Source organism: Oryza sativa, chromosome 8 (genome assembly GCF_034140825.1).
Source record: "Oryza sativa Japonica Group chromosome 8, ASM3414082v1".
NCBI lineage: Eukaryota > Viridiplantae > Streptophyta > Magnoliopsida > Poales > Poaceae > Oryza > Oryza sativa.
In genome coordinates, this window is record NC_089042.1 from 4,393,407 (window position 1) to 4,510,550 (window position 117,144).

Below are 117,144 nucleotides of genomic sequence, written 5' to 3' on the forward strand. Positions count from 1 at the left end.
CATCTCCACTAATCCCCTTCGCTAATCACCTCTGACTCCCTCTAATCCACCATTTTAATTAAACCCCAATAATTAACAAACCCCTCACTCTCTTAATCCGCATTAATTAATTGATTAAAAAAATCTAATCACTCTCGCTATCCCGTTCTAATCCTAACCCCACCCGTGTCTCCTACCTCATCGACGGTATAAAGCGAGGCGACGAACTGACTCGACTCAACTCAACCCCCCCCAAAAAAAAGAAGAAAAAAAAGAAAAAGAAAAAAAAGTCGTCGAAAAGCGAGAGAAGGGGATCGATTCGAAGAGAGAGGAGGTAAAGCGGCGGCGGGAGAATCTTCGCCGGATCGGCGGCGGTGGCGGAGGAGGAGGAGGAGGAGGAGGAAGAGGGTGGTGCTGATTTGGTGTGGAGGCGGGGAAATGCGTGATGTGTGAGATCTAGGGCGTGGGGAGGCGGATCGCGGCAATGGCGGCGCATCGGTGGGCGGTGTGGGCGGTGCTGCTGCTGCGGCTGCTCGTGCCGGCGGCGCGGGTGCTCGCCAACATGGAAGGTGGGTGGGGGGGGAGGTTTGCGTTTGAGTTGAGCTTTTGCTTGGGTTTTGGTCGATCTGGGGTGTGTTCTTGCTGGGTTGGAGTGGATTGGTGTCGGGAGCTTGGGGGGTGGCTGCTTGCTTGGCTTGGTTTGAGCAGTTAGTACAAGTTGCCGCGGCTGCTGGTTTTTGCTGTGTGTGTAAGTTGCTACGAGACGTCGCTTGATTTTGGTTTGATGCGTGGCCGCTTTGTACGGATCCTACCTTTTTTACTCTCCCTCGCGGAAGAATCGGAGCATTTTCTCGAATTTTTCTCCGGTCGAATTTGGACTTCTCTGCGTTCCAAATTCACTCCGAATTCCCCTAGCCTGTGAATTGCTTCAAAAATCTGCGCAAAGTCGGGAGCTAAATTTGCGCTTTCAAAATGTGAAACCCTTGTCGGAAAAAAGTTGCCATCGCGTTTGATTTAATTTAATTTAATTTTCCATGCATTTGGATCATGTGTTCTATTGAATGAAGATTTGAACTGTGCTGCGCCGATGCTGCACGTTTCGGAGATTTCCCCTTTCTATCGGGTTTCTGCGTGCGCTTGAGAGAGCTACTGTTGCATTAAATCGCGTTGCTACACGTTGCTTGCTAGTTGTTCATGGACTAATCTGCTAGAGCTGTGTTAATCGATTCTTTCCCGTGGTTGTTAGGTCTTGATTAGGACGTCTAATGACGTGGTTTTGCTATTTCGGGCCATTGTTAGATTCGAGCTGTCGGTGCCTAAGTTCGTGACATAATTGGGTTACCTTTTCGCGCGCGCGTGCGGGTTGGTGGCTAGGTGATTTTTCAAGCCGGACTTTGTGTCTAATCATGGTACGAAATGGGATGGATCGTTTCGATTGCGGATTTTCTCGAGCATGGCTTGTTTAGTCTTGAGATCCCAGTTGCTTAGGCCTGCCTGGGATTGATTAGGACGTTGATGCGCGTTTGACGACGCTAGACTGCTAATTTTGGGGGTGGGATTGGTTGTATGTGTGTAGTTCTAGTTGGGGATTCGGCAAATTGTAGTGGGGGCCTGTGAGCTGTGGGTCAAATTGTATTTTCCAGGACAATTGGTAGTTGATGTGTGATCTTGAAGCTTCAAGCACCTGAAGCCTGATGGTGATTGCTTGTATTTGAAAACTTTGGTAGTAGTAGGATATAAAGAGGCCAAGTTGGTGTTGTAATTTTCATTTTAGTTCGACCCTTTGATGCTGATCTCTTACTTAGGTACTTACTTTGGAGTGATTCATAAGAAAATTTAAAAGCTTATTCACGACTTACATTCTCATAATTGAGATGTTCTCATAATTGATGATATTTTGAGTTTGGCTCACTGGTTTTAAGTCTAGCGTCTAAGAGTTATCTTTCATGTACTTATTTGCCCCTTTGTCATATACTAGAGTAACAATTTAACTTTTTTTAAAAACAAATCATACTAGCTATGGCTGATGAAATGGAATTTTTTTGACATACAAGTCAGATAGAATTGTGCCAGATGCAATACAAACACCACATGAATCATGCATGCTAGTTGACCTTTTGGTTTCGCTCCTTTTCTGCATGATGATTTGGAGTGTTTTCCTTTGGACAAATTCTATTTTCAATCTACACAACAATTATTAGCTACTATTTATGCACAATCCTCATTGATTGTTTGGTTAAATTTTATTCACCTGTTGTTGATACATGATTCTATTATTGGCAGGTGATGCATTGCATAGCTTGAGGACTAATTTAGTTGATCCTAATAATGTTCTACAAAGTTGGGACCCAACTCTGGTCAATCCGTGCACTTGGTTTCATGTTACTTGCAATAACGACAACAGTGTTATCAGAGTGTACGTGCTACCTTTTGTCTACTATGCAATCCACGCCTCATACATTTTTATTGAAATTATCTCCATTTTTCAGTGATCTTGGGAATGCTGCACTATCAGGCACTTTGGTCCCACAACTTGGGCAACTAAAAAACTTGCAATACCTGTAAGTTCTCTTCCTGTTGTTAAGTGTTGTGCACATCATTAAATGCCATTCCTGCTGCACATGGTGCAATGTTTTGTCATTGTTCTGATCTTTGAATTTAGGTTAATACCTTGTAATGTGATATACGAATTCATATAATAAATGTTCCATTTTGTAAATAAATGCCTATTACCTTTCTTATGTGAGTATGTGATGAATGTCTCACCTATATCATCAGAATATCTACAGTCACGTGGAGAAATATTCCTAGCTAGTGTGTTGTGCTCAGATCAACTCAAGCCAATCACTGAGTATTGTAGAGTATTAATGTTCATTGTTTTCTTCTTTATGATGCAGGGAGCTCTACAGTAATAACATAAGCGGAACGATACCTAGTGAACTTGGAAACCTCACAAACTTGGTCAGTTTGGATTTGTACTTGAACAACTTCACTGGTCCAATACCAGATTCACTTGGAAACCTATTGAAGCTACGATTCCTGTATGCTTCTACTTTACTAGCTAACCGCTTCTACATATTTACGTTTAGTAGAGATATACATGGTCAGCCATCTCATATTTTTAGGACTTGGAAACTATACTTAAATACATATGTTTTAGCTGGTGAGTATTTTTGAGCTCTCAACCTAAGGATCTTGAATTTTCAGAACACATATTCTCTTAGCATAGTGCATTGGAATATTGGATAGAGATGAAATGAATCTGTGGTAGTATCGGTTCATGGCAATATAAAGCCTATCGTTGAGAATCATGCTGATGTAGCCAACCATATAGCTAAATTGGTTTTGTCGACCATTTAACCTGATATCAATGGACAGTTGGACACGCAATGCTTACATATTTTGGATAACAGCACTTAACATGGTAATGCCATTGTTTTACCAACATGCACTTATAAGTGGGAAAACATTGCCATGTGTACTACAACAAAATGATTTGGTTCGATTTGTTTTCCTGGTCTGACCTTTTCATTCAACTTGGTTGTGCATTAGTACATTGCAATTATATTTCCAGACTGCTGTTTATGAGATGATGGATAGCTTTTGCTACTTTCTCACTCCTTTTCTGATGTTTTAGGGCATCTCCTATGCCTCTTGATTTTCGAAGTAGTTTTCTAGAGTCTCTGCATTATATTTATTCTCTGTCATTTTCTGTCAATGTTACTAATTTGGTGACTTATTTTGTATTTCTGCGAGGATAGGCGTCTTAACAATAACAGCCTTTCGGGTTCAATTCCTAAATCACTAACTGCTATCACTGCCCTACAAGTTCTGTAAGTTATCCCCCCCCCCTTTATTATACACTTGTTTAATCCTTTCTTTTCAGTGTAGTCTTTGTTTTTTGTTCTGTGGTTTAATTAGTAAATAACCCATGGTCAATGTTTTCTATTTAATTAAAGAGATCTTTCAAACAACAATTTGTCTGGAGAAGTTCCATCAACTGGTTCCTTTTCATTATTCACCCCTATCAGGTAAAACTAGATTTAATAATGATTGCAGTTCACTGCTCTTTTCCAATACACTGCTGCTATTTACACTTGCCTGTCTTTTGCAGTTTTGCCAACAACCCTTCCTTGTGTGGTCCTGGGACCACAAAACCTTGCCCTGGTGCTCCCCCCTTTTCCCCACCTCCTCCATATAATCCTCCAACTCCTGTGCAGTCACCAGGTGAGATCTGTTCATATTCACAGCTGTGCAACAGCCAACACTATGATTTTTTTTTGTTGCACTGACGCGTGGTACTTATGCTGGTATGGACTATGGAACATATTGTTGTTGTTCTGACAATAATAACCTCATGTTCTATAGGGAGTTCATCTAGTACTGGAGCAATTGCTGGTGGAGTGGCTGCTGGAGCAGCCTTGCTATTTGCTATTCCTGCTATTGGTTTTGCATGGTATCGGCGCAGGAAACCCCAAGAGCATTTCTTTGATGTGCCTGGTAAGCGTCCAATAGAACAAGCGAACTTGGAGAATAATATTGAGCCAACTTTGATTGAGATTCATTATTTGTTACAGCTGAGGAGGATCCAGAGGTCCATCTTGGCCAGCTTAAAAGATTTTCACTACGAGAACTACAAGTTGCAACAGATACCTTCAGCAATAAAAACATTCTCGGAAGAGGTGGGTTTGGCAAGGTCTATAAAGGAAGATTAGCAGATGGTTCTTTAGTAGCTGTTAAGAGACTAAAGGAGGAGAGAACACCTGGTGGGGAACTACAGTTTCAAACAGAAGTTGAGATGATTAGCATGGCTGTACATAGAAATCTGCTGCGTTTACGAGGGTTCTGTATGACACCCACAGAAAGGTTGCTTGTGTATCCATACATGGCTAATGGAAGCGTTGCGTCACGTCTTAGAGGTACGTTGCCTTTTTTTTTTCCAATCTGACATCCCTGTATCTTTCAGATAATTGGAGGGTTGATTTGGGTTTTATATTATAGAACGGCCACCATCGGAACCTCCACTTGATTGGCGAACAAGAAGAAGGATTGCGTTGGGTTCCGCCAGGGGGCTGTCCTATTTACATGATCATTGTGACCCAAAGATTATCCATCGTGATGTCAAAGCTGCAAATATTTTATTAGATGAAGACTTTGAAGCTGTAGTAGGGGACTTTGGTTTGGCCAAACTAATGGATTACAAGGATACCCATGTAACAACTGCAGTTCGTGGAACAATTGGGCATATTGCACCAGAATATCTTTCAACAGGAAAATCATCTGAGAAAACTGATGTATTTGGTTATGGGATTATGCTTTTGGAGCTTATAACAGGACAACGTGCCTTTGACCTTGCTCGTCTAGCCAATGATGATGATGTCATGCTACTGGACTGGGTAATTGACTAGCACAATCTTCAATTCAAATTGCAGTCCATATTCATGCCCTTTTGTGGCTTGATGTTGTGTTGGGAGTTAGATAAAATTACTTTTATGTATGTCCAAAATCGTATCATATAAAAAATAGTAGTTACAGTAAGGTCTTAAAAGTAGTCCTTTTTTTAATCATTATGGCATTAGCTAAGCTAAGCATAGGATTGAACATCATCGTCTGAGAAATACACTGTTATATGGTAAGCCAATATTCATGTGCTGTGCTTTGTGCAGGTAAAAGGATTACTCAAGGAGAAAAGGCTGGAGATGTTGGTTGATCCAGATTTACAGAGCAACTACATTGATGTTGAGGTAGAATCACTAATCCAGGTTGCTCTTCTTTGCACACAAGGCTCCCCCACAGAACGCCCCAAGATGGCGGAGGTTGTGAGGATGCTTGAAGGTGATGGCCTTGCCGAGAGATGGGAGGAGTGGCAGAAGATAGAAGTAGTACGGCAGGAGGTAGAGCTTGGCCCTCATCGGAACTCAGAGTGGATTGTCGACTCGACGGACAACCTTCATGCGGTTGAGCTATCAGGGCCGAGGTGATGACAGCGCACTGGTAGTTTGCTGCTAATTCTTGTCCGTCGGAAGAGTGATTTTTATCAGCCATCCTAGTCGAATCGCCATTTGTTCATACCAACCAATTGGCCCAATGTAGCCAGCTACAACTATGTTTTGATGTATATTGCTTGATTTGCTCCTTGATGTGCCGCCTTGGATATCGGTGACCCGAAAACAGCAGGAGCCCAAGGAACTATTGTCCTGAAGCTTGCAAGTTGCAACAAGATCCCAGTATGTTAAAGCTCACAAGGTAGCAGCTAGGAGTGAGGTTGCTGCGGCTGTTTGCTGGACCTGTGAAAATTGTACTGACTGGTGACATCTAACTATTTTGTACCAAATGTAAGGAAAAACCATGGTATTATTACTTTGGCCTCCTCTGGGAAAGGTTCAGAACTTTCAGATGATGCAGTTGGCCTCACTGGTATACTCTATTTGGACATTTGATTATGATGTGTTTACTGTAAATGATACCCAGTTCTGAATCAAATGTACCTTCTGCATACAGATGAAATCTTTGGTAGAAATTGCTTATTTCTTTTTATTGGGTCGATTGTGCAATCTTGTTTCCTTCGCCGTGTCCATCACGAAAGATGACTTGAAGGCTAGCTATGTACTCCCTCCGTCTCATAATATAAGGGATTTTGAGTTTTCGCTTGTAACGTTTGACCACTCGTCTTATTTAATTTTTTTAAAATTATTATTTATTTTATTTGTGACTTACTTTATTATCCACATTACTTAAGCATAACTTTTCGTTTTTTTATATGTTCATCCATTTAGCACTTATAAATCCGTTTGAATTCAACTATTTTCCAATTTCTTCACTTGCTCCGGCCATGGGTGCAGCAACTCCAAATGGCTCGTCTTTTTCTTGAGAACACCAAATGGTTCGTCTTGTTCGTATATTTTTATGGTGCATATGTTACGTAGCTTCTCGACATAAAACGTCCTGTTCATAAACATACTTTTTCACGGTTGGATATCTACCATGAAATCCGCAGAGGATGTTCAGCTCTTGTCAAATTCTTACTGCCTGTTTAATACAATAAATCTAGATAGTTGTTTATTACACTGTGTTGGTTTGTTTATTTTGAGGCAGAGGGAGCATGTCTCAAACGTGTTGGTTTTGCATCAATTAAAACAGTATTTCTCAGTCTTAAAATATAAGCATTTCTAAGTATAAATATGAACGACTGTATATCTAAATTCGTAGCCAAAAGTTACTATATTTTGGGATAAATGTAGTATGTAAGACAATGCAGTTCTCAAGCTGCCGAATTCTCACGTTCCAAATTATGGCTTTAGTTTCAAAATGACAGCAAATCCTCTCACGGATCAAGGAATTGAGAAACATTTGACTTACAAAATTCAAAAAAGCCCAACAAAAACCCAAAAACCCACCAGCCAGAGGGTTTTTCACTTTGGGTATGTTTAGTTCCCAAAAAGTTTTTTTCAAAAACATCACATTGAATCTTTGGGCGCTTGCATGGAGTATTGTATATAGATAAAAAGAAAAATTAATCACACAATTATGTGGGAAATCGCGAGACGAATCTTTTGAGCCTAATTAGTCCATGATTAGCCATAAGTGCTACAGTAACCCATATGTGCTAATGACGGCTTAATTAGGCTCAAAAGATTTGTCTCGCGGTTTTCGGGCGAGTTCTAAAATTAGTTTTTTCATTCGTGTCCGATCAAACGTCTGATGTGACGTTCAAAAATTTTCTTTTCCCCAACTAAACAAGCCCTTTTTCTCCCTTTCACCCTTCCCCTCCAGGCCTCCACCTGGCTCAAAGCCGGTGGCATACTTTCCCGGTGATGGCAGCGGCCGGCGAGCTCGCAAACGACGGCGGAGACGCAAGTCCGGTGACCCCATGCCCGCTAGAGGTAGCGGCGGCAATGCAGCTTCTCTTCCTCTTCCTCCCCCGCCGGTCTCCCCTATCCTCCCTCGATTGTGGCGTCGTCCCGCGGCAGCTCGCGAGTGCATGCGCGGCGGAGGTCCAAAGGACCGGAGGCGGGGACGAAGCGAGCACCGCCCCCCGCCAGATCCGGAGGCGGAGTGCCGCGTGCGGCGTCGCCCGCGGCGGCCCGCCGGCGGGTGCGCGTCCAAGGGGATCAGGCAAGCTGCTGCGCTCGGCATCGGCGGATCGGCCTCGCTCGCACTAGTCGCACTCATCGTGGGACTGGTCGGGGAGCAACGGCTTTGCGCCGACGAGCATAGGCATGCGGCGATCCTTCCTTCTTTTGCCTCCTATTCCAGTGATTTCTTGCAAATTACCCCCAAATTGTTGCAGATCAGATGGATTTCCTTGATTTCTTGTGCAGGCGTGCCGCCGCTCAACATGGAAACTTTCCAAGTGAAGGAAAGATGGAGACTATGAAAAACGCTAGCTCCACAAAGTGGTGTGCTAGTTGGTCTAGGTTCGAAATCTCACCCCTTTTATTTATTTGATATTAGTTTATTCTCCAATATTCGTGTTTTTTTAAGATGGAGAATATTATAACTGAAACTAATAATAGCAATACTGAGGTTTAGGATAATAATTGTGCGGCCAGAAAACACTATTCACTGAGGTTTAGGATAACAATTCACTAATATTCGCGGTTTAGGATAACAATTGATATTAGTTTATTCTCTAATATTCATGTTTTTTTAAGATGGAGAATATTATAACTGAAAATAATAATAACAAGAGTGAGGTTTAGGATAATAATTGTGTGGCCAGAAAACAAGGTTTAGGATAACAATTGTGTGGCCAGAAAACTCTAGTTGACTTGACCGAGTGGACTAGGTGCATCATCTTCCTTGCAAATACCATATAGGCATATGAACACAATGCATTTCCTCAGATCCTGAACAATTACAAGTAGCTTCCTACTATTACGACTAGTACCATCAAACTACTTCATCCGACTGAGAGCTGAGCTCAGACATAAGAGAGTAATGGCGACGATGCTTGTGGGTGTTTCTACAGGAGTAATGAACACCCTCCTGTCCAAGCTCTCCAAGATTTTGGAGGACAAATACACAAAGCTCAAAGGAGTACGCCGTCAAATCGCATTCTTTAGAAATGAGTTGAGCAGCATGAAGGCTGCCTTGGAGATGCTTGAAACTGTAGAGGAACTTGATCCCCTCCAGAAGGAATGGAGGGACACAGTGCGTGAGCTGGCTTATGATATCGAGGACTGTATTGATCCCTTCTTGGTTCTTGTTGATCAGAAGCAAGATGAACAATCAACATTCTTTAAGGGGTTCTCCTACAAACTGAAGAAGATGAAGGCTCGCCATGAGATCTCTAATGAGATTGAAGAACTGAAGACACGCGTGATAGAGGCAAGCAAGAGGCACAAGAGATATAATTTTGTTGGTCTACAATCCAGCCATGGCACTTCTGGTATTGACCCTAGGCTGCGAGCACTCTACGTTGAGGTTGATGAGCTTGTGGGAATCAAAGGACCAAAGGAGCATGTCATGGAGTGGTTTGCCAAGGGGAGAGGTGATGTAGAAGTGAAGGTGTTGTCCGTTGTGGGTTCTGGAGGTCTGGGTAAGACTACTCTTGCCAACCAAATCTTCCGTCAATTGAAGTGCCAATTTGAATGCACAGGTTTTGTATCTGTGTCACGAAGTCCTGACATAAAGAGTATTTAAAGACAAATGCATACTGAGGTAGGGATCACTGATGACACATCTGAAGATGAGCGACAACTGATAGACAAAATAAGGGACCACCTCAAAGATAAAAGGTAAACCCAGTAATCCACTTATAACAACTAATGATTTTCTGCATTTTGTTAAGCACAGAAACCAAACATGGAAGCATACAATAAACAATAATTAGTGGCATAACTACATGCATTTTCTTTGTTTATAAAGTGCATACTGCATATACATATGCTAAAAACAAGAAGTCTAGTCTTGACTGCTATAACTGTCATGAGTAAATTGCATAAACTTTCTAAACCATTTTTGTATAACAACATTAATGAAAAACTAACTTCTTGATGGCAAATGACAAAGACGTGTGTAAATTTGTACTGCTTGACTTTTTTTCAACAAAATCCAAATTTACAAATAGGATTTCTTTTCTCAGAGTGCAAAATTGTACTGCTTGATGGCAAATGGCAACACATATGTGAGCATTTGGAAAGGAAGGTATTTTTCTCCATTCCTACTAGAACAAAACTACCACCTGTGGAATATCTGCATTCCAAACAATTTTTTTTCTCAAAAGCGCAGGACTGCATTTCATTTCATCAAGAAGAAAGGAAATAAATACAAAAAGAGGGGGCTAAACTAACACCAGCCTACACTAACAACACCTAAGGGCAACACACAACCTCAACAAGCAAACACAAACTAATTGCCCGGGGTAAGCAAACCTACAGTGAAACTCATGGAGTGCGTAAGCTCCAGCAAAACTACACTCATTTATTTTATAGCCTGCAAACTCCCGCGCCCCCCCCCCCCCAAAAAAAAAAAACGTTTGGATTAGCACTATTGAAAACACAATCGTTGCGATGCTTCCAAATCTCCCAAGCAACTAGGATGATCAACGAGTTCAATCAGTTGTGCAACTCTAGATACCCCTTGATGGCTTTGCCCCACCATGCTGAGAATCAAGTTTATGATGGTTGAGGTGCAGCACCAGCCAGCCGTAGCCTCAAGAGGAGTGGGGCAAGAGAAAACACATGATACGAGGATATGCTGAAATAGTCATCACCACTTTGGTCGCTTATTGGGCAGGCAACAAAATGTGACAACCCTCGCTTAGCAAGTCGATCAGAAGTCAACATATGACGTTGATTGCTAACCAAATAAAAAACTTGCAACATAAAGGAGCTCAGCTTTTCCAAATCCGCTTCCATGGAGCAAACTTGATAGATCCCAGGAAATAAGACTTGTAGGCTGATTTACTTGTGTGGGAACCAGACCCTGTGAGCTTCCAAATATGCTGGTCCTGAACTCCATGCTGCAAGACCACCCCATCAACCAAATCCCAGATCAGCAAATACTTAGAGAGAACATGGACAGACAAGCCACCTTTTATACCAGCCACCCACCGCCTATTTACTAGTGCTTGTGCCACAGTACGTTGCTTCGTTGATCTTTTGGTGATTAAATAAAAAAGATTGGGAAAGGGCATGTAGCCTAGTGGTTGCAGTAATCTGAGTAGCACTCCAAGGTCCTAAGTTCAAATCTCTATAGGAGCGAATTTCGGATTGGGTTATTTGAGGGCTAAGTTCCCTGTTTGATAGGCTAAGTTCATAATTTAAAAAGGCTGCATATATCCAGTTGGATGTAGAGATCGGGTAAAAAAATACCCTTCTCTAAAAAAAAAAGATTGGGAGCCTATTCAGTTATCGTTCTTCCTTGCCACCATCTATCACTCCAGTACATGGTATTTTCCCCGTTGCCAACTATAGTTTCCACACCCACTCTGAACACAGAGCGAACACTGCGATGTACTTGTATAGGTAACACGTTACAAGGCCTAGTGGAGTCAGTTTTTTTAAGTCTAAGCCACCTCAAGATTATGAATGCCAAGCCCCCCTTAAAGAGAGGCCAACAAACACGATCCCAGGAGACAAGGCAGTTATCACTATTGGCCTTCTCCTGACCCTTCCAAAGGAAGCCCTTGCGCCTTTTATCAATAGCCCTGGACACCCATTTGGGAAGATTCATTGCCATGACCGAATAGATAAGTATAGCTGTCAAGACCACACAGACCATCACAAGCCGGCCAGCCTGGTTCATAAGGGAAGCTTTCCACACTGGTAGGCCATCCGCCACTTTGTCAACCAATGGCAACAAATCATCCTTAATGGTTTGCGAGTTGTGACGGAAGGGCAAGATAAGAGCAAGGAAAGCTCTTCACTTCACAAGAAAGCTCAGTGGAGAGAACTTCCAAGTCTTCCTCGGAACATTGGATAGGGGTGCACAAACTCCTTGTCATTTTGGTCTTAAGACCTGAAATACAGCCAAAAAAATCTAGGATCACCCTTGTAGGTCAGAGGAACATCATTGTTATGTGGAGGGATGAATTGGGGTGCTCGACGGGAGGGCAAGGTTGCTGCAGCTTCGCTGCCCCGGAGCCTAGGTGAGGCCGAACAGAGAAGAGGGGAGACTAGAGATAGGTTTAACTTCTTTCTTGATTAATTCCACATGACTGTGGTGCCTCTCCTTATATAGAGCCGGCTCCTAACAAACATCCTAACAACCTTATCAAATAAAGCCTAACAAACCTCCTAACAACCTTATCTAATAAAGCCTAATAACCTTATCTAATAATGAGAGGGGCTGAGTTCTGCCCATAACAATCACCACATTATCTGTGCGTATAGAGAAATCCGATGTGCCATCTTTGGAACAGCATGGGGCCGACGAAGATTATTGTGGATGCATGAACCACGATAAATTCAGCAAATTCATAACTAAAAAAAAACATGGGGATGGAGGCTCCGAAGATGAAGTGTTATTTGCCCCGGTTCCCTATTAATCAAAGCTCCTGTGGAAGAAGTGGAGAGCGGTAGGCATAGCAAGTTACAATACCACCTTCCAAACCCCAAGTATTTTAGTACCTCAATTAGGAAGGACCAATCAAGCGAATCAAAGGCCTTTGATATGTCAAGTTTAAACAAAACATGGGGCTCTTTCTTACTGTGTAATTTTCTTGCCACCTGTTGGACAAGCAGACAATTGTCCTGTATACTTCTTCCCTTGATGAATGCACTTTGATTTATGGAAACCATCCCCGGAAGCAAAGGTGCTAGGCGATGTGCCAACCAACTTAGCAAAATTTGAATAAGACTAATGGAACGATAATACTTTACTTGAATCGCATCAATTTTTTTTTTGGCAACAAGGCAATGAAAGCTGTTTTAAGAAGTTTGAACTTAGCCACATGACCACACTGAATTGCTGAGAAGGCCAAAGATCACATCATTTTTTGATAATGTCCCAAGTCCCAACACGATGTAGAACCGAAAGTTCCAACTTCCGAACAATTGAATGTCCACAATAAATCCATGCATTAAGATACATTGCCACATACTCCCCTCAATAAGTGTATTTTTAGCCTAACAATTTGTCCCTAATAGAGTGTAGTTTTATAGTGGTCCACTAGACCTCTTTAATACTACATCCTTTTCTTCTCATTTTAGTCATTGAACAAATAGTACTCCCTCCTCCTCGTTTTCTCCCCCTCCTTGTTTTCTCTCCATTTTAATGAAGGGCATATTAGTCTTTTGACCTCGTCCTTAATATGTCTTTGACTAGCTAAAACTACAGTTATTTAGGGACGGAGGGTTTTATGTGTGCAAAATCTGACCATATATATGCTTTGAGAAGACATATCCATTTCCCTAACTAGGTTCCTCATTGATATTTATAAAACTGGGACCTGAGCTCTAGAGTAAGCATGCATACTAGTATATAACCCTGATTGCAGTAGGGTGGTAAGCATACTTGAATGATATATAACTAAATAACCCTGTTAAAATCATGGAACAGGTACTTTGTTGTAATTGATGATGTATGGGATGTTGAAGCATGGGAAGCTGTGAAACTTGCCTTGTTCAATAATAGATGTGGTAGCAGAATCGTCATGACAACACGTAATGCAGCAGTTGCATCGCATTGCTCACGTGGTGGTGTTTGTGTCTATCAAATGGAACCCCTTAGTTTTGCTGACTCCAAAATGTTGTTTTGCCAAAGAGCATTTCGTTCCCAGGAATTATACTATCCCCATTTGGAAGAAGTTTGTGATGAGATACTGGCAAAGTGTGGTGGATTACCATTGGCAATTATTACTGTATCTAGCTTGTTAGCCGGCAAGCATGCAAAAGATGAATGGGACAGGATGCTAACTGCTATTGGCCATGCACTTGCTAAGAATCCTGATGCTGCTAACATGACAAAGATATTATCTCTCAGTTACTTTGATCTTCCCCACCATCTAAGAACTTGTTTCTTATATTTGAGTGTATTTCCAGAAGATTACAAGATCAGCAAGCAACACTTGATAAATAGATGGATTGCCGAAGGATTTGTTCATGAAGAACAAGGATGGAGGACCTATGAAGTTGGCGGGAACTATTTTAATGATCTCATCAATAGAAGTTTGATCGAACCAGTTGATATAAATGATGGCCAGGCGAAGGCATGTCAAGTTCATGACATCATTCTTGATTTCATCACATGCAAGGCTGCCGAGGAAAATTTCGTCACCTCAGTGAATTCTGTGGAGCATGGGAACATTTCAGAATGCAGAGTTCATAGGCTCTGTGTCAAGAATCACAATAATGAAAAGGTTAGCAAACCAACAAGCCTGAATGTCACTCATGTCCGGTCACTTACCATGTTTGGGCATGTCGATGGAATTTCCTTGTTTGCTTTCCCAATTTTGCGTGTGTTGGACTTATCATATTCACTGTTAAAAGACAAACATCTTAAAAATATTGAAAAGTTGCATTTTCTCAAGTATTTATCTCTCCGGTCAACATTAATAACTAAGCTCCCAAGAAAGATTGGACAACTGAACTGTCTAGAAACACTGGACATATCTTATACTGAAATTCTAGAACTGCCGCTAAGTATTGCAAAACTTGAGTGCCTGGCCAATCTATATGTTGGAAGAGGGACTAGATTTCCGGACAGATTAATTGGTAAGATGCATAGCCTGGTAGAACTAGAGGAATTTGGCGTGTCATGTGAACTAGGCAAGTCTCTGCAAGGATTCAGTCAGCTATCAAAGCTTAGGACGTTGAAAGTTCATCTTTTTTGGTGGTCAGATGCTGAGGAGTGTCAAAATTACGTGTCAGCTTTGCTATCTAGCAACCTTCATCATCTATATTTGACCGGTGGCCCACTGATCATGGAGAAGTGGTACCCTCCTAGTCCTTGCATCATCCGGAAGCTTCATATCATAGGCTGTTACATCCGTAAGGTCCCAAACTGGATGAGCTCGCTTGGAAGCCTCACTGAATTACAACTCTGGATCCATAGAATGGGACCGAATGATATTGAGATCCTTGGCGCAATACCCAGCTTGTGTTTTCTCAAACTTAAAACTATGTGTGGCATCAATGGAAGGATCATCATATGTAGCAACAAAGGATTCAGAAGTCTGACATATTTCTCATTACGAATCAAGAGATGTGGGACCTTGCTAGAGTTTGAACCAGAATCAATGCCAAAGCTTGATAACTTCCAAGTGGAATTCCGTTTACATGGAATGGATTGCCTGAATGGTGCTTCTGATTTCGGCATCCAGCACCTCTCCGCCCTTACCAAAGTCAAGATCGGTATTTGGGGCAACATTTGCTCTGATGGTATTTATGATCCAGAACAAGATATGAACAATAGCATCACCAGGTCTGTTGTTAGCCTAATCAAAGCTGCCATCGAGAAGCTTCCCAATCATCCAACTAGCAGATTCCATTTAGAGTATGATCATGGAAGTTGTTTATTGGTAAGTTCTTGACCAGACCTGGAGACATTGATTGTTAATTCATCGTCTTAGTTTCAAATCCTATTATTGTTATTATTACTATTTGTTTCTTGGATGCTGCAAAAGTGCAATATCTTATCGTTTAATTGGACAATTAATTCGCTCCTGGCTTGTCGCTCTCTTTCTTGAGCTGTGGCTCTGTGCCTGTTTCCTTCCAACATTTGCAGGACGTACCTCACCTGATGCTTTTAATAAGTAAAAAATGTGAGATTGGATCATACAAAGCAATCAGTAGCTGCCAAGAAGGGATTACTGGAAGCGAAGTTCCGCTATCTGTTTTCTCAATAATAATCATCCTCACATTCATTTTTCTTTTTGTGCCATGTGTAACAGGGTGAGACAAGTCAAGAGTTTGAGGGTCAGGGTCCAGATGAGGCCTATCCTCGCCAGCATAAAATTTTTTCACTACGGGAACTAGAAGATGCAACAAATTGCTTTAGCGATAGCAATGTTCTTCAACGTGGTCGATTCGACGGCAGCATGTACAAAGGAAGACTAGGAGATGGCTCATTAGTAGCTGTTAAAAAGGATTATATAAGCCGGGCTTTAAGCATGGGTTATCCAAACATTGATTGGAGAACATGGCACTTTCAAACACAAGTTGAGATGCCTGTGCATAGAAACCTGATGCGTCTTCATGGATTCTGCATAACGCCAACAAAAAGGTTCCTTGTCTATCCATACATGTCTAATGGAACCGTTGCATCACGTCTTAGAGTTACGTTGCCTTTTTTTTTTCTAGTCTGACATCCCTGTATCTTTCAGATAATTAGAGGGTTGATTTGGGTTTTATATTATAGAACGGCCGCCATATGAACCTCCACTTGATTGGCGAACAAGGAGGAGGATTGCATTGGGTTCCGCCAGGGGACTGTCCTATTTACATGATCATTGTGACCCAAAGATTATCCATCGTGATGTCAAAGCTGCAAATATTTCATTAGATGAAGACTTTGAAGCCTTAGTGGGGGGTTTTGGTTTGGCCAAACTAATGGATCACATGGATACCGATGAACCAAATGCAGTACGTGGAACAATTGGGCATATCGCACCAGAATATCTTTCAACTGGAATTATCTCTGAGAAAACTGATGTATTTGGTTATGGGATTATGCTTTTGGAGCTTATTACAGGACAACGTGCCTTTGACCTTGCTCGTCTAGCCAATGATGATGACGTCATGCTACTGGACTGGGTAATTGACTAGCACAATCTTCAATTCGAATTGCAGTCCATATTCATGTCCTTTTGTGGCTTGATGTTGTGTTGGGAGTTAGATAAAATTACTTTTATGTATGTCCAAAATTGTATCATATAAAAAATAGTAGTTACAGTAAGGTCTTAAAAGTAGTCCTTTTTTTAATCATTATGGCATTAGCTAAGCTAAGCATAGGATTGAACATCATCGTCTGAGAAATACACTGTTATATGGTAAGCCAATATTCATGTGCTGTGCTTTGTGCAGGTAAAAGGATTACTCAAGGAGAAACGGCTGGAGATGTTGGTTGATCCAGATCTACAGAGCAACTACATTGATGTTGAGGTAGAATCACTAATCCAGGTTGCTCTTCTTTGCACACAAGGCTCCCCCACAGAACGCCCTAAGATGGCGGAGGTGGTGAGGATGCTTGAAGGTGATGGCCTTGCCGAGAGATGGGAGGAGTGGCAGAAGATAGAAGTAGTACGGCAGGAGGTAGAGCTTGTTGGGAATAGTCACACATTGTTTATTTAGAGAGAGTTGAACTAACTTAAAAGTGGGGGGAGTCACTCACCTCTTGATGTAGCTTTTGGGGTGTAGCAAGGCTTTCTCCCTTTTGGGATGTAGCAAGACTTTCTTCCGGTTGAGCCAACGTCTCCTGATTTTGGGCCCTCAGAGCTTGGCCCTCATTGAAACTCAGAGTGGATTGTTGACTTGACCATCGGAACTCAGAGTGGATTGTTGACTTGACGGACATGATTGTTGCGCACTGGTAGTTTGCTGCTAATTCTTGTCTGGTAGTTGCTAGTTCTTGTCCGTCGGAAGAGTGATTTTTATCATACCAACCAATTGGCCCAATGTAGCCAGCTACAACTATGTTTTGATGTATATTGCTTGATTGGTTCCTTGATGTGCTGCCTTGGATATCAGTGCTCCGAAAACGGCATGATCCCAAGGAACTAGTGTCCTGAGCAGGGTTTCACAAACCGCCGCGGCCGGGGTTACCGTGCCCTGGCGGTAAGCACAGTTACCGCGGTAACTGTGAAAAACCGTACGAAACCATGCAAAATATATTAAAAATTCAAATTATTTTTAAAATTTATTTAAATTTAAGGAGGTTACCGTGGTTTTTCTATTACCATACCCCGCGGTAAGGCCGGTAACCGCGGTAACCGCGCGGTTACAGATGGTAAGTCAAACCCTGGTCCTGAGTGGCTGCTGCAAGCTTGCAAGTTGCAACAAGATCCCAGTATGTTAAAGCTCACAAGGTAGCAGCTAGGATTAAGGTTGCTGCGGCTGTTTGCTGGACCTGTGATAATTGTACTGACTGGTGGTGACATCTAACTATTTTGTACCAAATGTAAGGAAAAACCATGGTATTATTACTTTGGCCTCCTCTTTGAAAGGTTCAGAACTTTCGGATGATGCAGTTGGCCTCACTGGTATACTCTATTTGGACATTTGATTATGATTGTGTTTACTGCAAATGATACCCAGTTCTGAATCAAATGTACCTTCTGCATACAGATGAAATCTTTGGTAGAAATTACTTATTTCTTTCTCTTGGGTCGATTGTGCAATCTTGTTTCCTTCGCCGTGTCTATCACGAAAGATGACTTCTAGGCTAGCTATGTAGTAGCATTCAGATATGTTCATCCATTTAGCACTTATAAATCCGTTTGAATTCAACTATTTTCCTATTTCTTCACTTGCTCCGGCCATGGGTGCAGCAACTCCAAATGGCTCGTCTCTCTTCTTTTTTTTTTCTTTTTTTTTTGAGAACACCAAATGGTTCGTCTTGTTCGTATATTTTTTTTATGGTGCATATGTTACATAGCTTCTCAACATAAAACGTCCTGTTCATAAACAGACTTGTTCACGGTTGGATATCTACCATGAATCCGCAGTGGATTTTCAGTTGTCAAATTCTTACTCCCTCCATCATAAAATAAATCAACATAAGTTTAATACAATAAATCTAGATAGCTGTTTATTGTACTGGATTAGTTTGTTTATTTTAAAACGAAGGAAGTAGGTCTCAAACGTGCTGGTTTTTTATCAATTAAAATAGTACTCCCTCAGTCCTAAAATATAGCATTTTTTACTGAATATGAACAACTGTATGTCCAGATTCATAGTTAATAGTTGCTATATTTTGGGATATTTTGGGATGGATATAGTATATAAGACAATGCACTTCTCAAGCTGCCAAATTCTCACGTTCCAAATTATGGCTTTAGGGTGTGTTTAGTTTGTGAAAAGAAAATTTTTGGTTGTCACATCGGACGTCGAAAGGAGCTTTTGGACATGAATGAAAAAACTAATTCTATAACTCGCCTGGAAACCACGAGACGAATTTATTAAGCCTAATTAATCCATCATTAGCACATGTCAGTTATTGTAGCATATATGACTAATCATGGACTAATTAGGCTCAAAAGATTCGTCTCGCGATTTTCATGCAAACTGTACAATTAGTTTTTTCTTTATCGATATTTAATACTCTTTGCATGTGTCCCAAGATTCGATATGACGTTTTTGGAAAAAAGTTTTTGGAACTAAACGAGGCCTTACTTTCAAAATGACAACAAATCCTCTCATGGATCAAAGAATTGAGAAACATTTGACTTACAAAATTCAAAAAAGCCCAACAAAAACCCAAAAACCCACCGGCCAGAGGTAGGAGAAAGCAAAGGGTTTTTCTCCCTTTCACCATCCACCCCCCATGCTCCTCCTCGCCGGCCTCCTCCGCCGCGCCCGCCCGCCGCGCCGCCCCTCCGTCCGCCGCCTCTCCGGCCTCCTCGACCGCTACGGCTTCGTGCCACCCGCCTCCCTCACCCCGCACTCCGCCTCCGACGACGGCGGCGCCAAGAAGCGGCGCCCCAAGAAGCCCCCCTACCGGCCACCCTCCTCGCTGGACCGCGGCGGCCGCCCCGCCGCGCGCTCCGACCTCCCCTTCGACTTCCGGTTCAGCTACACCGAGAGCTCCCCGGGGGACAAGCCCATCGGGCTCCGCGAGCCCAAGTACTCCCCGTTTGGCCCCGGCCGCCTCGACCGCCCATGGACGGGCCTCTGCGCCCCCGCCGTCGACACCACGCTCCGCGACGCCCACGCCGACGACCCGGCCCCCGCCGCCGAGAGGGAGCTCGAGGAGGCGCGCCGCCGCGAGCGGGAGCGCGTGCTCGGCGAGCCGCTCACCCCCGCCGAGCGCGCCTTCTTGGTTAGCAAGTGCCAGAAGAGCCGCACCAAGAAGCAGATCAATCTCGGTAAAAAAAAAAAGAAGAGTACTTGTTTTTAGTTGGTAAATTTTACTCCATTTCAAGATGTGGTGATGATGATTATGATTCGATTGGGTGGTGATTTTTGTAGGGAGAGATGGGCTCACTCACAACATGCTAAATGACATACATAATCACTGGAAGAACGACGAGGCGGTCAGGGTGAAATGCCTCGGCGTGCCGACGGTTGATATGCAGAATGTGTGCCATCAGCTTGAGGTAGCTTCATCTGTGTTGGGTCTAATAAATAAGAATCATCTTTGCCTGCATGTACTAATGTGAATACACTGATGCCATTTTAGTAGCTTTTGTTTGATTTTAGCTTATTGTTACATTTCTGTCCATTAGAAAGCATGATGAGTAGTGCCCACTTCTTTCAGGATAAAACTGGTGGCCTTATCATCCACAGGCATGGTGGTCAGTTGATATTGTACAGGGGACGGCATTATAATCCAAAGAAAAGACCTGTTATTCCGTTAATGCTGTGGAAGCCAGCTGAACCTGTATACCCGAGGCTAATTAAAACAACAATAGAAGGACTGACAGTTGAGGAGACAAAGGAAATGAGGAAGAAAGGCCTATATGTTCCTGTTTTGACGAAGCTAGGTAAACGCTGTACCGCTTTTTCGCTTACATATATGTAGGGTTGAAGAGAGGACTTAACAACTGCGCTATTTCACAGCCAAGAATGGGTATTACGCTAGTCTTGTTCCAATGGTTCGGGATGCCTTTTTGACTGATGAGTTGGTCCGGATAGATTCTAAAGGATTGCCAAAAAGTGATTATCGGAAAATTGGAGTCAAGCTCAGGGTGAGTTTATTATGTGCATATATTAATGCGTGTATTTTCCTTGACGATCCGTAACAGAGCATTTTCTTCCCTTCTGTTTTGCTGTAGGACCTTGTTCCTTGCATAATTGTCTCTTTTGACAAAGAGCAGATTATTGTTTGGAGGGGAAAGGATTATAATGGAACCATACAGGATAATACACAGAAGACATCTGTTTCAGTTCTCGAAGAAGAGAGTGCAGGAGCTGAGAGCGAGAACGGTGATCAGGAACAAGCATCAAGCGACTGGGCTTCTGATGAGTGCTCTCAGTTGAGTAGCTCTGATGAAATGCCAGATGACAAATCAGCTATTTCTGAGGCAGACTCTGATTAGATCAATCGGATATTCAGAACCCGCAGTTCATATAGTTCACAAACTGTCACTAGATATTCAGAAGTTGGCATGCGAACATTTCATGTGAGACTACGATCAAGCGTGTTTTTAGTCACCCATGGCTAAATAACTTCGTTCATCTCGATATTCTGAGTTTCTGACATTAGTTGGTTTGGATTGAAGATTCACATGAAACAGTTTTGCTTGAGACTCCAGTCAGTTGGTAATTGGAAGAGTGAGATATTGGTCTTGTTTGGCTTAACACCAAGAGGATGCCACGATGGAGCTCTGAACAAAAATATATACAATTCTCATATGACATTTTATAAGAACATCTTGTAAAGCCTATTGAACAACAGTGCTATCCAGCATTTCCTGGCAATAGAGATTCTCTTGATTTTTGTTTATTTTCCACTGTCTGAATGTCAATTTAGTTATGTAGCATTTTTTTTAAATCTTAGTATTGCAGTTAATAAACTGAAGTGCCATGATTCACTTGTGAGAACGGTTCTTTCATCACTGCTAGTTGGCCAGGCCAATGTGGGGGCAATTTGGGAAATAGAAAAGGTGACGTAGCTTGGAGAAGGTGAAATGTGGCGAAATTAATTAACCAAAGTGGCAATATATTAAGTAAATTAACTTCTATCAACACGGGAAATTCTTGGTCACACCCTATTAAATGGTAAGTATCTAATTTCCCATTTTAAAGAAGGGAGGCACTTGCGTGGGATTGAGAAAGCAAGCGAATGCCATATTTACATTAAATTTACCATTCTCTTATTATTGTGCTAGTAATTTTCTCATAAAAATGAGGGTGTAGAGATCACATTTCTTATATTTTTATTTTGTTCTATCAGCTGTCCTTTGTCTTGGGGAGAAGAGTTCCAAGCATGGGAAAACACAAATCTTCTTGTCTATCCATCTTCAAGTCTTCAACCAGCATTCCAGCAAGAAGCAACCTTGCCTTTATTCCTAGATGGATAGAGAAGAAGATATACATCTTCTTGCTAATAAAAATTGCTAATGGTTCCCTGTCCTTATGAAAAGAAGGTTATTAATAACATAACTAGAAACCCAACCGGTGTTAAATGATTCCACATCATGCATACACTTGAATGTAACCTTTATTGCTCTAGTGGTTGGACCTTTTATTCAAAAGCATCATACCACTAACATAATAAATGTAAGACATGCCAGGTCTATGTACTTTCGCGTCACTAAGACAGTTAGTGGTTTAATAAAGGCATGATAAAATTTTAGAAGTATATGAAGTATTTACCAAATGAATGAAGAATTGGGAATTGCTATTTGATATTCACCTACTTTATCAATCCATCGCAAGTACCTCTCCCTCTCTATTATATTTTACGGAGATGCATGCACCGCCACAGTTGTCTTGGCAAGTTCACATGTATAGACACATCATTGTATTCTCTCACAAGAGGTTCCCTTGGCTCAGGGAGACGCAAGGGGAGGCACTGTACCAGTGATGGGATGGTAAGACGGTAGTTGTCTTGGTGAATCCATGGGCTCGAAGATGAGAAACGGTCACAGAGGCAACATGCATAAGAATACTTGAGTAGCTAGGAGAAGTTGGGTGGGCCAGTTGGCTATGCACATAATTTATCACCCTTCCCCTTATATAGGGAATGGATACTGATAGAGCACAAGTAGAAGAAGGTCTTATTGGAGCCAAAAGAAATGTCAACGCCACCTATATGCTCAAGCCTATTTTTTTTGGGTAGTGGTTGGGCCCTTCATTTAAACATGTAAGGACCACTACTAGACTAATAAACAACCATGCTTTCTTTATTCATTGGAACCGCTCCAACCCATGCTGCTCTTTCCTATTACCACCTTAAACATGTAGGGATAACTAAAATAACAAACAACTCATCTTATTTCTGTATTCACAAGAAGCACAACATAACTCCTGTCACTCTTACCTACTATCATCTTCAACACATATGTACAACTTAAAAAAAAATAGCAACTCGTCTTATTCTTTATTCAAGGGAGCCATGGCTTAACTTGTGCTGTTGTTTCTCATTTACCGCCATCAAGTTTTCAAGGGATTGCAACTACTTGTGTTTTTTTTTATAAAGGAACATATTGTACATCCTGTCTTCTATATCACGATATACCCAAGAAAATAAAAATAAGATCACTTAGTGGTGGGATAAACCCCTAACATGCTACGATGAAACCACTAAAATCACTTAGAAGTATCAAGAGCTGAGCCACGATGAGAAACCATTGGTGTCACTACTATCCATGGATCACTTCACAAATATGGAGTGAAAACCATCAATTTATAATGGAATTTACAAATTTCATTGGCCTGCTGTGACTAGGTGGACAAAAAGCTCAGGCTCGTGAGCTCGGCTTAGGGTTGCATGCCACATATGCTTATCCAGCCAAAGGAAGGACATGTGGTCGTTTGCATGTAATAAATAAAAGAATCTCAATGTGTTATATTCTTTTAGTTTTGATGATAATGCATATTGATTAATGCTATATGTGTACAAGAAATGGAATTAACATTGTATTGGCAGAAAAATGAGATAAGCACAATATCAGGCAAAAATGTCATTGACACTTTGCAAAATAAAAATTAACACCCTGTGCTATGTACATTTTTATGCTATCACAATATTGTTAGTCAATTTTTTTTGCCAATACATCTTAGTTACATTTATGCAATGCTAATTCAATTTCTTTTACATTTATAGTGTTTGTTGTTATCATTAAAATTGTATATACACAATCCATTGCAATCCTTTTATTTAATCACACACAAGCGACCACATATCCTTCCTTAAGCCGGATTAAAATATGGCACTTGAAGGGTAGAGCACTTGTTGAATGCCAGTTGTAATGTCCACTTCACTGTACTTTTCAGTAGTTTCGCTTTTCAGTAGTTTCTAAAATGAGGGATATTTAGTATAGAATGGTGATGAATGGAAGGAATATAATTATTCACATATTACGGTGTTATACCATTTTCTAAACATTTAATTAGCACCGGTTTGAATTGCCTCCATCTATCAGTTTGAAAGCGGAAATGATCCATTACGTAGGTGTGTAGCCTATAAATGGTACCTAGAGACAATTTCCCTCATGGTTGCATGCACGGTGATTAGTATTGTGGCATCAGGAATTAATACCTTACCGATAGTTGTCTAAAAGTTGGATTTATTTGAATACCTAGATTATGAGAGTTTAGTAACACTGGTTCTAAAATATGTATGTCCACTGCAAGCACCAAGGTTGCATCAGGAAGCTTGTGTGAGGAGCCATATCCTCGTTTTCTCTAATGAGCCCCCCCCCCTAATTAAGGTTCTATGTCGGGACATGGTCTTGCATGAGTAGGATAAACAAGAGGTTACTCACGATTAGAGGAATTGCAAGAGGAGGCACCAAACCAATCGTAGGGTGGCAAGACAGCAGTTGTGCCAGTGTTCCGTGGGCTCAAAGACGAGAAGCAGGTGGCTTAGAAAGTGAGCGTAATTGAGAAACTAAGCATCTATGAGAAGATTGGTGAGTATGGTAGAATGTGTTGCTCTTCCTCGTTATATAGGAAATGTTGATAGAGCATAGGTAGTAGAAGGCCTCGTTGGAGCCAAGTAATATCACGCTACACATGTGCTCAATTATATTTTTCTCATCGGCTCTTTAGATGCTTCGCTTAAACACGTTAGGACCACTGGCATACTAATAAGCTACTCTTCTTTTTTTTTTTATTCTTGGGTAACATGACTTAACCCCTGTTGTTCTTTCACACCTACTATCACCTTAAACATGCAGAGACCAACACAAGACTAATAGGCAAACCATCTTATTTTCTTATTCACGAGTCGTCTCAACCGCTTGCTCTCTTCCTCGTCTACTGCCACCTTAAACATTTACGGGGCATTTCTAGAACAATAAACAACTTGTCTTATTTCTTTATTCACAGGTGCAATGGCTAAACCCCTGCAGCCTTTTATCACTTACTACCAACTAGTTGCAAACTGGTTACAACTACTTATAGATTTCTCGTTAGAAAAATGCTTGAAATAGGATGCCATTCGTGACGTCCATGCAACATGGGACTCGTGCGAGCACCCATCACATGACTCTGACCTCTTCCAACATAGGGCCACATTCGCCTTTACCAAGCATCCATATGGGGTCCACGCCTCTCTCTCTCTCCACACGCTCCTGATTAAAGCTTCTGTTTCTGCTTTTGATGTGCGTGTTTCCACACTAGTTGGGCCTACCTGCCTGAGTTATTAATGATACTTTAATGGTACCTTGAGATATCAAATAACTACAGTGCTACATACTAGATATCATGATACCACGTGATATCATGATACTGAAACTATGAAGGTACTATCATGGTACCATCCTCGAAAGTATCATAACTAATAAGTATCATCACTGGTAACTACATATCGCCTACATTACCTGGATATGTCCCTCAAGTCTAGTATCTCTATCAGATACGTATGTATCATCAGTTTTATGATTTTAATTCAAATAAATAAAATAATTTGGATACACTTCTAAGTTCTAATACAACATTGATACGTCCAATGTCGACCTCAAAAATCTTGTGGTGTACCGACGCACTCCACATGCTGCAGCGTTGTTGCCGCCATCGGGCACAACCGCACATCACCTTTCCCGCGCCATCGTTGTGCACAGTGCGACATCTCCTTGCCCTATGCCATCTTTAGGGGCAGCATGGCAGTATATACCCACAGGCTAGATGCAACTCCTCCACCGGCATGCCCAAGGGACTAGGGTCGCCGCTGCCCAACACAGTCCCTTTGACGCCGGTCACTAGACACAACCCTAACACCATCAAGTTGTTTGTTTCCTTTGCTCCTCTTCTAGCCTTCCATTCTTGATCTGCAATGCCTTTTTTTTTAAAAAAAATAAAAATGAATCTGCATGACTGTGTAATTGCCTTCTTAATTATGTTCTCAGTACAAGAACTATCTTTTTATTAGATCCGATGGATTTAGGAACTGGAAGCTAAGTGCTACTGCATCTAGCAACCGTTGATTCCACGGATTTTTCTTTTGATTGTTGTCAACTGGCGGCTTGGTTTTAATCTCTTATTAGTTATACACAGTTAATGGGCTTAAAGCTTTTTTTTAAACATAGTGGACTTGAAGCTATCAACTACGGTGATTGTAGTAAATAATTTCTATATTTAATTCATATATATAAACATATCCCGTATTATCTTTTGAAAAATGCCACATATTCTGGTATTGCCATATCGCGTACATGTATCCATATCCCCGTATCTATTGTACCACCATTGATACCTGATAGGTATCATCACTGGTACATGCATATGCAACATATCATCACTAATTTGTGTATAGATATTAATGTGCCAATTAAGAGGTACGTATTTCTACCTCCGGACTAACACTATAAGATACATATACTCTCTATACCTCACAATGACCAGAAAAGTATTGCTGGTGCTAATAAAAACTTGTTTTCTAATCAATTTAACAAGTTATTTTTATCTCTCAAATTGTGAGAAGGTATAATATACCTCTTCAAGGATGCATGGAAGAAAGCCTTCAAACATATACCTAGCCTAACATAACAGTAAGGTAGGAAAAAAAAAAGGAAAAATCAACAAAGATCTGATTGCAAGGGTTGTCAATTAGTCGTCGGAACGCAGCGCCGGCGACCGGCGAAATTCTAATCGTAATCGACTCTGGCGGCCGGATCAATCGGTCGAAGCAATCGGACTCGCCACCAGTCGATCGAGCTGTACACAAGTGCAGTCGTATACCGACTTGAATTAGAATTAGGCCGTGTGATCTCTCCCAATAAAAGCAGTACAGATTGTCGTGCGTGCTGATCTCCATCGAAACCATCAACGTTGATCAGCCATGGCTCGCCGTCGTCGAGGTTTTCCGGCGACGTTGGTCACGCTGCTGCGGCTCGTCGGCTGCCTGCTTCTTGCCTTCTTCCTCGCCGCGCCGCCGTGCGCCGCCGCGCAGCAGGTCAAGACGTCGCACGCGCAGTTCGCGTTCCACCTCCCGCTCCCCGACGGCGTCACCGGCGCCGAGAGCCTCGCCTTCGACTCCTCCAACCATGGCCCCTACACCGGCGTCTCCGACGGCCGCGTCCTCCGCTGGGGCGGCGCCGCCGCCGGCTGGACCACCTTCGCGCACCACGAAAACTACCGGTAAAGTACACACCACCTCACTCCATCAATTTTTTTTAGACTTTTTTTTATTTTTTTCAATTTCAATTTTATTAATAGATTTTTTCAAAAAGTATTGTTAAATATAAACTTTTGATCCCGCCATCCCGTCTGGCATGGCCATATAACCTTGTCACGTCACGAGGAGCTGGCGTGGTAAAACAACGCTGCCACGCGAGCCACTGGAGGTTTAGTTTCTGAAAATATTTTTTTTCAAAAAGTCTATTAATGAAATTAAAATATAAAAAAATCTAGAAAATGAAAAATCTCCACTCCATCGCGTTCTTGATCGATTGACATTGATGGTTCGACCGTGTGCGTGCAGGAAGATTCCGATGTGCACGACGCCGGTGGCGCCGGCGGAGGAGACGGAGAGCATGTGCGGGCGCCCGCTGGGGCTCGCGTTCCACGACAGGACGGGCGACCTCTACATCGCCGACGCGTACAAGGGCCTGATGCGTGTCGGGCCGCGCGGCGGCGAGGCCGAGGTGCTCGCCGCCGGCGCGGACGGCGTCCCGTTCAACTTCGTCAATGGCATCGACGTCGACCAGGCCACCGGTGATGTCTACTTCACCGATAGTAGCACCACCTACCCACGCCGGTAATTACCAAAAGAACACGATCCAAATTAAAATCAAATCATTTTTGCAACATGCAAATGTGTATGCAATGCGTAGCAACAACGTGATCTTTTGGGAAAGTGTTTTCATCCCTAAGTTTTTTAAGTAATTCAAATAGCCACTATTTTTTCTATAAAAAAATTGATATAATCATTATGAGATATATCACTTCACACAATCGTGCAAGTTTAAATTTAATTTATACAAGTAAAAAAAATAACAAATTTAATTGCAAATAACACATAATATTTGTAGTCAAAATATTCATTATTTTTTTTACAATTATATATGTTGAATTTGAACTTGTTTATATAGTAACATATCTCATATTGATCCATCTTATCAAAAGTTTCTAAATTTTCTTATAACTTCTTTAATTAGTGGTATACGTAAAATAAGGGGATATTCTCTCGAGGAATGAAAATCCACTTCCTGATGATCTCACTAACAAGAGTTGTGTGTTCATGTGGATGCAGGTTTAACAGCGAGATCATGATGAATGCCGATGCGACGGCGCGGCTGCTAAAGTACGACGCGGCGACGAAGCGGGTGACCGTGCTCAGGGCCGGGCTTCCGTACGCCAATGGCGTGGCCGTCAGCCGCGACGGGAGCCACGCCGTGGTGGCGCACACGGTGCCGTGCCAGGCGTTCCGGTACTGGATCAAGGGGCCCAACGCCGGCGAGTACGAGCTCCTCGCCGACCTGCCGGGTTACCCCGACAACGTCCGGCGAGACGCCAATGGGGGATACTGGGTGGCGCTCAACCAGGAGAAGGCGCGGCTCGACGCCACCGCGGCGGCGGCGGTGGCTCCTCCGGCGAAGCACCTCGTCGGCGTCCGGCTCGACGGCGATGGCGTCGAGGTCGAGGAGCTGACGGCTGCCAAGGGTGTGACGCTCAGTGAGGTTGTGGAGAGGGGCGGGAAATTGTGGCTCGGCTCTGTTGAACTCGATTTCATTGGCCTAATGCAATGAACAAAAAGATGTCTATATTTCATGTCAATTACCTAGTGTGAGGAACAAAAGCAGTGTTATTTAGAGACAGCTATATACACAAATTTTGACAATTTGACTCTTTGCAAAAACTAATTTTATAAATGAACCGTAGCCAAAACTTATTTTAAAAATGATCCTTTTATTCAGCGCCAAATCGTATAGCGCTGAACTTAGACACCTCAGCGCCAAATAGCATGGCGCTGAATGCACGTTGGCACGCCGACTCAGTCTCCCATCCGCGGTGGCACAGCATTTAGCGCCAGTTGACGTGGCGCTGAGGTGTCTAAGTTCAGCGCCATATGATTCGGCACTGAACAAAATGATCATTTCTAAAATAAGTTTTGGCCGTGGTTCATTTGTAAAATTAGTTTTTACGAAGGGTCAAATTATCAAAATTTGTGCAACTATATATGTAGTGTTAGGAACAAAAGGACATAATACAGTTTGTACATCGGAGTTTGGTTATGTATTTTTCGTCAACCTTGTATGGAGGTTTAGTAAAAGAAAATGTTATTAATAATGTCTTAGTCTATTTGGTGTTTTTTTTAATCCGATATATGTGTGGCGTTTTGGTTTTTAGACTCCGTGCGATATCCCGAAATGTTTTTCAGTCTTATTTGTGCATATATACTTTGTGACGGTTGGGTGTACCTTTTTTTAATAAAGGAAAGGTCGGAATTAAATTTCATTATAAAAAGAAATATAGTGTTAGGAACAAAAGCAGTGTTAACTAGAAAAACAGCGCAAAAGCAGTGGTTAATTAGGTTTTTTTTCTTATTAGCTTCACTTTTTTATGTTTTTTTATTAGAGAAGGGTATTTTTACCCGGCCTCTGTATACAATCGGATATATGCAGCCTTTTTAAATTAGGAACATAGCCTATCGAACAGGTAACTTAGCTCTCAAATAACCCAATCTAAAATTCGTTCCTATATGTAGATTTGAACTTAGGACCTTGGGGTGCTACTCAGGTCACTGGCTCACTACAACCACTAAGCTACATGCCCTTTCACTATTAGCTTCATTTAGAGTGTAATTCTATAATGCAAGTTCATTTATCCATTGGTGGGATAGAGACCCCAACATACTAAAGAATAGAAGTAACAATAATGGCAGAACTACGATAAGAAACCATTGATGTCACCAATATTACTCCATGGGATCACATCACAACTATGCTACGAAAACACTAATTTATAATGGAATTTACAAATGTTCACTGGTGTCCCTTGATTATGGGGTTGACAAAAAGCTTAGGCTCACGCGTGCCACATGCATCCCCAGATGAAGAAAGGATATGCAGTGATTATTTGCATGTAATTAAATAAAAGAATCGCAATGTGTTATGTTATTTCAGTTTTCATGATAATGCTTTGATTAATGCTATATGGCCAGAATAAATGGAATTAACACTGTATTGGCCAGAAAATGTTATAAGCACAATATCGGGCTAAAATGTCATTAACACAATTTGCAAAACAAAATGTACGTAGTTAACACTTTGATTGAATTAACACTTTGGTTGTGTCACTACATCCTTTGGGCCCGGGAGAAAGGAAATAGAAACAATTCCTTTTTCTTTGGCTGAGAGAATGATGCTTCATCACTGCTAGTTGGCCAGGTGATCAGGGGAAGGTAAAATACGATGAAAATAATCAATTAAGAAGCAAAGTGGCAATATATTAAGTTAAAGTTAAATTCTATCAAGTGGAGAATTCTTAAATCACACACTATTAGGAGGTAATATTTAACTTCCTACAATATGAGAAGGGCAATGCTTGTGAAGGATTGAGATTTATATTCTACTTAAAATTTTGGATTTGTGAACTAACATTTGACAAAAAAAAATTTTGAAGGAGAAGTTTTATGATATTTTATACATCCAATTCACTTGAAGATTCATGCGCCAAGCCTCTCGCGGTCTCGCCCCCAAATATGCCAACACCAGCAACTCTAACGACTCTTCGACTGCAATATCTGGTGGTGGCCTTGACTAGTTAGGGTTTGAGGTTGGGGTCACGGTGCAAGGAGGGTGGGTGGAGGAGGAGGAGAGGCAGAGGGGATTTCCCCGGGTTAGATTCTAATGTACACATGATGCGGCTTTTCTTATATCAATGATGGTCTCCTAGTTCTCTTAACAACTTTCTCATTATAAGAAGAGGTAAGAAGTAATAGTTTCCATCAACAAGAAGTTGTATCATCTTCATCTCTACCCATCATCGACCATCAAGAAGCAACCTTGTCTTTATCAAGATTGTCGTTGACCGGGAGAAAAGATATACAACTTCTTGTTGATGAAAATTGTTGCTGCTTACCTGTCCTTGTAAAGATAAGGTTATTAAAGCAAGCATACAAGTATACAACCAACCGGTGTGAAAAACCAAAAAGATGCCACATCATGCACATAGATGTAACCATTTAGTTCTCCAGTGGTTGGACATTTTGTCCTGAAGACATGTACATTTCTAATATGTATAATTAACATGACTTATTGAATGTTGATTGAACATATGCATATTTAGGCAACATCATCTTGGCATGCAAGCCAACATAACATCCTAATTAGTGTCCAACTTAGTGAAATTAGTTACGACATGTTGTTTTGGCTTTGGTTCACACATACTAGATAAGTTTATGAACTGAAATAAGCAATTTGCAGTTCATGTACTAAATCGCACTCATCTCTTAAGTTCGTGTACCAACAGTACAATTTACTCAATAAACAACTCACCATACCTTATTTCTTTATGAGTAAATTGCACTATTGGTACATGAACTTGCGAGGTGGGTGCGATTTAGTACATGAACTTGTAAATCATTTATTTTGGTGTATAAACTTGTTTAGTGTGTGCAAACCAAAGCTAAAAAACATGTCATAACTAATTTCACTAAGTTGGACGCTGCTTGGGATATTATGTAGGCTTGCATGTCAAGACATGTAATATGCATATGTTCAATCGAACATATAATAAGTCATGTTAATTATATGCACACTGCAATCCTTTTAATTAAATAAAAGAAATAAGCATTTTTCTGCATGTTAATCAAAGTACTATATTCTTTCAGTTTTGATGATAATGCTAAATGGTTAACACTATATGTGCAAAATAGGTGTAACTAACACTGTATTGGGCAAAAAAAAGTAATAAGCACAATATCTGGCAAAAAATGTTATTAACACTATTTGCAAAATAGAATGTAGTTAACATTGTGAGTGTATCAAAGTAGGGGACACTAGGGGAAGTAAAATACACTATGCAAGGCGGTGGTTGTGCTGGTGATCCATGGACTCAAAGGTGAGAAGCGGGTGGCCAAGGCAGCGGGCATACTGAGAACCTAAAGCGGCTAGGAGAAAATAGGTTAATGTGGTACAATATGTTGCCCTTCCTCGTTATACAGATGATAATGATAGAGCATGAGTAATAGAATGCCTTGTTGGAGCCAAAGAAATGTCACACTACCCATATGCTCAAGTCTATTTTTCTCACGGTGGTTAGACTCTTCCCTTAAACATGTTGTGAACACTGCCATTATAATAAACAACTCTTGTTTCTTTATTCACTGAGGCCACAACTAAACCCATGTCATTCTTTCTTGCCTACTACCACCTTAAACATATAGGGACCACCACTAGAATAATAAACGACACGTCTTAATTTTCTTATTCACTGGTGCCACGGCTCAACCCCTTCCTCTCTAACTCACCGAGTGCCACCTTAAACATGTAGGGACCACATCCATAATAAAAAAAAAAACATGTATTATTTCATTATGCACGGGGTGCCACGGCTCAACCCCTATAGGCTTTTCTCACCTACTGCCACCTTGTTACAAAGATGTTCAACTTCTTATAGATTTTTTCTTAGAAAAATGCTAGAAAATGAATGTCATCCGTGACGTCTTCACACCATGGGACTCATGCGAGGCACCATGTACCCAGTGCATAACTCTGCCCTCCTCCAACATTTGCATGGGACACATTTGCATGGGGCCCACACTTGCCTCCCACCACGCGCTACCGATCAAAGCATGTGTTTTTGCTTTTGATGTGCATGACAGTTGGATAGATTGGGCAATACACTAAATAAATTAACTTCCATCAAGTGAAAAGTACTTAATTCACACACAATTAAGTGGTAAAGGTCTAATTTCCCCCTTTAAGAGAAGGGGTGCACTTGTTAAGGATTGAAAAAGAAGGCCAATGACAAATTTATGCACCTTCATTTCAATGAGAGAACAGATATCACTTATGTTGATAACAAAATAAATATCACATTTCTTACATTTTTATTTTGTTATATCTGTGATATTATATCTTGGGGAGAAAAGATCCAAACATGAAAGAAACACAAAGATTAGATTCTAATGTATACAACATGTGGCTTTTCTTACATCAGTGGTGGTCTCCTAATGCTCTTAACAACCATCTCATTATAAGAAGAGAGAAGAAGCAATAGTTTCCATCAACAAGAAGTTGTATAATCTTCTTCTCCATCCATATTCAACCAATAAGGAACAACCTTGCCTTTATTAAGATGGTCATATATGGGTAGAGAAGATATATACAACTTCTTGCTGATGAAAATTGTTGTTGTTTCCCTGTCCTTATAAAGAGAAGGTTATGAACATAAGTAGACACTCAAACGGTGTAAAAAAAGGCCACATTATGCAGGAACTTGAATGTAAACTTTTATTGTTCTAGTGGTTGGACCTCCTTTTCTCCCAAAGACATGAGACTACTAAGGGCATGCCCAACGTAGTGACCCCACATCATGGTTTCGAGCTTCAGCTAGGCTCGGTTACCATGCTTGAGGTTTGTGAGTGGCTAGCTCCATGGGTGCCAGAGTTATTTCTACAAGGCACGAGTAGCCCCGATGAAAAGGAGGTGGTCCAAACAAGAAATATGGAGAGAGACAAGGGGATATGTGTAAGGATGGACAGACTAACCAAGGGATGCCGCCACCATCGACCAGGAAATGTTGCTGCAGTCGACCAGATCCATCGAGCAGTTGTTGCAGGCACCGAGGGAGACTTGACCATGGCCTGATCTTGTAAGAGTTGCTGCCGCCGCTGCCGAGGAGGACTTGGCCATGACCTGATCTGTCAAGCACTTGGACGGATCTACCTCGAAGCTGAGCTCATTCATAGGCTTTGAGCAGCCCCGCGTCGCCGCAAAGCTCATCAACCCTAGCCGCCAACAATCTATGCAACAGTGGAGCTCATCACCCCAAGCCATGGCCTGGATGTGGTTGACGGTGTTGACTAAGAATGAGAGGATAGGAGCGGGAGAGACAGAGGAAGCAACAACAGGAGAAGCATCGTCGAGGTATCATTGTCTTTGATTTGGTCATTGATTTGGATTGGGGAGAAGCGAGGAGGGGTTTAGAGAGGAGGGGAGGACAAGGTGGGCAGAGGCACAACAGTGACGGGCTGAGGGGCGCAGAGATGGGTTTCTGTGAGAGAGAGAGAGAGAGAGAGAGAGAGAGAGATAAGGATAGGGGCGGGGAAGAATGATCTTTTCATGGAGAGAGAGAGAGAGAGAGAGTGTGTGTGTGAAGTGGGTGGGGGAGATAAGTGGGGAAACTGTTTTTGGTAGTGGGCCCCCCAAGTATCAATGCTTTATGAACATTGGTTTTGATGGTAGTTCCAACTACTTTTTTCAAAAGGTTGGAACCACTGTTGAGACAACGATGCATTGCTCATCTCCCCAAGATATAATATCACTGATATAATAAAATGTCAGATATGCGATGTTTAGACTCCTGAGTCAGTAAGGTAATTAGTGGCTTAATAAAAGACATGGTAAAAAATTTAGTAGCATATTAGGCATTTACCAATAAAGAATTGGGAATTACTATTGGAAATTCGTCTACTTTCTCAACCTGTCACACGGAGATGTGTGGGCTGCCAGAGTTGTGTCTTGGCAAGCTTTTGAGCAAAAGCCACAACACCATCTTCTTTGATGAGCCTCTAAGGGCGTTCACAGTGCACTGAGGTGGTGTTCTGCCCCATCCACATAGGAGATTCCTCACCAGATGCGTGCGTGGTGCTCCCAACTCAAGACCGCGGAGCCAAACTAAGTCACGCGTTCTTCGTCAAAACTTGCAGGCATGGGGCGAGGTGCAGGTGGAGCGGCGCATTGAGAGGCTATGGCCCCATGCGACGCCCTCACATCCCATGCGTGACGGCGGCGGTTGCTGGCGAGGCCATCACCCCGAGTAGGTGTGTCGTCCCTAAAGTGGTGCCGCTCGCTAGATCTGGCAAACCCAAGGTCGGATCTATCGAGCTCAACGGGGTGGCGGCGGCGGCCTAGGGAGGAGAAGGAAGATGGTGGTGGCAACGGCCTAGGGAGGAGAAGGGAAGATGGCGGCGGTGGATATGATGACCAAACCTCGTTGTTGTCGCCATTGCGCGTAGCCGAGGACCACAACGTACAGCAGCAGCTCGGCGAAGAGGGCCACACCACCAAATCTGCCCTGCCGAGCTCCTGTTGTCCCCTGTTCGCGCCTCCCAAGATCCCGCTGCGCCTTTCTCCACTCGCGCGCCGCCGAGCTCCTGCCACGCAGTCCCCCACTTGGGCCGCTGGTTGGAGGAGGAGGAGAGGTGGAGCCCTGTCGGCACCGTCGCCATAAATAGAGCAGAGGGCGAAGAGGACGGATGGGCTGAGGATGACAGATAGACTTTTCCAGTTTCAGCCGGAAAAGGAAAAGGGGATTTAATTTACTTTTCTAGTTAAATTAATCACTGAAATGATCTCTGAATTGTTAAAAATATTTCTAGTGCTCAAATAATTTCAAGAAAAATCCTGAAAATAATTGGACACTCAAAGTATTTAACAACATTAAAACCAGATCCTTTAATGATTTGTTCATTATTTAAATAATTACTGAAATGTTCTTTGTATTATTAAAATTAGTAATTGAGCTCTGAAAAAAATCCGACAAAATTCCAGAGAGTATAATTAATCATGAAGAATTTAATACAAATTAAATCCAGCCATGCTTTATATTTAGGAAATTTTATTTCCCATATTTAACTTTACTTGTAAATTAATGAACATTTAATATAAATTATAAAAACAATTTATAAGTCCTAAAACGAAAAGTCAGGCTGTGATATTCCCTTAGCTTAGGGAGAAGCAAGGGGAGGCACTGTAGGATGGCAAGATGGTAGTTGTCTTGATGAATCCATGGGCTTGAAGACGAGAAGCGGTCACAGAGGCAACATGCATATGAGTATTTGAGCAGCTAGGAGAAGTTGGGTGAGCAAGTTGGCTATTCGCATAATGTATCATCCTTCCCCTTTATATAGGGAACGGATGCTGTTAGAGTACAAGTAGAAGAAGGTCTAATTGGAGCCAAAAATAATAATATCATCACCACATATATGCTCAAGTCTACTTTTTTCATTAGTGGTTTGGCCCTTCCTTTTAACATGCAGGGACCACTACTAAAACAATAAACAATCATGCTTTCTTTATTCACGGGAACTGTCCAACCCATGCCGCTCTTTCCTACTACCACCTTAAACATGTAGTGATAACTAAAATAATAACAAACAACTCGTCTTATTTTTGTATTCACAAGGGACACAAAAATAATACATGCCGCTCTTACCTATTACCATCTTTAACACATATGTACAACATAAAAAAATAGCAACTCGTCTTATTCTTTATTCATGGGAGCAATGGCTTAACTCTTGCTGTTCTTTCTCACTTACTGCCATCAAGTTGTAAAGGGATTGCAACTTCTTGTGTGTTTTTTTATAAAGAAACATATTTTACATCCCATCTTCTATATCAACGATATACCTAAGAAAATAAAAATAAAATCACTTAGTAGTGAGACAAACCCCTAACATGCTACGATGAGGAACCACTAAAATCACTTAGAAGTAACAAGAGTTGAGCAACGATGAGAAACCGTTGGTGTCACCACTATCCATGGGATCACTTCACAAATATGGAGTGCTGAACATCAATTTATAATCGAATCTACAAATTTCATTGGCCTGGGTGGACAAAAAGCTCAGGGTTGCATGCCACATATGCTTATCCAGCCAAAGGAAGGACATGTGGTCGTTTGCATGTAATAAATAAAAGAATCTAATGTGTTATGTTCTTTTAGTTTTGAGGATAATGCATATTGATTAACACTATATGTGTACAAGAAATGGAATTAACATTGTATTGGAAGAAAAATGAGATAAGCACAATATCAGGTGAAAATGTCATTAACATTATTTGCAAAATAGAAATTAACACCTTGTGTTACATACACATTTTATGCTATCACATTGTTAGTTAATTTTATTTTTTTTTGCCAATACATGCTAGTTACATTTATGCCAATGCTAATTTAATTTCTTTTGCAGATACAGTGTTTGTTGTTATCATTAAAATTGTATATACACAGCCCATTGCAATCCTTTTATTTAATCACATACAAGCGGCCACATATCCTTCCTTAAGCTGGATTAACATGCGCGGCACTAGAAGGGTAGAGCACTTGCTAAATGCCAGTTGTAAGGCCACTTCACTGTACTTTTCAGTAGTTTCTAAATTGTCGGAGATTTAGTATAGAATGGTGATGAATGAAAGGAATAATTATTCACATATTACGGTGTTATACCATATTCTGAACATTTAATTAACACCAGTTTAAATTGCCTCCATCAATCAGTTTGAAAGCAGAAGTGATCCATTATGTAGGTGTGTAGCCCATAAATGGTATCTAGAGACAACTCCCTCGCTGTTACATGCACGGTGTGATTAGTATTGTGGCATCAGGACTTAGTACCTTACTGATAATTGTATAAAACTTGGATTGATTTGAATACCTGGATTCTGAGAGTTTAATAACACTGGTTCTAAAATGTGTATGCCTACCTCATGAACCAAGGTTGCATTGGGAAGCTTGTGTGAGGAGCCAAATTCTTGTTGTCTCTAATGAGCCCCCTTAATTAAGGTTTCATGTCGGGACTTTGCATGAGTAGGATAGACAAGGGGTTACTCGCGATTAGAGGAATTGCAAGAGGAGGCACCAAACCAGTCGTAGGACACTAGTTGTGCCAATGATCCGTGGGCTCAAAGGCGAGAAGCAGGTGGCGTGCGTGGCGTTCCCAACTCAAGATGTGTGCGTGGCATTCCCAACTCAAGACCGCAGATGCCAAACTAAGTCACGCGTTCTTCGTCAAAACTTGTAGGCGCGGGGCGAGGCGCGCAGGTGGAGCGGCGCATTGAGAGGCTGTAGCCCCCGAGCAAGTGTGTCGCCCCTAAAGTGGTGCCGCTCGCCAGATCTGGCAAACCCAAGGTCGGATCTGTCGAGCTCGACGAGGTGCTGGCGGAGGCCTAGGGAGGAGAAGGAAGATGGCGGCGACGGTGGCCTGGGGAGGAGAAGGAAGATGGTGGTGGCAACGGCCTAGGGAGGAGAAGGGGAGATGGCGGCGGCGGAGGAAGAGGAGGCAGTGGATCTGATGACCAAACCTCGTTGTTGTCACCGTTCCGCGTAGCCGAGGACCACAACAGCGACAGCTCGGCGAAGAGGGCCGCACCACCAGATCCGCCCTGCCGAGCTCCTGTTGTCCCCCGGTCACGCCCTCCGAGATCCCGCCGTGCCTTCCTCCACTCGTGCGCCGCCGAGCTCCTACCGCGCAGTCCCCCACTTGGGCCGCCGGTCAGAGGAGGAGGAGAGGTGGAGCCCCACCGGCACCGTCGCCATCGCCGCTTGGGTCACGCCTTCACCGCTCCGCTCGGCACTGCCGCCTCACTTCCTCTCTGCTAAGGAAAATACACTGAGAGAGGAGAGAGAGGGGGATGAAATGTGAAGGAGAGGTAGTAGTAGGACCCACCACAAGTGACCTGCACTATGGAGCACGTAGCAAATACAATTCTTAGTGTATGTGGCATGTGAGGAAATGTAAAAATCCGTGGCGCATTGCTATTGCCCTAATAAGGAGGATGAATATGAGGTTCCCCCGGCTTAGAGGGGGTGGCCAGGGAAGGCACCGAACCAAAGGTGTGGTGGCTAGGTGGCGATTTCGCCAGCGAATTCATGGGCTCGAGGGTGAGAAAGGCATTGGCACAGCCAGGAATTTTTCGTTGGGTAGTCCTACTTCTGAAGTTCACATCACACATGAAAATTTTGCAAACACCTCAAACACAATATATAATTACAAATTTGGTTAAAAGACGATGCAAATGTAGCAATAATATCAACATCAATAATCGACTAATTTAACAAACAAGTCCAAAATGTGCACAAGCAAGTACAAAATGTTGAAATATTACGGTAAGCCAATACCAATCCCATTCCTCTTCATATTTTACCAAATATAAAACAATACCAATCTTACAATAACATAAGTTATTTATTCACATTCAATCATTCACAAATCACAAATCAGCAGCCTAAGTTATGAGCTAATTAATTAGCCATGGGTATGATCAATGAGGCAAGCTAATCAGTAATCACTAAACAATAATCACAAATTGCATATTCACATGTTCACTAATCACAAATTGACAATATAACATTATGATAGTACTCTAGTAGCAATCACAGATTGCATTACGAAGCTATGAACTAGAAGAGTAGTGCTCTCGAGCCTAGATTTCACAGATTTCATGTTTTCATGTTTTGTTGTGACATCTCTTGGAGGTGCCCAGAATCTGTATCAAACTCTTTTTCCTCCTCTTAATGAATAGGCAGAGCTCCTGCCGTTTTCCCCTAAAAAAAGAGTAGTGCTCTCGAGCCTAGAAGTAGAGGAACCTCACCAGCAGGAGAAGGCTAGAAGGCGGCAATGCGATGCTGGCATGGGCGCACGGCAAGGAAACAGAGCCAGCAAGCCAGCCAGCTACGAGGTCTTGGTCTCGCCATGATATATAGAGAATGTTGACAGAGCACGGATAGTGGAAGGCTTTGTTGGAGCCGAGAAATGTCATATTATCATATACTCAAGTTTGTGTTCTCGTTCCATTGGTTAAACCCTTCTCTTAAATACATAGGGACCACTACTATAATAATAAATAACTTGTTTTTATTTCTTTATTCACGTGGACCACGACTCAATGTCTATTGCTTTGTTGTTAGCATAAGTACTAACCCTTATTGGAGCCCAGAAATATCATGCTGCCGTACGCTTAACTTTTTTTCAAATGATTGAAACCCATTGATTACATACGTAGGACAATTACTAGAATAATAATAAACAAATTATCTAGCTTGTTTCTTATTCACGGGTATCATGGTTCAGCCTTCACCGCTATTCCTCACCTAGTGCACTACCACCTAGTTGTAAGGGATTCTCTTACAACTACTTGAAAAGAAAATTTATAACAGAAGATGTTTTATGTTGTTGGATTATACATCAAATATGTGTAGTCTAAAATTAGAAAGAAATGGAAAATCAAATAACTTATGACAGCGGGACAAACCCAGAACATGCTATAGGTAGTAAACAAGTGAAGAAAAATCAAATAACTTATAACAGCGGGATAAACCCAGAACATGCTATAGGTAGTAAACAAGCCCCTCCCCCCCCCCCCCCAAACCACCCCTCCTGCTGGAAGGCACCAGCACACACTGTAGAAACACACAGCCCTGGCCCTTCAGCTGTACTCTTCAGTTCTGCATGTATAGTCTGCAACTCAGGATAAACAAATTCATCAGCCAATTTAAGATATTGGAGGAAACCAAACTAGATAAACACAGTTTCTAGTTTGATTCCCTCCAATCCTCACTTTGGGTGACCGAATGTCTCTTCATCTCTCTGAATTTTAACTGAATTTTTACCAGTATGTACATGTAACCATTCAATGTGAGATATTAGAAGAAACTAAACCATCCATCTTTTGTTCCAGATGGGTGTGATTCAGTTCCCTCTAACCCTCACTTTGAATGACACATTCGTATTCTTCGAAAATCTTTTCTTTATCTATAGGCTGTAGCTACCAGTCAATTTGCTGAAGGTGAGATATTGGAGGAAAACAAGCTGATCAGTTATCTGTTGGAGTTGTCTGATGATCAGTCAGTTTGTTTTCATCCAACTCTCACTTTCAGTGCCTGACAAACACCTCAAAACTAGCTAGAACAGTACAGCTCAGGAACTACAAAACCATACATGTTCAGATGCTACACTAATAACCCTGCATTGAACTCTGAAGGAACTGCTCTGCAGCTCGACCCAATTTATAGCCATCCTGGAAACAAGTATATTCCTCAGAGCTGAGAAGGGCATCTGTTTCTGTTTCATCTGTCCTTCACGCCCAAAATGTGTTATGTCCTGAAAAAAGAACAAAAGGCTGTCAGACCTTGTGCTCTGTACTTTGTACTAGTGATTCTGTACATGCAGCTTAATCAGATTGTGAGATACTGGATGAGACCATATCATCTTTTTTTCTCTCAGAAGACTGAAATTCTGGCCGAAGTTTCAGGGTGAGGAATGGAGGTGTCAAGAGTTAACCTCTGTACTGTCATACAAGAATATGTATACATTAGCTTTAATCAGTGGAACAAATCACACAGGCACATCTAGTCGTTCACGCAAATTTGTAAACTTAAGAACTCAAAATGCATCTCAAAGCATGCAAATATGTCAATTTTCTCGAATATGACAGGCATGCACAATTGCTTGACGAATGACAGCTTGCGGAGTTGAGAAGTTTCTATTTCCAGTAAAGATTAGCAAACTTTCAAAAATTTGGTTCAAGCACTACAAATGCAGAGTTTACCGATAGAATACTCATTTAGGTACATCTCGCATCTCGGCACATACAGAACACTAGACATTATACTTACCATCCAAGATTCCAGAATAGCAAGGAACAATGTTCACCTTTATTTTTTTAAATTTCTTGTGGAGGTGGTAAAATGTATCACAAATTTGGTACAAGCAGCACACATTTACAATTTACAGACATTGAACAAGCCATGCAGTGACCTAGTAAAACTGCAGTACGCCAGTACCCCGCCAGTACCCCCCTTTAAGTATCAACTCAGCATACACAGAATATCCCGGCAACAGCCAAATTCAAGATTAAACAAGGCTGAAGATGCAACATCGCAGGCACTTCGAACTATGCTGAAGAACTAAGTCGCACCGAGTTTCCACCCTCAAGGTTTTGACGAGAACAGATTGGGATAGGAGAAATACGGATCATCCTCCATCAATGGCGACCTCTGGGGCAAATGAGAAGGCACATAACCCTGTGTGTCACTGGAAAAGGAATCTTGGTGATCAAATACTGGTTTCTGTGTCACTTCGGATTGAGGATGGCTTTCCTTTCGGACACTGTCACTGTAGTTCTCATAAGCCTTACTATTCTTCTTCAGATCTGCGATGCGCAGTTGTGCAAGGTTTGCAGCAGCACGGGCTGCTGATGCAGCTCGCTCTGCTGTTTCGGCAGCTGTCTGGGCAGCAGAAAGTACATCATCCAAGTCAATGTTTGCAATGTTCTCAGCAGAGGTTGAGTGTAACTGTTCTGGTTGTTTTGAGAACAAGTAATCAGTAGCTGTTGGAGGTGGGGTCACTTCATCAATCGTCCTGAACATTCCTGGATCTGTTGGCTTCACCGGAGGAGATGGAGAAGGTGACGGAATGGACTCATTTTTCTCCACTAGAGAGGGAACAGCAAATGGCGGTGGAGAGGCAAATGGAACAAAATGTTTCTTTTCATTGGGTGAAACTGGCATACTTGGTTGAGCGAATGGTGTAGGAATATGTTCTGAACCTTTTGGCTGAGTCATGAAAGCAGCATTAGCTGTTGGATTCTCTTCCAAGTCACTTGGGTTTGAGAATTCATGCGAAGCCAACTGGGAGGTTTGAACATTTGAGAATTCATGAGAAGTTGTCTGGGAGCTTTTAATGTTTGAGAATTCATGAGAAGATGGCTGGGAGCTTGGCATGTTTAAGAATTCATGAGAAGTTGGTTGGGAGCTTGGCATGTTTGAGAATTCATGAGAAGTTGGCTGGGAGCTTTGCACGTGTGTGTCAATATCAGGGGTTGCTGGAGTATCAGAAGGTGGGCGAATGGCTGCTTTTGGGACTTCAGGCAAATCCAATGACTCTAAACCAGTATCAGACTCATAGTCTTCATCAGGATGTTCGGCAGCACTTGCAGCTAGTGTTTCCTCATGTTTCTCCTTTGGAAGAGGAAGTGTAGAACCATTGAAGTAGGTTGGTCCATTCTAGCAAAAGAGAACACATGTAAGATTCAAAACAAGCAGCTAACAAATGGTTTCTGGTAGGTAAATATTTACCAATAGATCCTCATGTGGTTTAAGATATTCTGTCTCTGTGGCTGATGGATCCCAATCAATCTCATGCTCCTCAGCAATCTCTTTCAGCAGCTTCATCTTTACATCAACAGGAGGAGCACGGATAGAAAGTAGTTCAATTATCTGCAGGAATATTTATTCCAGCTATTTCAGTAACAACATAATGATCAAATAACATAATTAAATTTCTTTCAGTTGAACTCATTATATGACCTGCCGATTGACCCCACAATCTGGCATCAACTCTGTAGCTGCAGCAACAAACTCTTTCCCGTATTTAGTTGCAAACATCATCTGAACTTGCATAAGTTCAGGCAGATCTGCACATCTGGGAGCAGCGAAACATATGCTGGATATAGCTTCTTTGAGATCTATAGGGCACTCCCTGGAGGAGTGAAAAGAAACACAAGTCAGCCCCATTCATCTTGTAGCATGCACATATTAATGATATCACTACTACATTTGAGCCCACCAATTGATGAAATATTGCAACAGTTTTGTTACCTAAAAGCCGTAACTGATGTGTCTTACACAATCGTTCAGAAGGACAGTTTAAGAACGAATTTGATTTTTAAAAAAAAAAACTAGAAAAAAATCAATAATGCCTATTAAAAGAAGTACTTAGTGCTATCCAGGGAATTCAGACCAAAACAAGTGCAGAGATAGACAACTACCATATACCAGCATGCAGAGGGTGTAATAATCAAAATTCTCTCTCTTGTATTAGGAAATTGGATGTAAACAAAGTGATGCTTAGGAGTAGTCTGTACCAAATATGCATCATCATACCAAATGAATGAGCTAGGAAATAATAACAAAAGCATCCATAATCTGTTTTAGCGGTGAACTAACATTATGCAGTTAATCAACATCTTTTGAGTTTCTGAACCAGAAATGTGCAAGTGAATATCTTCGTGCAGCCATAAACTCTGCCATATGTCGTCGGAAAATCGGCCTTATCTAGATGAGATTATGCAGATAACAGTCCATACTATGACCATCACATAAACTAGTGAATTCTACTGCAATGGAATGATGTGAAGAAGAACATGACGAACTTTTGCGTCTCGATGATGGGCAAGCGGACGGCGATGAGCTCGCAGAAGAGCTCAAGAATCTCCTGCGCGGCCATCATGTTCTCCTCCCGGATGATGTGCTCCACCTGCACCACGAAGTAAGCGACCAGAAAGCAAATCAGCCCCAAATCCACATCCCAGCCAATCCACCCCGCTCCTCCTTACCCTGATTCGCGCGGTGGCCTCCTGGCCGGCCTCGAGCAGCTTGGCGATGTCCCGCCGCATCTGCCGCAGCTGCAGCTCCCGCCTGTTCCGCAGCAGCTTGATCCGCGGGATCGACAGCTTCAGCAGCGTCTTGCTACTCACACCCACCATCACCAAAAAAAAACAAATCGAATCAAAAACAAATCAAAAGAAACCTCAGCAAGAAACGAATCCACCCAAGATCCCCTCAAAGAAACCCTCACCACTTTGCGCCGCGGAACCCGCCGCCGCCGCCACCGGCGCCCTTGAAGAAGGCGTCCAGCATCTCCTCCGCCCCAATTCGACCCGCCGATCCGAGAGGGGGGAGAATGGTTCGCGCCTTCTCGATCGATCTCTCGCAGCAGCAGCAGCGCAAGTGGAGGGCTCCGCGCCGCGTGGGATTCGATTCGATTCGATCTAAATAGCAGCGGCGGCGACGGCGAGAGGTGGGAGATGATGAGGTGGAGGCGGCCGCGGCGGCGACGCGTAGCCTTAGCCCGAACCTGCTCCACTTTTGGAGGGATCTGGGCCGTAGATGTGGACACGTGTACGGTGGATGGGGTGGGTCCGGAGGTCCGTGTTTGTTTCTGGGTGGAGCTGGGTTCTTTGTCCGTGGGGAGGGGAGGGAGAAAGTCGCGAGGGAGGTTTGCTTCGCCCCAAAGCAAGTTGGATTCCATCTCGGGGCGTTACGATCGGACGGTTAGGATGAGTTGGGAATTAGTTTCGGTTTGAGTTTTTTTTTTTCTTTTCAAAAGAAGTTTCCAGCACCGACAGATGCTCTCTGTTCGTAAGTGCTCGTTCCCAGCTCCATTTGCCTCGTTTTCCGCACGCACGCTTCTCAAACCGCTAAAAAGTGTTTTTTTTAAATGTTTCTATATGAAAGTTGCTTAAAAATCATATTAATCCATTTTTGAAAAAAAAATAGCTAATACTTAATTAATCACACGCTAATGGATCACTCCGTTTTGCGTGCACACTGTTCTGGTTGGGAACCTCCAGCAACGAACAGAACCTAAGAGCAGGTACAATAACAGGCTATAAGCCAGCTATAAACATATTTTAAGGAGATAGGAGAGGAGAGAGGAGAGCAGCGGGCTACAGATTTGTAGCCAACTGCAGCACAGACTCCAAGACACAATACGTGTATGACAGGTGGGATCAGATATTAAAGTGTAGTATATGTTTGTAGGTAAATATTGTATGAATTGGCTATTAAATTGACTATAGGTGATTCCGAGGTAGTAGTTGGCTATACTATTAAAGGTGCTCTAAGGGCATGTTCGCTTTAATGCAAAAAAAACCTTACCAAATTTTGGTAATTACCAAAATTTTGGCAACTTGCCAAAATTTTGGCAGTATTTCTTATATAGTTACCAAAATTTGACAGCAAACTAAATGTAATCACTTTTTTGGCAAATTTACCAAAATTTGGTAAGGTTGAAAATGGCATCAAAGTGAACAGGCCCTAAGGCAGCTATTTCAGCTGAGCTACTCAATTTTCGGTAGCATAATTTTCAAACTGTTAAACGGTATATTTTACGTGAAAACTATTTATATATATGTTGTTTAAAAAATATAATAAATTTATTCATAAAATTTTTATATATTAATATTTAATTAATTATATGCTAATTAAGTTTATTGTTTTATACTATGCTAATTACGTTTCTCGTTTTACGTGTGACTAATTAGCTATTTCAAGCATTTAAAAAGAATGCAACCTAAGTACGTTTCGATTCCATGATTCCCAAACAGAACTTAGGTCAGGTTTAGTGCCCAACATTTTATTCAAACTTTCAACTTTTTTATCATATCAAAACTTTCCTACGCGCACAAACTTCTAACTTTTCTGTCACATCGTTTTAATTTCAAACTTCTAATTTTGACGTGAACTAAACACACCCTTAGAAGAACGTGGATTTCACGTAAGAGAAAAGTTGAATTTTGACTCATCATTTGACCCACCCATAGTAGATTAATGCGTGAAAGATAAACAGAAACAACTGAAGGTAATTTATGAATAAAACTTTTACTTATGTCTCGTTTGCGGTTTAAAAGCCATTGTAAAAAAAAATAGACTACGATGAAATAACTCTAAAAAGAAAATCTAAAATTAAGTTCTCAAAATTCAAATTTTGGCTAGCGTGTGTGCCCCAGGGTTCACCATACCGCCGGTAACCGCGCGGTTACCGCGGTTACCGGCCTTACCGCGGGGATACGGTAATGTAAATACCGCGGTAACCTCCTTAAATTCAAATAAATTTAAAAAATAATTTGAATTTTTGATGGATTTTACACGGTTTTTCACGGTTACCGCGGTAACCGTGCTTACCGCTGGGGCGCGGTAACCTCGGCCCCGGCGGTTTGGGAAACCCTGGTGTGCCCTGCTTTGTCCATTGTGACAAAAAGTATGGACAAAAATACAAAAAAGAAATGGTTACGGGAGTATATATGTGACACAGGCACAGTGACACCTCGGCAAGCAGTTCTACCAACTGCAATGCTAGGCCTGACAGGAACAGGACATTCCAGTAACAGTCTTACGAATGCCACAACATGCTGAACAGGTCATATGAAGACAGCATGCTTCTGCACTTCCTTCATGATCAAGTATCTGAAAGTCTCATACAGGTCAGTATCTACTGTGGTCTCTACAGTCAAATCCAAATCTAATGGAGTAACTATCGGACAGGCTACTAGTGTACATTCAGCTACTGCCAGTGAAAGAGTCTTCAGCCTATTCGGTTCTTGGATGCTCTGCCTCTGCCACCGAAAAATGGACGTGTGGTCTTGTGTTCCTGTGGGTGATGGGGGTGGCACTTCAACTTCTTGAGCGGCTTGCATCTCTATCTGTGCTGGTTCAGTCCGCTGTATTTCGTCAGGACGGATGGGCAGAGTCTTCATCGCATCGGCGACACATAACTTTGGTGTCGCCTAACTTTGGGGCAGACAAATGTGCTCATCTGGCTATGTATAGGGCAGAAGAACCGAGTGCGGATTCTACTACTTGGCAGCATACCAGCTCTTCGCGTACTTGGCGTCGACAGCTAGGTCGACCTTGAGGATGTTGGTTCCATAGAAAGGCTTGGACATGCACTCCACAACGATGGTCTTGGCTTCCTCGGCAGATTCTGTAGGCCCCTCCAAGATTACTTCATCATGCACCTGGCAAATGCAGACATAACATTTGAGGACAATGTACAAATTCATTCGGGGGATCAAAATAAAATACTCTGAAAGAACACAAAAAGTAGCTCTTAAATATGATGTAAATCTTTGCTTTGCCAAATTCTTTGAAAGAAAGAAACAATGGTGGCCCCCTTCGTCTGTGCCTTCAAATACCAGCCTAAGTACTTTCTTTTGTAAACGTAGGAGTGTTATTGTCATAAACCTGCAATAGGAGTCTCCAACCAAGCTCCTTAAGGCGAGCGTTTCTTTCTATCTCAAGCATTGCACACATAGCAACATCTGCTGCACTGCCCTGTGTATCACAAAAGGGATTTAGACATCCCAAAACTGAACAAGAACAACCATTGTGATATAACTAATAGGAATTACCTGCACTGGTGCATTTATAGCAGCACGCTCGACGTGACCCTTTTGACCAGGACCCGCATGAGTCATATTAGGAAATTGGCGTGATCGCCCGAGCAAAGTGTAGACTTCGCACTTTTCAAGCGCAAAGGCTTTCTGCTTCTTTTGCCAAGCTGAAACTTCCTTTCTATCCCTATACCAAAGTTTGAGTGTATCCCTTGCTTCCCTAACAGAAACCTGCTAGGACAATTAAGCTACAACTCTGGAACTGATTGTAACAAAACTTTTACTGAATAATACTCCTATGCGATATCATGTTGGGTACAAAAACAAGATGAAACCCAATAAGAAAAACTGAACAAGGGAAGATGATAAATGCATGCACAAGCCTGTACAAATAGAAGCCCATACCTTCCAATCCCAAGATAGACCAACAGCAGTCTTCCCATATGCAATGGAGAAATTAAGCATTTTGGCCTTCCTCCTCTCAGCGCCAAAAGCATCCTAAAATAGAAATAGAAACATCAAGTTTGGTTTTAACTCCATGCCTATTAGTATATAGCCTTATACCATTCTACCAGGGGTCCAGATATATATATAAAAAAATCAGTACATATGGAATATATATGCCCAATAACAATTGATAAAAGCACTCTATGCAACTTGCCAACTTCTTCAAAGCAGAAAGAAAACACGAGGCCCTAACATATAAATGTATGACAAGTGAGGTTATCAATTATCCATGTATCTTTCGATTAAATTAAATCCGACACTTTTTTGTGTAATTTAGACATGTTATCCGACAAATTATGTGGCTTTCCACTAGGAACAACTGTCACAGAATTCACATGTTCAATTTTTTTTTAAAAAAAAATGCAACAAAGATATATTTCTCAATAACTAAAATAATTAAAATTTGACTGAATGAACTACAAATGAAGGTAATCATATTCCATCTTATCACAATAAGCAAACAGGACCAAAATCTTACGTAATTCAAATGAAATCAAGTACAACTTCGAGAGATAAGCTGCTGTCAGAAAATGTTAGTGACACTCAAGTACCTTCAATAATGGCACTGGGGGTTTGTCTTGACCTGGTTGAGGATGCCATTCAAGCAGAACTTTCTTTTCTTCAACAGCATCACGAACATGCTGGTACATATTCATGGCTGTCCTAGAATGGAAGTCACCACCAGCCTTGAAAGCTTCCAGCATGCTTTTACAATTAGTAAGATGCGCCAAGATCCTCAGTTCCAGCTACATAAAAAAAGACCTTTTATCAGGTGGAACTGCTAAGTGAAGTAAAAAAACTTACTATTGAGAACCACTAAGCATACTTGGCCATAATCAGCAACAATAAGAGTGTTCCCTGGAGCTGCGACAAAAGCATGGCGAATCTTGTACCTATCCTTTTCAAGAGCAGGTTGATTCTGCAAGGAAGATATACTTGGTTAAAAAAAAATAAAATTTACATAATCGATATAGCACCACTCTAACAATAAAAACTGAAGCATTTGTCAGAAGTAATAACAAATTTAGCAAGGGTCCAAATACCCTTGATGATGAAGCATGGTAATAATCAAATATCCCGAAATAGCAGACAGCTTATTGACTAAATGAATAATTCAAATGTGTGTCCTGATGCCTGAGGTTGGCTACACAAAATAAGTTTGCCGGTGAGCCATTTCATCATTCCTACTTTATATTGCCAATTTGCCATGTTTGTTTTGCCTTTCATTCTCATATCCATTGATGAATGAATAAAATGATTATGGAGTATCATACTTCTACAGAGCATTTTATTTATATTGCAACTGGTGAATGCTGAAGTTTGAAGGTAACATTAGTTCCTGTGCTTTACGAAAAATCGAAATTGATAGCATATGCAACTTAGTTGCTAAGCAGTCCAAGTCTCCCTTCTGTAGCAGTCGGTGGCAAGTTGATGCAAATAAGAATGCAAGCATATACTCTGAAAAACACTCATATAGTGACTCTGTGGAACAGCAGTCTTATACTGCTTACATACACAGTGGTAGAGCACACTCAAACCAGGCAAAAGTCAGTGAGAAGGAGCCGACACCAACATACTTTTGTCTTGAAAGAACATACAGACCTTTTGTATATTTTTCATCCTTTACTTGACAATAGTGTGGTGTACCATCATCATGTGCTTATTGACAACCCAAATGTGAACTGTGAGGTACTGATGCAAGATTCCAACAAATGCAAAAGAAGAGGCATACCTGTAAGTTTGGTGTTCTTGCTGACAAGCGTCCTGTTTCAGTATTGATATTTAATGAACAGTGAATGCGCCCTTCCTTGCATGATATACGATCTCCCTATCATGGATAAAGAGCAGTCAAGACTCAAACAGTAGGTGCAACTTAGAAGTTAAGTGCAGTTAGCTGAGACTATTGGTATCATGCACCAAGTATACACCATAGTTGTCCCTCACACAAACAACACAAGTTGGATCAGCACCAAGACTACAGTAGTAGCACCATTAAGCCTCAAAATATATAATCAAAACAGACCAAGTGATCATGGTATAAACAAAGTATTAAATTATCAAATTAAGATATCAAACAGCACTAATCGAAAGAACCAAATTTCAAACTTGATGGACTGAAAATGCATTTAACTGAATTCCATGCTCTCCCTACAAAAATTGCATGCTGACCAAATCACCACATTTATGGTGCATGCTGCAGCCCCAAAGTTTCAAGAGCGTGAGGTGAAAGAACATTGGAGCTGTCAGGACTCAGGACACATAACACCAGCACAAATTGATTTGCATTATCATTTATAAGTACATGCAATGAGTGATGTCTTAAGAATGGCAACTTCAATCAGCATGACTAAGATCCTGGCTCACCTGCAATGGAACAATGAAGCCGGATATCAATTTGTCAATAGAAAAGACTTCACATAGAGCAGCAATGGCATGACATGCTTCCCTTCCCTTCTTTCCTCCACCAAACGCTTCATATGCAGTTCCATATGGGGAAGTGTCTTCTATATCCTGCTCAGGAAGTTCCAAACTGCTCCCATCTTCATCAAACTCTTGGCCATCATCAATTTTATATATATGATCTGTGGGTATTTTACCAGCCAAACTCCTTAAAACGTCCCCACTGACTGAAGGCCAACCAGTCGGGGTGAACATATCAATTTTAAGATCTTCCACAATAGTGAAAAGTTTGATTGTGCGAGACTTTGGAGTCTTCTTGCCCTCTGTAGCTATGCCTTCATCATTTGGCACTTTAAAAGTTTTACTTTGTGGCCAAGTTTCACCACGCTTATTTCTGTGACAAAGATTGTGAAGTTGACAAGAATTATACATAAGCAATGATAAGCAGGTAAATGTAAAGAAAACAATCATTTTTACAGGAAATACGCACAAGCAATAACTCACAGTTACTACTTTTTCTTTGAAATTACATAAAGGAAATACCTAGCACAAATAGAAGGCAAAGATAGATTCCCTCGTTTTCCACCACTTGTTGATATGAAGAATTATTCATGTCTTGGAGTGTTGGACACACAAGAACAATTGCTAACCAGTTTAAACCATGCATAGACCAATGCATATAAGAACAGCAAGCAATTATTGGTTTTAACACATATTAATGATATCCTTTTACAGTGGTTTCTAAATGACATGCATTCAAAAAGATATCCTGGCATAAAGTATATACAAATCAAGCAGACATCAAAGAGATTATACAAGGTGGTAGGAATACCTATTTTCGATGCCACCAAAGAAAAGTTGGCGAATTTGATTATCACTATTCACATTCATGTACTTGGCATCAGGACAATGCTTAGATGCCCATTTCCGAAACTTATCCGCTGCTAATTCTCGTTCAGTAACAGCAGCTTTCTCAATCTCCGAAAGGTATGCACGGTCAACAAGCACTCCCTCTGTTTCCATCTTTACAAGAAGAGCACCAAAGGGACGCCAATACTCTTCGTAGAAATCATACATTGTTCCTCTAGGACAATCATCGAAAATCCATTCCTTTGCTTCAAGCTTGTTTTTCAAGCTTTCATAAAGCTTCAATGTACTCATTGAATCTAGTGAGGAATAGCAAATCCACAACTCTCTATCCTCCCTTTGTAACTTTTCGACTGGCTCGATAGATATGGTTTTCCCTTCAGATCCATCTTTTCTAACCTTTTTCCGGCCAAAGATAGTTTTCATTGACACCTTCCCAGTTTTAGGTATGTCCTTTAGAACAGCATCCATGACTCTGTAATCATTTGTTAGTCCTTCAAGTGAATATCCACCATCAGTTCTCCTGGAAGAATCCCACAGGCGTGCAAGATGCATCGTATCAGCATGAAATCCAGCAACCTTGATTCCACAGTTCTCAATGACATGGATATCAAAACTATAGTTATGCCAAACCTACATGATGAGGAGAAAGAACAGATCACTTCAGACAAGCCAAGAAGAAACAAATACGTAGTATAATAATAATTGATGGGTAATGACCAATCTGTAGTTTTATTCCGAACTGCACAGTTCAAAGATTGATTGAAGACTGAATCTACTAATTAGCATATTAATTTCATACTCCCTCTGGGCTCCAGTCACGAAAACATGCCGTTTTGGACATACATTAAGTTGAACAATCAGAACTTTGACCATCAATATCTTCAAAATATTTAATCTTGGTATATGAAACTCATATGTGTATATTTGTCACCAAAATTACTACCCCCTCCAGTCACAAAAAAACATCTCGTTTTGGACATGTTTGAAGTCAAACTTTAAAAATGTTCTTATCAATATCTTTTAACTAATTAGATTGGACACATGAAAATTGTACTTGTAGATTTTTCTCAAAAAATACTTCCACAATATTAGAACTATATTGGGTTCTTTTAGCATTTTGTAATAGAACATAGTTTTTGTGACCAGAATATCATAATATTACAATTTTATAGGGTCATACAATTGATACTACAAATATACTATAACATAAATAAGTTGTCAAAGTTGTATTTTGGGGACTGTGTCAATGTCTAAAACATGTTTCTTTTTTCTAAGCGAAGTAGTAGGAAATATGGGGCTCGGGTACGAAAATGTGAATCTATTCAATCTTTACCTATTATATTATAAAAATTGAAGATGATTTTGTACTCAAAATTTTCGTCCATCCTCTACTCAGTTACCGCATTAGTCTTTGACTCTTTGTACACAGCGCACGTCCGCCCTTTTTCAGTACAGCAGTACACGAGTGAGGGAATTCTAGCTCCACCCAGCCAGGTCTTTTTCCTGCTGACCCTACCTGGGCCGGCTGTGGCTGCATTGACCGATCGTGAATTCATGGCCTACTTAGATCAGATGGGTCTACTGTCCCAAGCTAGCCATGAAGCTCTTCACCTCTCTGGTGATGAACAGTTCCCGCGTGAACAGTGGCTGAGGTGAAAGTTGTTCCCTTGTGATTTTCAAAAATAGATGTTTTTTCTCCATCTCTTCCCATTTTTATAAATATTTTATTCATGACTTTTTGGACCTGGTACACCACTAATGAGTCACATGTCACATCAATCCTTCTACACGGTATCAATCTACCATGTGTCTTTCGGCTCTTCCCTTAGTGTAGTCCAAGTCCTCACTATTAACTAAGATTTACTCCAAGCCTCCTACAAATCAAATAGACTACCATACCAAGATTTTTTATGACCTGACTCATGTTGGTCGACGCAAGCACACATGCGCTATTGCACGAAAGAAATACACTCCATAACTTCAAAACTAAACACCATCACCATGTTAGAAATGATGTCATTTTTTTGTTACAATTATATTCATCGATCATACCCACATGATTTCATAGTTCATTAGGTGATGGACCGGTAGCTACAGCCGAGTTTAAACAGTTAATTTTGTTCAGTTATTTGCAAGTTGCCTTCACTCGTTGCAACGCACAGGAATTTTTTCTAGGCAGGGAAAAATGGAACATATAAAGACAGTATGTCAGAGCACAGAAGGGTCTGTCTAAAACAGCAATCTTAAGGTAGTCCATTTACATTATCACTCTTGGGTAGGGTTTAGCAGGTAGCCAGGTAGGATTTTGTTTTTCATTTTTTGGTTATAAACCCACAACTTTATGGTGCTGACAATCAGGTGAAATGCATAATTATAAAATAGTGAACTATATCTAGTTATTTTCAATGTTTAGCATAAGTTTACGAGTGATAGGAAATGGTGTTTAGTGCAGTTTGCTGCAACTAAGGCCTAATCTAAAAGAAGTAATGTAATTATAGTAGTAATAGAAGAGGGAAAAGGAACTATGGCACTAATACATTTCATCCAACACATAAAGGGAGAAGATAACCACAATAAATTTACTCCAAGATAAATGAGGAATCGAAGTGAACCTTTTTGATAAATGGGTCCTCAAAGAAAGGAGCAAACTCCATTAGAACATCCCTTCCACCATCTAGCACATCCACCCATATGCATGTTTTACCATTTCCAAAATCAGCCTCCCCATCAGAATTTCCTGAACAGATGCTAAAGCATATTACTTCTCCGTGACCAACTGGTGTCTCTTCTTTGACATCAATATTTGCCACCTGTATAATATTGTACTATCCTAAATTAGAATGTATGTTTGGAGCTTGATACGCAATAAAACTGTAAATAATTCTGAGCAAAGCTTGCTACCACAGAAGTAGACTATGAGCATGTCAAACCATGTAACTAGAAGAAACCAATAATTAGCATTAGCATTTAATATTTTACATTCTTCATGACATCTCCTGTAAACTCTGCAACTTACATTTTCAGAGAAGATACATAGGGAAAAAAAGGCACAATCTAACAACAAACACTTGAGGTCAGCAATAATTGATGACCAAACAAGATACTATAGTATCACCTATCAGAAATATACTTCTTATTGATACTCTCACAATTATGAGGGAAAACCTAAATAACATAGCCAAAACTGATATACCGATGATAGAACTCAAGCAGGGTTTGGCGAAATACCTCCGTGTCACATGCATGAATAAAGCCTTTGTACTTTGTAGTAAGCAATTTAACAACACTCCTAGCTGACTCAACATTGTCGACAACCAAAACTTTGTCATAGATGGTAGCAAGCAACTTCCGTGCATTTTTTGACTCAGTGGACAAGGAAGCTTTGTCCGGGAAATTTGGCGTCACCTTCCTTGTAATGCGTTTGTGCTCCTTTTTGTCTGGGATAGCTTTATCAACCACCAAAGTTTTCTCTGACTTGGAAACTTTAGGCAGAGAAGATTCCATCGTAACGGAATCGTGCCAAGGAATTTCCTCCTTGGAGCCATCAAGCATGTTCAGTGGTTTGATATCATTATTAACAACACTGAATGGGGCAGGCACAGCATGTGCTGACTGATACATCACACGATGCTTAGCCAAATCTGTATCGACATGTCTATTTACAATTGAATTAGATGGTCCTCTTTCTCTTTGATTATACAAGGAAGGATAGTTTGAACTCCTGATATCTTCTGAGGGATCATGACGCAGATTTCCAACCCGCAGAGGAGTAGTGCCATTAGTGATGTTGTTTCTGACACTGTTTGTGGTCCTGAGGAAAAATAACCTCTTGGTTTCATCAACCCATTCTTGCACACTACTTTGTACATTTAAGTTGCCATACAATCCAAGCCTGAAAGCACCGGTTTTGCTAACCCCCATGCCTGAACTAGGAGAATAATCTTGCCTGCCAACGAGAACCATTTGCAAAGTTCAGAAGCACCCAAGATCCCAAGCAATGTGAAATCATCAAGTAATAAGGCAAAAGCGCGGCATTCAGGATAGTGACAGTAGAACCTAGTTACTCTTTGGCAGATTACTATTATCGGGCAATTCGTACTTCTGTAGTAATAATTGTATGGCTATAAGAAGTGGAATGTGACTACATAAGGAATGCTTAGATCTCTTAAAACAAAATAAAAATATATATAAGGATTAAGGAATGCTAATCGACACTAGCTCAAATGAGGAGACATATCCGAAGTCCTACACAGTCTAGATAAATCATCACATTAGAACATGCGAAAAATATGCATACACCCATCCATTAACCAAAACATCATTTACTCCCTCCGTTTCACAATGTAAGTCATTCTAGCATTTCCCACATTCATATTAATGTTAATGAATATAGACATATATATTTATCTAGATTTATTAACATCAATATGAACGTGGGAAATACTATAATGACTTACATTGTGAAACGGAGGAAGTATTATTTTTCATCACGAATTAGGCACTACGGAACATCTTAACAACTACTAGCAAAGAAAAAGGCTTATGCAATACACACAAATAAACAGTACGGCTACCTTCCTCCCGCGGCGAAGGCCGGGCGCGACAAGTAGCGGGTGCGGCGGAAGGGAGAGGACAGCCACGGCGGCGGCCGCGGCGAAGACCCCTTCCACCGCCGTAGCTGCCGCGCCGGTGCCGGCGGCAGCGGCGGCGCCACCGCCATGGACCTCACGAGCCGCCTCAGCTTGGACCCCGCCCGCCTCCCTCCTCCTCCTCCCGCAACGCCACCACCCACCCCGCAACCGAAGCCGCAGGGCGCCGTCTTGCACCGACGCAAGGGTAGGCCGCTGCAGCAGCAGGCGGTGGCCTCGCGGCGGCGGCGGCGGCGGCCGGAGGCGGAAGCGAGGGGAAGGAGAGAGGGTTTGGGAGACAAGGGGGACCAGGGTTTAAGCGGCGGCTGCACCTGCACTACTCGGCTTGGACCCTGGAGGCTTCGGCGGATTACGCCTCCGTTGAATGAAGGCGTAGAAGAACCCGTGTCTAACGAACTGAAGGCGTAAAATCCGTTGCTCACTATTCGTGTACAAGGCGTATTTCTGATTTCGATGGTTTTAGTTGCTTAATTAATGTTAAATTGAACATCTTAACAAGGCCGGATCCGTGGCGCAATGGTAGCGCGTCTGACTCCAGATCAGAAGGTTGCGTGTTCGATTCACGTCGGGTTCAAAATCCCCGAACCAAGTCCGGAAATATTTTTTTTATTTTTCCAACAAAATCCTTTTATCCATTTATCCATTATAGTTTTCAGTGCTACTTTTATTTTTTTTAGAATCTTCATGATCAGAGATTTTTTTAAAGTTCTCCTAACACGAAAGAAACACAGATTAGATTCTAATGTATACAAGCTTTGGCTTTTCTTACATCAGTGGTGGTCTCCTAGTGCTCTTAACAACCTTCTCATTATAAGAAGAGGGAAGAAGCAATAGTTTCCCCGTCAACAAGAAGTTGTACCATCTTCTTCTCCACCAATATATTCAACCAGTAAGGAAGAGTCTTGCCTTTATTAAGATGGTCATATATGGGTAGAGAAGAAGATATATACAACTTCTTGTTGATGAAAATTGTTGTTGTTTCCATGTCCTTATAAAGAGAAGGTTATCAACATAAGCAGGCATTCAAATGGTGTAAAAAAGACCACATTATGTAGGCACTTGAATGTAACCTTTTACTGTTCTAGCGGTTGAACCTCCTTTTCTCCCAAAGACGTGAGACTACTAAGGGCATGCCCAACGCAGTGACCCAGGTCGTGGGTTCAAGCTTCAGCTAGGCTCAGATACCATGCTTGAGGTTTGTGAGTGGCTAGAGTGCTTTCTGCAAGCCACGAGTAGCCCCGATGAAAAGGAGGTGGTCCAAATAAGAAATATGGAGAGAGATAAAGGAGTATGTGCGAGGATGGACTGACTAACCAAGGGATGCCACCACCGTCAACCAGGAAATGTTACCGCAGTCAACCAGATCCAGCGAGCGGTTGTTGCAGCCACAGAGGGGGACTTGACCATGGCCTGATCTGGTGAACAGTTGTTGCCGCCACGGAGGAGGACTTGGCCATGGCCTGATCTAGCAAGTACATGGCATCCATCGGCTTGAGCAGCCCTGCGTCGCCACAAAGCTCATCAACCCTAGCCACCAACGATCTATGCAACGATGGAGCTCGTCACCCCAAGCCATGGCCTGGACGTGGTCGACGGTGCCGACTAGGAATGAGAGGATATTAGCGGGAGAGAAAGAGCAAGCAATGACTGGAGAAGAGTCGTCGAGGTATCGTTGTCTTTAATTTGGTCGTTGATTTGGATGGGGGAGAAGTGAGGAGGGGGTTAGAGAGAAGGGAGGCGAGGACGAGGTGGGCAGAGGCACGGCGGTGATGGGCTAGGGGCGCAAAGATGGGTTTCTACGAGAGAGAGAGATAAGGACGGGGTGGGGAAGAACGATCTTTTCATGGAGAGAGAGAGAGAGAGAGGGGGGGGAGAAAAGTGGGGAAAGTGTTTTTGGTAGTGGCCCCCCAAGTATCAATGATTTATGAACAATGGTTTTGATGGTAGTTCCAACAACTTTTGCCAACGTGAAGGTTGGAACCATTGGTTGAGACTATGATACATTGCTCATTCCTAATAGAACAAAATGTCAGATATGCGGTGTTTAGACTCCTGAGTCAGTAAGGTAATTAGTGGCTTAATAAAAAGACGTGGTAAAAATTTTAGTAGCATATAAGGTATTTACCAATAAAGAATTGGGAATTACTATTGGACATTCGCCTACTTTCTCGATCTATCACAAGCACATCCCTTTTTTCCATTAGATTCGCACGGAGATGTGTGGGCTGCCAGAGTTGTCTTGGCAAGCTCGTGAGCAAAAGCCACAACACCATCTTCTCTGATGAGTTTCTAATAAGGAGGACGGACATGAGGTTCCCTTGGCTTAGAGGGGATGCCCATAGTGGACCAAAGGGTGGTGGCTAGGTGGTGGTTTCACAGCGAATTCATGGACTCAAGGGTGAGACAGGTGTTAGAGGCAACGGGCATAAACGAAAACCTAAGCAGCTAGGAGAAAATGGGAAGCTATGGTACACAATGTTTTCCTCTTCCATGATATATAGAGAATGTTGACAGAGCACGGATAGTAGAAGGTCTTGTTGGAGCCGAGAAATGTCACATTACCATTCACTCAAGCCTATGTTTTCATTCCATTGGTTGAACCCTTCTCTTGAATACGTATGTACCACTTCTACAATAATAAATAACTTGCTTTATTTCTTCATTCACGTGGACCACAACTCAATTCCTGTTGCTTTGTTGTTAGCATGAGTACTAACCCTTATGGGAGCCCAAAAATATCATGTTAAACATATGCTTAACTTTTTCTCAAATGGTTGAAACACGTTGTTTACATACATAGGGACCATTACTAGAATAATAATAAACAACTTATCTTGTTTCTTATTCACGGATCCCATGGTTCAGCCTTCACTGCTATTCCTCACCTAGTGCACTGCCACCTAGTTGTAAGGGATTATCTTACTACTACTTGAAAAGTAATTTTATAACGGAAGATGCTTTACGTTGTTGGCTTATACACCAAATATGTAACCTAGCCTAGAATTAGAAATAAATGAAAATAAATCAAATAACTTAAAACAGTGGGACAAACCCAGAACATGCTATAGATAGTAAACAAGTGAAGAAGTGTCAAAAGAAAAACAATAAATGAGAAAACCCGAAAAACAATAAATGAGGAAACCCCTCCTGCTGGAAGATACCAGCACACACTGTAGAAACACACAGCCCTGCCCCTTCAGTTGTGCTCTTCAGTTCTACATGTAAAGTCTGCAACTCAGGATAAACAAATTCATCAGCCAATCTAAGATATTGGAGGAAACCAAACTAGATAAACAGAGTTTCTAGTTTGATTCCCTCCAATCCTCACGTTGGGTGACCGAATGTCATCATCTCTCTGAATTTTGACTGAATGTCTGCACCTCTCTGAATTTTTACCAGTATGTACGTGTAACCATTCAATGTGAGATATTAGAAGAAACTGAACCATCCATCTTTTGTTCCAGATGGGTGTGATTCAGTTCCCTCTAATCCTCACTTTGAATGACACAATCGTATTCTTCGAAAATCTGTTCTTTATCTGTAGGCTGTAGCTACAAGTCAATTTGCTGAAGGTGAGATATTGGAGGAAAACAAGCTGATCAGTGATCTGCTGGAGTTGTCTGATCATCAGTCAGTTTGCTTTCATCCAACTCTCACTTTCAGTGCTTGACAAACACCTCAAAACTAGCTAGAACAGTACAGCTCAGGAACAACAAAACCATACATGTTCAGATGCTCCACACTAATAACCCTGCATTGAACTCTGAAGGAATTGCTCTGCAGCTAGACCCAATTTATAGCCATCCTGGAAATAAGTATATTCCTCAGAGTTGAGAAGGGCATTTGTTTCTGTTTCATCTGTCCTTCACGCCCAAAATGTGTTATGTCCTGAAAAAGAACAATAAGCTGTCAGACTTTGTGCTCTGTACTTTGTACTAGTGATCCTGTACATGCAGCTTATTCAGATTGTGAGTTACTGGATGAGACCATATCATCTTTTTCTCTCGGAAGACTGAAATTCTGGCCTAAGTTTCAGGTTGTGAGGAATGGAGGTGTCAAGAGTTAACCTCTGTACTAATTGCACATTGTCATACAAGAATATGTATACACTAGCTTTAATCAGTGGATCAAATCACACAGGCACATCTAGTCGTTCACACAAATTTGTTAACTTAAGAACTCAAAATGCATCTCAAAGCATGCGAATGTGACAGGCCTACACAATTGCTTAACGAATGACAGCTTCTAGAGATGAGAAGTTTTTATTTCCTGTAAAGATTAGCAAATTTCCAAAAAATTGGTTTAAGCACTACAAATGCAGAGTTTACCGATAGAATACTCATTTAGGTACATCTCGGCATATACAGAACATAAGAACATTAGACATCGTACTTACCATCCGATTCCAGAATAGCAAGGAACAATGTTCACCTTTATTTTTTTTAAATTTCTTGTGGAGGTGGTAAAAATGTATCACAAATTTTGTACAAGCAGCACACATTTACAATTTACAGACATTGTACAAGCCATGCAGTGACCTAGTAAAACTGCAGCGCCATCTATAAAAAGAATTCATTGCATGCAATTTTTTCTCTTATACACATATGCAATGCAACGAATTCTTTTTATAGATAATGCATAGCAATTTATGTAAAACGAAAATAAATTATATACTTGCAAGTGTATACGATAGCCATTAGACTCAAGTTTCATATACACATATTGAAATAACGGAAAGTACATATGCAATGTTGTTTATTCATTTTGGTTTTCTTTTTTCTAGTGTATAGTTGTATACAAATTAAGGGCAAAAGGGACATTTTCTAACAAAATTGTTGACTAGAAATAGCCATATGGCATATTTAGTGAGTCCAATGATGATTTTAAGCCAAAACAAATACTAAATACTTAGAACAGCTATATGGATAAAATGAAACTTACAGGATCAAACTGAGTCTTTGGTGAAACTTAAGGGACTAAATTAGTTATTCACCCAAAGAAAAACCTCAGCAAGAAACGAATCCACCCAAGATCCCCCCAAAGAAACCCCCACCACTTGGCACCGCAGAACCCGCCGCCGCCGCCACCGGCTCCCTTGAAGAGGGCGTCCAGCATGTCCCCCCCGGATGAAATTGGCTCTCGAGAGCAAGGCTGCATCGTGGGGATTCGATCTAAATAGCAGTAGCAGCATCAGCGGCGACGGCGGGAGGTGGGAGATGATGATGAGGTGGAGGCGGCGTCGCTGCCGGTGTACACGTAGCACCTGCTCCACTTCGGGGAGGGATCTGGGCCGTAGATGTGGACACGTGTACGGTGGATGGGTGGTTTGAGTTTTTTTTTCCTAAAGAAGTTTGCATCACCGACCGATGCTCTAAGAGCTGGTATAATAGCAGACTATAAACCAGCTATAAACACATGTCAATGAGATAAAAGAAGAGAGAAGAGCAGCGGGCTACAGATTTATAGCCAGCTACAACACAGATTCCAAGATACACGTGTGTATGATAAGTGGGACCAGGTATTAATTGTGTACTATATGTTATAGGTAACTATTGTATGAATTGGCTATTAAATTGACTATTGGAGCCAATAGTTGGCAATACTATTAAACTTTCTCCAAGTACGTTTTGATTCCATGATTCCCAAATAGAACTTAGAAGAACATGGATTTCGGGAAAGATCTAAGGCAACTATTTCAACTTAGCTGCTCCTCGATTTCTGTTAGCATGATTTTTAAACTGTTAAACGGTACATTTGAAGTATTAAACGTAGACTAATGACAAAACAAATTACAGATTCCGCCTGTAAACTGCGAGACGAATTTATTAAGCCTAATTAATCCGTCATTACCAAATGTTTACTATAGCATCATATTGTTAAATCATGACGTAATTAGGCTCAAAAGATTCGTCTCGCAATTTATATGCAAACTAAGCAATTGGTTTTTTTTCATCCATATTTAGATAGTGTTTGAATCTCCTGAAGATGAAGATTAAGTGTTTCACGCAAAACAAGATGATAATAACATATGATTAATTGAATTTTAATTACTACAAACTTGAAAAATGGATTAATCCGACATTTTAGAGAGCAACTTTCATATAGAAAGTTTTCGCACAAAACATACCGTTTAACAGTTTGAAAAACGTACACGAGTATCGAAAATTTCATCTCCTCCTTGTTAGAGAAACGAACAAGCCCTTATTGCTTCATGTATGTGTCCAAACATTTGATGTAACGAAATTTTTTAAAGTTTGAAGGGAACTAAACACTGCCCAAGTATCTGAAAGTCTCATACAGGTCAGTATCTACTGGGGTCCCTACAGTCAAATCCAAATCTAACTATCAGACAGGCTACTTCTGTACATTCAGCTACTGCCAGTGAAAGAGTCTTCAGCCTATTCGGCCCTCGTTGGATGCTCTGCCTCTGCCACCGAAAAAATGGACGTGTGATCTTGTGTTCCTGTGGGTGATGGGGGTGGCACTTCGAGTGCTTGAGCGGCTTTGCATCTCTTATCTATGCTGGCTCAGTCCGCTGTATTTCGTCAGGATGGATGGGCAGTCTTCATCGCATCGGCGACACATAACTTTGGTGTCGCCTAACTTTGGGGCAGACAAATGTGTTCATCTGGCTATGTATAGGGCAGAAGAACTGAGTGTGGATTCTACTTGGCAGCATACCAGCTCTTCGCGTACTTGGCGTCGACAGCTAGGTCAACCTTGAGGATGTTGGTTCCATAGAAAGGCTTGGACATGCACTCCACAACGATGGCCTTGGCCTCCTCGGCAGATTCTGTAGGCCCTTCCAAGATCACTTCATCATGCACCTGGCAGATGCAGACATAACATTTGAGGACAATGTACAAATTCATTCTGGGGATCAAAATAAAATACTCTGAAAGAACACAAAACGTAGCTCTTAAATATGATGTAAATCTTTGCTTCGCCAAATTCTTTGAAAGAAAGAAACAATGGTGGCCCCTTTCGTCTGTGCCTTCAAATACCAGCCTAAGTACTTCCTTTTGTAAACGTAGGAGTGTTATTGTCATAAACCTGCAATAGGAGTCTCCAACCAAGCTCCTTAAGGCGAGCGTTTCTTTCTATCTCAAGCATTGCACACATAGCAACATCTGCTGCACTGCCCTATGTATCACAAAAGGTAGGATTTAGACATCCCAAAATTGAACAAGAACAACCATTGTGATACAACTAATAGGAATTACCTGCACTGGTGCATTTATAGCAGCACGCTCGACGTGACTCTTTTGACCAGGACCCGCATGAGTCATATTAGGAAATTGGCGTGATCGCCCGAGCAAAGTGTAGACTTCGCACTTCTCAAACGCAAGGGCTTTCTGCTTCTTTTGCCAAGCTGAAATTTCCTTTCTATCCCTATGCCAAAGTTTGAGTGTATCCCTTGCTTCCCTAACTTCAACCTGCCAACACAATAAGCTACAACTCTGGAACTGAACTGATTGTAACAAAACATTTACTGAATAATACTCCTATGTGACATCATGTTGTGTACAAAAACAAGATGAAACCCAACAAGAAAAACTGAACAAGGGAATATGATAAATGCATGCACAAGCCTGTACAAATAGAAGCCCATACATTCCAATCCTGAGATAGACCAACAGCAGTCTTCCCATATGCAATGGAGAAATTGAGCATTTTGGCCTTCCTCCTCTCAGCGCCAAAAGCATCCTAAAAAAATAGAAATAGAAACATCAAGTTTGGTTTAACTCCATACCTATTAGTATATAGCCTTATACCATTCTACCGGGGGTCCAGATATATATAAAAAAATAAATACATATGGAATATGTATGCCAAATAACAATTGATAAAAAGCACTATATGCAACTTGCCAACTTCTTCAAAGCAGAAAGAAAACATGAGGCCCTAACATATATTTGTATGACAAGTGAGGTTATCAAAATTAAATTCGACACTTTTTTGTGTAATGAAGTCATGTTATCCGACAAATTATGTGGAGCACTAGGCACAACTGTCACAGAATTCACATGTTCAAATTTCTTTAAAAAAAATGCAACAAAGATATATTTCTCAATAACTAAAAGAATTAAAATTTGACTGAATGAACTACAAATGAAGGTAATCATATTCCATCTTATCACAATAAGCAAACAGGACCAAAATCTTACGTAATTCAAATGAAATCAAATCAAGTACAACTTCGAGAGATAAGCTGCTGTCAGAAAAAGTTAGTGATACTCAAGTACCTTCAATAATGGCACTGGGGGTTTGTCTTGACCTGGTTGAGGATGCCATTCAAGCAGAACTTTCTTTTCTTCAACAGCATCACGAACATGCTGGTACATATTCATGGCTGTCCTAGAATGAAAGTCACCACCAGCCTTGAAAGCTTCCAGCATGCTTTTACAATTAGTAAGATGCGCCAAGATCCTCAGTTCCAGCTACATAAAAAAGGAAGACCTTTTATCAGGTGGAACTGCTAAGTGAAGTAAAAAAAAAAAAAAACTTACTATTGAGAACCACGAAGCATACTTGGCCATAATCAGCAACAATAAGAGTGTTCCCTGGAGCTGCGACAAAAGCTTGGCGAATCTTGTACCTATCCTTTTCAAGAGCAGGTTGATTCTGCAAGGAAGATAACTTAGTTCAAAAAAAAATAAAATTTACATAAACGATATAGCACCACTCTAACAATAAAAACTGATGCATTTGTCAGAAGTAATAACAAATTTAGCAAGGGTCCAAATACCCTTGATGATGAAGCATGGTAATAATCAAATATCCTGAAATAGCAGACAGCTTATTGACTAAATGAATAATTCAAATGTGCGTCCTGAAGCCTGAGGTTGGCTACACAAAATAAGTTTGCCGGATGGTGAGCCATTTCATCATTCCTAATTTATATTGCCAATTTGCCATGTTTGTTTTTCCTTTCATTCTCCTATCCATTGATGAATGAATAAAATGATTATGGAGTATCATACTTCTACAGAGCATTTTATTTATATTGCAACTGGTGAACGCTGAAGTTTGAAGCTAACATTAGTTCCTGTGCTTTATGAAAAATCGAAATTGATAGCATATGCAAACTAAAGCAGTCCACAAAGTATCCCATCTGTAGCGGTCAGTGGCAAGTTGATGCAAATAAGAATGCATGCATATACTCTGGAAAACACTCATACAGTGACTCTGTGGAACAGCAGTCTTATACTGCTTACATACACAGTGGTAGAACACACTCAAACCAGGCAAAAGTCAGTGAGAAGGAGCCGACACCAATCTGCAACATACTTTTGTCTTGAAAGAACATACAGACCATTTATATATTTTTCATCCTTTACTTGACAATAGCATGGTGTACCATCAGCATGTGCTTATTGACAACCCAAATGTGAACTGTGAGGTACTGATGCAACATTCCAAAAAATGCAAAAGAGGCATACCTGCAAGCTTGGTGTTCTTGCTGACAAGCGTCCTGTTTCAGTATTGATATTTAACGAACAGTGAATGCGCCCTTCCTTACATGATATATGATCTCCCTATCATGGATAAAGAGGAGTCAAGACTCAAATAGTAGGTGCAACTTAGAAGTTGAGTGCAGTTAGCTGAGACTATTGGTATCATGCACCAAGTATACACCATAGTTGTCCCTCACACAAACAACACAAGTTGGATCAGCACCAAGACTACAGTAGTAGCACCCTTAAGCCTCAAAATATATAATCAAAACAGACCAAGTGATCATTGTTTAACCAAAGTATTAAATTACCAAATTAAGATATCAAACAGCACTAATCGAAAGAACCAAATTTCAAACTTGATGGACTGACAATGCATTTAACTGAATTCCATGCTCTCCCTACAAAAATTGCATGATGACCAAATCACCACATTTATGGTGCATGCTGAAGCCCCAAAGTTTCAAGAGCGTGAGGTGAAAGAACATTGGAGCTGTCAGGACTCAGGACACATAACACCAGCACAAATTGATTTGCATTATCATTTATAAGTACATGCAATGAGTGATGTCTTAAGAATGGCAACTTCAATCAGCATGACTAAGATCCTGGCTCACCTGCAATGGAACAATGAAGCCGGATATCAATTTGTCAATAGAAAAGACTTCACATAGAGCAGCAATGGCATGACATGCTTCCCTTCCCTTCTTTCCTCCACCAAACGCTTCATATGCAGTTCCATATGGGGAAGTGTCTTCTATATCCTGCTCAGGAAGTTCCACACTGCTCCCATCTTCATCAAACTCTTGGCCATCATCATCAATTTTATATATATGATCTGTGGGTATTTTACCAGCCAAACTCCATAAAACGTCCCCACGGACTTTAAGCCAGCCAGTCTTTGTAGTCTTCTTGCCCTCTGTAGTGAAAAGTTTAAGATCTTCCACAATAGTGAAAAGTTTGATTGTGCGAGACTTTGGAATCTTCTTGCCCTCTGTAGCTATGCTTTCATCATTTGGCACTTTAAAAGCTTTACTTTGTGGCCAAGTTTCACCAGGCTTATTTCTACGACAAAGATTGTGAAGCTGACAAGAATTATACATAAGAAATGCTAAGCAGATAAATGTAAAGAAAACAATCATTTTTACAGAAATTACGCACAAGCAATAACTCACAGTTACTACTTTTTCTTAGAAATTACATAAACGAAATACCTAGAACAAATAGAAGGCAAAGATAGATTCTCTCGTTTTCCCCCTCTTGTTGATATGAAGGATTATTCATGTGTTGGACACACAAGAACAACTTGCTAACCAGTTTAAACCATGCGTACACCAATGCATATAAGAACAGCAAGCAATTATTGGTTTTAACACAAACTAAAGCAAAAATTAATGATATTCTTTTACAGTGGTTCCTAAATGACATGCATTCAAAAAGATATCCTGGCATAAAGTATATACGGATCAAGCAGGCATACAAAGAGATCATACAAGGTGGTGGGAATACCTATTTTTGATGCCACCAAAGAAAAGTTGGCGAATTTGATTATCACTATTCACATTCATGTACTTGGCATCAGGACAATGCTTAGATGCCCATTTCCGAAACTTATCCGCTGCTAATTTTCGTTCAACAACAGCAGTTTTCTCAATCTCCGAAAGGTATGCACGGTCAACAAACATTCCCTCTGTTTCCATCTTTACAAGAAGAGCACCAAAGGGACGCCAATACTCTTCGTAGAAATCATACATTGTTCCTCTAGGACAACCATCGAAAATCCATTCCTTTGCTTCAAGCTTGTTTTTCAAGCTTTCATAAAGCTTCAATGTACTCATTGAATCTAGTGAGGAATAGCAAATCCACAACTCTCTATCCTCCCTTTGTAACTTTTTGACTGGCTCGATAGATATGGTTTTCCCTTCAGATCCATTTTTTCTAACATTTTTCCGACCAAAAATAGTTTTCATTGACACCTTCCCAGTTTTATGTATGTCCTTTAGAACAGCATTCATGATTCTGTGATCATTTGTTAGTCCTTCAAGTGAATATCCACCATCAGCTCTCCTGGAAGAATCCCACAGGCGTGCAAGATGCATTGTATCAGCATGAAATCCAGCAACCTTGATTCCACAGTTCTCAATGACATGGCTATCAAAACTATAGTTATGCCAAACCTACATGATGAGGAGAAAGAACAGATCACTTCGGACAAGCCAGCAAGAAACAAATATAATAATAATTGATGGGTAATGACCAATCTGTAGTTTTCTTCCGAATCGTGCATTTCAAAGATAACAGCTTGAAGGCTGAAACAAATAATTAGCATAATAATTTCATACTCCCTCTGGGCTCCAGTCATGAAAACACGCCGCTTTGGACATACATTAAGTTAAACTATCAGAACTTTGACCATCAATATCTTTCAAAATATTTAATCTTGATATATGAAACTCATATGTGTATATTTGTCACCAAACTTACTACCCCCTCCAGTCACAAAAAACATCTCGTCTTGGACATGTTTGAAGTCAAACTTTAAAAATGTTGGCATCGATATCTTTTAACTATTTAGATTTAGATTGGATACATGAAAATTGTACTTGTAGATTTTTCTCAAAAAGTACTTCCACAATATTAGAATTATATCGGGTTCCTTTAGCATTTTGCAATAGAAAATAGTTTTCGTGACCAGAATATCATAATATTATAATTTTATAGGGTCATACAAATATACTATAACAGAAATAAGTTGTCAAAGTTGTATTTCGGGGACTGTGTCAATGCCTAAAACAACATTTTTTTTCTAAGCGAAGTAGTAGGAAATATGGGGCTCTGGGGTACGAAGATGTGAATCTAATCAATCTTTACCTATTATAGAAATTGAAGATGATTCTGTACTCAAAATTTTCGTCCGTCCTCTACTCCGCTACCACATTGGTCTTTGACTCTGTACACAGCGCATGTCCTCCTTTTTCAGTACCCTGGATTGGCCAGGTCTTTTTACCACTGACCCTACCTGGGTCGGCTGGCTGCATTGACCGATCATGAATTCATGGCCTACTTAGATCAGATGGGTCTACTGTCCCAAGCTAGCCATGAAGCTCTTCACCTCTCTGGTGATGGAACAGTTCCCGCGTGAACAGTGGCTGAGGTGAAATGTTGTTCCCTTGTGATTTTCAAAAATAGATTTTTTTTTTCTCTATCTCTTCCCTTTCCATTTTTATAAATATTTTATTCATGATTTTCAGACCTGGTACACCTGTGTGCAGATTTGACTTTCCATAGACCTACATTTATTTCTAGCCTCACAGATCTACCCAAAAGGACTATCCAATGGAATTTCAGTTGATTCATAGCCAAATGGGTGCACTTTTGAGAAAAAGATAAAACAGTGTTCTTTTCTGCATCAGTTCTGTTAAGAATATTTTTAGAACGCGCAGGAGATCTGCGTACATTTCATTACGATAGAGGAAAAAAGGTGGACGGTGTTAGAGATAAACTCCGACACCCACCCACCCGGAAGTACAACACCAACACCACACGTCCACAAGAAGCAAAACAAACCTAGTGACCTAGCACTGCAGCCCTAGACTGGAACCTTCTCCATTTTGTTCTAGCTCTGCTCTAGCTCACTGGCGCCACTGTGCTTGTCACCGGCGACAGCAAAAGCACAGGTTAGTCATCCAAATCTAAGGGCATGTTCAGATTGTAGCCAAAATAAACCTTACTAAATTTTGGCAATGCCAAAATTTTGGCAGGATTTCTTTTGTATTTATCAAATTTGGCAACAAACTAAACGTAGACATTTTTTGGCAACTTTGTCAAAAAATGGTATGGTTGAAAATGGCATCAATCTGAACAGCCCCTAAGTGGTTATTCACCAACACGCTACATAACATCTATCTACCAAATTGTCCATTATAGAATCAACCACGCGTGCAGCCGCTTCATCGTGGAGGAGCTCGTGGGCTTCGGCGCAACAATGCACGCCTGCACCAATTGACGCGGAGCTGAGTATATACCATGAGGAGTGGATGATCAAAAGCCTCACTATCATCGTCTCCGTCTGCAACGTGTTGGTGCGCACCGACAAAGAGGAGATTGCCGGCAAGGTACGTACTTTGTTCGACGGCAAGGTCAACATTCTTGTAAGTCCATAATTCTGCTACCATAATTTCGAGCAACATAACACTAATGAGTCACATGTCACATCAATCCTTCTACACGATGTCAATCAAACGATGCCAATGTCAATCTACCATGTGTCTTTCAGCTCTTCCCTTAGTGGTAGTCCAAGTCCTCACTATTGACTAAGATTTATTCCAAGCTTCCTACAAATCAATAGACTACCATACCAAGATTTCTTATGACCTGACTCATGTTAGTCGACGCAAGCACACGCGCTATTGCACGAAAGAAATACACTCCATAACTTCAAAACTAAACACCATCATCGTGTTAGAAATGATGCCATTTTTTTGTTACAATTATATTCATCGATCATACCCACATGATTTCATAGTTCATTAGGTGATGGACCTGTAGCTACAGCCTAGGATAAACAGTTAATTTTGTTCAGTTATTTGCAAGTTGCCTTCACTCATTGGAACGCAGGGGCATTTTTTCTAGTCAAGGAAAAATATAAAGACAGTATGTCAGAGCACAGAAGGGTCTGTCTAAAACAGCAATCTTAAGGTAGTCCATTTACATTATCACTCTAGGATAGGGTTTTAGCAGGTAACCAGGTAGAATTTTTCTTTCTTTTTTTTTTTTGTTATAACCCCACAACTATATGGTGCTGACAATCAGGTGAAATGCATAACTATAAAATAGTGAACTATATCTAGTTATTTTCAGTGTTGAAGTATAAGTTTACGAGTGATAGGAAATTGTGTTTAGTGCAGTTTGCTGCCAAACTAAGGCCTAATCTAAAAGGAGTAATGTAATTACAGTAGTAATAGAAGAGGAAAAAAGAACTATTGCACTAATATATTTCATCCAACACATAAAGGGAGAAGATAACCACAATAAATTTACTCCAAGATAAATAACTTATAAAATGAGGAATCGAAGTGAACCTTTTTGATAGATGGGTCCTCAAAGAAAGGAGCAAACTCCATTAGAACATCCCTTCCACCATCTAGCACATCCACCCATATGCATGTTTTGCCATTTCCAAAATCAGCCTCCCCATCAGAATTTCCTGAATAGATGCTAAAGCATATTACTTCTCCATGACCAACTGGCGTCTCTTCTTTGACATCAATATTTGCCACCTGCATAATATTGTACTATCCTAAATTAGAATGTATGTTTGGAGCTTGATATGCAATAAAACTGTAAATAATTCTGAGCAAAGCTTGCTACCACAGAAGTAGACTATGAGCATGTCAAACCATGTAACTAGAAGAAACCAATAATTAGCATTAGCATTTAATATTTTACATTCTTCATGACATCTCCTGTAAACTCTGCAACTTACATTTTCAGAGAAGATACATAGGGGAAAAAAGGCACAATCTAACAACAAACACTTGAGGTCAGCAATATTGATGACCAAACAAGATACTATAGTATCACCTATCAGAAATATACTTCTTATTGATACTCTCACAATTATGAGGCAAAACCTAAATAACATAGCCAAAACTGATATACCGATGATAGAACTCAAGCAGGGTTTGGTGAAATACCTCCGTGTCACATGCATGAATAAAGCCTTTGTACTTTGTAGTAAGCAATTTAACAACACTCCTAGCTGACTCAACATTGTCGACAACCAAAACTTTGTCATAGATGGTAGCAAGCAACTTCCGTGCATTTTTTGACTCAGTGGACAAGGAAGCTTTGTCCGGGATATTTAGCGTCACTTTCCTTGTAATGCGTTTGTGCTCCTTTTTGTTTGGGATAGCTTTATCAACCACCAAAGTTGTCTCTGACTTGGAAACTTTAGGCAGAGAAGATTCCACCGTAACGGAATCGTGCCAAGGAATTTCCTCCTTGGAGCCATCAAGCAGGTTCAGTGGTTTGATATCATTATTAGCAACACTGAATGGGGCAGGCACAGCATGTGCTGACTGATACATCACACGATGCTTAGCCAAATCTGTATCGACATGTCTATTTACAATTGAATTAGATGGCCCTCTTTCTCTTTGATTATACAAGGAAGGATAGTTTGAACTCCTGATATCTTCTGAGGGATCATGACGCAGATTTCCAACCCGCAGAGGAGTAGTGCCATTAGTGATGTTGTTCCTGACATTGTTGGTGGTCCTGAGGAAAAATAACCTCTTGGTTTCATCAACCCATTCTTGCACGCTACTTTGTACATTTAAGTTGCCATGCAATCCCAGCCTGAAAGCACCAGTTTTGCTAACCCCCATGCCAGAACTAGGAGAATAATCTTGCCTGCCAACGAGAACCATTTGCAATGTTCAGTAGCACCCAAGATCCCAACCAATGTGAAATCATCAACTAGTAAGGCAAAAGCGCGACATTCAGGATAGTGACAGTAGAACCCAGTTACTCTTTGGCAGATTACTATTATCGGGCAATTCGTACTTCTGTAGTAATAATCGTATGTCTATAAGAAGTGGAATGTGACTATATAAGGAATGCTTTAGATCTCTTAATACAAAACAAAAAAAGTATATAAGGAATGCAAATCAACACTAGCTCAAATGAGGAGACGTATCCGAAGTCCTACACAGTCTAAATAAATCATCACATTAGAACACGCGAAAAAGATGCATACACCCATCCATTAACCAAAACATCATCTATTATTTTTCATCACGAATTAGGCACTACGGAACAGAGCTTTCTCCCACCTCCATGATAGGGACATCTTAACAAATAAACATTACGGCTACCTTCCTCCCGCGGCGAAGGCCGGGCGCGAAAAGTAGCGGGTGCGGCCGAAGGAAGAGGACAGCCACGGCGACGACCCCTGCCACCGCCGGAGCAGCCGCGCCGGTGCCGGCGGCAGCGGCGGCGCCACCGCCATGGACCTCACGAGCCGCCTCAGCTTGGACCCGGCCCGCCTCCCTCCTCCTCCCGCAACGCCACCACCCACCCCGCAACCGAAGCCGCAGGGCGCCGTCTTGCACCGACGCTAGGGTAGGCCGCTGCAGCAGCAGGCGATGGCCTCGCGGCGGCGGCCGGAGGCGGAAGCGAGGGGAAGGAGAGAGAGGGTTTGGGAGACAAGGGGAACGAGGGTTTAAGAGCATCCCAGCAGATCCTCTATTTGGTACTCCATCCGAAATATAGCGCATATGGGAGGAGAAATCGTCGCTCCAGCAGATACGGGCATCGAGGCTTCCAAAAATAGAAGATCCGCCAAATCGGAGAGAGTTCGGCCAAATATAGCGATTCTCTCTCTCTCTCTCTCTCTCTCCTCACGCCATGCCTCGACGTCCGCGCTCCCGCCCCCATCGGGATTTCCGGATCAACGTACCCTCCGTCGTCGTCGTCGTCGTCGTCGTCGCTCGCCCGCCGCCGGCTGCAGCCGCCGCTCCCGATCCCGCACCCCGCCTGCGCCGCCTGCCCACCTCAGCAACCGCCGCCGTCGCCTGCGCCACTCGCCTGCGCGGCTCCGCTCCCACCGACCACCGCCGCCGCTTCCCCGCCCGCGTCGGCATCCGCCGCCTCGCCTGCGCGGCTCCGCGCCCGCCGGCCACCGCCGCCGCTTCCCAGCCCGCCCGCGCCTCGCCCGTCCGCCCGCCGCAGCCTGCCTCCTCCCCGCCCATCCGCTCCCCTTGCCCGCCCGCCCGCCCCTCACTAGCTCTGAGAAAAGAGTAGTAGTAGAGAATACTGAGGTAGTGGTATGTTCAAGCAGAGATAGCAGTCATAGTACTAGACAGTATGTTCAAGTTCAAGCAGAAAAAAGAAACTGAGCAGAGATAGTAATAGACTGAGGTGGTGATTACATCCAGGGACTTAACTTAAGTCCCTGTTTTTAGACACTAATTTAGAGTATTAAATATAGACTACTTACAAAACTAATTACATAAATAAAAGCTAATTCACGAGACAAAATTTTTAAGCCTAATTAATCTATAATTAGAGAATGTTTACTGTAGCATCACATAGGCTAATCATGGATTAATTAGGCTCATTAGATTCGTCTCGCAAATTAGTCCAAGATTATGGATGGGTTTTATTAATAGTCTACGTTTAATATTTATAATTAATTTTCAAACATCCGATGTGATAGGGACTTAAAAGTTTTAGTCCCATCTAAACAGGGCCTAAGATCAATACTGAGGTAGTGGTATGTTCAAGTTCAAGTTCAAGTTTAATAGTATAGCCCACTGTTAACTCCAAATTATTGGTAGCCAATTCATACAATAGGTGCTTACTATACTATTAATATCTGGTCCTACCTATCATATACACATTACGTCTTGGAGTCCGTACTGCAGCTGGCTTCAGATCGGTAGCCCGCTGCTCTTGTCTCTCTTTCTTTATCTCTTTAAAATATGTTTATAGCTGGCTTATAGCTTGCTATTGTACTTGCTCTAATAGTACTAGTATGTTCATTTTATTTGTGTTGGTATGATTTTTCTTGTTATGATTCTCAGATCAAATATATCAATTAAAAAATTACCCGTTAAAATTATATCCCTTAAAAATTACATATTTCAAAATTTTATCACGATAAATAATACCATTAAAATTTAGTCATATCCCTTAAAAATACAAGTGTAAAGTTAGTTGGAAAATATTAGTAAAATATAGGCGGATGTGATATGAATGATCTGTTGGAGTGGAAAGAGATATGAATGAGGAATCTTTTTTGGATGGCCATCCATATGGACATACTGAGGATGATATTTGGATGATCTCCTGCTGGAAACTCCTCTCCTCGGCGTGGACCTTGGAGGTTTCGGTGGATTACGCCTCTGTTGATTGAAGACGGAAATAACGGGTTGTAAGTGGTAGCCCAGGTTCACAATTCTGATGAAAACTGGTCGAATTCCATGAAGTTTCGACGTTTCGACATGGCTCGGAATTAAGTTTTGATTGGAATTTCGAAGGTAAACAATAGATTTGGTCGAAATTCAATTAAAATTTATCAAAAACCGATCGAAATTTATCGAAAATCGTGATACCGATGGGGCTCGAGATTTAGTACTCAACCGGTAACTGAAACCCTGCTTGTAGCCGTGTCTAACGGATGAAGGCGTAAATTCATTTCTGACTATTCGTGTACAAGGCGTATTTCTGATTTCGATGGTTTTAATTGGTTAAAATGTTAAATTGAACACCTTTACAAGGCCGGATCCGTGGCGCAATGGTAGCGCGTCTGACTCCAGATCAGAAGGTTGCGTGTTCGATTCACGTCGGGTTCAAAATCCCCGAACCAAATCCGGATATAATTTTTTTATTTTTCCAACCTAATCCTTTTATTTATCCATTATAGTTTTCCAGATCAGGTTTTCAAAGCTACTTTTATTTTTTAGAACTAGCAAAATTGACTGTGCGTTGCAACGGGAAGAATACTTTTATTTTTTTTATTTTTCCAACCTAATCCTTTTATTTATCCATTATAGTTTTCCAGATCAGGTTTTCAAAGCTACTTTTATTTTTTAGAAATAGCAAAATTGACTGTGCGTTGCAACGGGAAGAATACTTTTATTTTTTTAGAACTAGCAAAATTGACCGTGCGTTGCAACGGGAAGAAAAGATGAGAAAATTGATGAAAGGTTGATAAAGATTTACATCATCTAATACTTGAAATACAAATTTTCCAGAATATTTAGGTTTTTTTTAAGTAGATAGGTATATGATTAAATTATTTTACTAATAAAGTAAATGTGACAAATAAAATGTTATGGTTAGATTTAATTTTTATGAAATTCTCCATATTAATTACACTTTTTGAATTTTTATTAGAATTTCCATAGCTTAATTGCTAATTTTGATAATACAAACATCATTTTAGCATTTATTTAAATAAAAATCCCGCTTTCAGCCCGCAACCGAGCCGGCCCACTTTCCCTAGGCTGCAAGCAAGAGCCTAGCCCTGGAAGCAACCAAAGTCTAATTAGCCTCCCCAACTCCTCCTCTTACTTATCTTGTGGACCATAACCAAAAATCTAATTAGCCCGCGCGTGGCCCAGCAGGGCTGCGGTTCGGCGTTGGAGCCTAATGCTCGATCAATATGAGCTGTTCGTTTTGATAGATGGCTCAGATTAGTTCCGAATCAATTAAAACCCTGGTGCCAAAAAAATCCTAACCCAAGCTTCATTCCTACCCCCACCGCCATCGCCGCCCTCCTCCCCGCACCCAGCGCCGCCTCTCCTCCTCCCCCGCCCCTCACCGGCGCCGTCTCTCCCTTACCTCTCACCCCACCGACGGTGCCTCTTCCCCTTCTCTTCCCTCCCCTCTACCCATCAGTGGCACCACGCCCTCTCCCCCTCTCCTTCCCGTTTCGTCGGCACGGCGTGACGACAGCGGGGTATGGCCCGGAGACGGCGGCGACAGTCGTCCCTCCCTCTCGGCCTCTTTGTTTTTGTCGGCGACGGCACCTTCTCCACCCTCCAGATCTCGATGGCTTCCCGTGGGCAGATCTAGGCTTGGCAATTTTGCCCATGGGTCTGGGTATCCGCGCGAATACCCGGTTCGATGGGCACAGGCTTGGGTCTATTTTGTTGCCCATGGGCACGCCCGCCCGAGACCCGAAAAAGTAGCGGGCAGCAACCGGGTTTTAATTTCTACCCATGGATAACCCATGCCCAACCCATGGGTAACCCGTGTCAAAAGCCCGGTTCTTTTTCTCAACTTCAAACTTCAACTTTTTCATTTTCTGTTAGCACGCTTTTCAAACTATTAAATGTGGTGTTTTTGATAAAAAGTTTTTATATAGAAGTTGTTTAAAAAAATAAATCTATTTTTCAAATTTATAATAGTCAATACTTAGAGCAAGTTTAATAGTATAGCCAACGACTAGCTCCAAATCATCTATAGCTAATCTAATAACACATTCATACAATAGTTAACTATGAAAAAATACTACATCATTAGAGCAAGTTTAATAGTATAGCCAACTACTAGCTCCAATACATCTATAACCAATCTAATAGCTTATTCATACAATAGTTACATACTACACTATTAATACCTGGTCCCACCTGTCATAGACATACTACGTCTTGGAGTCCGTGCTACAGCTGGCTACAAATCTGTAGCCCGCTGCTCTTCTCTCTCCTTATTTATCTTCTTAAAATATGTTTGCAGCTGGCTTATAGCCTGCTATTGTACCTGCTCTTAATACCCTGTCTCACCTCTCATACACACGTAATGTCTTAGAGTTCATGCTGCAATTGGCTACAAATCTATAGCCCATTTTCTTCTCTCTTCTTTTTTCTTCTCGATATGCTGGCTTATAGACTTGCTCTTAGTTAATCATGTTGTGATGAGATTTCTTGTTTTACGTGCAACCAAAATCTATCTCCAAACCGCTGCATCGATCGGGGCCGTCCCTTCTGTTGGCCCATTTATAGCCCATTAATCAAAGAAGTATGAGGCCATATCCTGTGAAAATGCACCAAATGTTGCAAACTTGGAAATACTAATCTCCACCGTTGCATCCAATCTGAACGACCATGATAAGCTCCCATCCACTCTCTCACCTGTTGGATGCACTTTTGCAGAAAACCGCCCGCACCTGGCTGCATATGTTACAAAAAAAACCCTATACTCATCTTCTTTATAGATTCTATCCCTCTCATCTTGTAATGTACTGCTACCATGATTTGTTCCAACAAAGCTCACTGGTCGACTCCTATGGCCAGCGAGACGGCGGTCGCCGGTCTTGAGCTGCGCCATGAGCCACTCCATCTCGGCGCGCTTCAAGACCGCCTTCACCTTCACCCCGCCGCCGCCGCCGCAGCCGTCTCTTCTCCATCCTCCTCCTCCTCCTCCTCTGCTGGTTCTTCCCTCAGCAGGTGGACGAATCCATCCTCCGCGGTGGCGATGGCGAACGGCATCGGCGCTACCCAATCCCCTAAGGCCGTTAGCAACCTCGCCCCCGACCGCTCCCCTGACCTGGACATTGAGTTGCAGGGCTACGAAGGGAATCAAGTCCCAACCAGATCTGGGCCAAGGTATTCTCTTCTCCCTGATGATGGATCTGTGCATTGGAGCCTGGTGAGGTAGAGCAAGGATTGGAGGGAGAGCACATAAGTGCTCTTGGTTTTTTTTCTCTGATTTCTTAGTTAGAAATGTGCAATAACCCTGGAATTGTTCTCTGATTGGAGGGAGAGCATGAGAATATTGCTTGCATGCTGGAATTCTATAAATGTAACTCACACATCATAGTCCCTGAAATGTTTTTTAGTTTCTAAAATGTATATGGATCTCTATTTGGGAAAGTCACTCTGGATGCTTGTGCTTTTTATTATATAATTTTTTTTACAAATGCATGTGCATCTATCCAAAAAGATTCATGTACAAGTTTAATTTGATTACGCGAGATGTTGCTCCTATTATCTCTTTGTGCAACTAACAACATACCATGAATAAGTATGTGCATCTGATCACAAATAAGAAACATTCTACATCTGGGCATGCCAATGAGAAACATTCAGTAGCAGTTGAATTTTGTTTTGTGTCTCACAAGGAATAGTTGTTTTTTTTCCTATAGAGAACATCTGCAAATTGTGCATAGGAAGATTCAAATGTGGGGAGGAGGATGTTGACTTGAAAAGAAGATGGAAGATGGAAAGAAGATGGAAGATGAGACTGTTTAAGATTACTCATTTGATTTTTTTTCAAGGAGTTGAGAGATTTGGGGACTGATAGCTCTAGAGCACTAGTGATAATATAATTTCAAGAATGGGATAATTGGGGCATACCATCTTATGCAGATATTGTGTTCTTCTTTTGTATGATCAATGCATGTCTAAAAGCTTTCAAATTACTCTGGTGTTATCCTGTGAGAAGTAGTCTTTTTATATGGATGACAAACAACCTACCGGCTTGAGGTGAGTTTATTGGCCAGGGATTCCCCCTCGTCACCAAAGTGTCCCTGGGTGAGTTTCTCCATCTTCTCCATCTTCCCCAATCATGGGTTGCAACAAAAGAACACTACTGCACCCAATGCAAGTGGGCAAGCTTGTGCAGAGGAACACAACAAATCAAATGCATAAGGAACAAATCAGGTCAAGAACAAATGGGAGCACACCTCGATTATGACTGAAGACCAGCCCCATCTGCCACCGCCACCCCAAACCCTAACCCTAGATGAACACTTGTTGAGCTTTTGTCCATACCTCTGGAGCAGGAATGGAGGAGGAAGATTGGATGCGAGGAGGAAGCTCGAGGGAGTCAGGGAAGCACATAATCGTGGGGATTTCTCATCAGTTCGAATCGGAAGGAGGGGGTAGGGGACTAGCTGAGGGTGAGACCTTTTCTTTTAGATGGAGAGGAGCTGAGAATTGAGGTGGGGATTTTGGAATTGAGAGCGGGATAACATGGTCCTGATATTTTCAGTAAAACATATGTTAAGTGGGGTGGTAAACGTAAAATGTACAGTTGGAAGGGGTACATTATGATCTCATCCCTTGGAATAGGATCTAACGGTTGGTTTGCATATTTCCAACATTTACCCTGTTTGCACCTGATATGCCCTCAAGAAGTATATATACTATTTAACCAAAACCTAACCTAATCCATCCACCCATGACCCGTACATTCCCAGTGAGAAATTGGCGATTTTACCACCACAAAATAATAGTTTCGTTGGAATACCATTGCTTTAAAGTGATTCACTACAATATCATCTTAAATTAAGTGGTGTTCACCAAAATACCATTTTTATTCTTTTTGTTAATAGAAATATTTTTACTCTATTTTACACTTTTCTCACCAAAATACCCCTACCTATATCTTCTCCTTTCTCCCATGACTAGGATATTGCAACCGTCCCAAATCTCACATATAGGCACAATAATCTCGCATATTTTGTCCCACCGACATAGATAGCCATTTTAACATCATATTAATTAAATCTAGGCATAAAATTGGATCGCATGTAGGCGAGCATCATATTAATTAAATTTGAACAGCACGTAGACTTAAAATTGGATAGCATAGATATGTAATTGAATTTTAAAAAAATGTATATGCTATCCAATTTTATGTCTATGTACTGTTCAAATTTAATTAACATGATTCGTCTATATGCGATCTAATTTTATGCCTATAGGTTGTACCTATATGCGAGATTTGGGATGGTTGCAATATGCTGGGCATGGGAGAAAAGGAAAAGATAGTGGCATGGGTATTTTGGTCCGAGAAAAGAGTAAAATAGAGCAAAAATATTTCTATTAACAAAAAAAAATGTTGGTGAACACCACTTAATTTAGAATGGTATTGCAGTGAATCACTTTGAAGCGATGGCATTCTAGCGAAACATATTGTTTTGCGATGGTAAAATCGCCAATTTCTCATTCCCAGTTCCCCAGCACCTTCTACCGCCGAGGCTTTTAACTATTTGCCACTCTTATGAGTGGTGTTTAATGATTTGTCACTAGACCCATATGTCATGGACAGTGAGTGACAAATTATTAATTACCACGTTGCAGGAGTGGCAAATAGTTAAATTTCCCCCTACCGCCCACGCTCAGGGCGGCGCAGGCAAGGGACAGCGCAGGCAGTCAGGGGCATAGAGCGGCGCTCGGGCACGGCTAGGCTGCGGGCAAGGGGCGCGCGCGTGGCGTCCCCCAGGGCGGCTGCTCGGTCCAGGGACGGCGGTGGTGCAAGAAAGGGTTGCGCCCGGCGGCGACGGGCCCTAGGGCGGTTGCTGCTCGTCATTTGGGCGGCGACTGCTCGATCCAGGGATGACGATGGTGCGGGCAAGGGGTGCGAGAGGCGGCTGAGAGTGGATATGGCTCAACGCGATAATCATGTTGATACACGAAGAGTATTACATATAGGCGCCAACCTTCCATAGAACACTCGACCGATTTATGGAAGCATGATCGGGAGGTTTTAGGAAAGAGGGCTAATTAGAGATACATGCCATATACAGTCTAACACCCCCCCGCAGTCGCAACGGCGCTAGCAGACGTTGAGACTGGAGCGAAACTCGGTGAAGACCGGTGTAGGAAGCCCCTTGGTGAAGATGTCGGCGTACTGCGATGTTGTGGGAACATGAAGAACACGGACGGCGCCGACCGCGACACGTTCCCGAACGAAGTGAAGGTCGATCTCAACATGCTTGGTACGCTGATGCTGCACCGGGTTGGAGGAGAGGTAGACGGCACTGACATTGTCGCAGTAGACCAGTGTAGCCCGCGACGGCGGAGAATGTAGCTCCTGGAGTAGCTGGCGCAGCCATGTGACCTCGGCGACTGCATTGGCAACGGCGCGGTACTCGGCCTCTGCACTGGAGCGGGAGACCGTGTGCTAGCGCTTGGAGGACCATGACACCAAGTTGTCTCCAAGGAAGACGGCGTAGCCAGATGTGGAGCGACGAGTGTCAGGGCAGCCGGCCCAGTCGGCGTCGGAGTAGACGGCGAGGTCGCAGGCGGAGGACCGCTGAATGTGGAGTCCCAGGTCCACAGAGCCACGGATGTAGCGGAGGATCCGCTTGAGGGCTGCCAGGTGAGGCTCGCGAGGGTCATGCATGTGAAGGCAGACTTGCTGTACAGCATAGGAGATGTCGGGCCGGGTGAAGGTGAGGTACTGTAGCGCACCGGCGAGGCTCCTGAAGTCTGTGGGATCCGCTACAGGAGGGCCGTCGGAGGAGGAAAGCTTGGCAGTGGTGTCGACAGGAGTGTTACAGGGCTTGCAATCTGCCATGCCTGCACGCTCGAGGATGTCAATGCAGTACTGCCGCTGGCTGAGCACGAGGCCAGCTAAATTCCTGGTGACGCTGACGCCGAGGAAGTGGTGGAGGGCGCCGAGGTCCTTCATGGAAAACTCGCCCTGAAGGGCGGAGATGGTCCAATGAAGGAGCGTGCGTGAGGAAGCCGTCAGCACGATGTCGTCGACGTAGAGCAGAAGGTAGACGGTGTCGTTCCCTCGGTGAAGGATGAACAAGGACGTGTCGGACTTGGCCTCAACAAACCCGATGGACTGTAGAAAGGTGGCGAAGCGGCTGTACCATGCGCGCGGGGCCTGCTTGAGGCCGTAGAGGGACTTGTTGAGGCAGCACACCATGTCGGGCTTGGCGGAGTCGACGAAGCCGGGCGGCTGGGTGCAGTAGACAGTCTCCTGAAGCGTGCCGTGGAGGAAGGCGTTCTTGACGTCGAGTTGGTGCACCGGCCAGTCGCGAGAAACGGCGAGGCTGAGGACAGTGCGGACAGTGGCCGGCTTGACGACCGGGCTGAAAGTCTCATCGAAGTCGACGCCGGGGCGTTGGGTGAAGCCGCGAAGAACCCAACGAGCCTTGTACCGGTCGAGGGAGCCGTCAGCATGAAACTTGTGCTTGAAGATCCACTTGCCGGTGACGACGTTCACGCCGGCAGGACGCGGAACAAGATCCCAGGTGCGGTTGGCGAGGAGAGCATTGTACTCTTCTTCCATGGCGGCGCGCCAGAGCGGATCGGCAAGGGCCGCCCGGTATGTCTTGGGCACCGGAGACAGCGGGGCGGCATGAAGATTAAGCCGATGAACAGGCTTGTGGTGACCGGACTTGGCGCGGGTTGTCATGACGTGGTCGTTGACAACCGGTGAGATTCCCAGGCCGGACAGTGGAGTTGGTGCGCCGGTAGCACGAACTGATCGAAGGCGGCGCGGGACATGTGGAGCTGGCGGGAGATGCGGGCCGTCCAGTCGAGGAAGGCCGGGAGGAGCCGGGCAGGTGGAGGCTGATGGAGCCGGCCCAGCTGAAGGCGGTCCAGGTGAAGTCGACGCCGGCCCAATCAGTGCAGGGGTGGGGGAAGGCGGCCCGAGCCGGCTGTCTGGGGAGGACGGCCCACCAGGTGTTGAGGCCGGCCTGGTGGGAGAACAGGGTGGCGGCCGCTCAAGCCCATGCACCATGGGCGAGCTGGCCGTCTGTGTTGTCGGCGCCACAGCTGGTCGACGAGTCGCTCCAATTGGTGCCTGTGCTGGAGCAGTGAAATCCTTCAAAAAATCGAGATCAGTAGCATTGGAGACACCATTAGTGAGCTCAGTAAATGGAAACGAGTGCTCATCAAACACAACATGCCGTGAAATAATAACCCTGTTGGACAGGGGATCAAAACACCGATATCCTTTATGGTAGAGGGGGTAGCCTAGGAAAACGCACATGGTGGAACGGGGGGCAAGCTTGTGCGGTGTGGTGGCGGAGAGGTTTGGATAACACTTGCAACCGAAGACACGAAGGTGCGAATATGAGGGATGGGTACCATATAGGGCAAAGTGAGGGGTGTGGCGATCGAGTGTTTTGGTGGGGTGTCGGTTGATGAGGTGTGTGGCGGTGTGAAGCGCTTCAACCCAGAAGGATCCGGGGAGCTTGGCCTGAAACAGCATGGAGCGAACAATGTTATTGAGGGAACGAAGGATGCGTTCGGCTTTACCATTCTGAGGCGAGGTGTGGGGGCAAGACATCCGAAGGTGAACACCATTGGTGAGAAAGAAGGTGCGAGCGGCGGAGTTGTCAAACTCACGGCCGTTGTCGCACTGAATGCTGCGGATGTTAGTGGCAAACTGAGTCTTAACATAAGCAAAAAAGTGGGACAAGGTGGTGAAAGTGTCGGATTTAAAACGTAAAGGGAAAGTCCACACATAATGTGAGCAATCGTCAAGAATGACAAGATAGTATTTAAACCCGGAAGCACTAACGACAGGAGATGTCCATAAATCACAATGCAATAACTCAAAGTTTGTCGATGCCCGAGAAGTAGAACTAGCAAAGGGAAGGCGAACATGGCGGCCAAGCTGGCAAGCGTGACACACTCCGGTGAGGTCGCCGCGTGTCATAGGGACGACGGCAGCGAGGCGGTTGAGGGCGTCGTGACCAAGGTGGCCGAGACGACGATGCTAGAGAAGGTCGGTGCTGGAGTTGGCGAGGAGGGCGGTGGCTGCTGGTGGAGGAGGCAGTGCATGGTGTAGGGAGTAGAGAGGACCGGAGCTATTGAACCTGGCGATCACGGTCCTGGTGCGAAGATCCTTCACAGAGAAGCCAAAGGGGTCAAACTCGACAGAACACCAATTATCAATAACAAATCGGCGAACGGAGATAAGATTTTTAATAATAGCGGGGGAACAAAGAATGTCACGAAGTGTAAAGGAACGGTTAGGGTGACAAATTTTAGAGTGCCCAATGGAAGTAACAGGAATAGTAGAGCCATTACCAACGACAATATGAGAGGGGGAGTTGGGATTAGGTGGGTGTGAAAGGGAGAGGATACCGGTGTCGGAGGTCATGTGTGCAGTGGCACCAGTGTCCATATACCAGTCATTTGTGGCGGGTTGGTGTAGCGTCGTGGTGTTGAAGGAGCCGGCAAGGGACGCTTGGTCCCACTGCGAAGGAGCACCACCAAACCAGCCCAAAGGGTGTTGAAGAGCCACTGGAGTGGGTGGCTGTGATGGGCCGAACTGGCCCACGCCACCGAGCTGGGCCTGCTGCCCCAGGCCAGCTGCTGTCTGGTAGGGGACGGGCGCCGGGTAGACTTGGCCAGGCAGCGGGCCGCCGCTCGGCCCAGCCAAAGCAGCACCAGCAAAGGGGGAGGGTGCCGGCCTTGGGCCAAGCACACCACGACCCAACGGGCCCGGCCACATGTGGATGGTGCCGGCCCATGGATTATGTGGGGAAGGCCACTGGAAGCCAGCCCTCCACTGGGCACCTTGCGCCTGTGCTGGAACGGTGCTGCCGCCTCCTTGGTTGCTGTTACCGCCGCCACCACCACCGCCACCGCCGCCGCCGTTGCCACCGCGGCGACGCCGGTTGCTGTTGCCCTTGCCGCCACCGCCTTGGTTGCCGGCACCATAGCCGGTGCCGTGCGCTGGATTGGCGCCCTTGCCGCCGTTGGTCGTGCTGCCCGTGGCGAGGAAGACGGCGGAAGAAGCAGACGCGGCGTGGTTCGGCTTGGAGAGTTCTTCCAGGCGAAGCATGGAGCGAAGCTCGGCGAAGGTCGGGAATGGCCGCTGCATGGGAACTAGAGACCGGAGGTTATTGAACTTCTCGGACAAACCGCTCAAAGTGTTGAGGACGAGGGTGCGGTCGCGGACGGGCTCGCCGACGTCGCCGAGGCTGTCAGCGAAGGTCTTCATCTTGCGGCAGTACTCGTCGACGGAGAGGTCGCCTTGTCGGAACGTGTGGAATTCCGTCGTGAGGTTGAGGGCACGTTGCTCGCTGTTGCCAAGGAATTGATACTCGAGGCCGCGCCAAACGAGACGAGCTGTAGTGTCAGTCGCAAGGACGTCTTGGAGAAGGTCGAAGGAGATGGTGCCGAAGAGCCAAGCGAGGACGACACAATCCATTTGCACCCAATCGGCGCGGTCGAAGTGGTACGCGTCGGAGAGGACGTGATCCGTGAGGGCGTACTTGCCGAGTGCCACGAGGAAGAGGCCATGCCATCGTGTGTAGTTGGTGGCAGCGACGTCGAGAGTCACGGGAACGAGTGCCTTGATGTTGAGGACGCTGACGGCTTGAGCGTGGAGTGCTGCCAAGGCGGCGTCGTCGAGAGGAGTGGCGGGTGGGCGCGAGAAGTCGGGGACGGTCGGCTCCGGCGTGTGGACGCCATGCGCGAGGCGCGCAGAGGCGAAGAGGGCGGCGAGGTCAGCCGGCATGGTGCCGGGAAGAGGCGCCGTGGTCGCAGGCGCCACGCCGTGGGTGGCGGCCACGGAGGTCGCGGCGATGCCTGCGCCGGCGGGGGCGCTAGTAGTCGCGGGAGCGCCGGTCGTCGCGGGAGTGCCGGACAGGAGGGTGCTCAGCACGGGGGAGAGGGCGTTGCGAGCGGCGTCGGAGGCCCGGGTGGCAGCAGAGTCGACGACGGTGTTCGCCATCGTGGGGTCGATCTCCATGCCAGGCAGCACCTGGAACGCGGCGCGGACAGCCTTCGCGACGGCATCAGCCGCTGTGTCCAGGGCGGCAGAGGTGGGGGAGGGAGGGGTGGAGGAGGCGGACGACATGAGGCCGGCCGGAGAAGAGGATGTGGTGGCCGGTGAGGTCGTCGGCGATGGGTTAGGGAGCGGAAGCTTGTGATCGGCTGTCTGATACCATGAGAGTGGATATGGCTCAACGCGATAATCATGTTGATACACGAAGAGTATTACATATAGGCGCTAACCTTCCATAGAACACTCGACCGATTTATGGAAGCATGATCGGGAGGTTTTAGGAAAGATGGCTAATTAGAGATACATGCCATATACAGTCTAACAGCGGCAGAGGCGCAGGCAAGCGACAACAGAGCAGGTGCGGGCAAGCGGCGACATAGGCGCAGGCCGCAGGCAAGCTGCAACAACGGAGCAAAGTGTGAACCCGGACTGGGTACCTGTCTATCTTTGCTATTTTTCTTTACTGATGTATAATAATTAACATTGCAAATAATTTATTTTATTTTACACTGATATTAGGGCACCAAGAGCAGCATGATTCTTGGTTCTTAGTTTTTTTAATGCATGAATCGGACTTTTTTTTTCGCCCTTCTTTACTGGTTTTTTGTTTTCTTATCGCCTTTTTACGACTTTTTTTTCTTTGTGTCAAATCGGACTTTCTTTTTTCTTGTTTTTATGTTTTTTCGCAGAGATAGTGATGCATAAGAGATACAAATAGATATTTCATGATCTCTTCATGATCAGAGATTCTATCTTTTTTTCTGTTTTTTAATTTTTTTCTCTATTTTCATATTATTTTCGAACTCTTCTCCTCTTACGAGTGTATCAAAATTTTATTCTTCCAGATCAGAGGTTTTCAAATCTACTTGTTTTCTGATATCCTCATAGTCAAAGATTCTATTTGTATTTTCAGATTTTTTTTCCCGATCTCTTCACTTCTTTTAAATTCAGAGGTTCTCATTTTTAGTTCATTTCGTATTTGCTCCACAGAATCTTCGTCTACCTGCAGTCCCGTCGCTCTCTCACCAGCAGCCATGGCCGCGGATCCCACCACCGGCGGCGGCGAGGCGGAGTCCTTCTTCCGCGCCGCGCCGCCGCTCCGCGACCAGGACCGCGTCGCCGGGGACCTCGCCGACTTCGTCGCCCGCCACTCCGGCAAGTCCCTCCTCCCCTCGCCTCCTCCTTCCCTCTCCTCCGATCTCATCTCCTTCGATGCGTCGCGTGGTGGGTGAGTTTGCTGATCTCGATCGTGTTTGGTGGTGGGTAGGGAGCGGAGGAGGGGGGAGGCTCGCCGGGGTGGTCTGCGTCACCTCCGGCGGCACGACGGTGCCCCTGGAGCAGCGGTGCGTGCGCTACATCGACAACTTCAGCTCCGGCCAGCGAGGGGCCGCGTCCACCGAGTATGCTTACGTCATCATGATGCCCTCTCGTTGCTGTTCTCTCTGCTTTGTACAACTGTTTGGTGCTAATTTTCAGCTTGCTGGTAAAATTCAGGTACTTTCTCAAAGCTGGCTACGCGGTCATCTTCATCTACCGCCGGTAAGTTCAAAAAGAAAAAAAAAAAGTTCAACAATTCAATTGTAAGTTCAGAGGAGCTGAAGTTGTTACTGCATGCTCGTTTACGATCATTGTGTAGATAGACAGTGCTTGGGACGTTTTCAGGGAATAAAGAAGAGACAAAAACCAGTGTAGATAGACAGTGCAAGCTGTTTTGTTTACTTTTCTTTCTTTTTTGATTTGTTTTAGTTCTCAATGCCTCATTTAGTGGAAGAGTTGTGAGTGACATCAGCGCCTCTTTGCAGTGGGAGCAAGCAACCTTACTGTAGGTTTCTTCCAGAGGATTCCTTTCTTGATTTATTCGAGCTTGGTGAAGAATCAGATATCCAAGGTTGGGGATTGATCCTAAATTATTTATATTCATGCCAACTGAATTATCTGTTGTTTTTGCTTCTTTTTTTTCACTTTTTAGATGTTTGACCTTAATTATAAACATTTATTGATATGAACTGAAAAGACTAAATGATAAACTCTCATGTAAGTTACTTACCTCAGTCCCAGAATCTCATGCCGCGGTTGTCAAGACAGCAATAAGAAATTATCGGAAGGTATAAACAGTTCTGTTTTAACTCCATGAAACTAGTCTCATGCGCTGGTTACAACTTACAACTGGTCAGACTGGTACAGTTGTGTGACCATTGGCTTGGTTCCTTGATTGCAGGCGATTGATGAAGGCCTATTGCTGAAACTTCCTTTCACCACTATCTTTGAGTACCTTCAGGTTTTGCTCATTATTCCTACAGAAACATGTTCTCATATACACGCTATCATAAAGACAGAGGACTTAGTCAGTCTCACGAGAAAGGCTTAGGGGTCTTCCGGCTAGCACCACCTGGGTTCGAGCCTCACCCCTATCCTAATAAATTTCGATCTGAGAGCCCTTCCTCTCATATCCAGTGTTTTTTTTTTCAGTCAGTCTCACACATAGCGATGCAAGTGGATCTGGATGGACTTGGCCCAATGGCCCATGCTAATTCATTTGCTTGAATTATAATTCGAATGCATATATACATATTTGACCAGAAAGTGACTCATCAATTGAGTAAAATGGGCCAATGGCCAGGTGTCCAGTCCAATTGCATTTGTGCTCACACGTCCACTACTGCTGGTGTTTCAAACATTTTATACCTTGTTTCATTGAATATATTATTATATGACTTAGCATTGCAAAAGAATTCAATCACGATCTGTCTCCAATACATTAAGGTGGGGAGATGCTTGGATTTTGAAAATCCAGTCATAATTTAGACTGTCTTAGATATCGAATGCTTTAGGAACTTGCCAATTTTCTGTTATGTTCTACAGTAAAAGATTAACCTTGGCATACTGTTATACTGATGAGGAATCTGATATATCTCTTCTGCTTGTTTTTCCAATAGTTACTGCAAATGGTAGGTACGGCGATGAATTGCTTGGGACGCCAAGGAATGTTTTACCTTGCTGCGGCAGTTTCTGACTTTTATGTTCCATGGGAAAGCATGGTAGGCTCTACTCTTCTGATCATTTCATTGTATTAAAACAAACAAATAGCCTATATGTTCACTGCATTTGGTGTATATATCAGTTAATGATGCTCGTAGGCTTCTAGATGGCGTTTGTCATTGGACATTATAGGTGCCTGGCTTTTCCCTAAATCAGGGGATCCTTATTTAAGAGATCACAGCCCCCTCTTACTTACACCATGTTAGAGTTATACCATTTCAAAATCTTGAAACTTAGGAACCATGTATTGGTATTGAAACATATGATTCTTTTCGTAACTAGTTATAAAAATGGTAGTTACGTAGCATAGTAATGGACTCCTTGTTATCAGATGTTTCATATATATTGGCATATTGCACCCAATGCACTAGTAGTTGCAGGCAACATGGTCATTATGTACCTCGCACATGTTTTGGCAGGCTAAACATAAAATCGAGTCAGCAAGTGGTCCTTTGAACATGCAACTCAATCAAGTTCCGAAGATGCTTTTCATTCTGAGAAAACAATGGGCTCCTTCAGCATTTTGTGTATCCTTCAAGGTTAGTTTGATGTATTTTCACACTTCCATATGGAGCTATGGTTGCTCAAGCTTTTTTCTGCATTAAAGAAAACCTCAGTGTACCTTCATTCTGCTCGTGTTACTCTCGAAATATCTTATTTTCTAGAGTCGAGATGACTAGACCCACCTTACTGCTGGCGCCTAATACCTGCACATTACAGCTTGAGACGGACCCAGATATCCTTCTGCAGAAGGCAGAGGCAGCTCTGAGAAAGTATGGTATGAATGTCGTGGTCGCCAACGAGCTAGCGAACTACAAAGATGTAGTTGTGATGGTCACAAGCAATGGGAGGACAACCGTGCGAAGGCCCAGCAAGGAGGACGACGTCGAAGAACAGTTAATCGATCTCTTGGTAGAGATGCACTCCGAACACATCATGCAGCTCAATCAAGACGTGCACAAGCTGACATAACAATTATACTGAATGGAATACGAGTATCAGAATTCTTGGCAACTACATCATCCAAAGTTGTTACAACTTACGAGCCACGAGCTGAACTATGAATATCATGACTTGTAAAAAAGAAAAAGAATAGCATATGCCCACAAATGGTGGTAAAGTATGTATGTACCACATTCAGGTGTCAATGTTACGCCTGGTGCTTCTGTAACTTACTACATGTTAATTCCCTGGGAAAGGGCCTTGGGAGATAGGCATGATTTTTTTTTTCTAAGTTTTCCTTTTCTCAAATCATCTTGTTGTGATTTTTGGACGTTTTGTGTAGTCTTCCATGCTCCTGCTTCAAATTCCCTAGGGAGATTTTTGGACGTTAATAGATTCATTAACATCTATATGAACTGTGGGCAATGCTAGAAAGTCTTATAATATAAATGTAGATTCATTAACATCTACATGAATGTGGGCAATGCTAGAAAGTCCTATAATATGAATATGAAACGGAGGAAGTGCATTTAATAGCACTATGTTGGTGCATACCTAGAGAAAAATTATCAGAACTTTGGAGACGAGCTTGCATTATTTAATATGGATGAAGGGGGTGATCCGATGCTAGTACTAACTGATTGAAAGTCAAAATTGTTTTCATTATTATGATTTATGACACGATATGTAAATTCACGCCTATCCGATGCTAGGATCATTTGATTTTTTTTTCTAGTCAAACTTTTTTAAGTTTGATCAAATGTATAGAAAATATACTATTATTTTCAACACAAAACAAACATAATATCAAATTATATTTAATGTTAGATCTAATAAAACTATTTTTATATTTTAGTTGTTAAATTTTTATATAAACTAGGAAAGTCAAACAACTTTACTGTATGAAATGGAGGGAGTAAATGACACTGTGCTTCCCCCTCAAATGCACGCTTAGAGCACCCGCAATGGTAAAGTAATGTGCTATCTATAAAACATGTACATCTCAGCAATAGACTAGATTAATAGTAAATCACTTCAATGGTATGTCTCAATGGGTATCTATAGCTCTCTAATTCATTGCCTCGTTTTTCTCTATAGACTATCTCTAGGTTAGTAGATAACTTTGCTCTCTCTCTTCATTTAATCTCTTCCAAGTAGAAAAATATGCTGACATGGATCTCTTGTAGATAGCATATAGATAACCATTGAGGGTGCCCTTAGGTATGACGCGGCACTATGGAGGCCTAAGAGTTACGGTGAGGCTCAAAGGTTGCGGCTGGAGGTTGAAGACCGTTGACGAGTAGGCCTATTGGCAATGAAAAAGGATACTAACATACGGGGGATAATACGGGGGCTTATCGCCGGTTATGGTAGCTGTCGAAATTGCTACATCTGCGACAATTCAAAACAACTGTAGTTGACAGCCATTGACAATTGTCACGACTATAGCGGCTGCGACGACAAGTTTAGCCGAACACGTCTATAAACACATGATAACGATGGCCCAGTAACACATGATACTCGCTCCGTCCCAAAATATAGCAACTTTTGCTTAGATGGGACGTATTCTAGTACTACGAATCTAGACAAAGCAAAAGTTGCTATATTTTGGAATGGAGGGAGGAGGTTCCATGGATAGTATTGACATTTTTTTTTTCAAATTGATAATGTTACCAATTCAATTAATCCTATTACAATACAAATGAGCAAGGTGAAACAGGAGACAAAAGAGACCCTGTTTAGATGGGACTAAAACTTTTAAGTCCCTATCACATCAGATGTTTGGACACTAATTATAAATATCAAACGCAAACTATTAATAATCTTGGACTAATTCGCGAGACGAATTTATTGAGCCTAATTAATTCATGATTAGCCTATGTGATGCTACAGTAAACATTCTCTAATTATGGATTAATTAGGCTTAAAAAAATTTGTCTCGCAAATTAGCTTTCATTTATATAATTAATTTTGTAAGTAGTTTATTAAATTAGTGTCTAAATACACCGAAACACTAGTTGGCGCATACGCGCGAGGTAGCGAAGTCGCGCGCTGCTGCAGGGCAGGCCCACGAGGGCCACGTGATGTCACGCGGAGGTACGCGCAGCGCGATGTTTCTTTTTTTTTCCATTTTTTGGCGCTATGACGTTTCTTTTTTTTTTTTTTGCCGTGGACTACACGGCCCTGTCACGTTTTTTTTTCACATTTGACTACCGCACACGTAAAGATTTAAAACTTTCAACTCAAGAATTTTTAAAATTTTTCAACTTAGATTTGAAAACTTTTAACTCGGACTTGAAAACTTTCAAGTCAAGATTTGAAAACTTTCAACTCGGACTTAAAAACTTTCAACTCAAAAATTTTTAAAATTTTTCAGCCTAGATTTGAAAACTTTCAAATCAAGATTTGAAAACTTTTAACTCGGACTTGAAAACTTTCAAGTCAAGATTTGAAAAATTTTAACTCGAACTTGAAAACTTTTAAGTCAAGATTTGAAAACTTTCAACTCGGATTTGAAAATTTTCAATTGAAAATTTGAAACTTTCAACTCAATTTTTTTAAAAAAATCAAATCAAGATTTGAAAACTTTCATCTCAAAATTCAAAGCATTCAACTTAAATTTTAAAAACTTTCAACTCAAATTTAAAACTTTCAACTGAAATTGAAGGTGAAAGATTCAATTTATAAAATATAGCACGAAAAAAAACCGCGCGACCACGCGAAGAAAATAAGGGAGCGATTCAAGAAAAAAAAAGCGAAAACCGAAAAAAGGCGAAAAAAAGAAAAAACTACCGGGGCTTAGTGCGTCTGCGTGTGCGTGGGCCTTGCGGCGTCGTTACTATGCTAGCCCGTGCGTGGGCCTTGGCGGCGTCTGCGCTAGGAACGCGTACGCGCTGATTAGCTGTGCCCCTAAATACAGAGACTTAGGCCCCGTTTGGCACAGCTCCAGCTCCCAACTCCAACTTACCTAGAGCTGGAGCTGTGCCAAACGGTACAAATTCTTTGTTTTTTGGAGCGGAGTTGGCAGAGCAGCTCCACAAATTTGTACTACGGGGGTGGAGCTGGGTTTTTGCTGCTCCACAGCTCCACTCCACCCCAAAAGACCCACTACCCTTTAAAATTTTGATGTATTTACACAGAAATGCCATTGAACTACCCCTAAACTCCTCCTCCTCCTCCCATCCTCTCTCTCCTCTCCCATCTTCTCCGGCAAGATTCGGCGGCAACCGGCGGCGGGCAGGCTGGCGGCGGCGGAGCACGGGCTCGGCGGCGGCGTGCGGGCTAGCGGCGGCGCGCGGGCTCGGCGGAGGCGTGCGAGGTCGACAGCGCGGGGGCTGGCCGACGGTGCGCGGGCTCGGCGGCGACGCGGGGGCTGGTCGGCGGGCGGCGGCGCAGGGGCTAGCCGGCAGCGCGCGACCTGGCGGCGGCGCGGGGGCTGGCCGGCGGCGCGTGGGCTTGGCGGCGACGCGGGGGCTGGCCGGCTGACGGCGGCGTGCCGCTTGGCGGCGGGGATTCCTTTTTTTTTCTTTTTTTTTTTCAGATCTGGAGCTAAAAGTTTGCCAAACACTTTTGATGGGTCTGTAACTCCAATAGGAGCTAGCTCCAACTGGAGTAGGAGTTTGGAGCTGGGAGTTGGAGTTTGGAGCCCTACCAAACGGGGCCTAATAAGAGTTAACTCCACCACCTGAAGCGGATGGTTGTTTTTCCTGCTTTTAGCCATGGGGCCCACCTGTCAGACCACCTCCTCAGCTCGCCTCCTCCCTCGTAGGCGTCGACCCTTCCCCTCCACCTCAAAGCCGGCGGCATCCTTTCCCGGTGATGGCAGCGCCCGGCGAGCTCGCAAACGACGGCGGCGACGCAAGTCCGGTGACTCCCATGCCCGCTGGGGGTGGCGGCGGCAATGCAGCTTCTCTTCCCCGTCCTCTTCCTCCCGCGCGGCCTCCCCCTATCCTCCCTCGTTGTGGCGTCGTCCTGCGGCAGCTCGCGAGTGCATGCGCGGCGGAGTTCGAGGCGTGGAGGATGTGCGCCCTGCCCCCGCCAGATCCAGCTACGTGTCACCGGCGGCGTGCTGTGTCGCCCGCCGGCGGGTGCGGGTCCAAGGGGATCAGGCAAGCTGCTGCGCTCGGCATCGGCCTCGTACTAATCGTCGGGGGGAAAAATGGCTGTGCGCTGACGAGCATGTGGACATCCAGGCATGACTCATGAGGCGATCCTTCCTTCTTTTGCCTCGCAGTCGCAGGCAGCGATTTCTTGCAAATTACTCCAAATTGCTGCAGATCAGCTGACCTTCTAGCGTACAGTGACATTTAGTTTTGGCTTCCTTGATTCCTTGTGCAGGAAGAGGGCAGGGAAGAACCGGGGGAGACGACGGCCATGCTGGAGAATTTCGTCCCAAATGTGGGTTCTATCAATTTTTTTTAGTATATAATTATATATTGCTGACTATACTGCCACATGATAAAATTCACTTTGAAATGAGCTGGGGGGCATTCCATCCGGTTTAGGCGTTGTTCGTCCGCTAATTCCTCTCCCAAGGGGATTGAGGGGGTTTTAGAGCCTTGGACGAGGTGTGGAATCAATCCCTCTCAATCCTCTCCAATCCCTTTCTCATGGGGATTAAATAGTTGAGGGTGATTTTTTGTTGTAAGACTATTGAGGGTGATGTTTTTGCCTGGTATTTGAGTTGACCTGGGAATTCAGACTGAGGCGATAGTCTAGTGAGGTGTACATCATACTTTGCCTAGTTTAGAGGAGTACCTGCAAATCAATGTGAAAATGAAGCTAGCATGATCCATAAAAGAAGATTGAAATGGGTGTTCCTTATTGAATCTGCAATTGCTCTGCAGCCTTAGAACCCCTTCCAAGTATTTGTCACGAGGATCGATGTCATTGAATGAATACCAAATCTCTTGTAGTGTTTGCTAAAACAAACTTTAGAGTGAAGGTAAAACATCTACACGATGGTTTACTGTTAATGGAAAATTGTTAAAACAACTTTGGAGTCAAGGCTGAAAGCAACTAGTCAACTTGGTAGATATTATGTACGTTCAGAGAAAGACAACCGAAAGAACACTGAAAGAATACCTTTTTGTGATGAGAAAAAGCAAGGAAAGTTCCCAAGACCATGTGTCACTTGCCAGCCTTTAGAAGCCTCAATGCCCATGCAAAAAATTCGGGAAAAGCCAAGTCAAGCAAAGGAATTAGTAGGCACAGATAAACTTCATCAAAACAAATTATCTAGAATTGCCTCTGCCATGTATGGTAAGAAAATATTATGTCAGTGCAAAACCATTGTGTGTACATACATTGACCAACAGAACAATAAATGAAAACATACAAGTAGACTGTCAAACCAAGCAAAAAAACAGGCCTGTCAAATAATACCCAAATATAGATGGCTAGACAGGAACAATGGAAAGGCATTGGAACCACTGTAAACTGAATCAAGCTGACAACTCAACCAGCTGAACAACAGTACTTTGGATGAAAGATGAAGCAAACCATTTGAAGAAAACAATTTACAATGGACCAAACATTCCTTCCCACTAGTTCCGAGTTCCAATATTTGAAGGACCAAGCAGTGAAAGAATAACCCAAGCACTGTCCTAGTTTAGAAGAGTACCCGCAAATCAATGAGAAAATTAAGCTAGCATGATTCATACAAGAAGATGGAAATTGGTATTCCTTATTGAATCTGCAATTGCTCTGCAGCCATAGAACCTCTCCCAAGTATTTTGTCATGATGATTCATGTCACTGAATGAATATCAAATCTCTGGTAGTGTTTCCTAAAACAAACTTTAGAGTCAAGGCCTAAAGAGTTATATGATGGTTCACTGTTAACTGAAAATTGTTAAAACAACTTTAGAATCAAGGCCGAAAGCAACAAGACAACTTGGTAGTTGTTGTGTACATTCAGAGAAAGACAACTGAAAGAACGCCTTGTGATGAGAAAAACAAGGAAAGTTCCTAACAGAAAGCCAATAAAGATGGAGAATATTATAACTGAAAGTAACTATAACAATGATGAGTTTGGGACAACAATTGTGCGGCCAGAAAACACTAGTTGACTTGACTTGACCGAGTGGACTCAGTGCATCATCTTTCTTCCAAATGCAGGCCTAGGCACCATATGAACACAGAACATTTCTTCAAATCCTCCACAACTACAAGAAGCTTCCTAGTTTCATGACTAGTACCATCAAACTACCTCATGGACACCTCTCCATCCCACGAATCCTACAATTCGATCATCTAACAGAGAGCTCTGACATAAGATAGTAATGGCGATGATGCTTGTGCGTGTTTCTACAAGAGTGATGAACACCGTCCTGTCCAAGCTCTCCAAGATGTTGGAGGACAAGTACACCAAGCTCAAAGGTGTACACAGTCAAATTGCCTTCTTTAGAGATGAGTTGAGCAGCATGAAGGCTGCCTTGGAGATGCTTGAATCTGTAGAGGAACTTGATCCCCTGCACAAGGATTGGAGGGACACCGTGCGTGAGCTGGCCTATGATATCGAAGATTTCATTGATTCCTTCTTGGTCCTTGTTGATCACAAGCAAGATGAACAATCTACATTCTTTAAGGGATTCTCATACAAACTGAAGAAGATGAAGGCTTGCCATGAAATCTCTAATGAGATCGAAGAACTCAAGACACGTGTGATAGAGGCAAGCAAGAGGCACAAGAGGTATAATTTTATTGGTCTGGTAGCCAGCTGTACCACTTCTGATATTGACCCTAGGCTTCCAGCACTCTACGTTGAGGTTGATGAGCTTGTGGGAATCAATGGACCAAAGGAGCATATCATGGAGTGGTTTGCCAAGGGGATAAGAGATGTAAAAGTCAAGGTGTTGTCCATTGTGGGTTCTGGTGGTCTGGGTAAGACTACTCTCGCCAACCAAGTCTTCCATCAATTCAAATGCCAGTTTGAATGCACAGGTTTTGTGTCTGTGTAACGAAGTCCTAACACAAAGAGTATTTTAAGACAAATGCTTACTGAAGTAGGGATCACTGATTACACATCTGAAGATGAGCGGCAACTCATAGACAGAATAAGGGACCGCCTCAAAGATAAAAGGTAAAACCAGTAATCCACCCACACACAACTATTGATTTTTCTACATTTGGTTAAGCATGGAAACCCTTATTAAGACATACATGGAGAACAACAAGCATACAATGAACAATAGTTAGTGGCTTAATCATGTGCATTTTCTTTGTTTATGAAGTGCATATGCATCTGCTAAAAACAAGAGGTTAACCAGGCTTGACGGCTATAACTTTCAGGAGTAAATTAGAAAAACTTTCTAAACCATTTTTAGATAATACTGTAATGGTGTTCATGAAAAACTAACTTCTTGATGGAAAATGACAGCATATTTGCAAATTTGTGCTGCTTGACTTTTTTTTTCAATTATGTCCTAATCTATGAATAATATTTGTTTCCTCGGAGTGCTAATGTGGACTGCTTGATGGCGAATGACGACACATGTGAACGTTAAAACCTCATTTGAAAGTGCAGGAATTTTTCCCAATCCCTACCGGAAAGAAACTAACACGTGTGAAAGTTTTTCATTCCGAAAAACTGAAAGTCCACAAAAACCTCATGCATTACAGATATGTTGTCACATGTTCACTTGCAAATTTGTTTGTGCAGAAGCTGATCATACATATCTTTTGAAAAGACATACCCATGTTGCTAACTAGGTTCTCCATTCATACTTACAACATAGGGGACCTGAGTGCTAGAGTAAGCATGCATGCTGGTATACAGTCCTGATTGCAGTAGGATAGTAAAGCATACTTAAATGATATATAATTTAATAACCCTGTTAAAATCATGAAACAGGTACTTTGTTGTAATTGATGATGTATGGGATGTGGAAGCATGGAAAGTTGTCAGCCTAGCGTTGTTCAATAATAGATGTGGTAGCAGAATTGTCATGACAACACGTAATGCCGCAGTTGCATCACATTGCTCAAGTGATGGTGGTTGTGTTTATCAAATGGAACCCCTTAATTTTGCTGACTCCAAAATGTTGTTTTGCCAAAAAGCATTTCGTTCCAGGGAATTATACAATCCCCATCTGGAAAAAGTTTGTGATGAGATATTGGCTAAGTGTGGTGGATTACCATTGGCAATTATTACAGTATCTAGCTTGTTAGCGGGCAAGCATGCAAAAGATGAATGGGACAGGATGCTAAATGATATTGGTTGTGCACTTGCTAACAATCCAGATGCTGGGAACATGACAAAGATATTATCTCTTAGTTACTTTGAACTTCCCCACCATCTGAGAACATGTTTCTTATACTTGTGTATATTTCCAGAAGATTACAAGGTTAACAAGCAACGTTTGATAAATAGATGGATTGCTGAAGGATTCGTTCATGAGAAACAAGGATGGAGCACCTATGAAGTTGGCCAGAACTATTTTAATGATCTTATCAATAGAAGTTTGATCCAGCCAGTTGATTTAAAATATGGCCAGGCGAAGGCATGTCGAGTTCATGACATCATTCTTGATTTCATCACATGCAAGGCTACTAAAGAAAATTTTGTCACCACATTGGATTTTGCAGAGCATGGCCATATTTCAAAATTCAGAGTACGTAGGCTCTGTGCCAAGAATCACAATGAAGAAAAGGTTAACAAATCGGCAAGCCTGAATCTCTCCCATGTCCGGTCACTTACTATATTCCAGCATGTCAATGGAACTTCCTTGTTTGTTTTCCCAACTCTGCGTGTGTTGGACCTATCAAAATCAGGGTTGACAGAAAACCATCTTGAAAGTATTGACAAGCTGCATCATCTCAAGTATTTGTCTCTTCGATCAACATCAATAACTAAGCTCCCAACAAAAATTGAACAACTGCATTATCTACAAACACTGGACATATGTGATACCAAAATTCAAGAGCTTCCGCTAAGTATTGCAAAACTTGAGTGCCTGGCCCATCTATATGTTGAAAGATGGACTAGATTTCCTGATGGTTTAATTGGTAAGATGCAGAGCTTGGAAGAACTAGAGGAATTTGGCATCTACTGTGAGCTAGGCAAGTCTCTGGAAGGATTCAGTCAGCTAACAAAGCTTAGGACATTGAAAGTTCATCTTTTTTGGTGGTCAGATGCCGAGGAATGTCAAAATTATGTCTCAGCCTTACTGTCTAGCAACCTTCATCATCTATATTTGACTGGCGGCCCACTGACCCTGGAATCGTGGTACCCTCCTACTCCTTGCATCATCCGGAAGCTTCATATCAAAGGCTGTTACAACCGTAAGGTCCCAAACTGGATGAGCTATCTTGGAAGCCTCACTGAATTACAACTCTGGATCCGTAGAATGGGACCAAATGATGTTAAGATCCTTGGAGCAATACCCAGCTTGCATTTTCTCGAAGTCAGAACTCTCTGTGGCACCAATGGAAGGATCATCATCTGTGGCAACCAAGGATTCAGAAGTCTGAGATATTTCTCGTTACGAATCAAGAGATGTGGGACCATGCTGGAGTTTGAAGCAGGGTCAATGCCAAAGCTTGAGCACCTCCAGCTTGAATTCCGTTTACATGGAATGGATTGCCTGAATGGTGCTTCTGATTTTGGCATCCAGAATCTCTCCACCCTTACCAAAGTTGAGATTGGTATATGGGGCAACATTTACTCTGACGGTATCTATGATCCGGCACAAGATATGGACGATAGCATCACCAGGTCTGTTGTAAGCCTCATCAAAGCTACCATCGAGACGCTTCCCAATTGTCCGACTAGCAGATTCCAATTAGAGTATGATTGTGGAAATTGTTTATTGGTAAGTTCTCGATCAGACCTGGATACATTGATTATTAATTCATCCTCTTAGTTTCAACTCCTATTATTATTTGTTTCTTGGATGCTGCAAAACTTCTAATATCTAATCGTTTAATTGTATAATTAATTGACTCCTCACTTGTTGCTCTCTTGTTTGAGCTGTGGCTGTATCCTTCTTCCAACATTTGCAAAACATGTGTGATGCTTTTAATAAGTCAAAAATGAGAGATTTCAGCAATTAGTAGCTCCAGAAACTGACCAAGAAGGGGATTACTGAATGCAATTTTACGCTATCTGTTTTCTTAATAATAATCATCATCACATTCATTTCCTTTTTTGTGTTATGTGGAACAGGGTGAGACAAGTCAAGAATTTGAGGGCCAGGGTCCAGATGAGGCCTATCCTCATGAACATAAAATATTTTCACTACAGGAACTACAAGATGCAACAGATTTCTTCAGTAATAACAACGTTCTTGTTGATCTATTCGACAGCAAACTGTACAAAGGAAGACTACAAGATGGTTCCTTAGTAGTTGTTCACATGGATTGTCCAACAGCGGATTGGAGTCGGAGAACACGACAGTTTCAAACACAAGTTGAGATGCCTGTGCATAGAAACCTGGTGCGTCTTCATGGATTCTGCATAACGCCAACAAAAAGGTTCCTTGTGTATCCATACATGTCTAATGGAAGTGTTGCATCATGTTTAAGAGGTACCTTGCCTTGTTTTTCCTAGACTTACAGATTTTCCTTTGCATCATTTAGATGGCTGTTAGCCTGTTACTTTTAACAACTGTAGTATGAAGATATAGAACATTTACTAAGTGGGTGCTATTCTACAGAACGGCCACCATCTCAAGCTCCGCTTGATTGGCAAACGAGACTACGGATCGCATTGGGTTCTGCCAGGGGGTTATCCTATTTACATGATCATTGTGATCCAAAGATTATCCATCGTGACATCAGAGCTGTAAATATTTTCTTAAATGAAGATTTTGAAGCATTAGTGGGGAATTTTTGTTTGGCCAAACTAGAGGATGACATGGATACTGATGATAGAACGGCAGTACGTGGAGTAGTTGGGCATATCGCACCAGAATATCTTTCAGCAGGAATTCTCTCTGAGAAAACTGATGTATATGGCTATGGGATCATGCTTTTGGAGCTTATTACAGGAAAGCGTGCCTTATATCACGATGGCCGTGCCAGAGATGAGGATATATTTCTACTGGACTGGGTACTTGACTAGCACAATCCTCAATTCGAATTGCAGTGCAGATTCCATCCCTTTTGTGGTTTGATGTGGTGTTGGAGTTAGATGAACTAACTTTTCTGTATATGCAAAAATTCATCAGTTAATAGATAGTTCAGTAAGGTCTTTTAAGGTTATATGCTTTGTGCAGGTCAAACGGTTACTCAAGGAGAAAAAGCTGAAAATGTTGGTTGATCCAGATCTACGGAACAATTACATTCATGTTGAGGTAAAATCACTAATCAAGGTTGCGCTTATTTGCACACAAGTCTCCCCTGTAAAACGCCCCAAGATGGTGGAGGTGGTGAGGATGCTAGAAGGTGGTGATGGCCTTGCACAAAGGTGGGAGGTGTGGTGGAAGATAGAAGTAGTTCGACAGGAGGTTCCATTAACTAGTTCGTTTTCATTATCTGCACCTAACAGGTAAAACTATATTTAATAGTAGTGGCAGTTCACTGTTTTTTTTATTACACACTGTTGCTATTTTACACTGTCTGTCTTTCAGTTTTGCCAACAACACTTCCTTGTGTGGTCTTGGCACCCCCAGTGCTCCGCCCCTTCACCCACCGCCTCCATATAACCCAGGTGATTCATTCAGATTCACTGCTATGCAACAGCCTCTTTTTCCCCCAGTGAGATGTGGTACATATGCTGGTATGATACATATTGTTGTGGTTCTGACAAGAATAACCCCTCTTTTTTTTTTTTTTTTTGGCAGGGAGGTCATCTCGTACTGGAGCAATTTCTGGTGGAGTGGCTGCTGGAGCAGCCTTGCTATTTAATATTCCTGCTATTGGTTTTGCCTGGTGGCGACGCAGGAAACCCCAAGAGTATTTTCCTGTTGTACCTGGTAAGCATCCAATAGAACAGGGGACTTGGAGAACAACTTTGATTCAACTTACATTTCCTTATTTGTTACAACTAAGTATACAGGGGTCCATCTTGGCCAGCTTAAAAGATTTTCGCTACGAGAACTTCAAGTTGCAACAAAGACCTTCAACAATAAAAACATTCTTGGCACAGGCGGTTTTAGCAAGGTCTATAAAGGAAGACTAGCAGATGGTTCTTTAGTAGCTGTTAAGAGACTAAAGGAGCAGAGAACACCTGGTGGGGAACTACAGTTTCAAACAGAAGTTGAGATGATTAGCATGGCTTTACATAGAAATCTGTTGCGTTTACGTGGGTTCTGTATGACACCCACAGAAAGGTTGCTTGTGTATCCATACATGGCTAATGGAAGTGTTGCTTCACGTCTGAGAGGTACCTCGCCTTCCTTTTTTCCAGTCATGCATCCCTATATCTTTCAGACAATTAGAGGTTTGATTTGGGTCTTATTTTGTAGAACGACCACCATCTGAACCTCCACTTGATTGGCAAACAAGAAGAAGGATCGCAGCAGGTTCTGCCAGGGGGCTGTCCTATTTACATGATCATTGCAACCCAAAGATCATCCATCGTGATGTCAAAGCGGCAAATATTTTATTAGATGAAGACTTTGAAGCTGTATTTGGAGATTTTGGTTTGGCCAAACCAATGGATTACAAGGATACCCATGTAACAACTGCAGTACATGGAACAATTGGACATATTGCACCAGAATATCTTTCAACAGGAATTCTCTCTGAGAAAACTGATGTATTTGGCTATGGAATCATGCTTTTGGAGCTTATTACAGGAAAACGTGCCTTTGATCTTGCTCTTCTAGCCAGAGGTGAGGGTGTCATGCCACTGGACTGGGTAAGTAACTGGTACATTCCTCAATCCAAATTGCAGTCGAGATGTTCATGCCCTTTTGTGGCTTGCTGCTGTGTCAGAGTTAGATAAAGTAACTTTTCTGTATGTCCAAAAATATCATCTAATAAAATGTAGTTTCAGACTTTCAATAAAGGTCTTAAAAAATAGTATTTTTATGGTTATGTGCTCTGTGCAGGTCAAACGATTAATCAAGGAGGAAAAGCTGGAGAAATTGATTGATCCAGATCTACAGAACAAGTACATTGATGCTGAGGTAGAATCACTAATCCAGGTCGCGCTTCTTTGCACACAAGGCTCCCCTCTGGAACGCCCCAAGATGGCTGCGGTGGTGAGGATGCTTGATGAAGGTGATGGCCTTGCTGAAAGATGGAAGGAGTGGCAGAAGATAGAAATAGTACAGCAGGACGTGGAGCTTGGCCTGTATCAGAATGGTTGGACTGTTGACTCAACTGAGAACCTCCATGCGGTCGAGTTATCAGGGCCAAGGTGATGAATGCTCACCGGTAACTTTCTGCTGATTCTTGTACATCGGAAGAGCAATTCGTACTGATCACCCTAGTCGAATCACCATCTGTTCATATTTGTTTGATGTATAATGCTTTTTCTTGCTCGACGCACAACCATGGACATTGCCATATTGGTGCCACGGAAACAGCACAACCCGAGGAACTAGTGTCCTGAGTGGTTGCTGCAACAATGTCCCAGTATGTTAAACCTACAATTTAGTAGGATGGAACTGGGTATCATTTTTGCCTCCTTTGGGAAGGCTTCAGATGATGCAATTGCCCATGGTGTACTTTTATTTGGGCATTTCGTTATGTCTGTGTTTCCTGTAAAGGATATATACCTAGTTCTGAATCAAATGTACCTTCTGCACAGAGATGTAATCTTTGGTAAGAATCGCTTCTCTTTTTTTTCTTTTCCTAAGGTGGATTGGACAATTTGGTCCTGTTATGGCCGTGTTTTTCTTGGGAAGATTATATGTTTATCTCCGTCTTACACTGTTAGGCACATTATCCGTAAGTTTGTTATTTAAAGAAAACTACTAGCAGGGTAGCCTGCGAGTAATTGCTCGGCTAGCACTTTTATAAAATTATCTGGTTTTTACACATGACTTTTTTAAAAAATATACTAAATAGTCATCTAATTGTTTTAGGATTCTTTTTTTTTTTATAAAAGAAGTCGAATCTTCTCATTAGCAACCACCAGCAACTACCCCTCGCTCATTTGCCCCCATTTTACTTGCTTGCTCAGCTTGCCATGGCTTCTATTTATACTCACCTTTAGAAAAACCAAACCTTATAAATTTTAGAGTTCAAAATAGAACACACATGTACCTTTTGTTCAAATATAAAAATCAAGTTGTAATTCTCATGTAACTCTTTATTTATTTTTCTTAATCCATAATATTATAATCTAATTTCACCTAGACTTTAGGTGGCCGCACGGGCATTGATATTGTTCAAAGGTAAGACTATAGTTTGTTTAGAAATTATCTCATAGATAGCGAACTAAAGGTTGGACGATGTCATTTTAAAATGATTCAGGGGGTCATATTTTTATCCATAGTTTTGTGTGTTTAGATCCATGGGTGTAAAGTTTTGGCGTGTCACATCGGATATACGGATACATATTTGAAGTATTAAACGTAGTCTAATAATAAAATAAATTACAGAATCTGCCTGTAAACCGCGAGACAAATTTATTAAGTCTAATTAATCCATCGTTAGCAAATGTTTACTGTAGCATCACATTGTCAAATCACGGCGCAATTATATGCTTAAAAGATTTGTCTCGTAATTTACACGCAATATGTGTAATTAGTTATTTTTTCGTTTATATTTAATACTCTATACATGTGCCTAAACATTTGATGTGACAGGGTGTAAAATTTTGCTAGGGATCTAAACAAGCCATTTAAAGAACTTTAAAGGTTTTGGTGCACACAAACCACCTACCCTATTAACATTGTTTGAAGCAAATTTCTTTCTTTTTCACATGTTTGATTATTTTCTTTGAAACAATATTTATTTCAAATATAATTTAGGACTGAGGGAGTAAGAGCCAATGAACCAATCTGATGGGAAAAGAATGTGGGGGTGTCAGTCTCAGGCTCTCAGCCAACCAACATCAGGCGGAGATGACAACATCGACGACAGGCAGCTATATTGAAGCTCTGAATTCATAGATCTTGTATCAGAGCAGGTACAATAGAATGGTTAAGCAGGCTTCAAAATTTCTAATCCTAAATTAAGAAAAGATAATCAAAGAGAGAGATGCAAGCGGGCGCTTGTTCTAGGCGCTTGCACGGCCCCCCACATGCATGCAGCTAGCAGGGGTCATAAAAAGTGTGTTATGTGGGTCCCATAGAGAACCCTCTCAATCCTCTACTCCTTCCATTTTACCTGTGTTTGCTGTGGCTTTTGTTATGAGCTAGTGCCCACTGCTACACTGTTGGTGGCTACAAAGATGAATAGCAGCATTGATCCTAATAGTTGATATGCCCATGCAAAATATTATACTTGTCATTGCCTTAACTTGTAGCTAGCTTATAGCCTTATAGCTAACATAACGTATAAGTTAGCTCTAAATTGGCTTTTAATAAGAGCAAGTTAAATAGTATAGCCAACTACCAGCTCCAATTCATCTATAGCCAATCTAATAGCTCATTCATACAATAGTTACGTACTACACTATTAATACATGGTCCCACCTGTCATACACACACTATGTCTTGGAGTCCGTGCTACAGCTGACTACAAATCTGTAGCCCGCTGCCCTTTTCTCTCCTTATTTATTTTCTTAAAATATGTTTGCAGCTGGTTTAAAGCCTACTACTATACCTGCTCTAAGATAATGATAATTTGGAGCTAGCAGCCAGCGGTACTATTGACCTTGCTCTCACTGCAATTGAAATGGTAGCAGGCGGAAAGAACATATCGACGGTCATTGGTGGCGAAAAGCCAGGAACTGAATGTGGGTTTGGTGGAGGAAGAGATTAAGAAGGAGAAATCGTGGAAGACGAAACGATTTTCGGCAAAGGAAGGAAACATAACAATAGGCGAATCAATGAATTGGAAGGGGAATCGACGTACAATGACGATGTGGAACATTAGTGGCACGTCGTGATGCGCGTGTTGCGCTCCGCGCTGCTAGCCGCCAGTGGGAGGGGAAGAGGAACAGTCGTGGAGGCTGTAGCAGCGAAAGAATATGGGAGCGAGAAGGCTCAGCCGTGTTGTGCCCAACAAGCAAAACAACTGGGAAAAATAAGCTGTTCAGTGCACTGCTTCATTGTCTTGCGATTGACATCCAACGGTTGAGAGAAAATAGGGTGACGTGGAAGCATGAAAATACAGAGAATTGGCATTAGTTACACTGTGTGGCTGCGTTCGAGAAATTTTTCGAGAAATACAGAGAACTAGCATGGTGGCTCACGCTGATTGCGCGGCTAGCATCATTATATTTTCTCTCATATAATAGCATATATGTTTTCTCAATGTATTATTCAAATATATTAAAATGACAACATAATTTTAAATTTTATAGTAACTTTACGAAACTACTCATGTGTAATATTCATATTGTATTATATATATATATATATATATATATATTAGTTATTAATTATTTTTAATATTAAATTTTAGTTATTTGTAAATTATATTTTTATATGGATTCTAGACTCGTCTTTCAATATTTCTTTTTTAATTCTAAATTTTCATTATCTGTAAATTGTATTTTTATATAGACTCTAGGCTCTTCTTCCAATATTATTTATTTTTTAATTCTGAAATTTTATTATTTCTAATTGTATTTCTATGTGGACTCTAAACTCATCTTTCAATATTCTTTAATTTTTAATTTCGAATTTCAGTTACTTCTAAATTGTGTTTCTATATTGACTTTAGACTCTTCTTCCCATATTTTTTTTAATTTCAAATTTTAGTTATTTATAAATTGTATTTTTATACGAATTCTAAACTCTACTTTTAATTTTATTATGTTTATTCCGAATTTTAGTTTGTTTTAAATTCCTATATGGACTCTATACTCTACTTCTAATATTCCTTATTTTTAATTCCGAATTTATATTATTTCTTAATTATATTTCTATATGGACTCTATATATACTCTACTTATAATATTCCTTATTTTTAATTCTGAATTTCTATTATTTCTTAATTGTATTTCTATATGGACTCTAGTCTCCTCTTCCAATATTCCTTATTTTTTAATTCCGAATTTCAACTATTTCTAAATTGTATTTCTATATAGACTCTGTTTTTCTTTTTCTCCGATTAATATGAGAATTTTTAGGCCGCGAGAGCGAACGTGGAGGGTCCTTTTTCTATTCCTTTAATAAGTTAATAGATTGGCATTAGTTCCAAAAGAGAAATTTTTCGCGCATGCAAAACGAGAAAACTTATTAACACATGATTAATCTAATATTACTAAGTATGAACTTGAAAAAGGATTTATTTGAATTTTTTAAACAACTTCTATATATGATTTTTTTTTAAAAATACGTCTTTGAAAAATGTGCTAATAGAAAACGAGAAAGTTGAAGAAAATAACTAGACCTAAGTGAGGATGAACTGTATAGGTTTATAGGATTTCTGGTGAATGTGTGTTAACCGTGAAATTTGGTAAACCCAAAGTCATCATCGGCCTAGAGTCAGCATCGGCTTCATAGTCCTGGAATCGGCCGATGAGAATTATCAAGTTGCCAGGATTCTTGCTATATTCGGTTAAGGAAATTAATCTATTAAATAAAGTTTATCCAGAAGAGACCGAGTTCAAGAAAGATGCGGCATGACAGTTTATCTATTAATTAGGAATACTCTATTAATTTCCTTTTATCTTTAGTAAAGTATGTTTAGTGTCCGATAAAGACTTTATGTTTTCCTTTTATCTTTATGAAAGTTTCTCTCTTGTCCAACAAGGACTAGTATCTACCCATGGGTATAAATATGTACATCCGGGGTCATTGTAAACTATCTCAATTGTAAACTATCTCAACGATCAATACAATTACTCTCGGCACATCGCCACCTTTTTTACCGAGGTTTTTTACTTATCATTCGGTGGAATTTGGCACCTGACACGGGGCTGCATTAGCTTTCGATCTCCGGCGAAGGGGTAAGTCATACGTTCCGCCGGACCTGGCAATTGTATTGCTTCATTGGCGTCGTTAAAGGCTACATCAATACATTCGACCTCTTGATTGCTCTGGTTCAGTTGATATATTTGCCTACCTATCTATCATATATCTTAGTTAATCTTGTCTTAGTATCTCAATTTAGCCATATTGGTCGATTCTCCTTTAGGGTTTATGCCGGTATTGGCTAAATCACTTTACCATATTAGATTAGCTAAGGTATCTACCACCCTGAAAATCAGACAAAGGCTTGATTATCTAGATATTATGTTTCTTTTTATATTTAGTGTTGCATCAGTTAAGTTTGATCTACTAAGTCATGCTTAGAACCATAATCTCTAGCCTGCTTCTTGATTGCCAATAAGGGTTTCATCGGGGTTTTAGCCGATGAGTTATCTGGACGTTGCATCAGCTTATAAAGAGTACATACAAGTTGGATTTAGCCGATTACGACAAATGTTTCACTGTTTATCTAATCGTTTGGATTTTATGACATCAGACCTCTAGCCGATGTATTCTTTAACCATCGGATTAGGGCTTATTCTATCATATCATTATTAGCCGATTGGTTTCTACTGGATTAGATTGTTGTCTTATTATATTACCATCCGCCGATTGTCTTTATATCATTATTTACATCAAGTGTCAGATTCTACATTAACCATATAGCCGATTGTTCAAGACCTATCGACATCGGCTGGTATCAGCATCGGCATCGGCTGGAACTAATCCATCGGCTTATCAGCTGATCGGCTCATCAGTCGATCGGCTCTTTCATCTGATTTTTATATATCTTGTCAGTTGCAGGATCAAATTGACTGGCACGCCCGCATCCCATCAACCTTTAGATCTGCACTAGAGCTAAGCAGATCTCCCAGACCACCGTGTTTTCACATCAACAATGTGTAATGCCTCTAGCTTAAAGTCCTCTTTACTTCACTTTTTAGTTTTTACATAGATCAGTTCTGTCCTGCTGCTCGTTGGCGGTTGCATGTCACTTTAAGCCGTGGTATTTCTGACGGTTGTATTGCTGACTTGCTGAGGCAATAGAACCACGGAAGGAGCCCTTTTCTATTGTTATTTTCCTTAACAAGTAAATTGTGTTCGTTAGGTTGTCACTGTTTTCAAATAAACAAATTCAGCTTAAAAAAACAGTTTGGATTTATGGACCAAAGCCAGCAGGTTATTATCACCAGTTGCCAACAATTACCTTTTTTCTTTTCTCACTCCAATCAGTTTTTAATTGCGGTCATGTCACAATAAACGATGCATTAACTATGAAGCATTCAGAAATAAAAATGAAACCACTTGTGAGTTTCGACTGACTTTCCTTGGGAGTATAGATTTGATTATGTCACCAGCACCAATAGGCTCACAGAAACCTTGATAAACAATCCTTAAAGAGGATTAGGTAAAGCATCCCAAACTGACAGCACTTCTAGGTGCATGATTGGAGAAAATTAATCTAGGTTTGAAGAATGATGACCATTTTTTCTACTCCGTGTTTCTCTTTTCTATTTCGGCCCATTGATTGGCTTCAGGTAACGCTTGTTTGGCTATGAATGTAACATAGATATTATATTTGAGAAAATCTATTGTATACCCCTGAAATTTTAGCTAATCCCTTTTATGTCCCTGAATTTTGCTTACTTCTTTGTATACCCTAAAATTTGATTTTGATTCCTTCCATACCCCTCCCATCAGTTGACCATCTAATTTCTATAAAAATAACCATTTTACCCTTTGGATGAACACAAAAAATTATGAATTACATTATTAAAAATGTAAAAGTTTGTCGCATGAGACTATTATAGTTACGAGTTTGTTGTGCAATGCATTATTTATCAAAAAAATATTTTTAGATAATGAAATAAAAAAAATATTTTTTTTAACAAAAGGAGGATCATTCATAGAAAGATGGGACTACCAATGCTCACAGTATTTTTTTAATGAATGCTCGGTAAAAAAGAAATCCATTGTCCTATTAAAATTTTAGATAAATATTTTAATTTATTACATTTTTTTATTTTCAAAATTTATGTCAAAATTTCCTGCTCTAATTATTTAGTCTCATCAGTTTTATAAAATGCACATATTGTGCACTCAAACAAAATTTTTAATCGTTTTTCAAGTTTGTATTCAAACTTAAAGCAGCAAAAGCGAAAAAGGCATTTACAACCAAACGTAATAGTGAAATGAATAAAAATGTAATGGTAGGGACATGGAAGGGATCAAGTTAAAATTTCAGGGGTATAGAAGAGATTGGGTAAATTTCAGAGGTATGAAAGGGATTGAGTGAGTTTTCAAGGGTACACAGGGAATTTACTCATTATATTTTGTGTTGTGTTCAGACCTTTAAAATTTCTTTGTACAGAAGATGCATCAAAATAACGACTTCGCTAAACATATGGTGACCTCTCTCTCTCTGCACGAAATCGGTCAAATTTGCTTTTGTGGGGATCACTAGCTTACAGCGTGGCCCATTAATTAACAGCTGTGTTTTTTTTTGAGAGGGAAAGAGAGGAGCTCTGCCTATTTCATATTAGGAGAAGAGAGAAAAAACTAGAGTTTTTACAAACTAGGTTACAAAAGGATCCTATGGGATCCCTCTCGAGAGGTTGACAAAGGAGGTGTCAACAATTTTAAGACAATGCAAAGCAACTAGAAGGAGGATATGAGAACTACTCATCTATGTTGTGTGCTCCATCATAGGCTTTACACATGGCGATTATTGACTCGACAACTTGCATTACTGTGCTGTAAGCCCCGTTAAAGATCCTAGCATTTCTTTGAAGCCAAATGCCCCAGGTTGTGTAGATGAAGAGGCCATCAAAGTTCCTTCTCTGTTCTTTCGCCATCTCTCTCCTGCAGGCTATCCACCATCCTAGCATGTCTCCATTGAAGGAGGAGGCCAGAGGCATATGAAGGCCTACCTTCTGCCAGATGAATCTCCAGATTTGCTTTGCAAAGGAGCAGTCCATGAGGAGGTGAGTGGCTGTCTCCGGTTCCACACCTCAAAGAGGGCAGATGTGACTGTTGTCCCAACCACGGAGATGGAGCTTGTCGGCAGTGAGGATCTTCCTGTGTATCATAAGCCAACCGAAGAACTTGCATTTGTTTTCCACTTTTGCCTTCCAAAAGAAATCCGACCTGTTATCCTGGATGCCTCCGACGAATTGTATCCTATATGCGGTGTTTGCCGAGTAGGTTCCATTTGGAGACCACCGCCATGTAATCGTGTCATCTGTTTCTTCTTGTAGGACGACCTGTTGGATTTGATGCCATAGGAGGATGAATTCTCTGACTTGTGTTGTGGTGTTCATTCTTCTCATCTGTCTTAGCCAACGATTGCCCTGTAGCTCCTGTGCCACTGTTTTGTTTTTTCTCGTTGCAAGCTGGTAGAGGGAAGGGGTTAGCTCTTTATGGGATAACCCATCGAGCCATCTTTCATGCTAGAATTTTGTCCTGTGGCCATTTCCTAAGGTAATCACCGTGGAGGCCCTAAAAAGCTGCTTATCTGTTTCATCACAAGGAAGGACTGATCCCTGCCAAGGTTTGTCCACCGCCGTCCATTCTTGCCAGAGCCAGCGTAGCCTTAAGGAACGGCCGAAGCGTTCAAGGTTTGTTATGCCTAGCCCTCCCATGTTCTTTGGTCTACAGACCCTCTTCCAGTTTACTAAGCAGTGTCCTCCACGTGCCTGTTCTGATCCTATCCAGAGGAAACCGCGTCGGATTTTTTCTATCTTTTTTAGCCCATATCTTGAGGGGGAAGACTGTACGATGATAAGTTGGGAGGGCCGAAAGGGTGGATTTGATCAGGACCGTCCAACCTGTCTTATTCAGCAATTTCCCTTTCCATGTTGGAAGCCGAGCTGAAAACCTGTCAATGAGCGGTTGCACATCCGACTTTTTGAGCTTTCTGATGTGTAGAGGGAGTCCTAGGTAGGTGCAAGGGAAGGCCTTCCTCTGTGCTGGGAAAGGGGAGAGAATATTTTGGAGGTCCAGGTCTTCACATCTTATTGCGTAGACTTCGCTCTTTGACAGATTAGTGACCATTCCCGTGGAAATTCCAAAGTTATGGAGAATCGTCTGTACTGTATGGAGTTCCTGTTTATCTGGCCTTGTGAACACCACTACATCATCAGCATATAAGGCAACATTTAAACGAGCGGTCCACTTGTGAAGAGGTTGAAGGAGGCCCTCTTCCTGTGCTCTCGCAAGTAATTTCTGTAAGGGGTCGATTGCGAGGATGAAGAGCATGGGAGAGAGGGTCACCCTGTCAAAGACCCGTTCCATGCAAGAAGTTGTTACCTGCTTTCCCGTTTAGGGGGATCTTTGATGAGGATGTAGATAGGATAGAAATGATCCATCCAATCCACCTGTCTCCAAACCCCAGGTATCTGAGTCTATCAAGGAGGTATGGTCAGCTGACCGAGTCGAATGCTTTTGCAATGTCTAGTTTCAGAAGGATCACCGGGGTTTTGCAGGAATGCAGTTCGCGCACCATGTTGTTGACGAAAAGGAAGTTAATCCTGGATGTTTCTTCCCTTTATGAAGGCACTTTGATTTTTTGAGATCAACTCCTGAAGCCTAGGGGCCAATCTGTTTGCTAGTAGTTTTGAGAAGAGTTTCCCAAAGGCATGAATGAGGCTGATTGGCCTGTAATCACCTACCTGTAGTGCTTCGGTCCTCTTAGGCAAGAGGGCAATGTAGGCCGAGTTTAGTAACCAAAGGCTTTGAGTGTCATGGTTTGCCACCTGATTTATCGCCAGAACAACGTCTTCCTGTATGATCTCCCAACATTTGTTGAAGAAGGCACCTGTGAAGCCATCAGGACCTGGGGCATTATCTGATCTAGCTTGGAAGATCACTTGTTTTATTTCATCTTCTGTGAAGGGATCCTCTAGGTCAGTTAGGTCTTGACTCTGTTCCTGTAGGAAGCTGTAGTTGATTGCTGTGGAACGGGATCTACTTTCACCTAGGTGATGCTTGTAAAAGGTGAGCAATTCATTTTCTTCTTCCTCATGAGAGTGAGCCACCCCATTTTCAGTCATAAGGTGTTGGATGAAATTTTTTCACTTTCTCGCACTTGCTTTGATCTCGAAGAACCAAGTGTTTGCATCACCTGCTTTTATCCAAGTCTGTCTGGATCGTTGACGTAATCGTCTAGTCCCAGAAGTTTCTATTTTAGGAAGCGTCTGAACGTGAGCTCTGCAGGGGACATACTGCGTTCCTCCTGAGCTAGGTCGAGCCTGAAAATCAATTCGCTCGCAATGTCTGTTCTCAATTTAATTCCACGGACCCTGCTCTTGTTCCAAACACTTAAGGCCTTTGCCGTCCTAGAAAGTTTTGTGTGGAGGCGCTTGATTGCATCTGTCGTGTGTACTGTCTTGTTCCAAGCTTGTTGGACTGTATCTAGGAAATCTGGGAGGCGCAACCAGTACTTTTCAAAACGGAAGATGTTACTCTTTGGTCTGGAGGGATTTGCAGTGAGTAATAGAGGGCAGTGGTCTGAGACCAAGGTAGAGATGGCTGCTAGGAGGCAATTTGGGAATCTCTCCTCCCATCCCTGTGAGCAAAACACCCTGTCAATCTTCGTTAAAGTTGGGGACTCCGTTTCACTGGACCATGTGTAACGCTGACCATTTAATTTGATTTCTAGAACTTCCAGATGATTTAGGGCAGCCCTGAAGGCTTGCATCATGCCCCTATTGAGATTTGCATTGTTTTTATCCCTGTCATGCACGATCAGGTTGAAGTCCCCTAGAATTAATCAAATTGGTTTCATTACCTGCTTTAGTTGTTTTAATTCTTCTAGGAATTCTCTTTTTGCATCATCCTGTTGAGGGCCATATACTCCTGTTAAGCTCCAGGTGGCTCTATCTTCCTTCTCTGTGAGTGTGGCCGACACTGTGTAAGTACCTGTGTGTGCATCCTTTAACTCATATTTGTTGTCATTTGCCGCCAGTAAGACACCTCCCCTTGTACCTGAGGTAGAAGGAAAACAAAAGTTTTCTGAGAATGTTGGCCCTAATAACCTATTGAAATTTGCCTGGTCGATGAAATCTAATTTTGTTTCCTGCAGGCAAACAACAGTGCAGTTGAGGTCTCTAACTAAATTCCTGACCACCTGTTGTCGGGCTGGGGAGTTCAGCCCCCTAATATTCCAGCTCAGAATAGCACATTCATTTGTAAACATTCATTTTGCTTGGTATTTATCTGTCAGCTGGATGAGGACATGGACAGTAGAATCAATCGGCTGAACCTGTACAGCAGAACCTGGACAACTGAACATGTAGTGGAGTGCAGGATCAATCAGTACAAAGGAGGCAGTGGAAGACACTTTTAGTTTCTTCATTAGTAGCATCATTATGCTTAAGATGGGGCTAGCAGGGTACAAGGGAGCAAACAGCCTCCCTATCATCACCTGACACAACCCAAAAACTCCAAAAGCACTTTCCTGCCAGCAAACTACAACCTCTGGGAACCATCTCAGGTTTCAAACAACTAGAAGCTAAGACAGACTTGCACAGATTAGACCTAAGAAACGGCATAAGAAACTAGGGACAACACTGATACATTAGCTAGTCACACACACAGCACAAGTCACTTTGGCTTCTTGTCATCACCAATGGCACAGCCGGCCACCAGGGTAGAGAAAGCATCGATCACTTCTGCGGACAGGGGCTGCTTGAATAGCTTCACGTATTTTGTCATCGCTTGATCTGTTTTCTTGCCATCTGGGGAGATCAAGCCAGCTTTCTTCATCAGGTCTTCCTGGGCACGATCACCAGGCTTGGCCGGAGCGAGGCGAGAAGCAACCTTCTTTGCCAGCCGTGCGCTCCTTTGGAGCCTGGCGCGCTTGCACCTGGCGAGCTGGGGTCGGCAGCGGCGGAGGCTGGACCTCCTGGAAAACATGCTCAAGGAAAGCCGTTAGCTTATCGTGCAAATCAGGCGGTTGGACCTGTTCCGGCGGCTGGGCCTGCGGCTGTTCCAGGGACTGCTCTGGCGGCGGAGCGATGTTGCCAAGGCCAACCTCCTCCAACATTGGGTCGACCGACAGGGGGATCGCCATCATTGGAGCATCGAAGCCGGCGATGGAGTTAGCTAGCTGGTCAACTTGTAGCACAGTCGCAAAAGGAGTAGTCAGTGGAAAAGGCACAATCTGCGATTCCTGTGGGCGAAACTCCGTCAGCCCCTCTGACGGCGGGGGAGGGGGGGAGGCTGTCTGGGGTACCAGCGGGCGAGGGGCTGGCGGAGGGGACTGCCTGTTGCGAGGGGACCTGGTGCGCTCCCTTCTAACCGGAGACGTCGCCGCCCGCTGATAGCCACCATAGGAACCACCCCTGTGGTCTGGTGGCCTGGAGGAGGAGCGCCTGGTTGGAGCCGTCGTGCGAGCAGGGGGAACATCCCAACCCGAAGGCCGGCGATGCTCATGCGCCGGCGGAGAGCGGGAGCATGAGTGAGAGCGGTTGCGTCCTGGTCCCAGCCTCGCCGCCACATGTTCGCGAGGGGCGCGCTGTCCATCCTTGACTCCTAAGCTCCAAATGATATCGTGCCGCTTTGGCACCTCTTCAGTCACTGAGGCCGAAGAGATCATGCCACTGCCCTGGCTACTAGGGCTGTAGCCCCAGACTGGCTCCATCGGAGGAGGACTGGAGTCAAGCACTTGGTCAAGGTGGATCAGCACCTGATAAGTGAGAAGCTTCGACGAGACAGTCCGTCTGCGTTCCAGCCCTGACTCCCCCAGGTCCTCAAGCCAGAAGGAGTCAGGAGAGTTCTGCAGAAGCGGCTCCTCCAGCTGGAAGTGAACCGCCTTCGGGATGGCATCAGGATCCTCGGACCAAATCCAAGCACACAGGCAGGCGGTCTTGGTCTCCGTCTTTGGCTCCTCAAGATCCTGGACCAGGCAACCCTCATCGAGGATGCCTGCAATTGTATCCACAGACCAAGTATGGCTGGGAATGCCCTCAAAGCAGACACGCACGCTAAAGCGCCAGTCTACCAACTCTGCCTGAACTCGCACGGCTTGACCGAGAAGTTGATGTCCTCAATAGAGAACGGACTCGCCGCCACCACGCTGTCACTGAGAGTGCTCAAGGTGCAGGTGAGGAGGTAGACACCTTTAGGGAAAACCACCACCGTAAGCTCGTCCCGCGGGAGCTAGAACTTGGTCACAATCAACCTATTGATCTACCCTGCATTTGTCACAGGCATGTTACCTGTGATCCGGACCACAGCCGCAGACCTGGACAGTAAGCCCTCCTCCTCACGGACCGCAGTCGACCACGGTATGCAGCGCTGAATGCTGTCCAGCCGGTTGGCTAGGTCCCCTGGACGCGCCATTGTAGGGAGGGGAGGAACACCAGGCAGCTGGCAAGTGGAGGGGCCGGCGCTAGGCGAGGAGACAGGGGCTGCTTCTGGTGAACCTGTTTCTTCTGAACTGAAGCCCCTGGGCAGCGGCGAGCACGGTGGCCAGAGGCAAAGCAGAGGATGCACCTGGGTGGGTCTCTACAGTCCGCAATGCGGTGGTCCTTGGCGAGGCAGCAAAAACATCTTCCAGTTGCCTTCCTTTTAAAGAGTTCCAGGAAGGAGATCCTGCTTTGAATTGGCTGAGGAGGCTCATGGTAAACCTGCTTGTTGCCTGGTAGGTGGTGAGGAGTGAAGACTCGAGCGTTGAAAGCTTTCTCAGATACGCTGGGATTTGAATTGAATGCTGGTAGAGAAGGTTTCTTCCTCCATCAATGCTTCGGCTTCACAATCTGCCATGCCTGCTGCGAAGGATATGCTGGGATTTCGTTGGGAATGCGCGAGGCGGAAGTCGTCGCCTGTACCATCAGCGCAGGAGGCTTCTGAGAGTAACTCCCCTTACCTGCACAGAGGAGGCAGCTGGCGGAGTAACTGCTGTAGCCACGGCTCGACGAAGGAGCACCAGAGGGTGCGAGGATCCAGCCGAGGTCGCGGAGCCGGATGAGAGCGCGGAGGTGGCGCCACCTGCTCCCTTCAACGCTGGCTCGAGCAGATCCGCCAGGAGCATCTGGGGGCGGAATAGATATGTCCTCCTCTGAACCTTCACCTGAGAGGGAGCCGAGACTGACACGGAAACGGCGATGTGAACGGAGAGGGGGAACCTGCAAAGGGGATTGGGGGACGCCGGTACCGGAGTGGAGGCCGGCGGTGGGGTGGGTGCTGGGATCGCAGTGGCGCCCAGTGAGGGCGGGCGGGGTGGGGGTGGGGAACTCATCGTGAAACTTGCTA

The 117,144-nt window shown here is 42.6% G+C and overlaps 11 protein-coding genes, 2 long non-coding RNA genes, 2 other non-coding genes and 1 pseudogene across 21 annotated transcripts; 10 read left to right on the forward strand and 6 right to left on the reverse strand.

Annotated features, from left to right (window-relative positions):
* The first annotated feature begins 233 nt into the window (after nt 1–233).
* On the forward strand, nt 234–6,511 carry LOC4344785 (LRR receptor kinase BAK1-like). The gene is made up of 11 exons (NM_001422447.1): nt 234–548; nt 2,263–2,395; nt 2,469–2,540; nt 2,877–3,020; nt 3,741–3,812; nt 3,939–4,010; nt 4,094–4,206; nt 4,348–4,479; nt 4,557–4,898; nt 4,981–5,375; nt 5,646–6,511. The coding sequence occupies exons 1-11, from the start codon at nt 464–466 to the stop codon at nt 5,958–5,960; spliced, it is 1,875 nt and encodes a 624-aa protein (NP_001409376.1). The 5' UTR covers nt 234–463; the 3' UTR covers nt 5,961–6,511.
* Nucleotides 6,512–8,783: 2,272 nt separating this feature from the next.
* LOC4344786 (disease resistance protein Pik-2-like) lies at nt 8,784–16,397 on the forward strand (annotated as a pseudogene).
* LOC136351621 (LRR receptor kinase BAK1-like) lies at nt 16,250–17,587 on the forward strand. Its single transcript, XM_066303831.1, has 2 exons — nt 16,250–16,679; nt 16,950–17,587. The coding sequence occupies exons 1-2, from the start codon at nt 16,476–16,478 to the stop codon at nt 17,214–17,216; spliced, it is 471 nt and encodes a 156-aa protein (XP_066159928.1). The 5' UTR covers nt 16,250–16,475; the 3' UTR covers nt 17,217–17,587.
* A 1,780-nt stretch (nt 17,588–19,367) lies between these two features.
* On the forward strand, nt 19,368–21,528 carry LOC4344787 (CRS2-associated factor 1, mitochondrial-like). Its single transcript, NM_001422448.1, has 5 exons — nt 19,368–19,948; nt 20,052–20,179; nt 20,341–20,566; nt 20,643–20,770; nt 20,858–21,528. The coding sequence occupies exons 1-5, from the start codon at nt 19,408–19,410 to the stop codon at nt 21,119–21,121; spliced, it is 1,287 nt and encodes a 428-aa protein (NP_001409377.1). The 5' UTR covers nt 19,368–19,407; the 3' UTR covers nt 21,122–21,528.
* Nucleotides 21,529–27,030: 5,502 nt separating this feature from the next.
* On the forward strand, nt 27,031–28,939 carry LOC107275340 (protein STRICTOSIDINE SYNTHASE-LIKE 10). Its single transcript, XM_015793705.3, has 3 exons — nt 27,031–27,329; nt 27,673–27,948; nt 28,444–28,939. The coding sequence occupies exons 1-3, from the start codon at nt 27,031–27,033 to the stop codon at nt 28,937–28,939; spliced, it is 1,071 nt and encodes a 356-aa protein (XP_015649191.1).
* Nucleotides 28,940–36,310: 7,371 nt separating this feature from the next.
* LOC136351622 (uncharacterized) lies at nt 36,311–38,823 on the reverse strand. Its single transcript, XR_010734763.1, has 2 exons — nt 38,447–38,823; nt 36,311–36,772 (listed from the first exon to the last, which is right to left on the reverse strand). It is a non-coding gene; the product is annotated as an uncharacterized lncRNA (long non-coding RNA).
* Nucleotides 38,824–41,778: 2,955 nt separating this feature from the next.
* Nucleotides 41,779–44,890, reverse strand: LOC4344788 (IST1-like protein). The gene is made up of 6 exons (NM_001422450.1): nt 44,722–44,890; nt 44,480–44,612; nt 44,297–44,400; nt 43,452–43,623; nt 43,221–43,361; nt 41,779–43,148 (listed from the first exon to the last, which is right to left on the reverse strand). The coding sequence occupies exons 1-6, from the start codon at nt 44,781–44,783 to the stop codon at nt 42,075–42,077; spliced, it is 1,686 nt and encodes a 561-aa protein (NP_001409379.1). The 5' UTR covers nt 44,784–44,890; the 3' UTR covers nt 41,779–42,074.
* A 2,168-nt stretch (nt 44,891–47,058) lies between these two features.
* LOC4344789 (DNA polymerase I A, chloroplastic-like) lies at nt 47,059–56,766 on the reverse strand. The gene is made up of 12 exons (NM_001422449.1): nt 56,389–56,766; nt 55,043–55,760; nt 54,427–54,624; nt 51,777–52,444; nt 50,909–51,338; nt 50,277–50,372; nt 49,371–49,463; nt 49,096–49,290; nt 48,443–48,535; nt 48,056–48,268; nt 47,889–47,978; nt 47,059–47,662 (listed from the first exon to the last, which is right to left on the reverse strand). Exons 1-12 carry the CDS (start codon nt 56,532–56,534, stop codon nt 47,501–47,503), a joined length of 3,102 nt encoding a protein of 1,033 aa, NP_001409378.1. The 5' UTR covers nt 56,535–56,766; the 3' UTR covers nt 47,059–47,500.
* Nucleotides 56,767–56,965: 199 nt separating this feature from the next.
* TRNAW-CCA (transfer RNA tryptophan (anticodon CCA)) lies at nt 56,966–57,037 on the forward strand. Its single transcript has one exon. It is a non-coding gene; the product is annotated as a tRNA-Trp (tRNA).
* Nucleotides 57,038–62,619: 5,582 nt separating this feature from the next.
* On the reverse strand, nt 62,620–73,596 carry LOC4344791 (DNA polymerase I B, mitochondrial-like). 5 transcript variants are annotated; one of them, XR_001548301.3, is made up of 12 exons: nt 72,800–73,596; nt 71,618–72,335; nt 71,003–71,200; nt 67,431–68,098; nt 66,539–66,986; nt 65,907–66,002; nt 64,996–65,088; nt 64,710–64,904; nt 64,078–64,170; nt 63,687–63,899; nt 63,517–63,601; nt 62,620–63,290 (listed from the first exon to the last, which is right to left on the reverse strand). XR_001548301.3 is itself a non-coding variant. In XM_015794744.3 (12 exons), the coding sequence occupies exons 2-12, from the start codon at nt 72,308–72,310 to the stop codon at nt 63,129–63,131; spliced, it is 2,949 nt and encodes a 982-aa protein (XP_015650230.1). In that variant the 5' UTR covers nt 72,311–72,335; nt 73,384–73,522; the 3' UTR covers nt 62,620–63,128. The 5 variants fall into 5 exon arrangements, 4 of the variants coding, with proteins under 4 accessions (XP_015650230.1, NP_001409380.1, NP_001409381.1 ...); XM_015794744.3 differs by having other exon boundaries at nt 63,517–63,606; nt 73,384–73,522; NM_001422451.1 differs by having other exon boundaries at nt 62,621–63,290; nt 63,517–63,606; nt 72,800–73,254.
* A 1,612-nt stretch (nt 73,597–75,208) lies between these two features.
* Nucleotides 75,209–75,280, forward strand: TRNAW-CCA (transfer RNA tryptophan (anticodon CCA)). Its single transcript has one exon. It is a non-coding gene; the product is annotated as a tRNA-Trp (tRNA).
* Nucleotides 75,281–77,615: 2,335 nt separating this feature from the next.
* On the forward strand, nt 77,616–78,852 carry LOC107281876 (uncharacterized). Its single transcript, XR_010734594.1, has 2 exons — nt 77,616–78,037; nt 78,577–78,852. It is a non-coding gene; the product is annotated as an uncharacterized lncRNA (long non-coding RNA).
* Nucleotides 78,853–83,665: 4,813 nt separating this feature from the next.
* Nucleotides 83,666–86,114, reverse strand: LOC112939900 (uncharacterized). Its single transcript, XM_066303617.1, has 2 exons — nt 84,275–86,114; nt 83,666–84,032 (listed from the first exon to the last, which is right to left on the reverse strand). The coding sequence occupies exons 1-2, from the start codon at nt 85,995–85,997 to the stop codon at nt 83,995–83,997; spliced, it is 1,761 nt and encodes a 586-aa protein (XP_066159714.1). The 5' UTR covers nt 85,998–86,114; the 3' UTR covers nt 83,666–83,994.
* Nucleotides 86,115–86,204: 90 nt separating this feature from the next.
* On the forward strand, nt 86,205–90,316 carry LOC4344795 (phosphopantothenate--cysteine ligase 2-like). 2 transcript variants are annotated; one of them, NM_001422453.1, is made up of 10 exons: nt 86,205–86,358; nt 86,916–87,080; nt 87,193–87,325; nt 87,420–87,464; nt 87,728–87,813; nt 87,978–88,030; nt 88,144–88,203; nt 88,862–88,963; nt 89,384–89,503; nt 89,685–90,316. In NM_001422453.1, the coding sequence occupies exons 2-10, from the start codon at nt 86,960–86,962 to the stop codon at nt 89,934–89,936; spliced, it is 972 nt and encodes a 323-aa protein (NP_001409382.1). In that variant the 5' UTR covers nt 86,205–86,358; nt 86,916–86,959; the 3' UTR covers nt 89,937–90,316. The 2 variants fall into 2 exon arrangements, with proteins under 2 accessions (NP_001409382.1, XP_066168963.1); XM_066312866.1 differs by lacking the exon at nt 86,205–86,358 and having other exon boundaries at nt 86,896–87,084; nt 87,197–87,325; nt 89,685–90,198.
* A 3,289-nt stretch (nt 90,317–93,605) lies between these two features.
* LOC4344796 (uncharacterized) lies at nt 93,606–103,606 on the forward strand. Of its 2 annotated transcripts, XM_015792729.3 has the most exons (12): nt 94,019–94,099; nt 94,245–94,304; nt 96,026–96,989; nt 97,761–99,720; nt 100,074–100,434; nt 100,564–100,958; nt 101,125–101,396; nt 101,479–101,558; nt 101,692–101,823; nt 101,907–102,233; nt 102,316–102,710; nt 102,904–103,606. In XM_015792729.3, the coding sequence occupies exons 3-12, from the start codon at nt 96,901–96,903 to the stop codon at nt 103,216–103,218; spliced, it is 4,326 nt and encodes a 1,441-aa protein (XP_015648215.1). In that variant the 5' UTR covers nt 94,019–94,099; nt 94,245–94,304; nt 96,026–96,900; the 3' UTR covers nt 103,219–103,606. The 2 variants fall into 2 exon arrangements, with proteins under 2 accessions (XP_025883431.1, XP_015648215.1); XM_026027646.2 differs by lacking the exon at nt 96,026–96,989 and having other exon boundaries at nt 93,606–94,099.
* A 7,209-nt stretch (nt 103,607–110,815) lies between these two features.
* Nucleotides 110,816–112,940, reverse strand: LOC136351416 (uncharacterized). Its single transcript, XM_066303506.1, has 3 exons — nt 112,560–112,940; nt 111,717–112,197; nt 110,816–110,967 (listed from the first exon to the last, which is right to left on the reverse strand). The coding sequence occupies exons 1-3, from the start codon at nt 112,938–112,940 to the stop codon at nt 110,816–110,818; spliced, it is 1,014 nt and encodes a 337-aa protein (XP_066159603.1).
* Between the last annotated feature and the right edge of the window lie 4,204 nt (nt 112,941–117,144).

Coding starts and splice junctions, on each gene's coding strand:
- LOC4344789 (NM_001422449.1), bottom strand. CDS start 56,534: ATGGCGGTGGCGCCGCCGCTGCCGCCGGCACCGGCGCGGCAGCTACGG. Junction 49,291..49,370: donor TTGTTGCTGATTATGGCCAA/GTATGCTTAGTG, acceptor TTTTTTATGTAG/CTGGAACTGAGGATCTTGGC. Junction 47,979..48,055: donor CTATAAATGCACCAGTGCAG/GTAATTCCTATT, acceptor TGTGATACACAG/GGCAGTGCAGCAGATGTTGC.
- LOC136351416 (XM_066303506.1), bottom strand. CDS start 112,940: ATGACTGAAAATGGGGTGGCTCACTCTCATGAGGAAGAAGAAAATGAA. Junction 112,198..112,559: donor AGAGGACCGAAGCACTACAG/GTAGGTGATTAC, acceptor ACGGGAAAGCAG/GTAACAACTTCTTGCATGGA. Junction 110,968..111,716: donor GAAATTGCTGAATAAGACAG/GTTGGACGGTCC, acceptor TATGATACACAG/GAAGATCCTCACTGCCGACA.
- LOC4344791 (NM_001422451.1), bottom strand. CDS start 72,933: ATGGCGGTGGCGCCGCCGCTGCCGCCGGCACCGGCGCGGCTGCTCCGG. Junction 66,003..66,538: donor GCTTCATTGTTCCATTGCAG/GTGAGCCAGGAT, acceptor TATCCATGATAG/GGAGATCATATATCATGTAA. Junction 64,171..64,709: donor CCCCAGTGCCATTATTGAAG/GTACTTGAGTAT, acceptor CTATTTTTTTAG/GATGCTTTTGGCGCTGAGAG.
- LOC136351621 (XM_066303831.1), top strand. CDS start 16,476: ATGGATCACATGGATACCGATGAACCAAATGCAGTACGTGGAACAATT. Junction 16,680..16,949: donor ACGTCATGCTACTGGACTGG/GTAATTGACTAG, acceptor TGCTTTGTGCAG/GTAAAAGGATTACTCAAGGA.
- LOC4344785 (NM_001422447.1), top strand. CDS start 464: ATGGCGGCGCATCGGTGGGCGGTGTGGGCGGTGCTGCTGCTGCGGCTG. Junction 2,396..2,468: donor GACAACAGTGTTATCAGAGT/GTACGTGCTACC, acceptor TCCATTTTTCAG/TGATCTTGGGAATGCTGCAC. Junction 4,207..4,347: donor AACTCCTGTGCAGTCACCAG/GTGAGATCTGTT, acceptor CATGTTCTATAG/GGAGTTCATCTAGTACTGGA.
- LOC4344787 (NM_001422448.1), top strand. CDS start 19,408: ATGCTCCTCCTCGCCGGCCTCCTCCGCCGCGCCCGCCCGCCGCGCCGC. Junction 20,567..20,642: donor TCCTGTTTTGACGAAGCTAG/GTAAACGCTGTA, acceptor GCTATTTCACAG/CCAAGAATGGGTATTACGCT. Junction 20,771..20,857: donor AAATTGGAGTCAAGCTCAGG/GTGAGTTTATTA, acceptor GTTTTGCTGTAG/GACCTTGTTCCTTGCATAAT.
- LOC4344795 (NM_001422453.1), top strand. CDS start 86,960: ATGGCCGCGGATCCCACCACCGGCGGCGGCGAGGCGGAGTCCTTCTTC. Junction 87,465..87,727: donor GTCATCTTCATCTACCGCCG/GTAAGTTCAAAA, acceptor GCCTCTTTGCAG/TGGGAGCAAGCAACCTTACT. Junction 87,814..87,977: donor TGAAGAATCAGATATCCAAG/GTTGGGGATTGA, acceptor TACTTACCTCAG/TCCCAGAATCTCATGCCGCG.
- LOC4344788 (NM_001422450.1), bottom strand. CDS start 44,783: ATGCTGGACGCCTTCTTCAAGGGCGCCGGTGGCGGCGGCGGCGGGTTC. Junction 44,401..44,479: donor AGGCCACCGCGCGAATCAGG/GTAAGGAGGAGC, acceptor TTCGTGGTGCAG/GTGGAGCACATCATCCGGGA. Junction 43,624..44,296: donor CCCATCATCGAGACGCAAAA/GTTCGTCATGTT, acceptor TCACTCCTCCAG/GGAGTGCCCTATAGATCTCA.
- LOC112939900 (XM_066303617.1), bottom strand. CDS start 85,997: ATGTCGTCCGCCTCCTCCACCCCTCCCTCCCCCACCTCTGCCGCCCTG. Junction 84,033..84,274: donor ACACATGACCTCCGACACCG/GTATCCTCTCCC, acceptor TTCTCTGTGAAG/GATCTTCGCACCAGGACCGT.
- LOC4344796 (XM_026027646.2), top strand. CDS start 93,726: ATGGCAGCGCCCGGCGAGCTCGCAAACGACGGCGGCGACGCAAGTCCG. Junction 101,397..101,478: donor TCATTATCTGCACCTAACAG/GTAAAACTATAT, acceptor TCTGTCTTTCAG/TTTTGCCAACAACACTTCCT. Junction 101,559..101,691: donor ACCGCCTCCATATAACCCAG/GTGATTCATTCA, acceptor TTTTTTTGGCAG/GGAGGTCATCTCGTACTGGA.
- LOC107275340 (XM_015793705.3), top strand. CDS start 27,031: ATGGCTCGCCGTCGTCGAGGTTTTCCGGCGACGTTGGTCACGCTGCTG. Junction 27,330..27,672: donor GCGCACCACGAAAACTACCG/GTAAAGTACACA, acceptor GTGTGCGTGCAG/GAAGATTCCGATGTGCACGA. Junction 27,949..28,443: donor AGCACCACCTACCCACGCCG/GTAATTACCAAA, acceptor ATGTGGATGCAG/GTTTAACAGCGAGATCATGA.